General features: G+C 37.0%; 1 protein-coding gene across 1 annotated transcript; it reads left to right on the top strand.

Annotated features, from left to right (window-relative positions):
• Window positions 1-25,937: 25,937 nt before the first annotated feature.
• ITGB8 (integrin subunit beta 8) lies at window positions 25,938-126,898 on the top strand. The gene is made up of 14 exons (XM_060108301.1): window positions 25,938-26,070; window positions 62,444-62,529; window positions 68,482-68,653; window positions 77,590-77,836; window positions 79,248-79,413; window positions 79,994-80,152; window positions 94,602-94,697; window positions 111,709-111,798; window positions 115,539-115,673; window positions 118,316-118,721; window positions 121,252-121,477; window positions 122,737-122,843; window positions 125,855-126,018; window positions 126,112-126,898. Exons 1-14 carry the CDS (start codon window positions 25,944-25,946, stop codon window positions 126,232-126,234), a joined length of 2,304 nt encoding a protein of 767 aa, XP_059964284.1. The 5' UTR covers window positions 25,938-25,943; the 3' UTR covers window positions 126,235-126,898.
• Window positions 126,899-144,179: the final 17,281 nt, after the last annotated feature.

Below are 144,179 nucleotides of genomic sequence, written 5' to 3'. Positions count from 1 at the left end.
ATATTTGAATTATTCATGACCATATAGCTATATAAATTATATATATATATATATATATATATATATCCATTAGTATAGTGGCAGATTCTCTGTGTATGCTTGCTTTGTCATACTTGAAATTGAATTTTAATGTAAATTATATTTATTAAGCACCTAAAAGTCACACTCATCCCCTGACAAATTTTCAGTCTTATAAATCCATGAGAAAATATTCATGTCCCATGATATCTACTGGTTTTATAGCACTCAAAGCTTTGTTCAATCATCTTCACTCACCATAGTTAAGATATCTGCCCTTTCTGTTTTCTTCAGTTTACTGCTTTTGCATTTAACAGTTTTTATCTTGCTTAAAGACCTCAGGTTCTTAAAAAAGACCATGACTTGGTAACTAAACCAAATTTATCCTATTCTAGTTTAATATTCTGTTATAATAAAATTTTTAGTACAGAGGAATTTTCCATACAGTATCTTCTTTTTCTTATTATTAATGTAATTATAGAGCCAACATATACAGTCATGCAAGCTGAACATTGCACAATGCTAGGGGGTCATTCTTGACCTATGTGTGGGGTCCTGTATACAGTTGGATTTATTTTGCAATTCTCACTGAAACGATGCCATGCTTTTACTCATCTGATGGACAAAAATTTCTACTTTGAGAATGCTGAATCATGTTTGGTTTTTATTCTCTAAAAATCCTGGAATGTAACATTTTAGAGTTAAGAGGAAATTTAAAGATCTAGTTTTCCTCTTTCATGTTACATAGAAGGAAGATAATTCCAGAGAAATGATGTATCCTGACCACAATTTTATCACCATATCCACGATCAGAGTCAGCGTTAGAGCCAACTCTCTGATTCCTAGCTTCAGGAATATCATTTTGAATACATTCATGGTGATACAGAAAATATTTCTACCACACAAATCCCATAGGTTGAACTTTTTAGATTTTTAGCCTAATTTTACTCCTAGACAATTTTACATTGCAAACTGCTAGAGGACCGAAATAATTTCTGAGTAATCCTCCCTTTGCAGCTTGCTATGTAATCCAGCAACATACTGAAAGGCTTTTTGAGCTGGGATGGTCACCATCTCCATTGACTAACACAGTGAAGAATATTTAGAAAAGAAACTGTTCAATGCTACTGTTACATCTATATTACTACAGTATAATTTTGGAATATTAACATTAAGTAATTGAAATAGAGTTTCTTAGGAATTAAAATGTTTCCCAATAATGTACTGAGAAACTATCAGTTTAATTTTAATCTTCTCTATAGAGATTTTCTCCATTAATATCAGCCCATATTTTTCCTTCTCTTCTTTTTTATTATTCAAAAACAATGTGTGATATTTGTTATAGTATTTTGTTTCTGTTCTCTTGTTGCATCTAAAAAGTTTATCAATTCCATGTATACCAAGTTTGTCTTTTATTTGTTTTCTGTCCTCCATGCTCCTCGGTGTGCATACAGTTGATGTTAAATGTGTGCTACTGAAGTGGACAAGAATTCAACCTGACACTTCATCACCGAAGTTCTGATTAAATGGAGACAAATATCTAAATTTAGTCTACGTTGCCAAAAACATTGTCAAAAGTGTATGTAATGAATTTAAATGCCAACGGAACTAATCATTAATGTAACAACTTTAAAATGAAAATTACTATAAAGCAATATATAATAGTGATGCTTAAAATCGTTTCTCCTTCAAGTAGGTTAATGCATACTGATGGAGAAAACAAGCAGAGAGGAAAAACTGGTGCATACCATCACAAAATCATAATGCTTTTTAAAAAATTATTTCATCTTTCCCCCTTTTTTTTAGAACTGAAAGAGGTAAATGATGGGTTTGGTCAGCTCTTCATTTTGCAAAAGAAGAGAAGAAGAACATATTAGTGCTCCAAGAAGCCATAGCTTCTGGCAGATGTTGCAAGAATGAATTAGCTCGTTGGCCTCTTTTTATTTATTTATTTTTTTGGAGACTTGTGTCAACTTTGAGTGGAGTTTCCAACTGCACAATGAGCATCTGGACAGTTTTGACATCTTTATTACACTCTCTGAGTTCTTAAAATGCTACCATTTTGTTTAAAGACGATTCCTTTCAAGATTAAAACAATTATTTAACTGCCAAGAATAAATAATTCCATGACTCAATACCAATATAATTATCTTCCCAGATCTAGTTTCCTAACTAATATTCATAATCAAAATACCCGTTGTTTAAGCAAAATTAAGATTTGATTGATTGCTTGACTATATTCTCATTCAAATACATTTCTTTCCAGGCCTAATTTTGTTTCTTGTATTTGCTTTGTACTGAATTTTTGTGGTTTAAATAGCCCGTTTAACATGACCACTTTCAAACAAGATCATAAATTCTCATAAAAGCAGACTATGGAATTCATAATCATAGCTCTTGGCCGCCACCTAAAGGTTTCTTTTTTGTTTTATTTTACATAAGACCTACTGTGCATTCCTTTTATAACAAAACCGTTGTCTGCAACATCACATGTTTTCACTTAAGTATAGGATAAAGAGACTTATTTCACAATGTCTTTTCACTTTTGTATACTTGCATCAGCAGCCAATATAATTATATCCACTTCTCAATCTATTTGGTACTCAAAAGCAATTTAAACTAGGTCCTCTGAGTGGTTTGAAATTTTCCATTCATTCAAGAAATAGTTTGTCCTTATTATGTATCACTCCCACTCCTAGGTCCATCTTAGAAATAAAAATATTTAAATCATGGTTTCTGGCTTCAAGAAAAATGTACCAGCTACTGATGTTTTAAGAAACTGGCTTCTCTTTTGTCATAATCTGTATTAGAGTTATCGTTAATTGGATGCCATAGAGTAAATCGAGGAGAAGCCTGAACAAAGAGAAATGTTTCTCATTTCCAACTTTCCAAGGTAAATGCAATTAAACTCATGTTTACTGAACAATTGCTGAAAGTAATGTATATGCGAAACTCTTCGAATTCCACAGAAAACATAAATAACAGGTGTAACCTCTTGATTATATTTAAGGGTAAATAAGATATCAGAATTAATAATTGCCCTGTTCCATATCCTATTCTCACTCCCTTTATTCGCCTCCTAAGAAACACCTGATTGAATCAGGCAAAATATCTCCAACTTCCTACTTGTATTCTGACAAAGTCATGTTTGGAGACTGAAATAAATGCCATACGATATCACAGTGAAAAGTTAGGTATGAGCTCTACAAACTTCTCATTTCAAAATTCATGTGAATAAAGCATCTATGAACTACCCAAGTTGTTCCCAAACTTGTAGACATGTTTTATTAGCATGTATACTTACCATTATGGATTTTATGTATTTATCCCTTGACCTATTTATAGACCACTAATCATTAATTCATCAATTCAAAAAATATTTAGTAGGTGTGTCAGGCACTCACCATTGTCAGTGTTCAATAAAACAGACTGCTCTTTGCCCTCATGGGGTTTGTGGAGGAGAAGATGAAAGAAAGAAAGGAAGGAAGGGAGAAAGAAAGGGAGAGAGGGAGGGAGGGAGGGAGGGAGGGAGGAAGGAAGGAAGGAAGGAGCTATAAAGGAACAACACACTGTACTGTGATAGAGAATAATGTTGAGGGGAGACAGACTTTCATCAGGGTAATAAAGAAAAGTTTCTAAGGGGAGGCAATATTCAAAATGAGACCTGAAGAATAAGGAGCCAGCCCTGCCAAGAACACAGAGAAAGAGGCAGAGGGAATTGTCTATGAAGAGGCCAAAATACAAAGAGAGGGCCACGGGATACAGAGCTGAATGAGCAAAGGGGAGTTTTGTGAGATGGGAATGGAGAAGTAACAAGGAACCCAATCATGCAGGGCCTTGAGAGCCAGGGTAAGGACGCTGGGTTTTACTTTAAATAGAATGGAAATCTACAGTAACAGATTAGAGAAGGAAGTAATTTGATCTGATGGCTGCATGAAGAAGGGGTTGGAATGGGCCAAGGGAAGAGAGAGACAGTTAATAGTCTATTACAGAAGTACAAATGGGAGAGATGATGGTGACATGGACAAGGGTGGTGGCAGTGAAGGCAAGAGAAATGAACACACTGGAGATGAATTTTGGAGCTAAATACAATAAGATTTGGTGGTATGTTAAATGACTCCTTGCTTCTGCTGTTCCCTCCCAGCTTGTTAACATTTGCTGATATGAATATAACTGAAATGCTGATAAAGTTTTTCATGTTAGACTTAGACTTCTAATTTAGATTTTACGTCACATGTAAGCTTTAAATTTAGTAAAAAAATTTTTAAGAAAATATTTTAATAGAATGACCTATTTGTACATCAATAAACACTTATTATCTAGCACTTTCTGCATATGAGGCAATCTACAAAAATTAATTTTATGAATAATGGAAGTTTATTTACTATAAGCACCAAAGTTTAGTTAATTTTAACCACTTAGAAGATTTTTTTCTAAAATTGTTAAATATTTCCCTGATCTCTTAAATAGAATATATTTAAAATAAGTTAAGCTTTTCAAAAATTCTGGGTCACCATGATGAAAAATAGCTGCTGTACCTAGTGGTACCCCTAAAAAAAGTGAGATATAAAAGTGGGTCTCCCCTACTCTGAAAAACTGAAAACTATTCTGCTTTGAAATAATTAAATTTTGTGTTATTGTTGTCTCAGTTGTCTTAGTCCTCATTGTGCCAAACTGTAGACATCCACTTCTGACCCATCCTAACATGATGTTTTTCTTTGGCTGTAAGCTCGGAAACCTGCTACTAGACTTCCATGCAAGTTAATAGTATGTAGACTCTAAGTAAAGTATGAACTTTTGTATTCTATTTTGACTGTACAGAGGCTTTTTTAACATGCTGTTTTCTCAAGTATATTTTAGGTCACTGAAGTTGCTTGATCAGCAAAATTTAGAACAGGGAAATGTCCGTAGACTAGCATTTTATTTCCCACATTTTTCATGACGCTCCTTGAAAATGGTATTCACATTATCACATACATTATCATTTTAAGTAACTGCAAAGAATCCTTCCTTATGACACAACTTCAACTACATCATTATAAACATTGGTTTTTTGTTTGATGCCAAAAGTATAATTTTAAATGTAACATAAAAGCACATAAAATTTGACCGTAAGACTAGACTAAAAGAAAATCCCAAATCTCTTGACTTGGATTATGTTATCTCTTTCCTTTTTTCATTTTGACATGCATGGAAACTAAAACTAAAACAAATCAAACGTTCACAAAATCCCAATTAGCAACACTAATTTCAAAGTGTCTTTTGACAAATAATATGTGCAGATTACAAACCCAAAGATACGTTTGAAGCAGCTCTTCTAAATAGCTACATTCCTCTCTCTATATCACCACCTTGTTTCACGGAAGAAAATGTGTAAATGTGTAATGGAAACGTGTAAATGATTAAAGGATCTGTATAAACAAAGAACATTCTTAACACGCATAAGAATTATTTTGAGGACTTATTGAAAAACCAGATACCATATGCCTAAAGCTGACCTGAGAAATGAGAGTCCTTGAGAGAGAGGCCTAGAAATTAGTATTTGAAACAAGAATTCCCCAGCTTATTGATATACGTGTTCCATAGAACAATCTTTAGTTAGCATTGTCATAGACACCAGGTAAGCACTCCTAAACAATCTGCCTTTGTATTTTCCAAAGATGACTGTACCAATGCATACCATCCTATATGCTCTTCCTATAAGGTGACATTGGCATCTCTTCACCAAAAGATGGGGTTTATGTTCCTTCTTCTTGAATCTGGGCAGACTTTTGGCTACAGTGGAAATGATGTCATGTGACTCCCAAGACCAATTCATAAAATGCAATACAGCTTCCACCTAATTCTCCTGAGACGCTTGTCCTTGGAATCCAGCCATCATGCTGTGAGAAAGCCAAGCAGCCACATGGAAAGGCCACAGGAAGGTTTCTCAGCCATAGCTCCCACTGAAGCCCCCATTGACAGCTAGGCATTGACCACCAGACATGTGAGTGAACCTTTAGATGATTCTGGTTCCCTGCTTTTTGGCCACCACAGTAGAGCAAAATCAAGGTCTCTCACCCAGCCATGGCCAAATTTCAGCTTTGTGAATAAAATTAATGTTGTCACTGTTCTAAGCCACTAAGTTGTACGGCAGTTTTTATACAGTAATAAATAACCAGAACAAATTCAAAATATTATGTGGCTTCCTCAGATGAAACATAAAGCCTCAGATAAATCTTCACACATCCCAGTTTCCATTTAAGGATTTCAAATTCTATCCAGCCAGGTCTCCCCAGGTCCCAGACCTGCTTGCTAGGTCTCGCTTTAGTTTATTGCCTAGACCTCTGGTTCTCAATCAGGAGTGATTTTTGCCCCTCAGGGGACCTTTGGCAGTGTCTGGACACAGTTAACTGTTGTCACGACTGGGGAGGAAATGCAATTGGCATCTAGTGTGTAAAAGCTAAGGATGTCGGTAAACACTGCAGTGCACAGCACAGCGCCTCCTCCCCAAAACAAAGAATTATCAAGCCTAAATAGGAGACTGAGAAACTTGCACCTAGATCTGGCTCAGCAGTGAGGTACTCCATTCTTACCTGTGATTCTCTCCATTATATAGGTATGGAGTTCTCAACCAGGAGTTGAGGAAAAGGGGTGGGTGAGGGCACTAGAGTTGGAACATCAGGATTATCTGTAAAGATTTTCAACGTACACAAGTGAGCCTATGGTGCTTAAAACTGGCTACAAATTAGAATAATTTATCAGTTTTTTCCTTTTGAAATACCAACTGCATTTAAATACCAGCTCAATCCCCAACTCTAGAGATTCTGATTCAAAAAATGCTGGAAAGGCAATAGTCTTTAAAAACTACTTAGGTGATTCTAATGTGTAGAATATTAGCCCCTTCAACTGGAGATTGTGACTCCTAACTTGAGGAGAAGTATTTGCAGAGTCTAAAGAGTAAAACTGTAAAATACTAACAGGTGATTCTGTTGGCACCCCTCTTCCTCTCCCCCCACTGAGAACCTTTGGCCTAAGAGCTCTCCTGAACTTACCTGCCATGTTATGGCAAGAGAAGGACCTGTGCCAGACTCTCACTTCACTCTCCTGCACTTCTTTGGGACTGAAGCAAATCCTAAGGCTCAGTAAATGCTTCTTAGGCCAGTAAGAAGCACCATTTAGTAAATGCTGAACAGCCAATTCAAGTATAATAGGATCACTCTGCTTCACACCTCTCCACCAATAAAATCAGCTCTATTTACTAGATTTTCCATTAGAAGCCTGAGGTAGATATAAAAATATCCATCAATATTCTTAGAATTTTACCACTTGGATGTCAAGCTACACCAAATAGTTTATACGATTTACAAAGTTCAAGATGAGACTGAAGTTGTTGATAGGATGTTATCATGCTGAGATTCATCTCCTTCTATATAGAACTTGTCTTGCCCCACCCCCCAAAAAAGCCATTAGCTAGGCAAATGCATTGTCATCTGCCTCAGATGCTAAGCAGATGAAAGTCTGCTCATTAAAAAAAATGAGTTGGGTGGAGAAGGGAAAAATGTGAAATAAGCTATTATTATAGTAATTACTTTGGCAAAAATGTGTTATTTCGTCATGACAATAATCTTTTCTGAACATGTTATTATTACATTTGTGGTAAAAAGAAAAAAAATCAAAACTATGTTTTTCTTTTAAAAATGTATTTGTTGAAGGAAAACACCAATTTAATAAATTAAATTTCTCAATAATGATCAAGTTCTAACTTTTCTGTTTTTAATTCTTTCCCATTAAACCCAAAGCCAGAAAGAATCTTTAATGTGTTTTGTTACTTAGTAAAATTATTTTTCACCCTCCTCAAAACATAAATGTATATGTATTTTAATATGTCCTTAAATCTTCTGTCCTTGGGCCTGAAATAGAAAATCAAAACAGAGTAAGGTTTTTGGAATGAGTTTTCAAGCTCTGGGATCCTTCTAAGAGAAGTTTGTATGGCAATTATGCTTTGAGTTGTTACATCTCTCCCTTCTCTAGAGACATATTGTTAGCTATGTGGGTAAAATGAACCTTTAAATTCTTCAAACTCTTGTTATCTTTTCAGCTTTCTAGTACTCAAAAGAATACTTACAAATAGTTTCTTAAAGGTGCTAGGCCTAATATCTTACTGAACACTTTACGTAAATAACAAAACCTGTTGTTGCCCAGTTGTATGTACATCTTTGCTTGAGCATGTCCCTAATACTGTCTTCAGTGTCCATGATAGAGACAATATTGTTATTTAGTTTCAGGACCTAAAACCAACTAGGCAGGATCTAGTTTCATAAAAGTATAGCTGTTTTAACAGGAGAGAAGCTGTTATAATTCTAAACCACTTCCTACAGGCTGAGTAAAACACAGAGAGAAGAGGCACAGTGGAAAGTGGTGAGGGCCAGGACACAGAACAGGTAACAGGTAATCACTATTTGGTAAAAGGAACTGTGAAAAGATTGTCAGTAATTTTACTTATGCCAAATTCCATTGGCCATAATGTAGTTCCTGCTGCATTGATATTAAATGTTCGGTTGATGCTAAGGAAATAAAGAATTGGAGGTTGGGCACTGCCCCTTTGTCCATAAGCCACTAGTGCAGGGATCACAAAGTTAAATGTCCACAGGACTCAGGCATGTAACAGATATGAGCAAACCCTGTCTAGGTATATGAAAAGCAGTAACATGATTGCAGTGAAAAATGGTAATTGACTCTCAGAAAGACAACAGAGAATGGTGAAGACTGTGGCAAACTGGTGAGCCTGGGCTCCTTAGGGGCAACTAATATGCAGTTCCAGCTCATTGTCTTGCAGAAATGTAAGCCTAGTCGTGCCTAATATTCTCATTGTTCAATAGAAGTTGAAAGTAGGATTTTATGAAATCTCTTGATTTTAAAACATTTGGCAAAAAAATCAATAATTTTTAAAACCACTCTATGGGCAGATAGTATGAGGGCCAAACAAAATGTGTTCATATTTGATTCTGAAACTTGTGTTTCACAGTCAAGAAGATCCAGGAAATCCAAGCAAATAATTAGGGGTATATTTTAGAGGAAAGGGACTTCAGCTAGCAGCAATACAAAAGCTCAACGATTAGCAAAGATGTGAAACTCAGACTAAGAAGCAATTCTCATGTTTCTTTTGCTAATCTTGCCAAGATAGATTATGGCTATCTTAATAAAGCCAATCTCCATTCCCTTGGCCATTTGACCTCCTTTAAAGCCAAATGTGTTGGATATTTTCCATTCACCCATCCAGTTCCCTTCTCTACCCTCTTTGTGTCCCAGGAAGCTGGCCAGTGTAGATTGCATTAAAGGGTTGCTTCCTCTCTGGCTTACACTGTGTTTGTTTGGCCCGTCTGGGGCACTGACAGGAGTTTGGAGAGTAGGAAGAGATGGACATCAGGGAATTTATTTGCCCTGCTTTTTCCCTGCTGGTTCACTGATTAGCTCCTTTCTTCCCATCTGGAGGCCCTCTATATACAGATCCTTCATGCCCTTTGTGTGTGTGTGTGTTTCTTGAAATACTCCCTCTTCTTGACCCTCAAGACAAGGGTCCTAAGGGTTCCCCATTGTTATAAGGCTCAGAGGACTACACCATCACTTGTTCCCTTCCATAAAACCTGCCCTGCAGGCTTCAACTACCCAGCTAGACTCTGCTTTCTATTTCCTTCTGGGAGCCTGCCTTAAGATACCATTTCCAAGGACACAATCATTCCCCGGGGCTGGGATCTTAACTGGGCAAAGCTTCTCATCAAGTCCTTTAATTCTTATTTTTCTGGGTCCTTTGAAAAAGCAAAGCTGTTTGGCAAGAAGTATCAGGAGCATTGAGAATGTATCTAACCTTTGACCAAGTAACTTCACCTTGGAAATTAGTTAAGGAAAGAATCTTAAATATTTAAGAATTTGAATAAAAATTTATGCAAATATGTTTATTTTTAAAATGGTCAAAAAAAATAAACAGCTCACATCCCATCTTAGGACTATGCCAAGTATCTTTTGTTTGCTCCACCAGCTTCCCACTCCACTTTTCTCTGCCCTGAGGTGCCAGCCTTTCTGGACTCCACTACCACCTGGCTTAGGGATGAGCTTTGCCAATTGTGTGTCTTGATCAGAAATCAGAGAAGGGGAAAAGAATGAAGTAGGGGTAGTTATTCTTCCTGTCCCTCCCTGAAGATGACCTCAGGCTGGCTGTGACTCTTCAACAAAGGTGACAGAACTTGTCAGGTGATATACACTAAGTACTTCTGGAGTCCAGTGATGTACCCTTCTTTTGCCCTTTGAAGCCTAAGGAAAGCGATGTATCTCCCCATGGTTTCTAACTCAAGGATACAGCACTATTACAAAACCCTATCCCTATGTTTGCGAATAGCCCCTTTATTGTCAAATTCTCTTCAGGTTACCCAGTTTGACCATACCATCTACTTCACTGCCAAGAATCTAGTGGAATCAAGGAGTATATTTAAGTAAACTCATTTGGGAATAATATATAACATAGAAAGATATTCCTGAAAAATATATATTAACAAAACTGGTAAGTCCAGTAGGAACAAAGCTACATAAAAATAAAGCAAATGAAATTCACCATGAAAATGTAATACGTCCTTCACATTTTCTGTTATAAAAACACATTACAGAGCTTCCCTGGTGGCACAGTGGTTGAGAGTCTGCCTGCTGATGCAGGGGACATGGGTTCGTGCCCTGGTCCGGGAAGATCCCACATGCCGCGGAGCAGCTAGGCCCGTGAGGCATGGCCGCTGAGCCTGCGCGTCCGGAGCCTGTGCTCCACAACGGGAGAGGCCACAACAGTAAGAGGCCCGCATACTGCAAAAAAAAACCCCCCAAAACAAAAAACACCCCACATTACATTTTTAATAAAAAATTTCCTTTAAAAATTACTTAAAAGTGAAAGACACTTTAGATTATGCCTACAGGAACCCAGAAAGATGTAGAAGTGGCACTAGAAATAATTCTTGAGAATAAAGTAGGAAAAAAGAGAAGGAAAAGGAGAAAAAATGCCCAGCTGAGGAAAAAGCCTATGGAAAAAACAAGTAAAAGTGCTTGTACGAAAATCAGGATTCTGTTCTGTACAGCATGTAGGTGAAGTTGGGAAGAGGGGAGAAACGTGCCATTGAAAGTGGTACCCAGGGGCTTCCCTGGTGGCGCAGTGGTTGAGAGTCTGCCTGCCGATGCAGGGGACATGGGTTCGTGCCCTGGTCCAGGAAGATCCCACATGCCGTGGAGTGGCTGGGCCCGTGAGCCATGGCCGCTGAGCCTGCGTGTCCGGAGCCTGTGCTCCGCAACGGGAGAGGCCACAACAGTGAGAGGCCCGCGTACAGCAAAAAAAAAAAAAAAAAGAAAGTGGTACCCAGAATGCGATTTGGGGCCAGAATATTCAGGGTTTCATAGTTAAGGCTAATGGTCTCTTTCATGGCCTGCAGAGAGGTTGGGAATGGCATAAGATGAATCATAGATGGGTTTAAGAAAAGGATAACAAGTTCATTTTAATTTTTTTTTAATTTAAAATTTTTTCCCTCTTTGCTCAGTTATATTTATTTTTTTATTGAAGTATAGTTGACTTATAATGTTGTGTTAGTTTTGGGTTGTACAGCAAAGTGATTCAGATATATATATATGTATACTATAAATATATAATATATATACATATTCTTTTTCAGATTCCTTTCCCTTATAGGTTATTACAAAGTACTGAATATAGTTTCCTATACAGTAGCTCCTTGCTGGTTATCTATTTTACATATAGTAGTGTGCATATGTTGATCCCAAACTCCTAATTTATCCCTCCCCCCACTTTCCCCTTTGGTAACCATAAGTTTGTTTTCTGTGTCTATGGGTCTATTTCTGTTTTGTACATAAGTTCATTTGTATCACTTTTTAGATTCCAAATATTAGCAATATCATAATATTTGTCTTTGTCTGGCTTACTTCACTTAGTATGATAATCTCTAAGGCCATCCATGTTGCTACAAATGCCATTATTTCATTCTTTTTTATGGCCGAGTAATATTCCATTGTACAATATATACCACATCTTCTTTATCCATTCATCTGTTGATGGACATTTAGGTGGTTCCATGTCTTTGCTACTGTAAATAGTGCTGCTATGAACACTGGGGTAAACATATCCTTTCGAATTATGGTTTTCTCCAGATACATGCCCAGGAGTGGGATCGCAGGATCATATGTTAGCTCTATTTTTAGTTTTTTAAGGAACCTCTATACTGTTCTCCATAGTGGTTGCACTAATTTATATTCCACCAACAGTGTAGGAAAGTTCCTTTTTCTCCACACCCTCTCCACCATTTATTATTTGTAGACTTTTTGATGCTGGCCATTCTCATTGGTGTGAGGTGATACCTCACTGTAGCTTTGAATTGCATTTCTCTAGTAATTGGCTACGTTGAGCATCTCTTCATGTGCCTTTTGGTCATTTGTATGTCTTCTTTGGAGAAATGTCTTTTCAGATCTTCTGCCCGTTTTTTGATTGGGCTGTTTGTTTTTTTTTGCTTTTGAGCTGCCTGAATTGTTTATATATTTTGGAGATTAATCCTTTGTCGGTTGCATCATTTGCAAATATTTTCTCCCATTCTGTAGGTAGTCTTTTCATTTTATTTATGGTTTCCTCTGCTGTGCAAAAGCTTTTAAGTTTAATTAGGTCCCATTTGTTTACTTTTGTTTTTATTTCCATTACTCTAGGAGATGGATCCAAAAAGACATTGCTGCGATTTATGTCAAAGAGTGTTCTGCTATGTTTTCCTCTGGGAATTTTATAGTATCCAGTCTTACATTTAGGTCTTTAATCCATTTTGCATTTATTTTTGTATATGGTGTTAGGGAATGTTCTACTTTCATTCTTTTACACATAGCTGTCCAGTTTTCCAGCACAACTTATTGAAGATACTGTCTGTTCTCCCTTGTATACAAATTCTTGCCTCCTTTGTCATAGATTAATTGACCACAGGCGTGTGAGTTTATTTCTGGGCTTTCTGTCCTGTTCTATTGATCTATATGTCTGTTTTTGTGCCAGGACTATACTGTTTTGATGACTGTAGTTTTGTAGTATAGTATAAAGTCAGGGAGCCTGATTCCTCCAGCTCCATTTTCCATGCAAATGGAAATCAAACAAAAGCTAGAGTAGCAATACTTATATCAGACAAGATAGACTTTAAAATAAAGGCTGTTACAAGAGACAAAGAAGGACACTACATCATGATCAAGGGATCAATCCAAGAGGAAGACATAACAATTGTAAATATATATGCACCCAACATAGGAGCAACTCAGTATATAAGGCAAATGTTAACAGGCAGAGAAGGAGAAATTGACAGTAGCACAATAACAGTGGGGGACTTTAATAACACAACTTACACCAATGGACAGATCATCTAGACAGAAAATCAATATGGGAACACAGGCCTTAAATGACACATTAGACCAGATGAATTTAATTGATATTTATAGAGCATTCCACCTGAAAGCAGCAGAATACACATTCTTTTCAAGTGCACATGGAACATTCTCCATGATAGATCACATGCTGAGCCACAAAGAAAGCCTTAGTAAATTTAAGAAAATTGAAATCATATCAAGCATCTTTTCTGACCACAATGCCTATGAGATTAGAAATCAACTACAAGAAAAAAACTCCAAAATCACAAACATGAGGAGGCTAAACAATATGCTACTAAACAACCAATGGCTCACTGATGAAATCAAAGAGTAAATCAAGAAATACCTAGAGACAAATGAAAATGAAAACTTGACCATCCAAAACCTATGGGATGCAGCAAAAGCAGTTCTAAGAGGGAAGTTTATAGTGATACAAGCTTACCTCAGGAATCAAGAAAAATCTCAAATAAACAACCTAACCTTACACCTGAAGAAACCAGAGAAAGAAGAACAACAACAAATAAACGAAATTACTAGAAAGAAAGAAATCATAAAGCTTAGAGCAGAAATAAATAAAATAGAGACCAAACAAATAAATAAATAAAATAAAAAACATCAATGAAACTAAAAGATGGTTCTTCGAAAAGATAAATAAAATTGATAAACCTTTAGCCAGACTCATCAAGGAAAAAAAGGGGAGGGCCCAAATCAATAAAATCAGAAATGAAAAAGAGGCATTACAACTGATACCGCAGAAATCCAAAGACCATAAGAGTGTAGTATAAGTAACTATAGGCCAACAAGATGAACAAGCTAGAAGTAATGGACAAATTCTTAGAAAGGTACAATCCCCCAAGACTGAACCAGGAAGAAAGAGAAAATATGAACAGACCAATTACAAGTACTGAAATTGAACCTGTGATTTAAAAATTCCCAACAAACAAAGTCCAGGACCAGATGGCTTCACAGGCAAATTATACCAAACATTTAGAGAAGAATTAACACCTATCCTTCTAAAACTATTCCAAAAAATTGCAGAGGAAGAAACACTTCTGAACTCATTCTATGAGGCCACCATCACCCTGATACCAAAACCAGACAAAGATATCACAAAAAAAGAAAATTACAGGCTGATACCACTGATGAACATAGATGCAAAAATCCTCCCCCAAATACTAGCAAACTGAATCTAAACAATGTATTACAGGGTCGTACACCATGATCAAGTGGGATTTATCGCAGGGATGTAAGGATTTTTCAATATCCACAAATCAATCAGTGTGATACACCACATTAACAAGTTGAAGAATAAAAAACATATGATCATCTCAATAGATGCAGAAAAAGCTTTTGATAAAATTCAACATCCATTTATGATAAAAACTCTCCAGAAAGTGGGTACAGAGAAAGCATACCTCAACATAATAAAGGCCATGTATGACAAACCCACAGCTAACATCATTCTCAATGGTGAAAAGCTGAAAGCATTTCCTCTAAGATCAGGAACAAGACAAGGATGCCCACTCTAGCCACTTTTATTCAACATAGTTTTGGAAGTCCTAGCCACAGTAATCAGATAAGAAAAAGAAATAAAAGGAATCCAAATTGGAAAAGAAGAAGTAGAACTGACACTGTTTGCAGATGACATGATACTAAACATAGAAAACCCTAAAGATGCTTCCAGAAAACTACTAGAGCTCACCAATGAATTCAGTAAATTTGCAGGATACAAAAGTAATATACAGAAACCGGTTGCATTTCTACACACTAACAACAAAAGATGAGAAAGAGGAATTAAGGAAACTATCCCATTTACCCTCACATCAAAAAGAATAAAATACCTAGGAATAAACCTACCTAAGGAGGCAAAAGTCCTGTACTCAGAAAACTACAAGACACTGATGAAAGAAACTGAACATGACACAATCAGCTAGAAAGATATACCATGTTCTTGGATTGGAAGAATCAATATTGTGAAACTGAGTACACTACCCAAGGCAATCTACAGATTCAACGCAATCCCTATCAAATTACCAATAGCATTTTTACAGAACTAGAACAAAATTTTTTAAATTTGTATGGAAACACAAAGGACCCCAAATAGCCAAAGTAACCTTTAGGAAGGATAACAAGTGTAGATTTGTATTTTGGAAGGAAAACTCTCATAGCACTGTGGCAATGAGATGGCTGGGAGTTCAAGATAAGGATGAGAAAAGCCTGAACTAAGGCAGCAGTAAAGAAATAAAATAGGAAGGAAAAGACTGAAGACACTTCACTATGGTGGGATTAATAAAATTTGTTAACTAATGAAAGACAGGGGTTATGCAGTACATATCTTTAAGAGAGAACAGTAATACCTAGGACACACCTAAAATCATGATAATATTCTTTGCTACTTTAGCTTTAAAAAGCATTCGTCTAGTGACCAAAATATTGTTTGTATTTGTTGTTGTTGTTGTGATTTCTATCATACTGAAGTGTGTATCTTTATAAATAATTTTATTATATTTCTGAATCTTTAGGGGGCTAATTTTCCAGATATAAAATTAGTGTTTCAGATGTTTTAAAGATTTATTACATGCTGTCAACAGATTGTAAGAAAGTTTGAGCCAATTTACCATTCTAAGATTAATGAGTTCCTATTTCACCCTTCCATTGTTAGATTAAGTATTGTCATTTAAAAATTCTTTGAGCATTTAATGGGTAAAAATGGCATCTCAGTTTTTTAATTAGTATTTTTTGGATAGCTGATGGCACTGAACTGCCATGTTTTTAAGCATTTGTATTTCCTATCCTTGAATCATATGCTGATGCTTTCTGCATATATTTATCTATTGTAGACTAAATGTTTTCTTATCCATTTGTATGGACATATTCTGTGTTAAGTATTTTTACTCTTTTTTGACATATTTATAAATACCTAAGTTTTAAAGAAATCGTATCAGATTTGATCTGTTCTTTTGAAATTGGATACATTATTTTTACATTTAGAAAGAACTTTTATTACCAACACCAGAAAATAATTATATGTATATAGTTTTGAAGTTTTACACTAAGCTCTTTAATCCATCATTAATGCATTTTGGTATAAAGTAAGTTTCTAGTACAAAATAGGTAAGTAACAGGATATATTCTACAGCCCATGGACATATAGCCATTATTTTGTAATAGCTTTAAATGGAGTATAATATGTAAAAATATTGAATCACTATGGTGTACACATGAAACTAATATAATACTGTAAATCAACTATACTTAAAGAAAAAAAGAAAAAAAGGCTTAGTTACAGATGGAAAAATAAAAATAAAATAAATTTCAAATTCATATTGGTCGTTTTCCAAATAACTCACATTGTCCCATCACTATTTATTAAATTTTTTATTCTCTCTACATTGATATTCAAAGCATATATTATGTTATATTAAATCATCATTGATAGTAGAACCTACATCTGAGCTATTCTATTTACCAACTCAGTCATCTTTTTTTTATTATTATATATTACTTGCAAATCAGATTATAATATCTTTGAGAAAAGGGACTGGGTTTTACTAGTGCTTGTATTTTCCATAGGACCTATCACTTTACACATAGTAAACATTCAATAAATATTGACATATCTATTAAATGAATGTTTAAATTGAATATCCTGTGCCTAATTTACAAAGAATTTCCTCACCATGTTAAAAGGTCACATTCTTCAAGGTGAAACATGAAGTAATTTTGAAATTGGAGAACAGGGCTGAGAATGGAAGCATTCCAAGTATAAAAATGCCATGTGAATTTGATTAGAATAATTTAAATTTTGTAGTGACTTCATTCTCCAGAGGCGATGTGATCATGAGAAAATACTGAGAGAGAGAATTTTAGTCGTGGGCTTACTCTGAATTACTGAAGTTCAGAAAGCCCTTTAGCTGTATAGTGATGTGAAAATCAGTCCACATACCACCATGGCTCAACAGATGAACTATGTCAGTGGTGAAATGTTGTCTTTACAATGTCTGCTGATACCTTTATTTGGGAGAACCAGCTGTGGATCCTTAACATTGTTATACATTTAGAGTACTGAGCAATAAAGCAATGATATTTAAAACATATTACATATTCATTTCCCCTCCTAAGTATAAGTTTAAACATGCTAAATTTTAAATAAAAGGCAGTATTAAGTATGTTGTCCCTGTCATGTACAAATATGTGAAGCTTTCATATAGTTAGTTATCTGTCAAACTATACAGGATGACTTCAGGCTGAAAAGATTGCGGAACAATCTTTTTGATTAAGGAGACATAAAACTAGGCTGTCATAAAGAATGCTAGGATTACAGGCTTCTATATAAAGACACGCTCACTACATCTATTAATGTGGGTAAAGAATTGTATAGCCACCAGAAAAGGAAAGTTATGTATTCAGCAAAACCAAAGATATTTGATGTTATTTTTATGACAATATGCAAGTCTTGAAATAAGTATTTATGCATTTTCAATGTTGTTTACATTGTGAAATTAAAGTAACCTAAATTACCATCCCCAAAACCCTTATGATAATGTATGGTGAATTCTAACATGTTTCATTCTCCTTTGATTCTCATAATAATCTTACTTAGTAGTGTGTGTGTGTGTGTGTGTGTGTGTGTGTGTGTGTGTATGTTAATAGACTTTACTTTTTTTTTTTTTTTCTTTTTGCGGTATGCGGGCCTCTCACTGTTGTGGCCTCTCCCGTTGCGGAGCACAGGCTCCGGATGCGCAGGCCCAGCGGCCATGGCTCACGGGCCCAGCCGCTCCGCGGCATATGGGATCCTCCCAGACCGGGGCACGAACCCGTATCCCCTGCATCGGCAGGCGGACTCTCAACCACTGCGCCACCAGGGAGGCCCCTAGACTTTACTTTTTATAGTAGTTTTACATTCCCAGCAAAATTGATGGAAAAGTACAGAGTTCTCTTTTGCTCCCTACCCTCCCATATTTTGCTTCCCCCACTATCAAAATCCCACACCACAGCAGTATGCTTAAAGCAATGGATGAACCTACACTGACATACCATTATCACCCAAAGTCCATAGTTTACATTAGAGTTCACTCTGGATGTTGTACATTCTATGGGTTTTAACAGTTGTACAATGACATATATCCACCACTGCAGTATTATACAGAGTAGTTTCACTGCTCTAAAATTCTCCTGTGCTCCATCAATTTACCCTTTCCTCCCCTCTTAACCTGGCAACCATCTTTTTCCCGTCTGTACTTTTGCCTTTTCTAGAATATCATATAGTTGGAATCGTAAAGTATGTAGCCTTTTCGCATTGCCTTCTTTTATTTAGCAACATACGTTTAAGGTTTCGCCAGGTCTTTTCATGGCTTGATAGCTCAGTTCTTTTTAGTGCTGAATAATATTCCATTGTCTGGATGTACCCCCTTGTATTTATCCATTCACCTCCTGAAGGACATCCTGGTTGCTTCCAACTTTTAGCAATTATAAATAAAGCTGCTGTAAACGTCCCAAGTGCAGATTTTTGTGTGGAGATAAGTTTTCAACTCCTTTTGGTAAATACCAAAGAGTGCAAGTGATGGATTATATGGTAACAGTATGTTTAGTTTTGTAAGAAATCACCAAACTCTTCTAAAATGGCTGTACCATTTTGCATTCCCCCCAATACTTAGTGAGGGTTTCTGTTGCTCCACATCCTCACCAGCACTGGGTAGTGTCAGTGTTTGGGATTTTGGCCATTCTAATAGAAGTGTAGTAGTATCTTGTTTTAATTTTCAATTTTGGTAGCTATTTTAATTTTATCACTGTATAAATGAATAAACTCAATCTCAGGGAAGTTAAATAGCTTGCTCATGATTCTACAGCTACTAAGTAGCAGATTAAAAATTCGTTTGTACAGATTCCAAAGCCCTTGTGATTTTTATTCTGCAGGTTGCCTTACAGTTAAACAAGAATAAAATTCAAATTCACACACAGAGAACACCATAGAGTAGTTTCCAGGCTCATTATTACTTATTTTAGTTTAGGTTCCTCTAGAAGAGGACCCTGAGACAACAAAGTATCAGGGAACAGTGGAGAAAGGAAGGAGGGAAAGGCAGTGAATGAAGGATGTTTGAATACAGTTATCCCTGTGGGCAACTGCAGCTTACTCCTACAGGGAACCTAGGGAAATAGTGCTCAGTATTACTCAAAATATAGTGTGTGACAGAATCAGTCCTTGAACTGTTTAAGACGCACCCAGGAAAAAGAATATATAAAAAGTAAAAGTAAGTACTTAGAAACTTCAATAACAACTTGACGTTTTTGTAACATCCATTTTTCTTTTTTTTTCTTTTTTAAATTTATTTTATTTTATCATTCATTTTTGTCCGCATTGGGTCTTTGTTGCTATGCGTGGGCTTTCTCTAGTTGCGGCGAGCGGGGGCTACTCTTCATTGTGGTGCACAGGCTTCTCATTGTGGTGGCTTCTCTTGTTGCGGAGCATGGGCTCTAGGCATGTGGGCTTCAGTAGTTGTGGGACACAGGCTCAGTAGCTGTGGCATGCGGGCTTAGTTGCTCCATGGCATGTGGGATCTTCCTGGACCACGGCTTGAACCCGTGTCCCCTGCATTGGCAGGCGGATTCTTAACCACTGTGCCACCAGGGAAGCCCCAACATCCATTTTTCTAATAATTTGTTTTATTTTTTTCCAATCCATGATGCACTGAAAATGAAAAACTGGTCCAAAAATAGTTTGAGAAGCACTAATATGGAACACAAGGCCCAAACTGATTCCTTTCAAGGAGCAAGGGAGCTGGGGTATTTATACCTCACTTCCCATCAGGTCAGCCCTTGGTTGAGACAGTGTCCAGAAGTGTTCATTTCCCAGCACTTCTGCCTGGGTGGAATGAAGCGGTATGCCCAGAGGGACACATGAATGTCAACAGTACTGTCTACTACAAACTTTGTCAATGAAAAATTTCACTAAGCTAATTAATCTAAACATCATCATATCTCTATAATCATACTGATAATGAGTTAAAGGCTAAATAAGCATTAATTTGCTACATGCTATATATAGAAGGATAACAGAAAGCTAGAATTTGACTAGGCACAGATAAAATATTTCATTCAAAAGCACCCATGAAAATAACTAATACTGCCAACCAAAGCATTGGTTAGTGGGTAGGGTAGCTAAATTAAAGCTGCATCATTACCTAAAATTCAACTGTAATGCAAAGCAGTAGTCCATGGAATTCAGGATATGTGAGTAATGAGCATCTGTCACTTTAGAGGGCTTCCTTCATCAACCTAAGACAATTTTGTGTCATCTTGTTGGAAAATAGTATTTTATTTTCCACTAAGGAAGCCAAAGGCAAGAGCTCCTCCTTCCTTCTCTCCACTCCCAGAAAGCCAGGGGACTGGCATGTGACGAAAGTTCTGAAAATTAGATATTCTCAACCAGGATTCTGAATCTTAAGCAAGTGGTCCAGAGATGAAAGGATGATTAGAGAGCATTCTTATTTTTTGGAGACTTACTGCTACTGCTTACGCCTTCCTTGGTTTCTGGCCTTATTTAATCCTGGTCTCTCAGCCTCCTGCTAATTCTGTGAGCTCCCAATTTCCTTCCAATAGTTTCCTTTTTTTACTTATGACAGTTACAGTCTGACTCTTACTTGAAACCAAAAGTCATCACTGATATGAGGTGGTGGTGAAGAATCAGAGCTCTGATTCATGCTTGCTCAGTAATTCTCTTGAAGAAGTGAGGTCAGTCTCTTCATCAACCTGGTTTTTAGTTTCCACATTTCTACAGTAGTATTAGTTCAGCAGTGTGCTTTATGTAAAATTAGTCTGTGAGATGTTCTCTGAATAAAGGATTCTTCCTTTGGAGAATCCAATTGCATGTTAGCCTATTTAAGTTCCTAAAAAATTCTCCAGCAAAGGATTTAACTTAACTTTAACCCAGCATTTCCTAAACTTAATCATGGAAGTCTTATATCTGAAAATATTAACATCTCACACAGTTATTCATCCATAGAATACCTTGGAAAGAGGCATTGGCTCCAGCAGTTCATTTTTCTTTGACTTGGCACCTGACACTGGAGTTTATCACTAAGCACACATGAGGCCTTTGAGGAGTCTCTGCATTAATCCATTATGGCAGGAGTTCTTAAACCACAGTACATAAAGAAGTATTTGAGAAGTTTGTAAGAATGCATATTGCTGGGCATCACACCAGATCTACAAATTCAGAATCTCCTGGAATAGAGTAAGGAATCACTCTACAGGTGACTATGTTGTAGGCAGTCCTCAGTTCACAGTATGAGGAACACTACTTTCTGTAAAGGACCTCCTGAACCTCCTGATGGCTTACATTTTTTATCATTGGAAGAATCTTGAAGTCATAGTCATAATACTATATCCCACTGGCTTGATCATTCAGATCATTCATCTCCTAAAAGCTGTAGATGAAGCAAGTTTGTAGACAACTTGTGAACATCAGCTTAAAACCTCTGAATAAAACTTTGAAAATCTCTGATCCAACTTCAGGAAGATACAATATTAAAATGTGAATATGGTTTTAGCTGTAACTATGGGGTCAATAATTTGGATAAAATCTACTTAAAGGTTGAACACACACTAAAAGGAGCAGTCAGTCTCTCAGATGTCTCTCTCACTCTTGTTAACCGTCTATAGCTTATTCATTTCTCACCATAAACTATTAGTGAGAAATCAAGGTTAAAGGAGTAGTAAGTGAGAAACTTAATTCATCCAATTTTATGACTTATTAGCAACTAAAAGATTCTGATGATAGGAAGCCTGAAATGAATACCTAAAATGTTATTTTTAGACTATCTGTGAATTTCATTTGCTCTCATTAACACAAATGATGAAAAATCACCTGTCAGAAATTTCAAAGCAAGACAGCAGAACATGAAAGGAACATAAATTACTCAAGTCACCATCTTCTGGAACATTTTTTCTCTGTTAGAATTCCTCAGGTAATATATGAAGAGAATAATACTACATTTCTTCACAATATCCTGTACAGTTTCTTACAGGAAAAAGGACGAGTTGTGGTGACATTTTTTTTGTTGTTGTTGGAAACAAGCAAACTTTTTGCTCCTGGGCCACTAGTTATATTTACTGTAAGAAACCCTTACAGATGATTTGCAAGATTCAGCAGAATTCCCTTTTGTCTTTACAGCCCCAAATGTACAGGTAATTTGTTAGTAAATAATTTGCAAGGATCATAGTCTCACAGCTGCAATATTCTCTTATTTTATTTTGATAATCAGAATTATAACCTCTTTGCAACTGGGGAGTGACAATATATGGAGGTGTGCTTATTCTTCAACATCTCCATAAAACTGGTATACTGACATATATTTGCATGGGCTTCATATAACACAACACAGAATTCTTTCTTTCCAAAGGGCTTCAAAATTTACAAGCTTACCGATTTACAAGCTTTGTTTTATTCCTCTTGCTACACAGTTGTTTTGGCTTAGTATATAGAATATATCAACATCTAACAATATAGAGTTTAAAAAATTTGTACATACCTTATCATATTTCACAAAGTTACTTTCATTATTTGCATAAATTTATTTTATTTAATATTGTAACTTCCATTTACATTTCCAACACTAAGAATGAGAGTTTAAAATGTCATGAAACTCTGATGTGATAATCACTCAACAATGCAGAGGGTACTTACACATACATCCTTATAGGGATTATGGATTGACCTTTTTTCTTTATTGTAGCACTGCACTGTCTCAAGGGTGGCTGCATTCCTTAGGGTTGTGAACTAATCTCTGGAGAATACACATGCTGCCTCACTGAAGAGTCACTAATCAAAGCTTGAATATGTTCCTTCTGTGTTCACATTTCAAATCCTCATCCCCACTCCAGCCATTTTTCAGGATCCTTCCTTTAAGACCACCGAAAGCAAAACTATAGCTGTTCAAACTTGGAACTAAGGAAAGAAAATAAAAAATGAAGCTGGGCTGGATTTAATTCTATGTAGAGTGCATTGCCAAGAGTGGAATTACATTTACAAGCATCAGTTTTTTCAGGTTTGGGTCATTCATTTGGTCTCTCAAAAGGACCTGCTTTGTAGATCCAGGGCACTTGTAATTTTCCAGCTGCGTTCCTGGTTTGCTTAGCTAATCCTGTGGGCCCCAATGTGCAGTCCACACCTGGAAAGGGGGAGTTTTTAATGTCGTGGTTTATTAACCAGGTACTTTCCATTCACTCAGTTAACAATTAGAAAACAGAAAGAAAGAAAAAAAAAGCGAGAAAGCTTCCTACTTGTTTTTTTACTCCAAATATGGAGATGGAAACTATTAAACAAATACGGAGGGAAACTCCCGCATATTTCACCTTGACCTGGCTGGAATGCTCTGATGCCTGTAAGAGGCGGTGCTCTATGAAAGAGATCGGGCAGGCTGCTAGTGGAAAAATGAGAGGTCAGACTTTACCACGGGGAACCTCTCCTGCCCCTAGAGGAAAGAGAACCATCAGCCTGTGTCTCAGATTGGAAACAGCGCCTTGTTTTCAATCCGGGGGACTGGGTTCCCTCCCTCGGCCTAACGTCGTAGGAATGGGACCCAATAAGGCGCGCGGCTTCCCCGACAGTTGCCGGGCTTAACACCCGCTCCAGGCTTGAACCGAAATTTCAACAGGCAGAACGGCCCTCCCACCTCCTCTCCTAAGTCTCACTCTTCTGCTCCGCCGCCCTTTGTAACTTCTTTGTTCCGTTTATTTGGAAGGAAGGTGACGCTTAAGGTCAAAAGATCCACCGTGACTGGCAAAAGCCCAGAGCCACCACCAGACCCTGGGAAGAGCAGGGCTGTCCACCTCAGGGCTGAGGCTCCGAGTGGAGAAAGAGCCGTGAGAAATTTCAGCTGCAACTCCGGGTACAGCCCCTGCGGACCGGCCCAACTCTCCAAGGGTTGGGGAGACGCCGAACAGTCTTGGGGTGGGGCAAAGGGTGAGCTCCGAGCTCTGCCAGCAAAGTGGGCAGTGCGCACCAGCGGAACAGAGGGTGTTGGGGGCGGGGAGAGGTGCCTGGACTCCACGTAGTCTGTGGCAGCTGCCGAGCAGTGAGTATCTCCCAACAAAGGAACGCGCAGCTTCGGGGTCAGAGGCTGGGGTTTGCGCACAGCTGCCACTCTTGCTGAGCTAGTCTCCGCGCCACCTAGGCGAGCGTTGGGATGTAGGGATTCGGAGAGGAGGGGGAAAGAGAACACGGTGTGAGATTCCTGCTGCGCAGCTACGCATCAGGAGTTCTTGTGAACGATGGGAATGGCAACTCTCAGAGCCAAGGGGAAGAAAAAGAGCTGGAGTGAGCAAAACAAAGAGCGAGTGTGGGCCGCGGTGACTTCATGCCTCACCAATGTCCCGCCCACGCTGCTCCGAGCTGTTGCTGCAGCCCGAGCCTCCGCCGCGCCTGCGGGCGGCCGCGGCAAGGAACTCTGTAGCGTGGGGCGGTTTCCTAGCAACTCGCAGCCCGAAAGCGCCTAGCTACCCGCACTTTGGGAGCCCCAACCCTCCTCCCCACCCCAGCCGGGGGCCGGGGCAGGACCATTCCTCCCCCGCCCCTCGCCAGCCTCGCCTCCTTCTCATCATCTCCGGGGTGCATCCCAGAGCGCGACAGCTGTCCCGGCTCCGGACGGCGGGACGCCTGAGCAGCACACTGGGGCCAAAAGGACGAGGGCACGAAGCACCCGCCCCCGTGAATCCAGGCTCCTGCACCCCTGGGGGACCTCTCCTCCTGCGCTCGCGGCCGTGCGCTCCACTCCCGGTCAAGCAGGGAGCTGCGATGCTTCACTCAGTGTCCGCGGGCGCCGGCGGGGGCTTCTAGGGCGCTCCGGGGCCGCCTCCCCCGGCTGCTGGCACATCAAGCTTCCTCCCTCGCCAACCAGGACGCTGCCACTTCGACTTTGCCCGCTGCTCAGCTGACGAGGCTGCAAAGTTGCAATTAAGTGAAGTTGGCTTCCCTGCCCACCTGTGGAAGAAGCTCGACCTCATTGATGCGCCATCGACTTTTTTCCCCTTCGGCCTCGCCAGCGTCCCCTCCCACAGATGCAGCATCACTCACTGAATGTACATTAGGCTGGTTTTTCCCCCCAGCTTCGGGCTTTGTTTGGGTTTGATTGTGTTTGGCTCTTCGCTAAGCTGATTTATGCAGCAGAAGCCCCATCGGCTGGAGAGAGACAAAAGCTCTTTTCTTTGTCCCAGAGCGGGCTGCGGAGCCTTTGCTCGCGTCGCCGCCCCGGGCCATTGGCCGTCAGAGGAGGTGCTTCTCGCGGAGATCGCGGGACCGGCCGTGCGGAGCTGGGAGGGCCGCAGGGGCCCTGAAATGCCGAGCTGTGCCCAGGCCGCCGTACCTGCATCGTTTGCTCCGAGCCGCAGGGTCCGCCTGCCGGGCCTGCTGGAAACGTCCTAGCAACACTTGGCACTTCGCGCCCGGGAGCGCGAGCGCGCATCCGGTTAGCAGCCAGGCGGCGGGCGCGGTGCAGTAAGGGCTGCTTTGCATTATGTGCCGCTCGGCCCTGGCTTTTTTTACTGCCACATTAGTCTGCCTGCAAAACTGCAGGCCAGGTCCTGCCCCATTCCTCCGGGCGGCCTGGGTGTTTTCAGTTGTTCTTGGACTGGGCCAAAGTGGTAAGTTGTTTTGTTTTCTTCTGTTTTCTTCCCTTCCTCAAAGGTCTTGGGCTGTCACGAAGAGCATCTCGGCCAGGTAAGCGGCCCGGTGACAGCCTCCATCTGCGGAGAACTTCAGAAGGGTGGGCGTGTGGCGCCGTTCTCTATTGCAGGTGGCCCGAGGGAGGCCAGGTATCAAGCGTTTCCTCCCTAGAGGGACAGCAATAACTGATTACCTGAGGAGACCCTGTGTGCTGCTGAGGGAGGCAGTAATAGAATGGAAATTTGGGAGGGTGGTGGGCCGTATTTAAAGAAGCCCGTTTAGGGGTTCTGCCCCGTCCTTGAAGGCATTCTCCTTGAAGGCATCCTTGAAGATGCTCCCCATCTTTCTAATATGTGGGTCCACTAACCCCTAGCTTGCATTTGATTCAAGCCTGAGGATAAACTGGTATGAGAGTGAGCATTCTGTTTTTGAGTCCATGAAAGAAAAGGATAGCTGCACACGTTTCCTCTACCATAGTGCTCAGCTTGAATGACTTAAACATATATGAAGAATATTCTCGCTTTAAGTCACTGTTTTTTCAGCTCAAGAAACAATTCCTAGCTAACTGATCCCTCAGTGAGATCAATCCTTGAGACCGAGACCCTGAGACAGAACCCTAGAGCAGGATTGACAACTTTCAGTCCAGGCAAGCCACTTTTGTCAGAACGACCTGATTTGGAGAGGATACTTCTTTATAAAGGATATTGTCCCCTCATTTTACAAATCACAAAGAGAAGCTCAAGTCAAATAGTGTATGAAAAGGTGCTTTGGCACTTCTGAATTAGATGCAAATTTAAGGTGGCAGTACTGGATTGTTAGCAAACAGTAAGACATAAAGTAAGTGATAATAATAATTATGAATTTAGGATGAGTTCTTATTGGGATTAAATGTAGGCCAAATATTTATTTTTGCCAATGCAATGATTATTGCCATACTTTTTGGAACATGTTTACTTTATCTGTGTTTGGTCATTGAGACAAATTCTATTAGAGCCTTTCTCTGGCCTCTCCTGTTGAAGGAGAGTTGTAATTGTTCTGTATACTAAAATGTTCTCCTATGCTTTGAATTGATGAGCCAAATTTCTGCCTGGAGCTAATTAAAACCATCAAGTCATAACCTTATAGATAAGGGTTTATAATGGAAACATGCTAGCTTCACTTATTGGTTGCATACACAGCTGTCTAATATTTGTTTCCAAAGAAGATTTATCCAACTGTGTGAAATGAGAGCAGTTAGAGTTAATTTTTATCTTGTGGCTCTTTTTTGGCTTATTAGTTGATTTCAAAATAAGTGAAACTTAAGGCAAAGAAAAAGTAACATTATCAATTATCGGTTAAGTGACACCACTGAGCATAACTCCATCCTGTGTTAATAAGTGACAAAGTATTTTTCTGGATTTAGTAAATACATACACACGCACATACACTAGTAAGATGACCAAAACTTGTGTCAACAGAGTATATTTTGTTCCCAATACTTAGGCAAGAGAAAAAGTGCTACTTGCCCCCAGATTTTGCTAGTAATTGTGAGTTTTTTAAAAATATTCATTGTGTTTGTAAAGATTAGTCAAGTTCTCATGTAAGAGCATTGTATTTCCATCCAGTGACTGTAGCTGATTTGAAGCAAATATTATGAATGAGCTCTCTTGCACCTGCAGTTGTGAAAAGGGAATGCTTATCTGAAATCAGAACAAGGCATCCTTTTCCCAGTCTCTGTCAATATACAAAGATTTCTGATGTATACTGGTTTGCACTGCAGTTAAAAACATGCAAAATATTTAAATTATAGCCAGTACAACTCAGAAAATTAGAGATCAGCGTAAACTGTTGTACTTTTGTGATATAGCTACAAGTCTCAAATTATATGTCTTCACAGTACAAATTAGATGCTTAAAGCAGAATAGGAATTTAGGTATCAGTTACAAAGGAAATCTTGTTCCCTTGCTCAGTAGTTTACACCAAGGAAATGTTGAGGGCAATAAAGCCATACAAAAGAAACCATAAACAGCACAACTTTGGGTTTAATTTTTGAAGTAGAATTTACAAGTCCCAAATACATAGTGGACTTTTAATAACAAATATATCGTGAGAAAGGGGGATGTTATTAATAAAATCTGAACATTATTCTGATCTAGAAAAAAAATTATTGGAGTTTGTTTTTCAACTTTCCTTGGTGGAAATTACCGACAATCAGAGAAACACTAACACTATAAAATGGTTAATGAGTAACTGGAAAACACTAGAGAATACCTAATGGTTAATATTTGAAGAGCTAATGTAGTAACACTGCTGTTTCTACATTTGCTAGTTTTGAAAGGCTAAAAACATTTTTAACCTAAATTTTTATATAGCAATATAAGAGTGACAAATTTCAGAAACTACCATTTCTTTTTGGAAAGTGGTAACTATTGCGCTGAAATTTCACCTTCTGTACATAATCAACTATTTATTCTGTTACATAACAATCAACTGGATTAGCATTGTTTTGTAAGTGTAGTATATTACCTCAGAACATGTTTTATAGAATAAGTTTCAGAATTCTTTATGCTTACCTAAAGCGAGAGGATATTTAAGAGAACCAACGCTTCATTTTTAAAAATCCAGTTTTCCAAATTATTTGCACAATAAGCATCCAAATTAATTCTATCTTAGAGCAACTGAGATACTTTCCGATAAAAAAGCTTGTACTGTATATGAAAAGGCTATGTTTGTGCTGTATATTTTCAAATCATACCAGCAAAGTAGGTGACATGATTTGAAAAATGCCATAAAAATTCCTGTGCCCCCAAACAGTTCTTTCACCTGTTACCAAATTATCCAAATTTTCACCATTTAATGGATTTCTTTGGATTAAGCATGGTATTGACGCTATGTTTCTTCTAATTTTTAACTTTATATTACGGACATTTTCAAACACACAAAGAAGAAGGAAGAATGGTGTAAGGAATCACCACAGACCCATCACCCAGCTTCATCAACTATCAACTGAAGCCCATCTTCTTTCATGTCTTCCCCCACGCATTTCCTTTCCTTCCCCCAACAAGACTATTTTGAAGCAAATGTCTCATATCATTTTGTCCTAAAATATATCAGTAAATCAAAATACTACTGGAGGAGAAGCACGCTTCATTAATCCCCATAACACGAATTTTTTTAGCTAAAATTTAGGGCCACAAGAACGTCCACTATCTTTAAAGGGAGGAATGTGGAAGTGAGGGAGGCAAGCAAAGGCAAAGACAGTTTCAAGTATTTGCTTCTCAGTGGTTCTATTATATAGCTCCATTAAAAATATTCTTTAAAAAGTATGCACGCATATGAAAAAGAAAAAATGCAGACAAATGTAATTACTTTATTCCAGTGGAATCACAGCAGGTATACTTTGTTTGAGTTTCAGTTTTAAGGACTGTTCCCCCTGTCTCTTGAATCATCATTTTTCTCCTCTCTACTAGATCATTTACAGCATATGCATATCCATACATGCTGTAATAGCTCTCATCTTCTATTTCTGTCTCCTTTGTAGCAAAAATTCTTGAAAGAGTGGTCCATACTTGCTGTCTGCAATTCTCCTCACCTTCTCTTTTAATCCATTGCTCAGGATTTCTTTATCATCCCTGAAGTTACACCACTCTGTTAAGATCACAGTGACCTTCCTATTGTCAAATCCATGGTCAGTTCATAGTCTTCATCCTTCTTGACCTACCATCTGTCAGCGAGCTGACACTGTTGATCACTCCCACCTTTGAAACACTTCTTTTCTTGGCTTCCTGGACCCACATTCTCTTGGTTTAAGCTCCTTCTCCATCCCTGATGTTGGTTCTTTCTCATGTCCCAACCTCCAAATATAGGAGTGGCCCAGGATTCAGCCCTCAGATGTTCTCTTCTCGATATATACTGGGTCTCAGGTGGACTGATCAGGTCTTGGGTATTAAATACCATTTCTATGCTGACAACTCCAGTCCTGCCCTCTTATCTCATCTCCGGAGCGTCTAGCAAACTGCCTAGTCAACATCTCCACTGTATGTCTAAAGGCAAAGTTAACCCTAACATAGTCAAAACCAAACTTCCAATTTTCTCCCTCAGGTTTGCTCCTTTCACACTCTTCTTCATCTCAGTAAGCGATGTCAGTCTTCCAGTAGTTTGGGAAACACTTTGGCAGCACCCTTGATTTCTCTGTTTCTCTCACATTCCATGGTCAGGTCACCACCTCAATTGCCTAAAAAGCTGATTTTGCTGTGATTTTCTTTTGTCCACTCAGATTTGATAAAAGTTGAATTAATACCATAACTTTTTTTTTTTTTTAAGTATAGGATATCTTCAAGTGGTAGAACCATACATAGCACTCTGAAGAATAAGAGGACTGACCAGGTAGAAAAAGATCTTAGAATAATATTAACCAGCTGATATTTTTTAAAATGTATGTTTAAGTCTTAAAGATATATTATTTATTCATGAATATGTATACCTATTAAGCTAATTAAGCCTTGATTGGACTGAAAACAAAATTAGTTAATAACTTTAATAAAACAAGGGAAGTCAGAGGATATAGTTTAGAAGAGAAAGGAACACTATTGAATAGGATTTAATGTAGACAGTTAACAAGATAATCAGTTTTCATTCCAGTTTGATATTTTTATGAGACATAAGAAATAACATGATATAGCAACAATATATTGCCTTTTCAATTTTCCTGTACTCCATTTTGAATGAACCTTCGTTGAAGCAAATAAAGTATTTGAGATAATCTGGTCTGTGTTGTTTAACAGCCTTTTCTGCCCCACCTGCTAAATTAGATTTATCCAGGTATAGTTTATGTTAAATTTTCACTTTGTTCACCACTCCCCTCCCCCAGGGGCATTCTATTGATCACTAGATGGATCTCAGAAGGTACAGTTTATATCTAAAGTTCTTTAAACTTTTTAATAAATGGGGCCTGATATGCAGAGACCATCCAGTTTTCTTAAAAAGTAATCAACTGTTTGCCTTGTGATATAGTCTTTCTCTTGTTTGTACTTATTAAGCAAAGATGCTCAAAGCATCCTCTTTGAAAGTGCCTGTTGTATAGCATTCTCGGTCATTTAAATGATGTCTTTTCACTGGTTTGATAGGTCTCAATGAGTAACATATAAAAATTGTTATTTTTGACATTATTGAATCTTACCTTACCAAAATGACATAAGGAAATAGTCTTTTTATATATTCATTGAATGACCTGACAACATTCATAACCAATCCTGTATTGTTTATGCTCAGTTCTTCTTGGTCCTCAAAACTCTAGTCCCTGTTGCAGCCCAAGTCTACACATTTAGAGGAGTTTTGCCAGCATGAGGACTGTGAGGCCCTATGTATCTTCTCCAGTTATATATGAAATGTATTCTGTAAGCTATTTATTGATTATAAAAGAAGCCATAGAAAAAAATGTTTTATGCTTATGCATATTGCATTTTATTAAATTGAACAATTAAATACTGAGCTTCTTAAGTAGGTGACCTAATTGCTAATCTCTAGAAATGTAACTTTTCCAGTTGTATCCTAAAGTTGTCATATAAGTAGGGCTTCTATATGTAGTGGAAAGAAAATGCAATGCTCATGTAATTTCACAAACAACTGGGTAGCTCTCTCTCTGTGCCATGCACTGATATAAATGATTTACCACATTAATTTAACCTTCATACTAACACTATGAAAGAGGTAGAATTGTTATTCCTGTTATAGAAATGAGGAAACTGAAGCACAGAGGAGATAAGTAACTCACTGAAAATCATCTAGCTAGTAAGTAGAAAAGATGGGATTTGAACTCGGTTATGCTGCCTCATACTTGATTTAAAAAGTTTCTAGACGTTTAAGTTATACATTCAGTGTGACTGTCAGATGAGGAGCTTCATGAGGAGGCCCATGGCATATTTGGAAAAAGGCCTTTCATTCATCCCCTTTCTCAACTGTTGGTGTGCAAAGGTGAATTGTGGTGGAAATCTGGGTGTTTCAGGGTTGTCCAGGAGGCAAGGAAACAATGGCCATAGGTAACATGCATGTGAGAGCACGGAAGCCTAGGAACAGAGTTTGGACCTCCTTCCCTGGAGATTGCTGGGCTATGCCATGTAATGCTGTTACCCTCACAGAGTAACTGCAGAGAGGAGGATAAAGATTTGTGAATCAGGGCATGGTGAAAACATACCTCCTGTGGAGGCAAATACTCCCAACCTCATATACACCTCACTATGGTTGTTTTCATATGGGAGTAAGAAAGGGCGAGAAGACACGTGGCCTTACGGGCATAACCTGGAGCGAAACTCTGCCTCCCACAGGATTTCCAATGTGTTACAGATGTGTTTGACTTGTGGTTATGAGAAAGAAAGGAAAAGAGAAAGACATTGACCTACTAAGTAGCTGGTAACCAGTTCAGTCAGAGTGTTCAAAGGGACAAAATCATGGTACAAGGCATCACACCATTGATCAACATAGGGCTCAAAGCATTCCTAGCCATTTGGAGCCACTCTATTATATAGCTTGATACTCTATATTGTTTAATATAGTCATATTATTTTTTCTCCGTGCATTTTTACAAAGTAAGTGTTTTTTCGGCTGTTAAATATTTACAGTGATTAGCCATAGCCAGTAGTCTACCAATATTGGTCATTTAGAGCATGGTATTTCCAGTATACACCAGGCTCAAGGCTTCTACTGCTGTACTTTATTCAGGCAGAAGTTTTTGCTCTGTGTGTGTGTGTGTGTGTGTGTGTGTGTGTGTGTGAATGATTTCAGTTTTATAACTATTTGACAGCAGCGGTTAGTTCACATCTATATGGACTGTCTATAGATTTCTGAAAGTGGTGACAGGTTTATAGGTTATCAACATATAGAGCTTGTTTAGTGAATCTTCACCCTTGTTTCCCACATATGGATACGGTATAGGACATTCCTATTCCTTTGGCTCAGACAGCTTTGTTAAGCTTCCTGTCAATGTACACATCTGGAGTTCCCACCTCCTTCATGGCAAACTTCCAGATCTCTTTGAGCGTCCAAGGGCCATGCTTCTTTTAAAGCCTACTCCATATATACACAGGTAAATGCTGATGGTTTATTCTCTGGTCATCACCTCATTGATGGAAGAATGGCCCTTTCTTCTCACCACTCTTTTCCGTGGGAGTCATCCAAAGAGTGCAAGAGATTGTGACTCTTCAGGAAAGAGTTTAGTGCTGAGACATCAAAGGCTCTATCTAAGCACTAAGAATATAGCAGAGAGCAAAACAAAGCCCCTGCTCTCATGATGCTTACATTCTAACTGAAGAAGACAAACACATGTATATATACATGTGTATATATGCATGATATATATGATATACAATTTATCACATGACATATATCATACATACACATGTGTGTATATATATATATATATATGTGTGTGTGTGTGTGTGTGTGTGTGAATATATATGGTAAAAAGAAGAAAAAAATAAAGCAAAGTGAGGGAACTGACCTGAGAGGGACTGGACAGTCTACTATTATATACAGGATAGTCAGAGTAGGTCATTCTAGTAAGATAACGTTAAATTTCTTAAATTTTTTTCTTTCTATGGTACACGTCAGACATTTCACAATCTTTCCTATAGTTTAGCTTCTTCCTGAAAATGGGAGGCAAAAAGATACACTAGGATTTCTAAGCTGTTAACAGTAATAGGAGTTTTTTTCCCCTTTGCTATTAAAGGTCATCAAATTATCACTTATGGCTAGGAAGAAAAGAGTTGAAAGGTAGTGAAGGGGTGACAAGATGATAAATAAGTCGGTGATTCTAGGTAAGATGACTAAAGGAAAATGGAGATTTTTGTTTTTTAGCATCAACTCTGTCCATAATGGTTTCTCAAATCTATCCGCTCCTTTTAATACAATGCCACTAGAGTAGAGAAAGCCTGAAATAGTCTTCATTCCATGAGGCAAATCTTTTGGCAAAATCTATGAGTGTCCTAACCAGTCTCCATTATTTCAAACCTTTGTCCACACTTTACCTCCCTACTCAGAATCTTCATGGGTTCCATCGTCTTCAGGCTCCTCTGCATGGTATGCAAAGCCATTCCAGAACATCCCATGCCTAACATTCTGGCTCCTCGTTCAAGTCCTGTCTCCACATCAACCTGTGACCTCCTTGAGAGGAGAAACTGTGCCTGTTGATTCTGCATTTTCAATGCCTGGCATGCAATAGGCCCTAATAAATTATTTGAAGTAAATGACTCAATGAATGAGGTGAGGATAATAGTGATAAGTTTTAAATTGGGCAGCTAAGCAAATAAGCCCTATTCAGCTCTAATTCTCACTAGAATTTGAACTTTAAGAAATACAGTTTTCTTTTGAATGTGAGTTCTACTATAAAAGGTTTAACACCATGAAAGGACGTTTGTTTCTGCATTCCCAGTCCACTCCAAAAAGCAGTCTCTTGACTTGATAGGCAAATCTTTAGCAAAGATCACAATAGACCTTAGTTTTTTAATCTACTTTTTACAAATTTGTTTTGCTTTCAAATTTCTGTGATAATTATTTTCATTGTTTTTAATTAATATGAAAAGTAATCCTGATCCTTTACCCTCAGTGTATATTTTAAAATTGATTTCTACTTAGATTATACAAACTGAAATTTGTAGTCATTTTAACCAAATACTAAAAAATGTAATGAAAAAACAAGATATTCTAATCAATTTAATCATTATACACTCAGATTTTCTTAAAGCATCTATAGCTTTGTGTCAGGCACTGTTCTGGAGTTAAAATAACAACAATAGTTAACATTTGTAAGGTATTTTCTCTATGCCAGACACACTCCTGTATATATGATAGGAAGATATACCCTTTAATGCCCACAACCCTCTGAGGTATGTACTCTGATAATTCACATTTTATAGGTAATCAAACTAGTTAAAGAGTAATTGAATAACTTCTTCAAGACCTCTTAGCTAATAAGTAATAGAACCAGAGTTCAGACCTGCGTGGGTTTGACTCTGCACTCTCAGCCTCATAACAGACTATCTTCCAGGGGTAAGAAGAGTCTCTATCCCAGGCCTTGGAGGGCCTTGCTCTGGCCCTCTCCACAGGCAAGGAATCCATGGGGCATGCCTGTCCAGAGTCTTCAATTCCCTTCCAGATCATCTTTAGAATTCTCTGCCCAAGCAGCCCCAACCTACTTTCTTTAGACTGTGCCACCCACATGCCAAACCCGAGGAGAGGGGAAATAAATAGAGCTTGGACATGCAGGCTGGAGTATCCATGCAGGTAAGTGATAGGCTATTTGCTTTGCAGAATAAATCTAGAAGTGAGAGAGAAGAGGGGCAGATTGAGGGCTGGAGGAACAACACACACTGCAAAGTTCCCAACTAGAAATCTTAAGAATCTGTAATTCTAAATTCAGACCTAGCCTTCCAGGGCATTATCAATGCGTGTTTATCAATGTAGGAAAACAGAAGTTATTTTACGTAATAGTTTCTTAGCCTGGGTTTTTTTTTTTTTTTTTTTTTTTTTTTTGCGGTACGCGGGCCTCTCACTGTTGTGGCCTCTACCATTGCGGAGCACAGGCTCCAGACGCGCAGGCTCAGCGGCCACGGCTCACGGGCCCAGCCGCTCCGCGGCATGTGGGATCTTCCCGGACCGGGGCACGAACCCGCGTCCCCTGCATCGGCAGGCGGACTCTCAACCACTGCGCCACCAGGGAAGCCCTTAGCCTGGGTTTTAACTGTTAAATATTTAATCCTGTTATGCCTGCAACGATTTGTACTCTTGCTCCCGCCCTAAAAAAATTTAGGGACAGATTTGTCTAGTACCTTAAATATTACTGGGGGGAGGGTGACAGACCTCCAGTATGAATGCACCATAGATCACTGAATAAAGAGAACTACTACTTTACGTCAAGGTGCTTTCTGGTAAAGCTCTGAGATGTATACAGATTACACTAAATTCTATTTTCCTGAAAAACAGTGTCATAGAGTCTAGTGTATACATTTTAAAATTTAGTTTTACTTTTTATTTCCCCTTATTGGTTTAAAACATGTCACACAAAAGAACATTTTACTGACATGAATTAGCCAAATTCAGTTGAATTATTCAGCTGGCATATATTTAATATCTATAAGTGAATGAATGTGTGGAAAAAATACTGCCAAACTGCCTTTATGGACTAAAAGGACTATTTTCCAATTTAAATATCAGTCTTTTTTTTTTCTTTTCCTACAATTCTTTTATTTTTAACATCTTTATTGGAGTATAATAAATATCAGTCTTAATGTGACCTCCTTTCTGTTTTTACAGCAAGTAAATTAGTCTAATTTACATATGAAAGAAAAATGTAATAAAAGTCAAAATGATTTCCATTGGGATTTTATAATTTAATTAAAACAGTCCTACCTTTCAACAAAAGTACTAGGATCGATTCTTGCTAGGAAACTACTAATATTAAATAGATATATTAAAATTATCTTCTCTAACTTTAGGAAATTAGTTTAGGAAATAAGAATAAGATCATTAAATTAAAATTGCAGTGTTAAATTATAGTGGTCTTATTGGATATATACTCTTAAGATGATTCTAAAAGACGCTTTTATTTTGAATGCTGTTATTCAAAGTACTAGAAGTTCATATTTTAAAAAAGCATATAAAGTCTTAAAAAGTGATCTTTCATGCTGAGCTTATCAATGAGCCAAACTATCATTACTATAGTTATTTTGAAGAGAGTTGTTACACTCTTTCCCAGGTGTTTTTGTTGTTGTTTTGTTTTAATCCACTGTTAACATTTGTCAAAGATAGAGTCTGCTGCCATTCTAGATCAGTACTGGTACAGTTTGATTACTCTAGAGAATTGCCCCAAAAAATCACAGCACCCAGGTAGTACAGAGTGAGGAACCAGAGTAGCAACCAAAGGCTAATTCAAGCTAAAGTCCATGAGAGAGACTGAGTTTGGAAAGACTGAGAATGGGAAAGGCTGGTAATGAAGACAGGAGAATAGCAGACTAGAAATATGTCAGCTCTAAAGAAACGTGCCAGATATTTCTCATTACGTATGTAAGGTGTGCAGTAGCTTTTGGTCAGGGGGGTTTTGATATTTTGGACACAATCTCCTTCTAGGATTGAAAGAGTTGATATGCCGATGGTAAAATACAGCCACAGTCGAGGTACTGTTGTTCCAAATATACATATGGTAACAGGGTCCTATCCTTGGAATTGAACCACAAACATTTTCCAAGGTACAAGCATTTCTCCTGATTTCAATGGGGGCCATATAGTCAGTATAATTCCCTAGTAACTGTTGCAGGTACTAGGTAGGGAAAAGATCTTCAGTCTTATAGAATGAGGGATGACTACTATGCTCTGAAGGAGCTTTAGAATATTACGAGTTCAAACAAAGAAAATAATTAAAAGAAAATTTCAAAATTCTACAGGACCTTAAGGAAGTACCTTACGGAGTGCCAGACTAGGCATTGTCTTTTTTAATTGCCTACTCAAGTCAGGCTTGGAGGTCAGGCTGGCTACACCTAATGGTGTAAGGTATTCATTGATTGCAGTAAAACAAAGAACGCAGGAAAGTTTTGGCGTGTGCAGAAATTGCTGTAGAACTGGCTGTTCTAGTTGGAAACAAAGAACTCATTGTAGCAGAACTGAATTATTGGCAGAAAAATGACCTACCTGGTCTCTTTCTTAGTACAAGGCATACCTCCCAAGGTATCACTCTATTGTCTTTTGTGCATTTGGTTTGGATTTATATGGTGAATTGAAGACAACTGAACCATAATTTGCAAAAGAAAACCCTCTAGAAATGATACATGAGGCTCAAGTTCCAAGAAAATTTATCTAGAAGATGATAACACTGAAAAACACACTCAAGAAGGGAGTCAGTTTCAGGTATCCTGAATTTTGGTTTAAAATGTCCCTTTTGATGAGTGTTTCAACCACAACCGTCTAGAACCAGAGCCCTAAGGTGAAGGACAATGTATATAATCACAGTGCCCAACCCCTGAGGTTGGTAATGGAAACACAAAGATTAAATGTTATTAGTACCAGTCTTTAGTTCAGAGGACATAACTTGTTTGATGCCTCTTGAAGACTTCAAGGCCACACGATGCTTGGTGACATCTGATGGGACTAAGACGGGGTGTTAGAAGGGGTGAGGTGTCCTGAATAGGTACCTGTGCCCCAATGAAGACAGCACGACACAGCTGGAGAATAAAGCCCAGCACCCACTGTTAGGGAGCACATGTGTGTTAATATATATGTCCAGGGCCGACCCTTGGCTACTTGCAGGTCAGCATAGCATTGATACCAGAAATCATTACTCTCTGAGAACAAGACTGCAGGCTAGATTATCTGGTAGTAGACTTACTGGGGTAGAAATCAACTTATGGGCATTATCAAAAGTCAGATATCAGGGCTTTTTGGACAAATCCTGCCTCTCAGAGATGTGTTTGATTTTGAAGTTAAAAAAAGACAAGTGCTGCTTCTGACTGAATTACTTGGCGGTGCAGAAATGTTTGGTCGGTTAGACCTATAACTGGATGTTACACCCCGCTTCCCCACAGGATAGACTTCTCAAATACTGCCCAGATGACATGGGTTTTTTCTCCTACACTGGGCACCTATCAATTCCTTTGGGTTTAATTTTTTTTAAACAGAAATGCCCATGTACAGAACTTGGGTTTTCTTGGCCCTTTTACTAAATTACATACAGGCATACCTTGGAGATATTTTGGGTTTGATTCCAGAGCACTGCAATAAAGCAAATACTGCAAAAGCAAGTCGCATGAAATTTTTCGTTTCCCAGTACATATAGAAGTTATGCTTACACTATACTGTAGTGTAGTATGTAGTAAGTATGCAAAAGCATTATATCTAAAAAAAATGTACATACATTAATTAAAAATATTTTATTGCTGAAAAATGCTGTCATCTGAGCCTTCAGTGAGTCATTATCTTTTTGCTTGTGGGGGGGTCTTGCCTGGATGTTGATGGATGCTGACTGATCAGGATGGTGGTTGCTGAATGTTGGGGTGGTTTTGGCAATTTCTTAAAATAAAACAACAGTGAAGTTTGCTGCATCGATGGACTCTTCCTTTCACAAAGGATTTCTCTGTAGCATGCAATGCTGTTTGATCACATCTACCCACAGGAGAACTTCTTTCAAAACTGGAGTCAATCCTCTCAAACCCTGCTGCTGCTTTATCAACTAAGTTTATGTAATATTCTAAGTCCTTTGTCGTCATTTCAACAATCTTCACAGCATCTTCACCAGGAGTAGATTCCATCTCAAGAAACCACTTTCTTTGCTCATCTATGAGAAGCAACTCTTCATCTGTTAAAGTTTTATCATGAGACTGTAGCAATTCACTCACATCTTCAGGCTCCACTTCTAATTCTAATTTTCTTATTATTTCCACCACATCTGCAGTTATTCCTCCACTGAAGTCTTGAATCTCTCGAAGTGATACATGAGGGTTGGAATTAACTTCTTCCACACTCCTGTTAATATTGATATGTTGACCTCTTCCCATGAATAACAACTGTTCTTAATGGCATCTAGAATGGTTAATCCTTTCCAGAAGGTTTTCAATTGACTTTGCCCAGATCTTTCAGAGGAATCACTATCTATGGCAGCAATAGCCTTATGAAATGTACTTCTTAAATAAAACTCAAAAGTCAAACTTACTCCTTTATCCAGGGGCTGCAGAATGAACTTTTGTTAGCAGGCAAATTAATCTTGTCCATCTCCATCAAAGCCCTTAGGTGATGAGGTGCCTTGTCAGTGAGCAGTGATATTTTGAACAGAATCTTTTTTTCTGAGTAGTTGGTCTCAAAAGTGGGCTTAAAATATTCAGTAAACCATGTCATAAACGGATATGCTTTCATCCAGGCTTTGTTCTTCCATTTATAGAGCACAGGCAGAGTAGATTTAGCATAATTCTTAAGGGCCCTAGGATTTTCCGAATGGTAAATGAACATTGGCTTCAAGTTAAAGTTACCAGCTGCGTTAGCCCCTAACAAGAGAGTCAGCCTGCCCTCTGAAGCTTTGGAGCCAGGCATTGACTCTTCCTCTCTAGCTATGAAAGTCCTAGATGACATCTTCTTTCAATATAAGGCTATTTTGTCTACACTGAAAATTTGTTGTTTGGTGCAATCACCTATATTTTAATTATCTTAGCTAGATCTTCTGGATAATTTGCTGCAGCTTCTACATGAGCACTTGCTGCTTCACCTTGTACTTTTATTTTATGGAGACTCTGTCTTCCCTTAAACCTCATGAACCAACCTCTGCTAGCTTCAAACTTTTCTTCTGCAGCCTCCTCACTTCTCTCAACCCTCACAGAACTGAAGAGAATTAGGGCCTTGCTCTGGATTGGGCTTAGGCTTAAGGGAATATTGTGGCTGGTTTAGTCTTCTATCCAGACCACTAAAACTTTCTTCATATCAGCAGTAAGGTTGTTTTGCTTTCCTATCATTTCTGTGTTCACTGGAGCAGCACATTTGATTTCCGTCAAGAACTTTTCCTTTCCATTCACAACTTGGCTAACTGTTTGGCTCACGAGGCCTAGCTTTCGGCCTGTCTCAGCTTTCAACCTGCCTTTCTCACTAAGTTTAATCGTTTTTAGCTTTTGATTTAAAGTGAGAGACATGGGACTCTTCCTTCACTTGGCTGCTTAGAGGCCACCGCGTGGTTATTAACTGGCCTAATTTCAGTACTGTTGTGTCTCAAGGAATAGGGAGGCCCGAGGAGAGGGAGAGAGATGGAGGAACAGCATGTCAGTGGAGGAGTCAGAACACACTTAATATTTATTGATTAAGTTTGTTGTCTTATATGGGCATGGTTCGTGGTGCCCCAAAACAATTACAGTAATAATATCAAAGATCACTGATCATAGATCATCATAACAAATATAATAATAATGAAAAAGTTTGAAATATAGTAAGAATTAACAAAATGCTGCACAGAGACATGAAGTGAACAAATGCACTTGATGCAGGGTTATCACAAATGTGCAGTTTGCAAAAACACAATATCGACAGAGCGCAATAAAATGAAGCACAATAAAATGAGGTAAGCCTGTAGATGCTTCTAGCTCTATGTTAAAGAATTCAAGCTCCAGAGTACTCTGGAACTGGGCCTTCGAGTTCTGTGGAGCTGCCATAGTGGCAGATGACCTACTAACGGGTCCATCCACTTCAGGATATTTCCTAGGGGTCCTTATTGACAAGCAGAGAACTAAAACACCCAGAAAAATCCCAAGAAATATGGAATTACCTAAAATTTGGAAGCCTACCTCTACAGCACAGTGGCACTCCTATATATGACTTACCTACAAACTCACCTTTCCAAAGCTTTGAGGATGCTATACAGTAAGTGGCCTAGGATAGTCTGAATTAGTTGGTTATACAAAGAAGGCTGTTGGATATTGCCCAGATATACAGTGGCCCCCTCCATCCAAAAGATCACAAGAGATACCACATGAACACTAGGAGACTGGAAGGGAATTCTAGAATCTGAGAAAACATTATCAATAATGTATATAACTTAATTTATATATTAAAAATATATTTTGAAAAAGACCTTTCATTCATCTCCTTTTTCAACTGTTGATGTGCAGAGGTGAAGTGTGGTGGAAATCTGGGTGTCTCAGGGTTGTTCAGGAGACAAGTAATCAATGGCCACAGGTACACATGCATGTGAGAGCATAGAAGCCTAGGAACAGAGTTTGGAGTCAGGTTGTCATTTGTTTGGGAATAGAATAGAATCTTTCAGGGAAGAAGGGGTAGATAAACTGACCTATCTCTGCACACTCAGTGGATCTGCAAAATGGGTCTGACAGGATAGAGAGGCACTCAAGAGCCTCAGTCATAGTGAGGAAACAGCTCCTATTTACCATTCAAAAATAATCATACTTGATTATATATTTTAAAAGGCAGCTTGGGAGTCTTCAGCAGAAGCATAGAGGTTGAACTTGAAAGGGGTGGTTAAGTATTAGAAGACAAAAGGGATATAAGGGCCAAGGGGAAGCTGAGTAGAAAACAGAGGGGTTCAGAGATTAGACCTGGGGTGTTGTATGTTGGGGGATGATTTCATTTTTCTGAATGGGTTGCTGCTGTTTTGCCAGCTTTAACTGATCCAGCTGAATGGGCTGACGCCCTGTAGCAACTTAACAATACTGTGTGATTTGGGAACCAGACAGAATAGAGATGCAATTATGTAATAAAAGGATCTGGCAAATTCCTCAAGGAAGATTTTACTGACCCTCCCAGTCTCCCTTTTAGGTGACATCCTCCTATGGTTTGCTGCCATAGCTCCTAGCCTGTTCTTTTCACAGCACACTTATTAAGGTTCTGTCATATGTTAGTTTTTGCTGTTACCCTATAAGCTTCACAAGGTAGGTAACCTATTCTTAAGACCCTTCACAATGCCATGATTATAGCAGGTATTAAACAATTACCAAATAATTCATGAATGGACGAAGGCCATCCAAATCATTATAACTTCAAATTCCTTAAGAAGTGGAATTTTCTGCTGTGTTCCCAGATGATAATCTTTTCCTCTTTTGACCAAATCTTTGTCCATTCTCTTCCTTCTACTCAAGAAATCTTTTAATAATACTAACAGTGCTGCCCATGAGAAGGTGAGAAACAGTTATAGTAAAACCCTGGTTACCTACAGTGTATGTGAAATCCATGGTCATTCATAGTTTGATGCTTTCTTTTGAAAATCTTTTAAAGATGTATTTGTAAACTTTCCTATCTTAGTAAGTACATCATTCAGACTTTGAGATTTGAGAAAAGCCTCACAGTTATCATTCAATCAATAAACCAGAAAGTATTGTTTGAACACCTACTCAGTACATTTGACATTGTACTAGTTGCTATGGGGACAGAGGAGATATAAGATATCACGCAGGTGGGACAGCTGAGCTTGGGAACTGTGTGAGTACGTAAAGCAAGATAGTGATGTGGGGCCGAGGTGGGTGGTCTGGGTCATTAGTGTTGCAGGGCTTTTGACTTCTCCTGAATTAGACATGATATAGGTCAAGTGTGTCCTGATGCCGAGACAGAACCTCAAAGTCCCTTCTAAATATTAACACTTAATTTTAAATTTTCCTATGCTTCAGCAGAGAATTAAAGTGCAGGGCCTTGATTAACTGAAGGTTTCAACTACTTAGGTTTTACTATACATATGGTTCACCTTTTTAGGTACAATGTATTCCTAGAAACCATCATAAAATGCATCAACATAAAGCAAATACAGGTTGTGTATCCCTTACCCTAAAGGTATATGTGATTACTTGCATTGTCTTTAGCTATTAGCAGAAAACTAATAAATGAGTGTTAAATGAGTGTATAAAAACAGGAAGAACAGAAATATAGGATTAATTTATCGAATGAGTAGACTAGGGATATCAAAGTGGCAAAATTCAGAGACAATGTGTCAAAAAAAGAAAGTGTTATGAGTGCTGGGGAGCAGTGCAGAATGGCCAGAGAGAATAAGTGCAGTAACAGGACAAAGCTTCCCAAGGGGAGGCATCCTGAGCTGAGTTTCAGAGCTGACTGAGAGAAGGGGGCACAACTGGGAGAAAGTTAACTGAACGATGCAGAAGTAAACACATCAATTCAGAGGGAGAAGGGGTTGGGGGAGAGGGCACACACGGGACATTTTGGTCAATGCAGAGGAGACATGCATTCATCTTCTCATTAAACAAATATGTAGTGAGTCTCTATAAGGTGCCAGATATTGCCCTAAGCCCTGAAAATAGAGCAGTGGACAAAACAGACAAAAATATCTGCCCACATGTAGTTTATATCCTAATGGGAGGAGCCAGACCATTGACAAAATAAATAGAATGTCCAGCGTGCTAGAAGGTGCCATTTGTCTAGCAACTTCTATAGTGAAAACAAACGCAGCTGGGGGATAAGCAGCAGTGCTCACACCTTCCTCTCTAGCACTCCTCACTCCCCATCTGAGTCTGTTTTTCTCTACAGAAAGTGCTAGACATATAGCACCTTCTAGAATGCTAGACCTTCTATTTATTTTTTCTATGGTCTGCCTCCTCCCATCAGAATGTGATATCTGAGCCAAGTCCATAAACCTGGAGGGAAATATGAAAGGATAGCATCTGCCTCAATGATATGTCACTTGAAAGGAAGAGACTGGCACTTAAACGTGAATTATAATCTAACAGGTTCTATAATTTAAACTAAAATCTAATAAGTGCTAATCATTTAACAAATAATTTTTCAACAATGACTGTGTGGAAAGCATAGTTCAATATGTATAAGAAACATTAGGAAACAAAAGGACACAAATCCTTGTCCTCATGAGTCTTATATTTTGGGGGAAGAGGAAACAAAATAAAAAGTAAACATGGTTATAAGTAATTATATAGTATGTTAGAAAGTGCTAAGTGCTATGGGAAATAGTAGACCAGGATTAGGGGGATAGGTGGGAGTTGCCATTTTAAATGTATTAGACGGGCTAGACATCATTAAGAAAGGGGATGTTTGAGCAAAGTCTTAAGGGCAGTGAGAGTTAGCCTTGTGGATAATTGGTGGAGGTGATGGAAAAAAAGAGAGGCTATCAAGGGACGTAAGAGATGTGACATAGATGGGAAGATGGAAGGAGTGGAGGTGGCAGATTGTTGGTGTCAGGATCCTGGAAGTGAGTGAGACTGAAAGACACGAGGTAGTGGTCAGAGAGGGAAATATATGGGAAATATTGGGATTGTAGAGGGGTTGCAATTACTGGTAATTACAAGGTCTAAAGCTATGACCGTGTCTTAAGCAAGTAGCTAAATCAGAGTGGAGGACAAAATAACTGGAGAAGAGAATGAGGAAGTGGGGCATCTAGGTACTGCAAAGATGTTCTGCATATATACTGAAATTGCCATGAACTGAAATAGTAGTAGTATTGGAGAGTGTGATGAGCAACGAGTCAAAATTCTCTAGAAATGAGAAGGCATCACCCTGGCGTCAGTAAATGCTGGTAGTAATTCAGGGTTCTGCGTGATGTAATCTGAGTTAAGAATGTCAAAACTGGGAGAAGTTAGGGATGAGGGAGGGAAAGTGCCCTGGAAGTGGCAATAAGAACTAAGGAGGGCAGCTATCTGCCTCTAGGCCCAGTGTCATGAGGGTCATGGGAGAAACAGCCATTACTCATGAGGTCAGCAAAGGAAGCGAACCTCAGGGGTGATTCAGTTTTCATTAGAGCAAGGAGTGGGAAAATGCATAGAAGAGACCGATATACAGGGAATTCTTCTGGAAATGGGCTAACAGTTTTGGAGAGCACAAGAAGAGGGTTTCTGGAGTTGTAAAAGAGTGCAGATAAGGGGAGAAGAGAGATTGTGTATAGCCTAATAGGGATTGGAGGGGCATTTGCAAGTTTTAGACTCCTTGAAGAGACTGACATGAACACGGATAGGACAGATTAGTATTTGTGAACTCAAGGTAGATAGTGGTGATAAAGCTGTGAATGGCAAGAGGAAGGTGGAAGTTCTGGGGCTTGTTCTTGATTCTATGGAAGGAAGAGAAACGTCTGAGGAAGCCTGACTTTGTTCTGGTGTGAGGATGCTCACTCTACTGAATCTCCTACTGAGTGGGAGATGGACATTTTTTTTGAATGCCTTGGGCTACCCCCTCAGACGATCAGCTGGAGCTGATTATCTGAGGTGGTATATAATAGCTGAGGATTATACCGGAAGGTAGTACAAACCAACAATGCTTTGGAAGTGAAAGGGTTTAGTGAAGACTTTCCAAACTATCTAACATCATCTCCTCCCTGGGGGAATTTGCTTCTTGCTAAGTATATTTACAAATGTAATATGTAAATTATACCCACACTTGCATAATCTGCAACTAACTAAATAAACAAATAAAACACAAATAACTAAATAAAATACATACAAATAACTATAATTTAATGCACAATGTAAGAATCACAATGCAAATTCTGTAAGGACTCAAAAGTAGCGAGATAAGCCACACCTGAAAGGAACAGGAAGGAACTGATGGCAGAGATGTAAAAGTAAGATAAGTGTCTTAATTGGATGCTGAAGAACTGGAAGGACTGTAACAGAGGGAAATGCCCAGGATGATTCTTCAGGCAGAGAGAGGAGGCATACATACTGGCCATGACTAGGGCATCAGGGGAGAAGTGAAAGAGAGAGCCATTGAGTTAGATATAGGTGAATTTGTTTGAACCTGACTACTCAGGTGGTGGGATATCATTGAAGGCTTTTTATTTGATTGTTTAGTAGGGTAGGCAATAATGTATACAGTCAACCCTCCGTATCCAGGGGTGTCACATCCCTGGATTCAACCAAGCACAGATTGAAAACATTCAGAAAAAAAATTCCAGAAAGTTCCAAAAACAAAACTTGAATTTGCCACATACTGGCAACTATTTCCATAATATTTACACTGTATTTACAAATATTTACATAGCATTAACATGAACATTTAAAGTATATGGGAGGATGTACACAGCTTATATGCAAATACTGTGCCATTTTATATTACATAAGGGATTTGAGCATCCTTGGATTTTGGTATGGGGCAGGGGGTCCTGGAACCAACCCCCTGGAGAAACTGAGGAACATCTGTATAATGAATTTCAGTGGTAGATGCCCAAGGTAAAAGACTGAGAAAATTGTTAACAGTAAAGCAAATGATAAATGAGAGTCTAAACTAGGTTGAAGTCCAATAAGGGAAAGATGAATGCTAAAGATACTGAGGTAAAAGCAAGGATTATTGGTGACTAACAGGTTGCTGGGATTATGGCAGAGGGAGGAGTCAATGTTGACTATAAAGATTTAAAGCAGAATAACTAGGAAAATATTGTAATTAACAGAAATAGGTCAGTCAAGTCAGGAAGAGCTACTGATAGATGGGAAGATGATTTTTATTTGAGACTTGCAGCTTTTGAAGTTCCAGTAGGAACCTACGTGGAATGTCCAGAAGACTGTTGAAAATTCAAGACAGAAACTTGAGTGAGAATTTGGAACTGCAGATACTAATTTGATGGTCATGTGCAAGCAGATGAGACTTAAAGTCATGTTAGTTCATGAAGCCATCAAGGTATAGAGTTTAGAGAGATGTAGAAATAGCCAGACATAAAAAGAGAATTAGCTGTGGGAATGGGAGAAGTGATAGAGTGTCCACTCACTATTAAAAGGTAGAGCACATTTAAACATTACTAAATACTAGTTGCTAGATATAATTAGGGAATTATTGTTTGCCTTTGAGTGAGCAATTCACTAGACAGACAGAGGAAATGATCTTGGCAAGTATGAAACTCTTCTTCCTCTGAAAAGAGAACAAAGACAAATTTGAGTTTAAAAAAGAAGTAATTTAGATATTCTAGGTAATATAAAGGTAAGGTTGGGTCATATCTTAAGTATGAGGACTTGGTAGAAGCATTTGGGGATTTGAAGAGAAAGAATTAGAATAGTGAATGTGAGAAACTATGATGGAAAGTCAACAAGAGATGAATCAACAAGGCCTAAGGGTTAGGTGAAATGAGAAAGAAATTTGGAAGAAACAGTGCTGCACAAAGGCAGCTTCAGATGCTAAGGTATAAGTTGTTGCTTAGGATGCATAAACACTACTTCTGTTTATTTTCAACTTCATGTTTAGAATTCTTGGCTCAGGAGCCTGCCTTCTGTCCCATCCTCTGGCTCCTCCTGAATTTGTCCTTTATCCTACTTTTGGTCTTTGGGTCTAATAACTCTCTCATGGTTTCATGATCCATTGGCCCCAATAGCTCATGAGAATGCCCTGCTGCAGGCCCCAGGGATTCCCAACAACTCTAAGGTGGAGGTAGTGAGATATGGGGTGATTTGGGTGATTTTATGGAATTGGGTAAGCTGAAAATCATGAGCAAGATAATACTTTGTAAAATTTAGAAAAATGTCTGGTGATGATAACAAAGATTGGGAGGGGCATATTAAATAAGAGCTGTGAACTTTGAAAGAATAGAAGTTGATACGTTTTGGGAGGCAGGGACTGGGGGAATGGGGGGAGAAGCCTACAAACAGCTAGTGAGAGCAAGAAGATTAAAACATTGGTTGAAGATTTACCCAAAGAATGATAAACTCTAATAAAGCTGAGTTTTGATGAGGTGGAAGCAATAGCTGGACCATTTTGGGAAATATGGAGACTATGGAACAAGAATTTCATAGGACAATATGGACTATAGATTAGTTTGTGTTATAGTATCAATATAAAATGTCCTGAATTCACCAACTCTTGGTGGTTTTATAAGAGAATATCCTTGTCCTTGGAAAGTACACCTTGAAGATTACGAGTGATCATTGATATATGTATGTAGCAAGAAGTACCTAGTCAAATTCCAGCCAATGGAAGTAAACTGGGCAATTAGTTGAAATAGTTTAGGTAATATAAATATTATAGAATATCAAATTTCATTCCTATAAGGTAGAGTAAGGTGAAAATTTTTAAATTATAATTCAGAATTTCCTTTGCCTGAGTCCAAAAGTAAAATGAATTTTATAAGAGACACTGAAGTATTTAGAATCATCTTTGGCTTGAAGATTGAAGTGATTTTATTATAGAGAATGGACTAAAAAATATATTATTAATGTGTACTTCAAACTATATTAGTGCTAATATTAGTACTAATTACTAAGATACTTAATCTTACACTTGGTATTAGTACACACTCCTTTCAATTTTTCATGCTGCTGAAGCCTTGCAAGGAATTCCAAGTAGAATATAAAAAATAATTTTTTTTTTTTTTTTTTTTTTTTTTTGGCGGTATGCGGGCCTCTCACTGTTGTGGCCTCCCCCGTTGCGGAGCACAGGCTCCGGACGCGCAGGCTCCGGACGCGCAGGCTCAGCGGCCATGGCTCACGGGCCCAGCCGCTCCGCGGCATATGGGATCCTCCCAGACCGGGGCACGAACCCGTATCCCCTGCATCGGCAGGCGGACTCTCAACCACTTGCGCCACCAGGGAGGCCCTAAAAAATAATTTTTTAACCCGAAAAAACTTTTATCATCTCACAGCTGAGCTCAGTCCGTTTGAAGGAGCATTACAATAATTTACCCCTCGATCTGAATAGGTTATATAAACCAGGTAAATATAGTGTAGGGATAAATGACTTTAGTTAACCACAAATTGATCTGTAAGTCAAAAGATTTATATAATGTGTCATTAGCATACTTTTTAAAAACCACATAAAGTAATTTAATATTTTTATATATATTCTCAAGAAAGGAATATATTTCCCCACTGTGCTCTGATTGTCCTTTATCTAACAAATAATATTCTATCAAAGTTAATTTACAATGCTAATCTTAAATAAACTTTATTGATAAATATTACAACAATAAATCAACCTTACTGATAAAATTTACATCATTTAAAGTGTCAATTGAACAGTTTTTGACAGATGTATAGACCTGCGAAACTAACACTACAAACAACATACAGAACACTTTCATCCCAGCAAAAGTTTGTTTGTACTTCTTTGCTGACAAGGTTAAAACATAAAACAATGAATGATTCTGCGTTACAGACAACTGATGAGTGACTGATATATATAACATACAGGGTTGTGGATGACCTTTAAAAACACATCTTTCATATTATAAATTATATCTTAAAATGTCCACATAAACTAACAGGATTGTACATGCTATAAAGCAAAAGTTTCCCACCAATCATGTCATTTAAACTCATACTCTACTTTTTAAAGTGTTTTCACAACACAGTAGATGAATACAGCATATAAAGAGCAGGAGCATTTTCCCTGTCTCATCAGCAAGGAAGCAAAACCTCAGCAAAGTTAAATTATGAAGCCAAGGTCTGAGAATAGGCAGTTAGGGCAAGAACAAGTTGCTTGCTTCCCTGTTCCAGATTTGGCTTCCAGGGCAGAACTGGAAATTCACAAATGGAAACTGCAACTGCAAACACCATTTCAAGTGCTTCTGCCTAATTAGCATGCAGCCCAGAACTGTCCCCTGGCAAGATATTGGGGAAACACAGTAGTAAAAGGAGAAGCTCTCTCCCTTGCTGAAAAAGTGCCAACCAATCTGATTCAGGCACTTGGTAAGACATTCAAGCTGGGGCTTTGGTGTTAAAACTCAAAGTTTCCTTGTGCTTAGAAATAAAGTGAATTTTGAAAAGGGCACTGAAGTAGTTAGGGAAGTCTTTGGCACTGAGGATAGAAAATAATCCTACTGGGGAGAATCTAACCTCTTCATCTCTAGAGTGGGACTGATGATAGGAAAAGTAATGACATACTACTAGTATGAAAGAATTGTCTTCAGCTACATGGGAATTATTATTGAGTCATCATTTAAGAATTAATAATAGTACTAATTAACAAGGGTTTTAGGTTTTAAATCATACTTCGGTATAATTGTCTTTATGTTTTTCTCTATTCTATACAGGACAATGTTTAAGAGAAGAGGCTCTGTAGTCAGAATTGGGTTCACACTTGGTCTCTGCGCTTACTAGCTCTCTGACTTTGAGATGAGACTTTGCCTGAGTTTTAGTTAGTTCCTTATCTTTAAAATGGGCTTAGTAGTGCTCTCCTCATAGGACTTTTATAAATTTTCAGTGAGATAATACATATAAAGTGCTTGGTACAGGGCCCAAATGAGAGTAATCACTTAATAAATGTTTGAGTTTTTTTCCCTAATTTTATCCTATCATATATATAGGTTTGATTTTCAAGTGGCAGAGTCAACTATAGATACCTTTTTGGTCTTTGAAGTGTAATTACAGGAAAACCAAATGCTGAATTAACTAAAATTCACTTTGAGTTTTAATTTATTTTTTTACTTAGAAGTGCTCTAATCAAGTGCACACCTGCAACGTGACTTCAAGATTAAAAGATATAATGAAAAAAATGTATTCCTACTATCCTGGGGCATTTGGGTTTTGACATGAATAGCACTATGATTTTTTTTTTAGGTGGGAGAAAGGAAATTCATACATGCCAAGAGCTGGAGAGGAAAATAGGAAGAGCCCCTAGAACTCTAGTGTGTTAGATTAAAAAACATTATTTAGAGGAACAGAGTGGGAAACCGGTGAATATTTTGGCTTTTATAAAAAGGGAGTGTGCCTCATAAACAGGACAGTTGGAATGTATGGAAAAGTTCCAGTTAAAACAAGACACAAAGCACATGACTAATATTGCTTTTCCAAGTTAGACAAATGCAGCTTTAACCAGAATTTGCCTCAGAGGGGCCTCTGGAGCCCTCCCTGAATCTTGAGATTTTGATCCTTTTTCAAGTTCCAAGTCTGAAGTAGGAAAGCGATATTGAGAGATGCTGTGTTTTTGCCCCTCACCTTTCTTCCTGAGTTGCCCTTGCTTTGTCACAAATTCCCACCAGGTGAGTGAATGTCAGGAGACAAACTGATATGCACAGGCAAAGGAGTAAAAGCAAAACTTGATTTGAGCCTCTTCTTGTTGAACTATCTTGTTGAATACCTGCTTGGCCCACCAAAAGAAAATTCACTGTTAGGAAATAATATGAACTGCAAAGTCATTTTCAAATGCAAATGACAAGTACTCTTTATACTCTTTTGTCTCCTTCTCATTTCAAAGAGGATATAATCTAAAAAACAATCAAACAAATTTCAGCCAGATTTCTGCATTTTACCTATCTTTCAAACCTGATGGTTTATCCTTAATGTGAAGAGATTCCCTCATCAATAACAACTCATGGGGGCTTCCCTGGTGGTGCAGTGGTTAAGAATCCACCTGCCAATGCAGGGGACATGGGTTCGAGCCCTGGTCTGGGAAGATCCCACATGCCGCGGAGCAACTAAGCACGTGCACCACAACTACTGAGCCTGCACTCTAGAGCCCGGGAGCCACAACTACTGAGCCCATGTGCCACAACTGCTGAGCCCGAGTGCCACAACTACTGAAGTCTGCGTGCCTAGAGCCCCTTCTCTGCAACAAGAGAAGCCACCGCAATGAGAAGCCTGTGCACCAAAACGAAGAGTAGCCCCCGCTCGCCACAACTGGAGAGAGCCTGCGCATAGCAAAGAAGACCCAACGCAGCCAAAAATAAATAAAATAAAAATAAATAAATTTTTTAAAAAAGAAATAATAGCTGAGAACTTCTCAATCTGAAGAGAGAACTGGATATGCAAATACATGAAGCTTATAGATCACATTATAAAACAAATAATAACTCATGGTGTTTTATTTCTCCTTGTACATTTTCTATCACCTGAGCATGGATTACCTTGTGTATTGTTTTTATTTCTTGTTCTACACACCAAACTACTGTGCATTTAGGGTGACCTGAGGCCTCAGCTTGCCTGAGGAGTTTCAGTTTACACCTGTTTCACCAGTGTAGTTAATAGTTCCCCCTTTCAAGTTAAAATTGTTCTGGTGTAGAGCATAAATTACACAATCACCAAAGATGGCCTGCAATCAGAATTTTTTCAAAGCAAAGTTGGTTAAAATGTGTGTAAATGAGTCACAATAAAAGTTTCTGATATGACCCCTCCAGACTAGCATTCTGGATGTGGCCCATTTCAACACAAATGAATGTCATCAGTGGCTTCACAGTGGTTCTTCTTGTAAATTCCATCATGAACTAGAGTTTTGATTTATGCCATCCCAGCGTACTTTAAATACTGACTCATGCTGGGATTGCCCCAAATAGGGAAGGGCAGACTAATGGAATGTGAAGCATTGCCCTAACATTTCTTAACCTGCCCAGTGTTGAAAGTGGCTTTATTTTCCCCGTTTGTGCTCCAAAAATCTTTATGCTAGCATAAAACCCTATTGTACTCACATGATTTTCTGCTATATAACAAGGGAGGTTGAAATTTGTCCCTGAAACGAGGATTACATGTAATAAAAGTCTAATAAACCTGGTTAATAAGAAGAAAAGATACAATGCTATTGCCTAACATTGGCATTATAAGGAAGTTCCTCTCAGTAAGAAGTTACTCAACCTCATAGGGGCATAAAACATTTGCTGAAATGGAATCTGATTTAGATCTGAACAATAAGAAAAAAAAAGTGAATTTGGTAGTTTTGCATCTGATAATGGTAGCATTCAAAAGTGCTATTTCAATTCAGTATCATTCCATCACATATTCAGAGTTTTTTAGAAAGAAACTAGCCTTGCTTTAAAATAAACCAGCAGAACTGTACAGTATCAGAAGACCAAATGTAAGGAAAAGAAATTTGTCACTAGAGAGTGGCATGGACATATATACACTACCAAACATAAAATAGATAGCTAGTGGGAAGCAGCCGCATAGCACAGGGAGATCAGCTAGGTGGTTTGTGACCACCTAGAGGGGTGGGATAGGGAGGGTGGGAGGGAGGGAGATGCAAGAGGGAAGAGATATGGGAACATATGTATATGTATAACTGATTCACTTTGTTATAAAGCAGAAATTAACACACCATTGTAAAGCAATTATACTCCAATAAAGATGTTAAAAAAATAAAAAGAAATTTGTCACTATAGGTATATTTGTTTTTTTTCACATTTGGAAACATCAAGATGAGGTCATACAGATGTGAAACATTAAGTAAACATAGTTATATTGCCTTCTGCAATAAATAGGTTTTGGAAAGAAAGATTATTTTAAAATGCATATTCAGGAGCTAGAAAGACCTGAGAAATTAAATTGACAAATCAAACTCAACTAAGAATATCAATTATTCATCCCACATTAATTGAGTGTGTACCAGGTGCTAGGCTCAGATACTGAGGAAAGAAAGAAAATATGTGTAAGCACCTGTTTTCTAGGAACTGACAGTCTAGTAGTCTTACTTTTCCAAAGAATAGCAAAACATGAAAAAACACAATCTCTTTAGGGTGGATGATCTGTTTCACATAAAGTAATGTTATGCTTAACATTTCTAAAAAAGCAGTTATATTAATTCTGCTCAAGTCTTTCTCTTATTAATTTTTTTCATTTTTTCATTGAGATGTAGTTGACATACAATATTGTAAGTTACTGGTGTACAACAGAGTGAATTACAATTTTTAAAGGTTATATTCCTTTTAAGTTATTGTAAAATATTGGTATATTCCCTGTGTTGTACAATATCTTTCTAGCTTTTTTTTTATACATAATAGTTTGTAACTCTGAATCCTCTACCTATATCTTGCCCCTCCCCCCTTCTCTCTCCCCACTGATAACTAATAGCTTGTTCTCTATATCTGTGAGTCTGTTTCCTTTCTGTTACATTCACTAGTTTGTTTTATTTTATATATTCCACATATAAGTGATATCATACAGTATTTGTCTTTCTCTGACTTATTTCACTTAGTATAATACCCTCCAAGTCCATCCATGTTGTTGCAAATGGCAAAATTTCATTCTTTTTCATGGATGAGTAATATTCCATTGTGTGTGTGTGTGTGTGTGTGTGTGTGTGTGTGTGTGTGTGTATACCACATCTTCTATATCCATTCATCTGTTGACGGACACATGTTCCTTCCATATCTTGGCAACTGTAAATAACGCTGCTATGGACATCTCATTAATTTATCTTCTGAATCTCAGATGAAAAACTGTCTGAGGCATTGTGTTCATCTGCTAGTAACAGGGCCTTTAAAAATAGTGGCTTAAGTAAGATTGGGGTGAATTTTCCTCTTAATGTCAGAAACAGTTCTGAGAGACAACCCAGAAAGCGGGCAGCAACTCCACAGTGATGAGCAGCCTGGGCTTCTTTACTTTTGCCATCTTCACTATTGGCTTCTATGAAAAAGGTTACCTCAAGTATGAAGATTGCTGCTGCTGTTTGAGACATCACATCCATGTTCCAGGCAGGAAGAAGCAGGACAAGCATAAGACAAAAGGGGCCTTCCAGCTGAATCAGCCCTCTTTTTGAAGAACTTTGACAGAAGCCCCGTTAAGCAATTTCTGCCTCCTCATCCCAGTCATCAGAACTAGTCATATGACCATGTAAGTGAGGCTGGAAAGTGTGATGTTCCAGTTCTTCTCAATGCCATCTTCAGCAAAACTAGGATACTCTTAGTAAAGAACAGGCAGGCAAATAGCAATCTCTGCCTGCTACTCTAATTATTTATCACTCTCTGGGGTACATCATTTTAGTAGATGTTGCTGGCACCCCATCTGGAATCCTTTTACAGGCTGGCACACCATCCCCAGCTACTGTGAATTCTGGCTGTTAATGGCTCACAAATGCCACCTTCTCAGAATTGGCTTCCACCAAAGCAGACTACATGGCTCAAAGATATCTGGGACTTTAACCTACCCTGCCCCCCACCTTATGCCCTCCAGGCTGCCTGCAGCGAATGACTGACTGGTATGAGGGTATAAATGTTAGACCACCCTTGCCTCAAGGTGGGACAACTCCATGGTGTCAATTGGGTATGACTTCTGGGTTGGATCAGGCTGAGATCAGACTTGGACTGCACCAACATCTTTGCTGAGCACCTTGTCCTGACTTTCTCATCTCAGTTCCCTTCTCAAAAATCACTTGCCAAGAATCTCTCTCAGGTTCTTCCTCTGAGGATCTAAGACAATTATTTTTTCTTAGAATCCCCTCACCCTTTTTCCTGAGCCACTATATAAGAATTGAACATTATCATACCACCACCTTTTTTCCAAATACATCTTTAGACTATCAAACCTAATCACTGGAAATACTAACAGGGAGACAAGAAAGAAAGGAAGCCAAGGTGTTTTTCACTAAACATAAATGTAGGTCTATGTTTCTTCAAGTGCAAGTAGAGGCAAAATTATTTAGACAAAATGGTTTTCCCCATAAAGGTACTCATTTTCATTTACATGGGCTGAATGCTTATTTGCTACAAGTTCAAAAGAAATTAAGCAGTATGTTAGAGGTAGAGGAGAAAAATTTGCCAATCTAGGCTGGATGCCACTGATGGAGAATAGTATTTTCTTTTTTTTTTTTTTTTTTTTTTTTGCGGTACGCGGGCCTCTCACTGTTGTGGCCTCTCCCGTTGCGGAGCACAGGCTCCGGACGCGCAGGCTCAGCAGCCATGGCTCACGGGCCTGGCCGCTCCACGGCATGTGGGATCTTCCCAGACCGGGGCACGAACCCGTGTCCCCTGCATCGGCAGGCGGACTCTCAACCACTGCGCCACCAGGGAAGCCCGAGAATAGTATTCTCTGAATTATAGTTTAGTAACAAACTACAAATATTAAAGTGAAGTTTTTCAACTAATTCTATATGAGCACACTTGAAAAATACATTTGTTGAATAAAAATCATTTTAGTAGTTGAAGTTTTGCTACATATAACAATTCAATTTTGTATTATTTATGTGAACTCCAAGGAAAAAACTAGAAGAAAAAGGAGAAATACCAATAGTTGCATTATTTCCTTGCTCTCCCTGTTTTGAGATACTGCCTCAGGCACTAACTTCCTTGTAATACATTTCTTTTTTTAAAAAAATATTATTAGTTATTATTATTAGTTCTTGTTACCTAGATAAAATATTTTTAACATCTTTATTGGAGTATAATTGTTTTACAATGGTGTGTTAGTTTCTGCTTTATAACAAAGTGAATCAGTTATACATATACATATGTCCCCATATCTCTTCTCTGAGTTTTAGTTTATCCCACCCCTCTAGGTGGTCACAAAGCACCAAGCTGATCTCCCTGTGCTATGCGGCTGCTTCCCACTAGCTATCTATTTTACGTTTGGTAGTGTATATATGTCCATGCCACTCTCTCACTTTGTCCCAGCTTACCCTTCCCACTCCCATATCCTCAAGTCCATTCTCTAGTAAGTCTGTGTCTTTATTCCCTCTTACCTCTAGGTTCTTCATGACCTTTTTTTTTTTCTTAGATTCCATATATATGTGTTAGCATATGGTATTTGTTTTTCTCTTTCTGACTTACTTCACTCTGTATGACAGACTCTAGGTCCATCCACCTCACTACAAATAGCTCAATTTCGTTTCTTTTTATGGCTGAGTAATATTCCATTGTACATATGTGCCACATCTTCTTTATCCATTCATCCGATGATGGACACTTAGGTTGCTTCCATGTCCTGGCTATTGTAAATAGAGCTGCAATGAACATTTTGGTCCATGACTCTTTTTAAATTATGTTTTTCTCAGGGTATATGTCCAGTAGTGGGATTGCTGGGTCATATGGTAGTTCTAGTTGTAGTTTTTTAAGGAACCTCCATACCGTTCTCCATAGTGACTGTATCAATTAACATTCCCACCAACAGTGCAAGAGGGTTCCCTTTTCTCCACACCCTCTCCAGCATTTATTGTTTCTAGATTTTTTGATGATGGCTGTTCTGACCAGTGTGAGATGATATCTCATTGTAGTGTTGATTTGCATTTCTCTAATGATTAATGATGTTGAGCATTCTTTCATGTGTTTGTTGGCACTCTGTAAATCTTCTTTGGAGAAATGTCTATTTAGGTCTTCTGCCCATTTTTGGATTGGGGTGTTTGTTTTTTTGTTATTGAGCTGCATGAGCTGCTTGTAAATCTTGGAGATTAATCCTTTGTCAGTTGCTTCATTGGCAAATATTTTCTCCCATTCTGAGGGTTGTCTTTTCGTCTTGTTTATGGTTTCCTTTGCTGTGCAAAAGCTTTTAAGTTTCATTAGGTCCCATTTGTTTATTTTTGTTTTTATTTCCATTTCTCTAGGAGGTGGGTCAAAAAGGATCTTGCTGTGATTTAGGTCATAGAGTGTTCTGCCTATGTTTTCCTCTAAGAGTTTGATAGCGTCCGGCCTTACATTTAGGTCTTTAATCCATGTTGAGTTTATTTTTGTGTATGGTGTTAGGGAGTGTTCTAATTTCATACTTTTACATGTACCTGTCCAGTTTTCCCAGCACCACTTATTGAAGAGGCTGTCTTTTCTCCACTGTATATTCTTGCCTCCTTTATCAAAGATAAGGTTACCATATGTGTGTGGGTTTATCTCTGGGCAGGTGGACTTTGGGAGCAAGATATATTATTTTTTCCCCTTTCCCTCTTTTTGTGAGTGTGTATGTTTATGCTTCTGTGTGAGATTTTGTCTGTATAGCTTTGCTTTCACCATTTGTCCTAGGGTTCTGTCCATCTGTGTTTTTTTTTTTTTACTTTTTAAAAAAAACTTTTTTCTTAATAATTATTTTTTATTTTAATAACTTTATTTTATTTTATTTTATCCTCTTTCTTTCTTTCTTTCTTTCTATTTTTTCTCCCTTTTATTCTGAGCTGTGTGGATGAAAGGCTCTTGGTGCTCCAGCCAGGAGTCAGTGCTGTGCCTCTGAGGTGGGAGAGCCAACTTCAGGACACTGGTCCACAAGAGACCTCCCAGCTCCACGTAATACCAAATGGCGAAAATCTCCCAGAGATCTCCATCTCAACACCAACACCCAGCTTCACTCAACGACCAGCAAGCTACAGTGCTGGACACCCTATGCCAAACAACTAGCAAGACAGGAACACAACCCCACCCATTAGCAGAGAGGCTGCCTAAAATCATAATAAGGCCACAGACACCCCAAAACGCACCACCAGATGTGATCCTGCCCACCAGAGAGACAAGATCCAGCCTCATCCACCAGAACACAGGCACTAGTCTCCTCCAGCAGGAAGCCTACACAACCCACTGAACCAACCTTGTAATACATTTCTAAGCTCTTCCAAGCTTCCCTACTCAGATCCATCTTTTCCAAAGAGCTTCCATGCTTCCACCTTTTCTCCCTTGCCCCTTTACTTAATCCCTATGAAATTTAACTGTGACTTTGGTTCTGTTTCCTGTGCCTGATTTTCAAAGAAGGAGACCTGAACCACCTCCTCCCTCCCTATATTTTTGTAGGGGCCTTTACAAAACAGTTCCTCAGTCAAAACTTGGAATAACTAGATAATTACAAGTGATTAAAACAGGAATCTATTTCTTTGTTTTAACTTTTATATCAAATGATAACACATTAAATGTCATGTTATGCAAGAACTTTCAGTAATCAGGTAATGTATTTTGAAGATATCTGTAACATTTACATGACTATGATATACACCTAGAACAAGGAAACCCTTAAGTTATATTCCAAACTTTATTCTACATGTGCTCAACTTGCCTGGTTTTGACTGTTACCAAAGTAAAATACATATCAGTGTTTATTCTGTTGTTTTTTTTAAAGGAAGCAGTTTTATATAATTATCCAAGTTTAATTTAATTTGTATAGTAAATGCAATTAGGAAGAGGATGCTGTCTGGAAAAAATCCATTTCTGCATTTTTTACAAATCATTCTGTCTAGGAGTAACAGGAGGATCTAGAATGATTGATTCTAAATACCACGGACGATAATCCTTATCAGTTTTCAGTTCATTCTTCCAGATAACTATGGACATCCTTTAAATTTTGTTGAAATTTTGTGGTGTAGACTTTAGACCAGAAAAACATTAGAAATGTTTCCTAGAAATTTCACTTGATCTGATCACGTGACTTATGGAAAGATCCCAAGCTAAACGTTGAAATTTCTACTGTCTTTAGGTTATTTTTTTCTTGGTCCATTTTCTTCTTCCTTTCACTTCTGCAGATTAAACATCCTCAAAATAATATTAATAAACATATCATCTAAACAGGATCATTTTTCCTGTAGTTAAATAGACTCTGAGAAATGTCAGCCTTGGAACCTGGGAAGTGTTAACAGAACCAAAGCCTCTGTGTCCCTTGGTCATCATCCTTAGGTATATGAAGTTTGAGAACGGAGGTTGGCACTAGAACTTTTAAAAGAAAACAGAAAGCAAAATTCAGAGAGAACAGGGCTTCCCTGGTGGCGCAGTGGTTAAGAATCTGCCTTCCAATGCAGGGGACACGGGTTCGAGCCCTGGTCGGGGAAGTTCCCACATGCCGCGGAGCAACTAAGCCCGTGCACCACAACTACTGAGCCTGCGCTCTAGAGCCCACGTGACAAAACTACTGAGCCCGCATGCCACAACTACTGAAGCCCATGTGCTTAGAGCCCGTGCTCCACAACAAGAGAAACAGCTGCAATGAGAAGCCCGCGCCCTGCAACGAAGAGTAGCCCCCACTCGACGCAGCTAAAGAAAGCCCACGCGCAGCAACGAAGACCCAACACAGCCGAAAATTAATTAATTAATTAATAATTTTAAAAAAAGATTCAGAGAGAACAGATGTTTGCTTATAAATTCATTATTTACTACATGTGCTATAGAAGTAGGAGCCTGACTTGAACTTGAACCAGGTTAACTTAAGACAGAGTCAGACAACCATTAGAAACAAAGACCAAAGTCATAGAATCTGCAGCTTCCCTTCTAGGAGACTGCAGTCTTAACTGCCAGAGCAAAAGTCCTACCTATTCAGTGAAAGGCTTGGTCAACTCTGATCTGAAATAGACTTAATTCCATCTTCCAGCTGGGTCAAGCTTAAAAGTTAGTAAAGGTCAAGTTAGGTCTGCAAATGTGCTTGACTTCTAGACCTAAACTGATTTGTTTTCTGAGAACAAAACTAAAAAGGTCACTCCTCTTCTGAATACTTTAGGAATAAGCAGGTATTACAGTTTTGGAGGATAAGTCAGATGGAAGATTTTTAGGTTATGGAGTCTGCATAGTTGGTGACCACACTGTAGTAAAGAGAGTCCAAACATTAGTTATTTTTTTAGTCCTTGGAATTCTAGGCCAGTGAAGAAAATTCTAGGCCAGTGCAGTGCATCTAGATCAGGGAAGATGTTTTGGATGGTGTATTTTAAAAGTTGATGTAAAGCCAAGGACAAAGGATGAAGGGGACAGAAGAGAAGGATAATAGAACAATGAAATGTTAGGGAAGAATGCTTTTAGCTTAACTCATTGGTGTCTGGGGAAATACAGGGAAGAGTGCTCACTACCATCCCAGTTATTTCAGTTTTCAAAATACATTTTGGTCTAGAATTGCACATACTTCCCAATATCCCAATGCACCTCTCTGCTATGTTTACTCCTCTGTATTCCTCTCTCTATCTTCACTGCCAACACCCATCCCATGCCATCTCCAGGTCAGAACCGTTTTAACCCTGTCTTCAAGAATGTTGGGGCAAGTTGAGAGAGAAGGAAAAGAGAAACCAATTAGATGGGGATAGCTAGAGATTTTGTAGACTCTATCCCCTTTCAAACTTCGATATGCATGTGTGATTGGGCACACACAGTCTTCTTTCATGCCTATTACATTTTTTAGAAAGAGATAAACACAAATGAGAAGAAACAAAATGAGAGGGCAAAGAGACATACTAGGTATCACTGCCTCTGGGGAGCCGTCCGCAAACATGCCCTCTTCTCTGACCCCTGCCCTTCCCTCTAAGTAGAGTGAGAAGATCCTCACCATATTCCCATAGTGCATTGGTGATATTTTGTTATGCTTATCACCCTGTATTTTATTGTTTGCTTATACAGTTTACGCCTCACCTGGACTGTGAACTACTTAAAGCCGGGATGTCTATGTTATTTACTGTGTGCGTGTGAGATGGGTAGAATGCTGTGATTTCCCATGTCCTTGGGACATTTCATTGTAAAGGATGGAGTATGGGAAGCATGTGATTGTTCCACTAAAACCTCATGATAAAATAATTTATGACTCTCTCTTTATTATATTTTATGTGTTTAAGTCTGTAATATGAGCCTCTTTTTAATGATCTAAGTAGATAGTGGCTAGAAGGATAAAGGTAAATAGTATCCAGGCACAACTATGTTATTAACACATAACAGACAAGTGTGGGTAGCTATGGAAAAGTGAATTGGTCATAATCTTAAAGTGGTCCAGTCAGAGAAATTAAATGAGGTTAACTAAAACAACCCATTCATTTTAACCACTTTATTTCTAAAATACTGAATCATTGCCATTTTGTCTGCTTCTGATATCCTTCATGCCAAAATAATCAATATTAATGCAGGCAGAATTACCAAGTGAACTACTGTGTATGTCCATCAAGAATGTTTCTCAGAAACTTCATTCACTGTGACTCAACATGGATTTACATGTTGAGATTGAGGTTTGTATATGATTATTTTTACAGAAAAATTCTAGATCCAAAAACACCTCATTGGTTCAGATAATATGAACTACAGGGAAACCTCAGCACACTAAAAAATTTGGAGGATCCTCTGCCATTGCAACAGAATTTCAAACCAAACCCCCAAACCTAATTAAAGTCATATTTTTATCACCTTCTTTTCCCTAATTTTATAAAACCAGATGATAGCCATCCAGAAAATACGGTACATATTAATTGCAGTGATCAGGTTAACAATTCCCAAAGAAATTATATATTTTTTGATGTCATGTACTTAAAACTATGGGTCAGCTTATTTCAGTTTTCAAAATACATTTTGGTCTAGAATTGCACATACTTCCCAATATCAGAGTAAACTGTAATGCCTCATTTTATCCTCCATTACAGAAGACAATAGATGTGCATCTTCGAATGCAGTGTCCTGCACCAAGTGCCTTGCGCTGGGTCCGGAATGTGGATGGTGTGCTCAAGAGGTGTGCCTTTTTCTTTCTTTCCTTTTTTGCCCTTTTCTCTTTTCCTTAAAATTGACCTTCTTTCTAGCATGATTTCACTGATCTAATATTTGTGCCTTGAAGATACATCAGGAAAAAGAAACATACTGCTGAGCATCAGGAAAATTTTCTTTGGTTTCATGCTTGGAAACAGCATATCTGGCTGAATATAAGTATAACCTTTCTATTAGGAAAATTATGGTAATTTTGAAATGAAGTGCAAACCATTTTATGTTTTCCATCTGTTCTATAGAGAGAACTGGCAAACACGGATAGTAACTTTTGATAGGTCAGTAGGCTTTGTGTGAAATTCTTGCTGCAGCTTGGGGCATTAGGTTATATATCCAAGTTGGATCGTTGTCTTGTGCTTGCTTATTAAAGAAAAGCAAGTTAATTTATTGTTCCATCTCATTTGTTTTTATTTGAAATACTTGGAGATAAGTGATTTGCTCCATTTCATAACACTGTACATCAGTTCACTGGCTACTTATGCAAAATGGGATGCTTTTCTTTGACATGTGACTCAATTCATGCAATATTGTGTACATTAAATTCTGTTACATGGAGAATAACCAGAAAATGTTTATTCTTCAAAATTTGTGTTTTTATAGTCAAATAAAGAGAAACATATCCCAATAACAAACTTTTTTATAAAACGATTATGTGTTCCTTCCTTCTTGGCTCTAAACTTGTATTGAGTTTTTTCTTTTGTTGGTAATCTTCAATCAAAACTACCTTATATAATAAGTTTCAATGAGGAAGCCAACTGCTAATTTGGGTTGTTTTTTTTTTTATGAGATTGCCTAGGTAGCTTTACAATTATTTATGTAGTTCCTGAGAAGTGAAACAAACAGAGCTTTAATGGCCTTTTGCTTGACATGAAGAGAAATCTCTAGCTTTTGCAGCCTCTGATTTAGATGGAAAAACTGTATCTACCGTTATCTTTCCAGTCTCTTCTGTTATTACTTGTCCTTTTATACATCCCCCAAGAGGAAACAGAAATATGAAAAGTAGCAAAGGATGATGGACATTACTTTCTTCTATGCAACAAGTCAGGAAAAAGGCAGGGGAGGGGATCATGAAACAGTAGCCATGTCTTCTGAAAGTAAGCAGCCCTCCTACTGACAGCCCAAAGGCTTCCTGGATGTACTCTGGGCTTTATCGGTCAGAAAATCAGATGTCACTCAAAACTAGGCAGTGCTTTGCCAGAACCCATGGAGCCAGGCAATGTCATAGAGAGGACAATTCCACAGTTTCCAGGACCAACCTCATTCCCTCCTATGATCCAAATGACCAGACAGAATTCACTCTTTTCTCTGAGCCTCCCTTTCCTCATCGCTATAACCTTGAGTTTGAAGTTTACTTCCAGTTTTTCCTTGTCAGGTATGTTTTACATTTGTTGATATGTTGATATTTCCTGACCCCCACCCAACACTCCGTTTTAGATCTCTACTGCATGACCGAGGAAGATCATTAGAGTTGTGAAGATTGTGCCAACTTAACTTCAGCTCCTGAGAACTTTAGTGACTATAGTTTAGAGGGGTTTTCAAAAGATGGTTCAGAAACCCAGTTACCAGCTAAATGCAACATGCCAGCCATATAGAATGTCAGTTTCCAGAGAGCACCCTTCTCCATCTCACACCTCTACTGGCATGAAAAGTCTGGAGAGTCACAGTTATGGGAGTAGCAATGTCAGTCCTGCCACGGAGGAGGGATTTTGTGTATTCAGAGGAATGGGTGGTCAAATGGAAGGAGGTAAGCCAAGGAGGAAACGTAGGGTGGCTTCCAGAGGTGTCTGCTGTTGGTCCAATCCTCAGAAGGGGATCTCAGAAAACATCCAGAAATGACTTGGCTGTTCATATCCCAAAATCTTCTTCTATGTGGTGCAGGGTAGTCTAATTTATGTGTTGACAAAGCAGGCTCTGAAATGAGATCAACTTGGATTCAAATCCCAGTGCCATCAATTTCCAACTATGTAAACTTGGCCATGTTAACCTACCCACTCTGAGCCTCAGTTTTCCCTAGCTCTAAAATGGAAATAATAACTGTAACTATGACACACTGTTGTGAAGTTTAAATGAAACTGTATGTGGAAGGCATTTAGCACACAGGCATTGCTTAAGTTACTATAAGAACTATGGTGAGACTCTAGAGCAATTCATTCAGACTTAGGAAGCTAAGAAAATTGCCTGTGATAAGAATACAACGTCAGGGGAAGCAACCCATGTTAGGACTCAGTCACTGGCCATATCATTAACAGAAGGAGCTGTCCACTCCCTACATGCTGACCTGACACCACTGAAAGGAAAAATGCAATGGTTAATTTTGAAAGATTGCCCACCATTTAGTCACATATGCAACTGATGGTTTTATTTCTCAGCCAGCAAGAGTAGAGGGACAAGAAAGAAAGAGGCATTTTTTTCTCTGTTCATGATTAGAAAAGATAAACATGAACAACTTAAGCCTGGTTTGTGTAATTCTCAAAGCTGGTCAAAAGTAAAAGTTCACTAGAAAATTTACACAGAGTATAATCAATTTGTCTGCATTCTTGTGTAGCATGTCAATCTGCCATTCTATATATTTTGACTTCTCTTTTTCTCCATGCTACATAAAAGGAACTGAAAATATTTAGGATAGAGAAAATTGTATCAATATTACCTAGTTCAATGCCTCATATTCCTTTTGACATATGTGAAAGACTTGACATAACATATGTGAAAAAAAAAGACCACTTAACATATGTGAAAGTTTTGAAGACTTCTCTTCCTCTTCTGCCTGATATGTCAGATACAGGTTGTGATTACATAGCCAGAAGTTTACAGGGCAGCCTTGGAGCATAATTAAACTGAAATACAATACAAAGGGCATCCACTGTCAAAAAGGAAGATGATAGAATTCTTTCATTTCTGTGCAGATTGCCATGCTTGGAGGTTAGAAAGACTCAGAAACGAGTAGGAGAAAAACCTCTTCCTATTTATATCTCCAGACTACATTAAACAGATGAAAGTAACAACTGATGAGAAGCCAACCAGGGCAACTTTCTAACCTGGGCTTTTCATTCTCAAATAGGTTTTAGACGGCTGGAGTATAAGTTTGTTTGAGTAATTCTTGTAGAAAAAGTAAAATATAAGAATTAGAAGACATTAAAATGACACAAAACACCAGAAGTTAAAAGGGTGTGGTTTCAAATTCTTTTCTTTTATACAGAGTGGAAAGTAGGCCACAGTGGGTAGGGGCAGCATTCCATTCTTTATTTTGATGCCACGATCTTTTCTTCCCTTCTCAAACCTAATTGTCAAATTGGCAATGTTTTTCTAACTTAGTTTTTACAGTAGAGTAAAAACAGCCATGCTGATTCAGACACTGCAAAACAAATTTTGGCCTATTTCAGCAAAATGATTTGACATTTAAAGGTCAAATGGCATAGCTTGATGTATAGTTGCAGTGAATTAACCACCCTCCCCTCTTTTTCATTCTGTATATACAAATCACAAAATTTCCGGCTGAAAAGAAAAATCAGAGTTATTTGTACTTTATTTCCTTTCCTGATTTGAAGGCTTGCAGTTTTTACTTAAATTAATTAAATTAAAACGCATGTGGCCCTTGGTCTGTGGCCTTCATGGGAGGCATGAATGAGCATACATGTACCAAGCCTTACACGCCCTCAGTATTCCCCAGGCTCTGGGACAGCTGAGATTCCCCATCCAGCCCCTTATATCTAGGAGTATATGCCACCTTTCTCTGAGGAGCTCCAAGTTGTTTAAAAACTAAATCTCACATTCAGAACCTCTAAGTTTTAACAACAGATAGGATAAACTTGGAAATGAGAAATTAAGGCTTTAAACATTTTAAACTTCAGGCTAAAATCTAGGTGTATGGTCAATAGCAAGGCAAATCGAATTCTTCTATTCCCATGAAGTCATTCACCAATGACACCTGGAGATCTTGACTGAAAAGAACATATTCTCTTTTGTCTTTTTTAAAAACAAATTTATTTATTTATTTTTGGCTGCGTTGGGTCCTTGTTGCTGTGTGTGGGCTTTTCTCTAGTTGTGGCGAGCGGGGGCTACTCTTCGTTGCGGTGCGCTGCCTTCTCACTGCAGTGGCTTCTCTTGCAGAGCACAGGCTCTAGGCACGCGGACTTCAGTAGTTGTGGCACGTGGGCTCAGTAGTTGTGGCTCACGGGGTCTAGAGTGCAGGCTCAGTAGTCGTGGTGCACGGGCTTAGTTGCTCCGCAGCATGTGGGATCTTCCCCGACCAGGGCTCGAACCTGTGTCCCCTGCATTGGCAGGCGGATTCTCAACCACCGTGCCACCAGGGAAGCCCTCTCTTTTGTCTTTTAATTATATTTATATTACAACTGTGCACCACACTCTAATTCAGGATCTGTACTGTAAAGGGTCACATAGTAAAATTTTTTATGCCACATACTATCTCTGTTGTACATTCTTCTTCTCCTTTTTTATTGTTTTACGGCATTTAAAAAATGTAACAAGTATTTTTTAGCACTCAAGCCATACAAAAACAAGCCATGAGCTGTGTTTGTCCCACTGTCTCTAGTTTTCCAACTCTTTTTCTAAATTGAGAGAAGAATTAAATTAAAATCTTTGTATGAATGTTTTTATATTGCCTACCACCATCCCATCTAATTCCTCACCAGTGCCAAGGATCTCCTTATTCATAATTAGTGATCTCATAGTCAACTAATATTAAACTTGAATATAATCTCTTTTCTCCATAACCCTATGACATTCTGTGCTTCCCCTAAATTTAATGCCTATGATAATTACATTTACTTGCTTAATGGCTGAATTCACTGATGGTCTGTTGACTCTGATAACAGGGACTCTATCTGTCGTGTTCCAGTCTGTATCCTCAGCACCTAACAAACTACTGTCCCTGAGTAAGTATTCAGTCAACATTCTTTGATTGAATGAGTAATTGATCAGAAACCCAGTTCTTTGAATCGGTTGAACTAGATGAGGAATGACTGAATGCCAGATCAAAATAGCCACATCCAGGAAGATCACTAAGCAAATATCCAGCCAATATGTAAGCAAATATCCCAAATAATTCAGGCCAACATTATATATAATAAACTATCTTTCTATACTTTTCAATACATTTCCTGTTCTTAGGAAAAATCCTGAATGGTTACATTCAAAGATAAAAATATCAAATCTTTCTCAGTCAAGATAAATTATATTTTAAGCTTGCTCCATTAATTCCAAGTTTACTGGATGGCTATTGGATTACCATCAACTAACCAGTGCTGAATGGTAATGAAAGTTCAAGATTCTGTTCAAAATCAGGAGAACTTGAGCTGCACTTTTATATCTCCCAGCCTCATTATGAGCATCTTCTTTGGTCTACTGAATTATAGGCTGTTACATGTATAAGAAGTCGGGAAATTTTTAGTCTAAGAAATATAGATTTCCAATTCATTCTTTTATGAATTTTCAGTACCTAATTAGGCATGTGATTTCTAAGGACTTGCTCTCACATTCCAAACATAACAGTATATAGTAAACATACCAGTTGGGTTCTTTGAGAACTGAAGCTTACATGTGGAACCACACTGAATGGTCTATTTTGGCTAAATTTTCTTTTGGAGCAGTATTTCCAAAGTAAAATATTTAGAAAGAATTAAGTTGGTATAATTTTACAGTGATCAGTTAACAATATTTAAAGTACTTAGTTTAAATCTTTTTATTATTCATTTTCTTCTTTCAAAATAACATTTAGAAATTAAAGCTTTATTTAAGACAAATTTGCCAGTATTCTTATTGGAAACATGCAGCTATTCTTAACAGTTGTATAATTTGTACAATATTGGAAGATGGCTTCTTTGCAGTGTTTGTTATGTGGTTTTCTTTGGTTATAACTGAGATGATATGCACTAAAAACATCAGTGATTTTCCTTCTTTTAAACAGGATTTCATTTCAGGTGGATCAAAGAATGAACGTTGTGATATTGTTTCCAATTTAATAAACAAAGGCTGCTCAATTGATTTGATAGAATACCCATCTGTGCATGTAACACCAAGTGAAAATGAAATTAATACCCAGGTGACACCAGGAGAAGTGCTGATTCAGCTACGTCAAGGTATGGTTATTTTCAAATAAATCAATGATGAGTCTTAATTTGAAATTATATCTAGTTTTATTTGCTCATATTTAACATTTTATGGCAGGCAGTATTGCTGCAGTAGAAATAAGAGTGGGCTCAGAATCAAGAAATCAGAATTCTAGTCTTTCTTATGCCTGTAGCTAGCTGTGTGGCCTCGGACACTCTGCAAACCTGACCACACTATATTATAATTATGTGTTTCCAAACTTGATCACATTGTACTGTAATTGTGTTCCTATGCCACTGCCAGCTCTGGAAGAAAGAGAACATGTTTTATTCCACTCTGTTTCTCCAATGCCTAACAGAGTGCTGGCATGTAGTAAGCACTCCATAAGTGTTTGCTGAATTTGTTAGTTGATTAATTAGTAAGAGATGTGAATTAAGCTAAGTCTTAGAGCCTGTGTGATAAGCTTTTAAACTGAAAACTATAATTCATAATTATCATAATTAGCTTGAGCTGCTTTGGCCCCTGAGAGTAATATACACTTTTCTTCCAATACTTCTCTTATACTTGTCCTTCCACACCACTGTATTGCACATGTAGCAGGCCACTGGAAATTATTCATTTTCTCCAGTGCCAGAGAATCCCAATGAACTAACTACATATGGCAAGATAAGTTCAGTACAAAGATATGCATCACTCAACTAGATACATTTAGTTTTAAGTGGTATGAAATTGCCTTCAAGCCATCAATATTTCCTTTTGTGTGGTCTTCTCCTGTCATTAAACTTTTGAATATCCATTATCGACATATGACCTCCCAATTCCAAAGCTGAGCTATTTTTCCCAGACTCTTGGATTACCAAAATAACGAAATCCATTTCTTTCTTGGCCCTAGGCATATTCCCAGCTTCCAATTAAAACTGTGCACTTCACCATATCCAACAATTATACAGCCCAGTATGGACATAAATGAGTGATAGCTGGAAAGGGATACACAAAAATTAAAGTAACTAGGTTGGTTAGATTATGACACTTGCCACCTTCTATGGCTGCCATAGCAAAATACCATACACTAAGTGGCTTAAACAACAGAAATTTATTTTCTCACAGTCCTAGGAGCTAGGAAATCTAAGATCAAGGTGCTAGCAGATTCGGTTTCTGGAGAGGGAGAGAGAATGACAGACAGACAGAAAAGGAGCTCTCTGTTGTCTCTACATATAAGGGCATTGAATCCACCATGAGGACCCCACCCTCAGGACCTCATCTATATCTAGTCATCTCCCAAAGGCTCCATCTCCAAACACCATCACATTGTGAGTTAGGGCTTCAACATGGAAATTTGGCTGGTGGGGGGGGCAGGGAGGGGGCAAAATTCAATCCATAATCCTTGATATATAAAATAATGTTTTCAAAGGCTATGAAATATTTTTAGAAATTAATTATATTTTATACAAGAAAACTGAACTCCAAAAAGTGAAACTGTTTTTATAGGCCAACATCTCTGAACACCTCACAATAAAATTTAAAGTCAATGCAAGAGGATAAACAAATATTAAATAATAGAGAAACAAAGAAAAGCTTTTCCTAAATAAACTCTATCTCCAAGAATAAATCAAAACTCTAGTCATAGACTATTTGATAATAACAATAATAACAACACACATCATAACATAATGGTATGTGTTCAAAGTTGCTCTCAGGATAATTCAAAACTTTAAATGCTTTTATTATCAAAGAAGAATGAAGCATCCAAATAAAGGTATAGGAACAACAAAAACAAAATAACCATAAGGAAAACAAGAGGAAGAAATTCATAAGTTAAGAAAAAAACCAAAATGAAATGCAAAATAGAAATAAAAAAGTAAAATGAACGTATAAATCCAAAATCTGGTTATTTGTAAAGCCCAATGAAATAGACAAATTGTTGGCAAAGCTAATTAAGAAAAAAGAAAAAAAAGCAAATGACCTGATTATACAGACCATAACCAGAGAAACAAATATTGGGTAAAAAACAACTTTAAGAAAATATTAAAAATGGTAAAATGTATTGAATGTGTTAAAATATATAAATTGTGATAATAAAGATAATTGTCTAGGAAAATATACATGACTAAAATTGACTCTAGAAGAGGGAAACCCCTAAGAAACCTAATAAAGATAGAAGAAGTTAAGAAAATTATTTTAAAAACTCCCCTAAAAACATTAGGTCTAAAGGTTTTCATGGGAAGAAATGATTTCATGCTCCTCTAAACATTTAAGGAACACATTATCCCTATGCTACATAAACTCTTCCATGGTTTTAGAGAAGGCATAGAAGCTACTCAATTTTTACAACCTTATCATAACTCTAGTATCAAATCCCTAGTAACATTTTAAGAAATCAAATTAAACTGCATGTGATAATAAGAGCAATGTCACCATACAAGTAGATTTAACCTAGGGTAGTTGATTGTCTTAAAATTAATGTATTTTTATCATCTTAGTTTGCCAAAAGAAGAAAAATATATATTGTTATCTCAATAGATGCCAAAAATCATACAATAAAAATTTAGTATCCATTCCTGCCCAAACCAAAATTGCAGAATATTTCTTTAATATGTATTAAAATCCTTCTGAAAGTTTTACATAAAAGCAATCAGACAAGAAAACTGAGTACGAGTTATCAACATTTTGAAAAGATAAAGCAAAATTATCGTTATATGTCTACCTGGAAATCCAGGCAAATCAACGAAAACTAACTATTAAAATTAAAAATAAAAGGCCATGGCAGGAAATTTTTTAAATATTCAAAAATCAATGAATTTCCTATATAGTATTAAATATAACTTAAAAAGGGATCATTTCAAAGCAGCAACCTAAAATGTAAACTGCCTAGTGATAAACTTTCTAAAAAATATGTAGAGTCGGGCTTCCCTGGTGGTGCAGTGGTTGAGAGTCTGCCTGCCGATGCAGGGGACACGGGTTCGTGCCCCGGTCCGGGAAGATCCCACATGCCACGGAGGGGCTGGGCCTGTGAGCCATGGCCGCTGAGCCTGCACGTCCGGAGCCTGTGCTCCGCAATGGGAGAGGCCACGGAAGTGAGAGGCCCGCATACCGCAAAAAAAAAAAAAAAAAAAATGTAGAGTCTATTGTGTTACGTAAAAGACAGTATGAATAGATGCAGAAGAATTTTATGTTCCTGAATAGGAAATCAATATTATAAAAATAACAGTTTTCTATAAATATATTCCAGTAATGTAACAAAATCTAAGTGAATCAATAAATGTAAGACAGTCCCAATCAAATTTAAATGCAGTTTGTTTAAACAAATCTTCAGTGATACTCATTATACATGTATCTATCTATATCTATCTATCTCTCCATATATAGAACAACATATTTATTTAGGATACATTCCTAGGAATAGATTTATTAGGTCATGTATATTACCAGATTATTCACAAGAAAAATTCATGCCCAGTTAGGCTTTCAAGAGTCAACCTCACCCATTCTCATTCTTTTTAATCTCTTCAATTTGTTAAGTGTAACTAGTCCATTAGGTGTTTTCTTTTGTCTTTTTCCTATTACTAGAAAGCTTGAACATTTTTCTTAAGCTTATTAACTATCTTTATCTCTCCATTTTGTGTGTGATTTGCCCCTCCATACAAATTGGTTTATTTTTCTCATTGAATATTAATTTTCAACAGCTTACAGATGAGGCTTATCATATATTATTTACCTCTAAAAAATGACTAATAGCCTTTAAAAATGTCTTGCTCTTTTTTAAATACTTGAGATTTGAAAATTACAAGGTGCATTTTTTTATACTGGTATGTTACTTTTAAATTTATATACTTAAATGAATTTAGTCTGTTCTCTTCTGTAAACATAATGGTGGCTGAATTCTCCTGAGACCATAAATTAACAGTTCAAAAGTTTGGAAGTTATTTCAGTGCTGTAGATAAGCAATGGCAGTAATGGTAACAAGGCAGGAGAAAAATGGCCAGACTTGAGAGATAATCCGGAGGTTTCATCCCCAGGGATTGGTGATTGATGAGTATGGGAACACCTGGGCTCTGGCTCGAGCATCTAGGTGAGGTGGACAAGGCTGCTCTTTGTGGAGGGGGTGAGTCTGAGTTCAAACAGACATCTTGAATTAAGGTAGTGACTTATCCGTTAGAGGCTGGAGTTCTGGGGAGAGATAGCGTTGGAGATAGAGAAGCTGGAGATGTCAACATGAGGTAGTAAGTGAAGGTAGTATGAATGAGATCATGGGAGTAGGAGAATCAAAACACAAATGCTTAATGTCTATGTCAATCATTATAGGGTTTGATTTTAGTCAATTCCCCAATCCTCATGAATTTCTGTGTGAAAATAGTGTAACTGTCTAACGTGTATGTTATATTTCCAACATAGCTATGACAGAACTATATTTTTATAATCTGCATATATAGCAAATAATTATTAAAATAGATTTAATAAGTTCATCTTAAAGTGCATCGTGGCATCAAAGACATACCAGCTTTGGGGCATAATATATAAAGCTGTATTTTACCAACTACAGATATATAGGAACCTCATTCCTTACAATGTAAAAGTCCTTTGCACCCTAACACATATGTAAGAGTTGAGGGTCTGGTATAATGAATACCTAAGTGTAAAATACATTTATTCCCTAATATTAATTTTGATTTTTTAGAGTTATTTATAGATAACCATTTGATTCTTACCTGATAAAAATTCATGACCTTCAATGTAGCATTTATTAAGGATTTTTAAAAGTTTTTATTTTTAAAAATAAAAATATTTCTATTTTATCATATACTAAGTTTTTAAAGGAATGTTAGGGCTATATAAAATATATATATAATTGAATATTTTAAATGAGATTTTAAAAAGATATTTTCTTTTACTTTTCACTTCTTAAACTATACTTTTAAAATTTTTACCTATCAATTTTATGGAAAAATAATAACAGAAATAGGCGACTAATCCTAGTTTATGTCCCCTAAGAACAGTGAAATGAAATGAAATCTTTAGGAAGATAGGTGAGAGAAGATAATTCTCGATTTCTGTTTCAGAAGTAATATAATGTATATGACAAGGATGAGTATAATTTGTACTTCACTAATTGAAGAAAAGGTTTCAAACTTGATTCATTTTAATATTATATAGAAAAAAGTTCTTTAGTGTAGCTTAATTTAAAATGTAAGATTTTTCAGGTATTCTTGAATTCAAAACTTTTTTCAAAAAACCTAAAAATATATAGTCATGCATTTTTCCTCCTCAACACCTGGCACATATCCCCCATTTTATCCCACACAGAAATCCAGAAATGTGCTGGAGTCTGTACCTCGCTGTTTCAAACTAGTCTTATTCTTGGGCCCTCTCCTTCCCCTGCTCAAGGATAATGAATAGAAATTGGCAGCTCTTTCTTCCTGCTACAGTTCTCCATATTTTCTTATGGTTTTTCAGTTTCATCTTATGCAGAATATTTCTTATTTATCTTAATATCCAGTCATGTTTGTTGTAGCCAGCTCTTCAGAGATGCTCACGCCATTATTTGAGTGATTTAAAACTCATTCGAACAACTTTAGTTTTTTGGTCTATTCAAACCAATATTGGCAATAGCTCTAAGTAGGTCTCAACTTTCCTCCAAGTCCTCTTTCTTATTCTATGTCACAGACTCTTTTCTTGCCTTTAGATTTGAGCCTTTAGAATCTCAAATTATGAGGATGAAGCTTTCCTGGAGGTAATGTAAGTGGTGGCATAAATATTTTGGGGCCAGATGATTCTCTTTTCCTCTTATAGAGAGAAACTATTTAAGATCTCCCTAAACTATGGGAAAGAAGTTATAAATATTAGCTTCTTACTGTGGTATATATATGGGCCTTTTGATATGCTGTATCAAAATATTCTTCCAATATAGTTTAAAGAACATTTATGAGTGGCTATGCATGTACCAAACCCAGAGGCTTCAGAGATGAATAAACAGTTCTTACCCTAATGTTGTTCTATCTAATGTTAGATAGAACAGTTCTATCTATCATCTGCTCTAACATTAGAACAGATCTAATGTTAGAATCTAGTAATACTAATGGTAATAATTACTAATGTCTATGTATTTACTGTGTACCAAATACTGTGGTAAATATTTTATATGGATCACTGAACTTAGTAGCTCTTACCCACTAAAAGAATCCACCCCCACATAGCTCCTCTCTCAGAGTAGCATTTAAGACATTGCTGCTGGAATTTATATCACAGTGGTGATGGCCGCAGATATTGTCTTATTTTTAGACGTGTTTCTTTCTCATTCGATATATTCAAAACCTCTTTAATGTCATCTTCCCTTTGAGCCCAGTGTTGGTGGCACCCCAGTAGGAACTGAATGGCGATTTTATCCAGGGACATGGTATCCATGTTCCCATGAAAAGATATTTCTACTGCCTCCAAGAGAAGGTTTCTCCGTCATAAATAATTATCCAATCCAAAGCCAACTTGAGAGCATAATGTGGGGAATGTCTCAGGCTCATGGGCAAAATGTGGTAATCTAAGCTTGGCCCCTTCAGCTTCCTCCTTAACAAGCAGAGTGGGGTTTGGGGTCAGCCTATGTAGGGCTGCCCACCTTAAGCTTACTACTTAAAGGTAGAACCTTTTAGGAAACTCAAGTGCCTTGCAGTTTAAAAGTAGCGATTGTCATTCTCTCCAGCGATGAGTAAAAGGCCTGTGTACAGAAAGATTCTCCTTTCTCCTTTAGTGAAAACTTGTCTTACTGAGGTGTCAGCCCACGCTGAGGTCTTCAAGTGACCCAGGTACATGTGCTAACGCCAGCATCTATGTAATCCAAATCAAGCTACAGCAGCCTGCATCCTCTAACCATGGCCATTTGGCCAGGCTTCCTAAAAGCCTGGCAAGGCTTCCTAAAAGCCTTCTTCTTTGCTGAGGCCAGTGAGACTGGCCTTCCTAAAAGCCCTCTGGCAAGGCTTCCTAAAAGCCCTCTCTTTGCTGAGGTCAGTGAGACTAGGATTCGCTTGCTAGGCTATGAGCAGCTGACATGTGCTGAAGGCTCCTGTGTGGCTAGCATTTTACTGGAGCTTCCTGAATAGCTCAGGCCTCCAAGGCCTGTGCTTTTGCTGATGCTTTGTAGACTCTGCCTGTTGGCTGAGATAACCAACCAATAATATAACAACTCACACAATACGCTGAATATCTGGTACATTTTTCGATGACTCTATAAAAATAGGCAGCCATTCATCTTTAGACAGAGCCACCATAAACTATAATGATCCATCAAGAAGAAAATACCATGTGGCCAGCTCCTAATGCCTTCAGCCATATGTCCAAGTCAACAGTTAAAAAACAACTACACAACTTTAAAAAAATTAAAAATTAAATGCTGACCCACACATTAAAATTCAAGCTCCTCCACATGAACCACACTCCCCAATATGCTCCATTTCTATTTCTCATCGATCCAGCCCTGTCTACCAGATTCTATCATTCTTCTGAATTAAACTTCTCTACCCAAATTGCAGGACACTTCCACATGGGCAGGATTTTTCACCAGATACTTGGAAAGCAGAGCCAAATATATGTTCACTGGAGGCAGCCCAGCTCCTAAAAAAAAGGAGTGAAAGAGTTGACTGGGCTGGGCTATGCAAGCCCAATTTCTCCTCCCAAACTCTTGGGCTGAAAATCCAAGAATGTTATAATAAAGAAGTTTCCTGCATTTAAAGGCAAATTAGGAATAATAGCCCCTTTCTCCCATAATTAATATTACAAACCAAAAAATCTTACTATTTTTAATACATTCCATAATCTGGCTGAAGAACATTTGATTTGTGAAGTAAGTTTAAAAATATTGCTATTTTTAAGCATATTAAGACTGAAAATATGATTTGATAAATTGTAAGATTCCTTTAATAAGTAGATCAGGCTACCAATTATGTATACAAATTGGTATTAAAAAGTTTTTACACTCAAAATATTCCCCATGTACAAATAATTAATGACTTACAAGTATTTGCTTTATTATTTAAAAAAGTAAAATTCACAAACTTCCTGTATTTAAATTGATAACTTTTCATCATGTACATTAGAAAGTTAAATACAGAAGTACTAACTCTGTAGGGTACCAGATCCTTCTATCACTTGATAATGGACAGAAAACTAAATAAAATTGTATTGCAAAGATAGTTGTCTTTTGGAGGCTCCAACAATTCTCCTCATGGTGACCCTCTCTACTCATCCAGTTTCTTTGCCCCTGTGATCTCCCTTCAACATATGTTTATCATGCACCCATTATGCATTGGACAAATGCTGTCCCCTACATTGTCTTGGTCCTCAATGTGGCACTGCTGCATATCATTCTTCAGACCACTGTCTCATTTCTTCTTACAACTAACTGTTGGGGAGAATCTAATCAAGTAACATGATGAGGTAGGAATTATTTTGAATGGCTTAATGTACTTCTCAGTACCAGAGTTTTCATATGTCATATGTAAATATACCTTAACTCAAAAGAATAAATCTACACCTGCATCCAACAAGGGGTAAATTTTCTTAGAATACCTTTCTGTCTGTCTTCATATCTAAATGCGACCTGAAAACAAACACAGACACCTACTCTCTCTTATGATAGAATGCTGTTGCCATTTGTGCTGTGCTTTACTAGACACTAGAAATACAGGTTCATATGGTGATAAATATATTCCCTATTACATTTATGTTGAGCTGGTCTATTTGTTATTATCTCTACCTGTCCTATAGAAACACATTGTAGAAGTTGGAGACTAAGACATTGGTATGTCTGGGATGGTATGGTTTCCAAACTGCCTTGAAATTATTCTGGAATATTCCCAATTTCATTCATTATGCACAAATTTGTGATAATTGTTCTATACCTAAAATGTGACTGGCTTATTGATAGCTTAACCTGAGATGTTTAAAATGAATACTATACTATGTTTGTCTTTCTTTGAACTAGGAGCTGAAGCTAATTTTATGCTGAAAATTCATCCTCTGAAGAAATATCCTGTGGATCTTTATTATCTGGTTGATGTCTCAGCATCAATGCACAATAATATTGAAAAATTAAATTCAGTTGGAAATGATTTATCTAGAAAAATGGCATTTTTCTCCCATGACTTCCGCCTTGGATTTGGCTCATACGTTGATAAAACAGTTTCACCATACATTAGTATCCATCCAGAAAGAATTCATAATCAATGCAGGTATCTAATATTTGACGTGGACTTCCTAATGCTAAACAAATTTAAAATCTTATAAAACCTCATTTTGTTTTTAAATCAAAGACTTACTAAATTTTATATTTTTGTTTTAATTAAATGATAAATGAAAATATGTATAGAAGAAGTATGTTCCTATCTGAAAATTTCTGAGACTGAAGGGTGGCTTTTTACTTTATATTTTTTCAAATATCATTCACTTAGTTTCTATTACAAAAAACACAAATAATATTAGTAATTTTGGATAAACCTCCAATAATCAGGCTACCAAATATATATATATATATAAAATATATATATATATATAATACGTCTTTGAAAATTCTGTATTCCTTTTTTGATCACTCCAAATTTGCTGAATTAAGGTTTATCAAATTTATAGTACTTATTTTGCCAGTATTGCATCTGTATTTCCATTACTGTATTGTGACTGTTTATAATTACATTGCTTATGATGTGATTTCAAAGAAAACTCAGCTAGCATATGGAGGGTAGGTAGGTCAAAAGATGAGAATTTGTTTGCTAGAAAGAGCCCTTTTTCTTATCATTTTGGAACAGCATATTCCCTACTATGAAAGGAAAACAGACCTTTAAAAAATGAATTTCTCACTTCTCACACAATACTTAGCCTGTTGAATTTTCAGAGAGAAATATAAATGTGTTCAGTTCTTCCTTAACAAAACATTTCATTTTATCATCTTCTTTCCTACTTTCATGAATTGCCCAGATCACTTTACAGTATATACTCTAATTTACCAAAACAACTCTGCTTTCTGTTGTAGAGGAACAAGACTGATGCCTCTCCACATGGAGCTTCACACACCTTCTCCCTAAATACAAATGCACCTGAGGAATGATCCTCACCTTTGGGGACATTATGGAATTCTCAAAACAATTTTAATGAAATTGACCATTCATCAATAATTCTACACCAAGCATCGCTTTAAAATTAGCAAAATATTTTAAAATATCTAACAGTAGTATAATATTTTAACTAAATTCCTAAAAACATTTCCCAAAAAGTGTTTTTCAGCTGTTCCATGGGCAAATGTGATAGGAAATCACTGTAAATTTTCATCTCTTCTTAAAAATTAACAGTGCATATTAGCATAATAAAAGCCCTTAGATGTCCTATATTAAACATGTTTAATCTTCTTTATGTTTTGACAACCAAGGCATTATATTCCTACATACAAAGAAATATTCACCAATATTGAGCTTTTCTCTGATTTTATAAAATACAGATTTTCTCTAATAAAATTTTCTTGGCAAAAATAAAAAAAGGTATTCCCTTCTCACATCAACCACACACTTTTACTATGACCATGAGTAGTATTTTGGATCTTTGAAGGACGCATAGCAAAACAGAATTTGCGTTTCTTCTTTACCCATATAGTGACTACAACTTAGACTGTATGCCTCCCCATGGGTATATCCATGTGCTGTCTTTGACGGAGAACATCACTGAGTTTGAAAAAGCAGTTCACAGACAGAAGATCTCTGGAAATATAGATACACCTGAAGGAGGTTTTGATGCTATGCTTCAGGCAGCTGTCTGTGAGGTAAGAAGTTTCACATTATTGAATATTTGCTCAGATGAAAAATTCTCCAAGAATTTAGGATTTTTCTCTTTGATTTATGGAGTGAAAACATAGCATAGAAGAATACATTCTTCTCCTATCTGTTATTCGTCACCAGTATTATTCATTTTGGTATGTGTTCAGGACAGAGGGGCTAAATTAGGAGAGGGTTATAAATAGGAAAAGATAAAAGGGAAAGAATAACTTATGCACTTGGAAAATCATTTCCAAAAGGGCTGCTTTTTTCACTCACTACTCTCCAAGGAAAAAACAGAAATAGCTTGTTGTCCTACTCACATCACAGTGGGCAGTCTGCACTTCATAAACCTGGCTTGTTCTTCCTCTGTGGAACACCAGAAGTCTCTAGCCAGGAGATAGTGTGGTCAAACGGCTGTGGAAGAGGATATACAAATAAAAGTTAATGCTATTTATGAAACAGCATTGAATTTATGCACATCATTCTAGCCTGACTTAATGTTTTAAATTTAATGTTTAATTGAAATGAAGACCATAGTAAAGATCTATGTTATTGTACAAGATCTAATTTCATGTTTATTTTAAGAGTCACATTGGATGGCGAAAAGAAGCTAAAAGATTGCTGCTGGTGATGACAGATCAGACATCTCATCTTGCTCTAGACAGCAAATTGGCAGGCATAGTGGTGCCAAATGACGGAAACTGCCATCTGAAAAACAACATCTACGTCAGATCAACAAGCATGGTAATACAGCCATAGCCTATTAGTAGTTATGACTCTTCTGGTTATAGTATAAGTTTAAATTGGCAATTCAGCTGTCCTTGTACCAAGAAATTACCTAAAGGATCATGAAGCAGAGTCAGGATAAGTCATGAAAGACAAGTTACAGAACAATGCAGTCTATAAATTCTGCTCAATAAAATATAAGGCTGAAGTACTTTGATAATATCTAGTAGCTGACTCTCTAATATCCTACAAAGCACTGTATAATTTATGAAAATAAGAGTGACAGAAGAGCTTACTTTTTACTCAACTGAAGGACCTTAAAAGGAAAAGAGCATATACATATACGTTTGCCTTACTAGTTTACTTATAACTACTTCTGCAGCGTTAGTATTGAAAGACATATTAGAGATTAAGAAGAATGTATTTGGCTTGAGGAATCCTCGCAGTAAAATAGACAGAATCAAAGTAGAGACGGGGAAAAAGGAGTAAAACAAAACCGGCTTTCAATTTTATCTCACTTCTTCCTTCTGAAGTTTATCTATATTTAAGGGCTCTTTTGTTTAAACAGTGCATATCTGGATTGCTTCCTGAGGGTTAGTTTCCGCTCTGAATCATATATTTAAATACAATCTCTTTTTATTTTAACATCTTTATTGGAGTATAATTGCTTTACAATGGTGTGTTAGTTTCTGCTTTATAACAAAGTGAATCAGTTTTACATACACATATGTTCCCATATCTCTTCCCTCTTGCATCTCCCTCCCTCCCACCCTCCCTATCCCACCCCTCTAGGTGGTCACAAACCACCGAGTTGATCTCCCTGTGCTATGCGGCTGCTTCCCACTAGCTATCTATTTTACATTTGGTAGTGTATATATGTCCACGCCGCTCTCTCACTTTGTCACAGCTTATTCTTCCCCCTCCCCATATCCTCAAGTCCATTCTCTAGTAGGTCTGTGTCTTTATTCCTGTCATACCCCTAGGTTCTTCATGACATTTTTTCCCCTTAAATTCCATATATATGTGTTAGCATATGGTATTTGTTTTTCTCTTTCTGACTTACTTCACTCTGTATGACAGACTCTAGGTCCATCCACCTCATTACAAATAGCTCAATTTCGTTTCTTTTTATGGCTGAGTAATATTCCATTGTACATATGTGCCACATCTTCTTTATCCATTCATCTGATGATGGACACTTAGGTTGTTTCCATCTCCGGGCTATTGTAAATAGGGCTGCTATGAACATTTTGGTACATGTCTCTTTTTGAATTATGGTTTTCTCAGGGTATATGCCCAGTAGTGGGATTGCTGGGTCATATGGTAGTTCTATTTGTAGTTTTTTAAGGAACCTCCATATTGTTCTCCATAGTGGCTGTACCGATTCACATTCCCACCAGCAGTGCAAGAGTGTTCCCTTTTCTCCACACCCTCTCCAGCATTTGTTGTTTCTAGATTTTTTGATGATGGCCATTCTGACTGGTGTGAGATGATATCTCATTGTAGTTTTGAACAACATCTTTCCCAGCATTAGCTATTCTGCATGTAGAAAATAACTGCATAAAGCATCATTTACTTGTGACGTGACACCTACTTATACAGGCATGGAAATGTTAGAACAAAAGCTTCCAAACTTTCTTATATTGCAGTACCTAGTGTCTTAGTAATCTTTTCCCTCATACACGTAGGCAAAACAAGCAAACAAACAGCCTGACAGTTCTGTTTATTAAGTAGTTAGGTCCAAATAACATAACTATTTGTGTCCTAAAAACTTAGTAGCCAGTTAAAAAAATAATACACATGAACATCAAAAAATATATATGTGTGTATATATATATATACATGTATAGTTTGTCATTCTTAGTAAATAAGTTACAATGGGAACTTCCCAAGCCTTGGAATCAGACTAGATATAACTATCCTCACTTCCTGTTCTGCACTGATTTTCATGTTGCCCAGTTTTGCAAAGATATGGCATCATCTAAAAGAACAGAGCCAAATGTAATGGTAAAGCTGTGAACCACCTCCAGCTAGTAGTTCATGGGTACCTGACAGATGCCATGTATTACTGTGCTTCCCTTAAAAATTCAAGATATTTCGAGGTACCCTGGTGAGTGTACTGCAGTGCTCTAAGGCACCTCATGCACAGTTTGGGAAATACAATATTAGAAGCATATAAATTATGCTGAAATGTGTGTGGTTCCCATCAGTGAAATTTAAATAGTTTAAATTTTGTTAATCTGAAACATTTTACCAGACTTTTTGAAAGTCTAGAGGAGCAACTGTTATTACCGCATAAAACAAGTTCAACCCTTGGTTGGTTTAGATTCTTGAAAGCAGCCTCAACATTTAAAGATTTTAAAAAATAACTAGACTTTGAATTTTAAATTTTAGGATTTGGAGTTATTCCCTTAGTGTCTTTCTCTTTGCTAATTCTCTTCTACTCAGCCACATTTCACTTTGGTAGACCCATCCACTTTAATTAAGTCATTCATTATCTTTCCTTCCATTCAACCTCTTTTAATCTGAGATAGAGTTCTAATTCATTTACTGGGAGTGGAGGAGAAGACAAGAGGAACTATTCTATTGTGAGACAAGTAGAAGTATTTTTTTAAAGGAAAATAATAATCACATTATTCTCAAGTTGCATTGCATTATCGTTTTGAAGTTTTGCCAAGTCACTGAAGTCATCACTCCATAACTGTATTTTAGAGGGTGCTGTTGCTCATATAGGAAGGATTTCTTAAGGCAAAGAAATGTTCTCATACTTTTAGACATATGCCATGCCATATAACCTTATGGAAACAAATCACAGTTCTGATGGAATTTTACACAGTGTTTGGGCTCTTATGATATCAGGAATTTGGAAAAACTATCATGAACTTTATTTGCTTTCTTGAAAATTGTTTTACCTACTTAAAACAATGAACCTTCCACATGTCACTGATATGTATTGAATAAACCAAGGAGTAGTGTGCTTATTAATACCTTAGAAGAATATTTTTATCTCATTTATCCCACGTCTGTGTTTTAAGGGATCCTCTTCCTAAGAAGTTCATTCCCTTCATTTCCAGGGACACTGCCTTAAAACAAAAGAAGGTGAAGCATTTTGATTGATCCCTTGACTATGTGTTTATATACACAAGGTGTACTACTGCTCTGAAACCTCCTACATCCAAAGCTACCCTGAGCCTAATAAGCATATGTACCTGCTAATTTTAAAATGGCCTCCATTCTCTCCTATTCAGCCATTATAGAGGAATTTTAAAAGGTATAATTTAGACAAGCAATCAAACACTTTGCTTCTTGGCTTTATCTCTAGCAGCCAATACCAGTAATGTTGAATAGTACCTGAGCTTCTTGGGCCAAGACTCTGGTTCTTTCATTTATAAAAGGAAAGGATAAAAGACCTTTCACATGTCTAAATTACATGGTCCAGAGCTCTACTGCTTATTCACCTAGCTATTTCATGAGGGTCAATGTGATTTCCAGAATTATAACATCTACCCTGTTTTCAGTTTTTATTAACTGAAACCACATATGTACATACAGTAGCAGTATACTGCATACAGTACAGTGTATACAGTACGAAATTTATCTTTACAACAACTTGGTAAGGTAGTCATAGTTATCTTTCTTTTATTAACAGAAAAACTGAGGGGAGAAGAAACTAAGAATGTTGACTGAGGACAGACAACTAAGAAGTTAATAAGTGGCAGAGCTAGGGCTCAATCCAGTTCAATCTTTTATTAAAATCTATATTCTTAACCACTTTGCCACAGTGTCTCAAGGGAAAACTAGAATAAATAGAGCAGTGAAGTTCTTGCTGTAGTTTCTGCTCTAACTTTCTAGTTACAGTCTAACTTATAGAAGAAATAAAGCAGATAATCTGGCTTACCTAAATTACGTAACATGATAAAATTTTAAACAGTTTAAGCATTGTTACATTTTATATATGGCCATTGGCAAATAATATTATAGTATTAAATAAATTACCTTTTCCACTGCTTTTTCTCCAGTTGCCAGTATGGAAAGCTTGAGTAGTAATGTAGTTTTATAATTTACCAGTAATAATGCCAGCTTAAAATAAGGAATTGTTTCTAAAATGGTAGAGGTTAGGGGCTTCCCTGGTGGTGCAGTGGTTGAGAGTCTGCCTGCCGATGCAGGGGACATGGGTTCGTGCCCCGGTCCAGGAAGATCCCACATGCCGCGGAGCGGCTGGGCCCATGAGCCGTGGCCACTGAGCCTGCGCGTCCGGAGCCTGTGCTCCACAACGGGAGAGGCCACAACAGTGAGAGGACTGTGTACCACAAAAAATAAAAATAAAATTAAAAATTAAAAAATTAAAAAATTAAATAAAATGGTAGAGATTAGTATAAAAATTGTTAATGGTATAGAAGACAGGTTAATACTGAGGTCCTAGAATTTAACCCTGTCTCCCTACCCAGCTCCTCCAGGGTGATTCCCAACTTCATTCAAAGCCCTCCTCACAACCATTCACCCCATCCTTGGCCAAGAATAACACCAGAGTCTCCAGTAACAATGAAAGGGGCCCAAAGAGCAAATATTTGGAAGAGGCACACAGGTCATGCAATGAACCATTATTAATGGGACTTTCAAATATTGCTGTGACTCTCAGTCCTGATGGAGAGATGCAAATAGGCAAGATCCTACCACACTTCTAATTATATTTAGTAGCTCAGGTATGGTGTTTCTTTCTCTGAGCATTTTTTTTGTGCCCCATCATATTATGGTCAGTGATTCTTTACCCCTCCTATCATTTAACTCCTCAGAATCCCTTTACTTATTTAGTCTCATGGAAATTACTGATATATAATTATAAGAATAATAACATTAAAATTCTAATATGTCAAAACTAAAGCATATAATAAAAATTTTCACCTTATTTCCTGATTCTTACTTTGTTTTTCTCTGCTTAACACTGCATAAAAAAACTTTTTAAATTAATTAAAAAGATAAGATCAGTTTAGAGTGTTAGCACCTTTGCGTTTTATGAACATGCACCATCAGGAAAGTAAAGGGAATATCACTCAGGCTAAATGCACCCAGAAAGTTTTAAGTCCATATGCAGCTGGTTTTTAAAAAAATATTGTTACAACTTTTAGTTAAAGGTAAAGAGAGAACTTCAGCAAGAGAAAAATAAAGAGTCACATACAAGGGAACACCCATAAGGCTATCAGCTGGTTTTACAGCAAACTTTGCAGGCCAGAAGGGAGTGACATGATATACTTAAAGTGTTGAAAGGAAAAAAACCCTACAACCTAGGATACTCTATACAGCAAGTCATCATTCAGAATTGAAGGAGAGATAAAGAGCATCTCAGACAAGCAAAAACTAACAGAGTTAATCAACACTAACAAACTTACAAGAAACATTAAAGGGCATTCTTTAAGTGAAAAAGAAAAGGCTGTAACAAAGAAATAAATTATAGGAAGGGGAAAATGCCACTGGTAAAGGCAGATATATAGTAAAGACAGGGGTTCAACTACCTAAATAAGCTACTACAAAGGTTAAAAAACAAAAATTGTAGAATCAACTAAAACTACAATAAATAGTTAAGGGATTGATATGAAGATATAAAATATGATATCAAAAACACAAAAGGTGGAGGGGATAGTAAAAAATGTAGCTCTTTTAGAATGTCCTTGAACTTAAATGACTATCAGTTTAAAACAAGTAGATAGGGCCTCCCTGGTGGCGCAGTGGTTAAGAGTCCGCCAGCCAATGCAGGGGATACGGGTTCGTGCCCCGGTCTGGGAGGATCCCATATGCCGCGGAGCGGCTGGGCCCGTGAGCCATGGCCGCTGGGCCTGTGCATCCGGAGCCTGTGCTCCGCAGCGGGAGAGGCCACAACAGTGAGAGGCCCGCATACCGCAAAAAGAAAAAAAAAAAGGAAAAAAAAAAAAAAAAAAAAAACAAGTAGATATAGTTAAAGGTCAACATATATGAACTTCATGATAACCACAAATCAAAAACCTGCAATAGGCATACAAAAACTAAAAAGAAAAGAGATGAGCTAAAGCATACCACTAAACTAAAAAGAGACTGAAACTGAAAAGACATGAACACAAGCATACAACTAAAGAAAATCATCAAAGCACAAGGGGATAGACTAAAACAAGAAGACAAAACAGAGAAACAACCAGAAAAAAGTAACAAAATGGCCATAAGCACATATCTACCAATAATCACTTTAAATGTCAATGGACTAAATGCTCCAATCAAAGGACACAGCGTGGCTGATGGATAAAAAATAACCCATCTATATGCTGTTTATAAGACACTCACTTGAGAGCTAAAGATACACGGACTGAAAGGGGTTGAAAAATGATATTCTATGCAAATGGAAACAAAAGGAAGCTGAAGCAGCAGACCCTTATCAGACAAAATAGACTTTAAAACAAAGTCTATAACAAAAGACAAAGAGGGAATTATATATTATATAATGATAAAGGGATCAATACAAGAAGAGATTACACTCATTAACATATATGTGTCCAAAACAGGAATACATATATAAAATATTAACAGAAATAAAGGGAGAAATGGACAGTAATACAATAATAGTAGGGCGCTTTAACATCCCAATGACATCAATGGGGAGATCATTCAGACAGAAAATCAATAAGGGAACAGTGGCCTTAAATGAATCATTAGGCCAGTTGGACTTAATAGATATCTACAGGACATTCCATCCAAAATAGCAGAATTCACATTCTTTTCAAGTGTACATGAAGCATTCTCCAGGATACATCACATGCTTGTCAATATAAGTCTCAACAAATTTAAGAAAATAGACATTATATCAAGCATCTTTTCTGACCACAATGGCATGAAACTATAGATCATTTACAGAAAGACAAATGGGAAAAGAACAAACACATAGAGACTAAACAACATGCTACTAAAAAAACAGTGGTCAATGAAGAAACCAATGAGGAAATCAGAAAATATCTTGAGACAAGGTAAATGAAAATGGGAACACAACACTCAAAAATATATGGGGTGCACCAAAAGCAGTTCTAAGAGGGAAGTTAATAGTGATACAGGCCTAACTGAAGAAATAAGAAAAATCTCAAATAAACAGCCTAACTTACCAACTAAAGGAATTAGAAAAAGAAGAGCAAAGTCCAAAGTCAGCAGAAAGAAGGATATAATAAAGATCAAAGCAGAAATAAATAAATTAAAGACACCACCCCCCCCAAAAAAATAGAAAAGATCAATGAAACCAAGAACTTATTTTTTGAAAAGATAAACAAAATTGATAAGTCTTTAACCAGGTTCATTCAGAAAAAAAAAGAGCGTACCCAAATACACAAGATAAGAAATGAAAGAGGAGAAGCTACTGCTGTTATCACAGAAATACAATCATAAGAGAATACTATGAACAGTTAATGCCAACAAATTGGACAACCTAGAAGAAATGGATAAATTCCTAGAAACATACAATATTCCAAGACTGAATCAGGAAGAAAGAGATAATTTGAATAGACTGATAAGTAGTGTTGAAATCAAATCAGTAATCAAAACCTCCCAAACAAAAGTCCAGGACCAAAGGGCTTCACAGGGGAATGCTACCAAACATATAAAGAAGAGTTAATACCTATCTTTCTTAAACTATTTCAAGAAATTGAAGAGGAGGAAACACTTTCAAACTCATTCTATGAAGCCACCATTACCCTGACACCAAAACCAGAGAAAGACAGTACAAAAAAAAAGAAAATTACAGGCCAATATCTCAGATGAATATAGATGATTCTATCACTATACGCAGATGACATGATACTGTATATAGAAAACCCTAAAGTCTTCACCAAAAAGCCATTAGCACTAATAAATTAATTCAGTGAAGTTGCAGGATACAAGATTAATATACAAAAATCTATTGCTTTTCTATACACTAATAATGTATTAGTATTATATATTTTCTCAGGAAGAGAAGGTAAGAAAACAATTCCATTTAAAATCACATCAAAAAGAATAAAATATCTAGGAATAAACTTAACCAAGGAGGTGAAAGACCTATACTCTGAAAACTATAAAGCACTGATGAAGGAAACTGAAAATGATAAAAAGAAATGGAAAGATATCCCATGCTCTTGGATTGGAAGAATTAATATTGTTTAAATGGCCATTCTACCCAAAGCAATCTACAGATTTAATGCAATCCCTATCAAATTACCAATAACATTTTTCACAGAACTAGAACAAATTATCCTAAAATTTATATGTAATCATGGGAGACCTCCAAATTGCCAAAGAAATCTTGAGAAAAAAGAAGAAAGCTGGAGGTATCATGCTTCCTGACCTCAGACTATACTACAAAGCTACAATAATCAAAACAGTATGGTATTGGCACAATAAGAGCCATACAGATCAGCTGAACAGAATAGAGAGCCCAGAAGTAAGCCCATGCACATATGGTCAATTAATCTATGACAAAAGAGGCAAGAGTATACAGTGGGGAAAAGACAGTCTCTTCAACAAGTGGTGCTGGGAAAACTGGACAATTACATTCAAAGGAATAAAATTAGAACATTTTTTTCCACACCATATACAAAAATAAACTCAAAATGGATTAAAGACCTAAATGTAAGACCAGAAACCACAAAAGTCATAGTAGAAAACATAGGGAGTATGGTCTTTGACAAAGATCTTAGCATTATGTTTTTGGACCTGTCTCTTCAGGCAAGGAAAACAAAAGAAAAAATAAACAAATGGAGCCTAATCAAACTTAAAAGCTTTTACACAGCAAAGGAAACCATCAAAAAAATGAAAATGCAACCTACTGAACATGAGAAGATATCTGCAAATGATATGTCCAATAAGGGGGAAATATCCAAAATATATCAATAGCTAATACAACTCAATATCAAAAAACACCCTGACTAAAAAATGGGCAGAAGACCTGAATAGGCATTCTTCCAAAGAAGACATACAGATGGCCAAAAGGCATGTGAAAAGATGTTCAACATCACTAATCATCAGGGAAATGCAAATCAAAACCACAATGAGATATCACCTCATACCAGTCAGAATGACCATCATCAAAAAGACCACAAACAATAAATGTCAGTGAGGAATGTAAAGAAAAGGGAACCCTCCAACTTGAAAAACAGTATGGAGGCTACTCAAAAAATTAAAAATAGAACTAACATATGATCCAGTAATTCCACTCCTGGGTATGTGTGTGTGTGTATATATATATATATATATATATATATATATATATATATATATATATATATATATCTGAAGAAAATGAAAACATTAATTCAAAAAGATCTATGTACACCAATATTCATAGGAGCAATATGTACAATAGCCAAGATATGGAAGCAACATAAGTGTCCATCAACAACTGAATAGATAAAGAAGTTTGTGGTATATATATACAATGGAATATTACTCAGCCATAATAAAGAATGAAATTTTGCCATAAGCAACAACATGGATGGATACAGAGGGTATTATGCTTAGTAAAATGACTCAGACAGAGAAATACAAATACTGCATATTTTCACTTATATGTAGAATCTAAAAAATAAAACAAATGAATGGATATAACAAAACAGAAACAGACTCACAGATACAGAGAACAAGCTAGTGGTTACCAGTGGGGAGAGGGATGGGGGAGGGGCATGTGAACAGTAATGACTTTAATAAAAACTTTAGAATAGACCTAATTTTAATGCTTCTCATGCTTGCAGAAAATTACCCAGGAAATTATTTCTGCAAACAATATTTATTTTTTCTTCTTTAAAATTGAAAGCAAAAGTTGCACACAGAATCACCTGAGCTAGGCTCAGAGTAGTCTCATGTTGCTTTTATAGCACCCCTGAAAATGAGAAAAAATATTGATTTTCCAAAGTGACTCAATAAAAACAAAAGTTGATGAAAATACTTATGAAATAGAATGTTCCAAATAAATTATATGTTTGGTTAAGTCATATTTAAGCAGAAAACTTACTACCATTCTCATTGAAAAGCTTATAAAAATGGTTATTCCATGCCCCTCATTCAGTAACAAGGCTATCAAGAATGCAACTGATACCATGTTTGGCAAGAGCCACAAATCAAACACTTCAGGAGCCAGGTGCAAAAGGTAAATAAATGAGGCAAGTTAAAGCATATCCAAGAGCCCAGCATTTAGGCTTTAGTAATGGCCTTCAAATGTCTTTTATTAAGCAGTCTTTTATTGAAAGCTGTCTTTTATTAAGCAGCCCTGTGGTATTTGTCCCTTTACACTTAGGGAGCACCACCCAGCCTCCCAGTGAAGTGTAGATATTGCTATTACCTCCATTTTATAAATGAGAAAATGGAAGCACTAAAAGGATCAGGAACTTGTCTGTGGTCACACAGCCCTCCATAGTAGTGCCTAGGTAAATGACAAGCAGTGTGACATCAGGACATCACCTTCTACTTACCATTAATATGGGCTTAATAATTAGAAAACGGTAAATGAAAGTCTTTACACATGTTAACCCATTTACTTCCCACCATAACCCTGAGAGGTAGATACTAGTATTTATATGTTTTACATATATAGAAACTGTATCACAGAAGGTTAAGACAGATGCCCAGTGTTACATGGCTAGTAATTGCAGAGCCAAGAGTTGAAGCCCCAGGTGGTCTGCTTCCAAGCCCCTGCTCTTGGTATGGCTCTCAGCCAGAATGATTTTGCCCTCCAGAGAACATTTCAATGTCCAGAGACATTTTGGTTGTTACAACTGGGGAAGGAGGGAGATACTGGCCTCTAATAGGTAGAGGCCAGGGATGTAGCCAAGTACCCTACAATGCACAGGATAGCCTCACAGCCACAACACAAACTGTCCATAGTGCCACTAATGGGAAATATGGGTCTACGTGATTATGACTATGCAGCGATATAGACAGAAAAATAGGCCATTGGGAGAGATGGGGACTGACAACACATGATTTAAAGTCTTCATCTCTAAATAAATCTGTACTATCACATTGTTTTCATGCTGTCTTTGTCCTCTAAAAAGTGATCTATAAAAAGTAATCCAGATAACTGAGTACTTTTATTTAACCAAGACATTGGGGGTTTTTTTTTGTATCTTATTATGGTATTCAATGTTTCAAATTCTATATTATCTCATAAGAACTTTTTATAATGAAATTCACTTTTATGGAGAATCTTAAACACTTATTTTCTTGTCACTACACAGGCACATTATTAAAATTCATACATCTCTAGTTATTATCTCTTTAACCGAAACTGTCTCTATGGAATCTTTCTTACCTCCTCTTCCCTTCTGACATTTATAAGTTATTTCCCACAAATCACAGTGAAGGTGTTGGTGAAGAAGAAAAATGTGAATGGAATCCTTTTGTCCTTAATTACTTAGCAGCTGCCTTGGCACATTGCTTTCCCTTCTCCCTTCTGACCCAGAAATGCTTGTTATCTCCATTAATTATTTTCAGAGTTCAGAGAAACAATATGTAATGGGTTAGACAGAGGGGGAGTTAAAGCTGAGGAGCAGTGATGTCACCAGCACAGGACAGCTGGCCGAGAGGGAGTGTTCCTGCTAGTGAAATACAAGACATAAAAGATAAAATACTTAAAAGATACTATGCTTCATGGAGGAAAGGGGAAGGGGCTTCAACAATGCCATTAATCCACAATTCTCCCATCAACAATGGTCTGTTTAAACACCTATCAAACATTTGTAGTTTTAACAATCTGCCTCGAGGTACTTGGAATTTTCTTTTAAAACATTTCTTTCTAGGGTTAAAAAATGTGTTCTTTTAAGCTTAAAAATCCAACTGAACTTCTTAATGATCTTCGGAGCAAATGAGAACTTTCTAGATTTAAATTTTGTGTACTTTTGGTCAATGTGACTTCCTGTTTTTGAAAAGGGGAAAGAGATTAAGAAGCCTCCAAAAGCTGCTTACATTTTGGACTGTCCTTTAATATTGATTTTATGTGAGTTAAGTATAAGCTGGTTAAAAACATATGGATTAAATTTTCCTGAAAATATGAATGGTTTTTAAAATTAAGAAGAGGGAATGCTTGGCAAACTGTGATTATTTTTTGTCAAAGCAAAAATATTTGAAAAGTAGTTGTTGCCATTAAAAAAATATTCCCAATACAGCTAGACTTACCTTCTTTTACTTGTTCTCTTTTTTCGTTGTTGTTCTCTTTAATTTACTAGCATTATGCAAACTGTCATAAGTCTATTTTAAGAGTATGCATATTATTAGGAACAAGGAATAAAAATTTATCTGATAGAACTTATATTTTGGCGATTGTTCTATTACTTTAAAATTATATTCTTAAGAATTGCTGTGGGTAGAATTTTTCTTATGCAAATCCATGTGGTAATATTTGTTATACCCCTTCGTAAATTGGAGTCATATCACATTTAATTGTAGTTCAAGAAATTTTTATTTGTTTCTACAAAGCAATTATAGATTATATAGAAATAAAAGGATATTTGTTATGATTATTATCTTAGTCCATTCGGGCTCCTATACCAAAACATCATAAATTAGGTGGCTTATAAACAATAGAAATTTATTCCTCACAGTTTTTGAGGTTGGTAAGTCCAAGATCAAGGCACTAGAGGATTCAGGGTCTGGTGAGAGCCTACTTTTTGGTTCAAAGACAACACCTCCTAGTTATAACCTCACATGACAGAAGGCGCAAGGGAACTTTCTCCACTGGCTCTCTTTTATAAGGGCACTAATCTCATTCAAGAGGGCTCTACCTTCAAGACCTAATCACATGCCAAAGGCCCACCTCCTAATATTACATCACCTTGGAGGTTAGGATTTCAATGTATGAATCTGGAAAGCGGGACATAGATATTCAGATCACACCAGTTACTCATGTTAGTGATGATAGTTTTAAGCACAAGGCTGTGTCTTATATCTTAATAAACATAGATATATAAGTTTAATAAGTGGGTCAAAGAACTTAGGCTATAAGTGAAACTAGTAAAATTAGCTCTTTCTAAGTTCATATAGTTGCCAAAATCCAGAAATATTAACCAAGATGGTTTAAACAAAATTTTCCCTTAACAAAAGCACAGTTAGCATTGGAGGGTGAAAGGGGAAACAAAAACTACAGAGTAATTTGAACTTGAATCAGATGATACTAATTAGGCTCAGTCACATGATCCTTGGCTTACACTACTAGGCACCAACAACAGGTGGGCCCAACTGCAGGTGAAGTTTGACATCATTTCTCTAAAGGTATCTAGAGTTGTTATTTGAGATTGCTTTAATATCTAAAAGAGCATTTATAGAAAGAAAAATATCAGGTACTATGTCTTACTACATAACTTTATATAGCAAATTCCACAGTTGTCAGATTTCTCATATTTACTAAGTTTTATTCCCCTTCTACTCATCCCCTGCTTTCTTTCCCACTACCGCAAAGAATATCACAGTTAGAGCTACATAAGTTTTATATATCAATGTAAGACAGATCTGTAATATAAATATATGTATACATAAATGACAAAAAAGTATAATGATAATAAGTTGAAAGATCTGTAACTACACCTTGTATAAGCTGTTGGAAATAAAAATTATAATAATTGCTATTAGTTTTGCAAGAAACTGCTCTAAATAATTCACATACTATTGTTATCTTTCTACTTTTGCCAGCAATCGTGGAAGGCAGATACCATTCACATGTTACAGAGGATAGACCTGAAATACAATTTTTATCATAAACTGACAATCCGGGATTTGAATACAGGGTTTTCTTCTTTTAAACAAACTTTGTTCTATACCACGTTATATATCAAAATTTTATATGTATGTAAATATGTATGTATATACATGCATATATTTGCATTTTTAAACTTGTTACTGAACTTCACCTCAAAATGTGATTGTCACTAATATGTCTCTATTTCTGAATATTAAAGAATCTTTCAGTTATATTACTTGGAGTCCAATGTTAACCTAAAAAAGTGCTAAACACTCTTTGTACTATGTTGAATGCAACCCTCTTCATTTTTCTAAGTTTCTGAGGTTTTTATGGAGTCTTTGTCTTTAAAATATCCTTAACAATGTTGACGTTGACCTTATTTTTATTTTTTATTTTTTGCGCTATGTGGGCCTCTCACTGTTGTGGCCTCTCCCGTTGCGGAGCACAGACTCCGGATGCGCAGGCTCAACAGCCATGGCTCACGGGCCCAGCCGCTCTGCGACATGTGGGATCTTCCCGGACCAGGGCACGAACCCGTGTCCCCAGCATCAGCAGGTGGACTCTCAACCACCGCACCACCAGGGAAGCCCTGACCTTAGTTTTTAAAAGAATTTAAATGCCTCTAGTAAAATGATAATCCTTCCCAACACAATACATTTTCATGTTAATCATACAATTTTCCTCATAACAGATGTTTGGAAGTGTGTGGAACTGAACTACTAAATTTCACTACCTTCTTTATTTCATTTTCTGTTACAGGAACATCCCTCACTAGGCCAACTTTCAGAAAAGTTAATAGACAACAACATTAATGTCATATTTGCAGTTCAAGGAAAACAGTTTCACTGGTATAAGGTATGTTAACTCCCGAAATATAAAAATTAAAATGTTTGCATCTATAGTTAAAATTAGAATACTAATTAAAATCCCAGGTAAGGATTCTGGAGTTATTATAATTTGTACAATCTAAATTTAATACTGTATTAACTAACATAGCCCAGGTGTCCGTTCCTCTGGTGAGATGGGGCAGGAGATGCTCTCCTCAACTCCTTGCCTGGGTGGGCAACTCAGGCTCCAAGGCCAGCAGAAATCCTCGTGTGAGGGTCCCACTGAGTTCCCCGGTCAGAGTACTGCAGCTGAGTGGAGCGGCTGCTTGGGACTACTGATCAGGTGCTGCAGAAAGCCTTCGTGGAGTCTGACATGTTATCACTCTGGGAACATTGGCCAGCTGCTCGTGACTTGGTCACATGAAAGCTCAGACTGTCCCAGACTCTGAACTGAAGAGAACCAACACAATTAGCATATCTCTCACCACCATGAATGCAAGGTATTTCAATTAAGAGTATCAGAAGGACATCTATAAAGCCCAGACTGGCATGTGCAAATTCTGAGGAATAGTGGAATAACCCAATGTATCTGGGTGACCTTTGGAGACAGCTGAGACAGAGCGACAACAGGGCAGTGGCTGACACCCAACTCATAGCCCATCTTCTCCAGCCATGTGGCTGCCAGGGTCTTGGGGCTCTGGCCGGCTGTAAGGCCTGAGCCTCGGAGATTGAAGAGCTGAATTCAGGACATTGGTCTACCAGAGACCTCCCAGCCCCATGTAATATCAATCAGTGAGAGCTCTCCCAGAAATCTCCATCTCAAAACTAAGAGCCAGCTCCACTCAACGACCACCAAGGTCCACTGCTGGACACCCCATGCCAAACAACTAGCAAGGCAGGAACACAAACCTACCCATCAGCAGAGAGGCTGCCTAAAATCATAATAAGTTCACACACACCCCAAAAAACACCACCGGATGGGGTCCTGCCAGAAAGACAAGATCCAGCCTCATCCACCAGAACAGAGGTGCTAGTCCCCTCCACCAGGAAGCCTACACAACCCACTGAACCAACCTTACCCACTGGGGGCAGACACCAAAAACAACAGGAACTACAAACCTGCAGCCTGCAAAAAGGAGACCCAAAACACAGTAAGTTAAGCAAAATAAGACAGAGAAATACACAGTATATGAAGGAGCAAGGTAAAAACCCACCGGACCAAACAAATGAAGAGGAAATAGGCAGTCTACCTGAAAAAGAATTCAGAGGAATGTTAGTAGAGGTGATCCAAGATCTTGGAAGTAGAATGAAGAAAATACAAGAAACGTTTAACAAGGACCTAGAAGAACTAAAGAGCAAAGAAACAAGGATAAACAACGCAGTAAATGAAATTAAAAATTCTCTATAAGGAATCAATAGCAGAAAAACTGAGACAGAAGAACAGATAAGTGACCTGGAAGATAAAATACTGGAAATAACTACCACAGAGCAGAATAAAGAAAAAAGAATGAAAAGAATTCAGGACAGTCTCAGAGACCTCTGGGACAACATTAAATACACCAACATTCAAATTATAGGGGCCCCAGAAGAAGAAGAGAAAAAGCAAGGGAAGGAGAAAATATTTGAAGAAATTATAGTAGAAAACTTCCCTAATATGGGAAACGGAATACTCAATCAAGCCCAGGAAGCACAGAGAGTCCCATACAGGATAAATCCAAGGAGAAACACGCCAAGACACATATTAATCAAACTATCAAAAATTAAATACAAGGAAAAAATATTAAAAGCAGCAAGGGAAAAACAACAAATAATGTACAAGGGAATCCCCATAAGGTTAACAGCTGATTTTTCAGCAGAAGCTCTGCAAGCCAAAAGGAAGTGGCAAGACATATTTAAAGTGATGAAAGAGAAAAACCTACAACCAAGATTACTCTACCCAGCAAGGATCTCATATCTCATTCAGATTCGACAGAGAAATTAAAAACTTTACAGACAAGCAAAAGCTAAGAGAAACCACCAAGCCAGCTTTACAACAAATGCTAAAGGAACTTCTCTAGGCAGGAAACACAAGAGAAGGAAAAGATCTACAATAACAAACCCAAAACAATTAAGAAAATGGGAATAGGAACATACATATCGATAATTACCTTAAATGTAAATGGGTTAAATGCTCCAACCAAAAGACATAGACTGGTTCAATGGATACAAAAACAAGACCCATATATATGCGGTCTACAAGAGACCCACTTCAGACCTAGGGACACATACAGACTGAAAGTGAGAAGATGGAAAAAGATATTCCATGCAAATGGAAATCAGAAGAAAGATGCAGTAGCAATTCTCATATCAGACAAAATAGACTTTAAAATAAAGACTACTACAAGAGACAAAGAAGGACAGTACATGATGAGCAAGAGATCAATCCAAGAAAAAGATATAACAATTGAAAATATTTATGCACCCAACATAGGAGCACCTCAAAACATAAGGCAAATGCTAACAGCCATGAAAGGGGAAATCGACAGTAACACAATCATAGTAGAGGACTTTAACACCTCACTTTTACCAATGGACAGATCATACAAAATGAAAATAAATAAAGAAACACAAGCATTAAATGATACATTAAACAAGATGGACTTAATTGATATTTATAGGACATTCTATCCAAAAACAACAGGATACACTTTCTTCTCAAGTGCTCATGGAACATTATCCAGGATAGATCGTATCTTCGGTCACAAATCAAGCCTTGGCAAATTTAAGAAATTTGAAATTCTATCAAGTATCTTTTGAAACCACAACGCTATGAGACTAGATATAAATTACAGGAAAAAATCTGTAAAAAATACAAACACATGGAGGCTAAACAACACACTACCAAATAACCAAGAGATCACTGAAGAAATCAAAGAGGAAATCAAAAAATTCCTAGAAACAAATGACAATGAAAACATAATGACCAAAAACCTTTGGGATGCAGCAAAAGCAGTTCTAAGATGGAATTTTATAGCAATACAATCCTACCTGAAGAAACAGGAAACATTTCAAATAAACAAGTAACCTTAACACCTAAAGCAAGTAGAGAAAGAAGAACAACAACAACAAAAAAAAACACAAAGTAAGCAGAAGGAAAGAAATCATAAAGATCAGATCAGAAATAAATGAAAAAGATATGAAGGAAATGATAGCAAAGATCAATAGAAATAAAAGCTGGTTCTTGGAGAAGATAAACAAAATTGATAAACCACTAGCCAGACTCATCAAGAAAAAAAAGGGAGAAGACTCAAATCAATAGAATTAGAAATGAAAAGGGAGAAGTAACAGCTGACACTGCAGAAATGCAAAGGATCATGGGAGATTACTATCAGCAACTCTATGCCAATAAAATGGACAACCTGGAAGAAATGGACAAATTCTTAGAAAAGCACAATCTTCTGAGACTGAACAAGGAAGAAATAGAAAATATAAACAGACCAATCACAAGCACTGAAATTGAGACTGATTAAAAATCTTCCAACAAACAAAAGCCCAGGACCAGATGGCTTCACAGGCAAATTCCATCAAACATTTAGAGAACAGCTAACAGCTATTCTTCTCAAACTCTTCCAAAATACAGCAGAGGGAGGAACACTCCCAAACTCATTCTGCAAGGTCACCATCACCCTGATACCAAAACCAGACGAAGATGTCACAAAAAAAGAAAAGTACAGGTGAACATCACAGATGAACATAGATGCAAAAATCCTCAACAAAATATTAGCAAACAGAATCCAACAGCACTTTAAACGGATCATACACCCTGATCAAGTAGGGTTTATCCCAGGAATGCAAGGGTTCTTCAATATGCAAATCAATCACTGTGATGAACCATATTAAGAAATTGAAGGAGAAAAATCATATGATCATCTCAATAGATGCAGAAAAATCTTTTGACAAAATTCAACACCGATTTATGATAAAAACCCTCCAGATAGTAGGCATAGAGGGAACTTACCTCAACATAATAAAGGCCATATATGACAAACCCACAGCCAACATCGTTCTCAATGGTGAAAAACTGAAACCATTTCCTCTAAGATCAGGAACAAGAAAAGGTTGTCCACTCTCACCACTATTACTCAACATAGTTTTGGAAGTTTTAGCCACAGCAAGCAGAGAAGAAAAAGAAATAAAAGGAATCCAAATTGGAAAAGATGAAGTAAAACTGTCACTGTTTGCAGATGACATGATACTACACACAGAGAATCCTAAAGATGCTACCAGAAAACCACTAGAGCTAAACAATGAATTTGGTAAAGTAGCAGGATACAAAATTAATGCACAGAAATCTCTTGCATTCTTATCCACTAATGATGGAAAATCTGAAAGAAAATTTAAGGAAATACTCCCATTTACAGTTGCAACAAAAAAATAAAATACTTAGGATTAAACCTACCTAAGGAGACAAAAGACCTGTATGCAGAAAACTATAAGACACTGATGAAAGAAATTAAAGATGATACAAACAGATGGAGAGATATACCATGTCCTTGGATTCAAAGAATCAACATTGTGAAAATGATTATACTACCCAAAGCAATCTACAGATTCAATGTAATCCCTATCAAACTACCAATGGCATTTTTCACAGAACTAGAACAAAAAATTTCACAATTTGTATGGAAACACAAAAGACCCTGAATAGCCAAATAGCCAAAGCAATCTTTTTTTTTTTTTTTTTTTTATTGGGTCATAATTTAATTGGTAGCGCTTTTCCTTTCTTAGTGGCACATAAAATAATGGTGCTTCTTAAAATGAATGTTATGTTGATTTGTAATAACCTTAAGCTAGAAACAATCCAAATGTCCATCAATAGGGGAATGGATAGATAAATGTACATCCACACTGGGATACTACTCAGTAATAAAAAGGAACAAACTATTAACACACACAACAATACAGATGAATCTCAGAAACACACTGGGTAAAAGAAACCAGGGAAGAAAGAGACTGTACTGTACGATTCCATGTATGTAAAATTCTAGAAAATACAAACCAACTTTAAGGACAGAAAGCAGATCAGTAGTTGCCTGGGGATGAGGAGAGGGAGAGGGGGATTATAAAAGGGCACAAAGAAAGTTTCGGGGGTGATGGGAATGTTTGTTATATTGATTATGGGTTCATAGATGTATATGTGTATGTCAAAATTCATCAAATTGCACTCTTTAAATACATACAAGTTAGTGTGCTTCAGTAATTCCTCAATACAGTTGTAAGGAAAAAATAAAGGAAAACCCCATATTCAATACTATATGATATTAACTTATTTAAAAGAATCTAAGTACTACTATTAGTTTCCATTTTACGGATGTGGAAACTGAGACATAGAGAGGCAAGCTGATACATCCTGGGACACTTAGTTTGTCAGGAGGCAAATCCAACTGGCTTCAATTTTCAGCTCTGCCACTGAGTAACTATAGCCAAGTCCCTTCCTCACCCTGGACCACTGTTTCCCCGTTCCCACCATAAGAAGGTGACACAGTGATTGCTAAAGGACCTTTCAGTACTGAGTTTCTAAGACTGTGTTCTAAGGAATTGTCCAAGGTCCCACAGCCACAGAGGAATGGATCCTCCTGGCACTCAGGTTTCCTAACACTCCCTAGTCTCCCTGGCCCATACCCACTCGTTCTCTGAACACCCCTTTTTTTTTTTTTTTTATTTTACAAATTTAATCAGTTATACATATACATATGTTCCCATATCCCCTCCCTTTTGCGTCTCCCTCCCACCCTCCCTATCCCACCCCTCCAGGCGGTCACAAAGAACCGAGCTGATCTCCCTGTGCTCTGCGGCTGCTTCCCACTAGCTCTCTACCTTACATTTGGTAGTGTATATATGTCCATGCCGCTCTTTCACTTTGTCACAGCTTACCCTTCCCCCTCCCCATATCCTCAAGTCCATGCTCTAGTAGGTCTGTGTCTTTATTCCTGTCTTACCCCTATGTTCTTGATGACATTTTTTTCTTAAATTCCATATATATGTGTCAGCATACAGTATTTGTCTTTCTCTTTCTGACTTACTTCACTCTGTATGACAGACTCTAGGTCCATCCACCTCATTACAAATAGCTCAATTTCATTTCTTTTTATGGCTGAGTAATATTCCATTGTATATATGTGCCACATCTTCTTTATCCATTCATCCGATGATGGACACTTAGGTTGTTTCCATCTCCGGGCTATTGTAAATAGGGCTGCTATGAACATTTTGGTACATGTCTCTTTTTGAATTATGGTTTTCTCAGGGTATATGCCCAGTAGTGGGATTGCTGGGTCATATGGTAGTTCTATTTGTAGTTTTTTAAGGAACCTCCATACTGTTCTCCATAGTGGCTGTACCAATTCACATTCCCACCAGCAGTGCAAGAGTGTTCCCTTTTTTCCACACCCTCTCCAGCATTTATTGTTTCTAGATTTTTTGATGATGGCCATTCTGACTGGTGTGAGATGATATCTCATTGTAGTTTTGATTTGCATTTCTCTAATGAGTAAAGATGTTGAGCATCCTTTCATGTGTTTGTTGGCTGTCTGTATATCTTCTGTGGAGAAATGTCTATTTAGGTCTTCTGCCCATTTTTGGATTGGGTTGCTTGTTTTTTTGCTATTGAGCTGCATGAGCTGCTTATAAATTTTGGAGATTAATCCTTTGTCAGTTGCTTCATTTGCAAATATTTTCTCCCATTCTGAGGGTTGTCTTTTGGTCTTGTTTATGGTTTCCTTTGCTGTGCAAAAGCTTTGAAGTTTCATTAGGTCCCATGTGTTTATTTTTGTCTTTATTTCCATTTCTCTAGGAGATGGGTCAAAAAGGATCTTGCTGTGATTTATGTCATAGAGTGTTCTGCCTATGTTTTCCTCTAGGAGTTTGATAGTGTCTGGCCTTACATTTAGGTCTTTAATCCACTTTGAGCTAATTTTTGTGTATGGTGTTAGGGAGTGATCTAATCTCATACTTTTACATGTCCCTGTCCAGTTTTCCCAGCACCACTTATTGAAGAGACTGTCCTTTCTCCACTGTACATTCCTGCCTCCTTTATCAAAGATAAGGTGACCATATGTCCGTGGGTTTATCTCTGGGCTTTCTATCCTGTTCCATTGATCTATCTTTCTGTTTTTGTGCCAGTACCATACTGTCTTGATTACTGTAGCTTTGTAGTATAGTCTGAAGTCAGGGAGCCTGATTCCTCCAGCTCCATTTTTCGTTCTCAAGATTGCTTTGGCTATTCGGGGTCTTTTGTGTTTCCATACAAATTGTGAAATTTTTTGTTCTAGTTCTGTGAAAAATGCCATTGGTAGTTTGATAGGTATTGCATTGAATCTGTAGATTGCTTTGGGTAGTAGAGTCATTTTCACAATGTTGATTCTTCCAATCCAAGAACATGGTACATCTCTCCATCTATTTGTATCATCTTTAATTTCTTTCATCAGTGTCTTATAATTTTCTGCATACAGGTCTTTTGTCTCCTTAGGTAGGTTTATTCCTAGATATTTTATTCTTTTTGTTGCAATGGTAAATGGGAGTGTTTCCTTGATTTCACTTTCAGATTTTTCATCATTAGTATATAGGAATGCCAGAGATTTCTGTGCATTAATTTTGTATCCTGCAACTTTACCAAATTCATTGATTAGCTCTAGTAGTTTTCTGGTAGCATCTTTAGGATTCTCTATGTATAGTATCATGTCATCTGCAAACAGTGACAGCTTTACTTCTTCTTTTCCCATTTGGATTCCTTTTATTTCCTTTTCTTCTCTGATTGCTGTGGCTAAAACTTCCAAAACTATGTTGAATAAGAGTGGTGAGAGTGGGCAACCTTGTCTTGTTCCTGATCTTAGTGGAAATGGTTTCAGTTTTTCACCATTGAGGACGATGCTGGCTGTGGGTTTGTCATATATGGCCTTTATTATGTTGAGGAAAGTTCCCTCTATGCCTACTTTCTGCAGGGTTTTTATCATAAATGGGTGTTGAATTTTGTCAAAAGCTTTCTCTGCATCTATTGAGATGATCATATGGTTTTTCTCCTTCAACTTGTTAATATGGTGTATCACATTGATTGATTTGCGTATATTGAAGAATCCTTGCATTCCTGGAATAAACCCCACTTGATCATGGTGTATGATCCTCTTAATGTGCTGTTGGATTCTGTTTGCTAGTAGTTTGTTGAGGATTTTTGCATCTATGTTCATCAGTGATATTGGCCTGTAGTTTTCTTTCTTTGTGACATCCTTGTCTGGTTTTGGTATCAAGGTGATGGTGGCCTCGTAGAATGAGTTTGGGAGTGTTCCTCCCTCTGCTATATTTTGGAAGAGTTTGAGAAGGATAGGTGTTAGCTCTTCTCTAAATGCTTGATAGAATTCGCCTGTGAAGCCATCTGGTCCTGGGCTTTTGTTTGTTGGAAGATTTTTAATCACAGTTTCAATTTCAGTGCTTGTGATTGGTCTATTCATATTTCCTATTTCTTCCTGAGTCAGTCTTGGCAGGTTGTGCATTTCTAAGAATTTGTCCATTTCTTCCAGGTTGTCCATTTTATTGGCATAGAGTTGCTTATAGTAATCTCTCATGATCTTTTGTATTTCTGCAGTGTCAGTTGTTACTTCTCCTTTTTCATTTCTAATTCTATTGATTTGAGTCTTCTCCCTTTTTTTCTTGATGAGTCTGGCTAATGGTTTATCAATTTTGTTTATCTTCTCAAAGAACCAGCTTTTAGTTTTATTGATCTTTGCTATCGTTTCCTTCATTTCTTTTTCATTTATTTCTGATCTGATTTTTATGATTTCTTTCCTTCTGCTAACTTTGGGATGTTTTTGTTCTTCTTTCTCTAATTGCTTTAGGTGCAAGGTTAGGTTGTTTATTCGAGATATTTCCTGTTTCTTAAGGTGTGATTGTATTGCCATAAACTTCCCTCTTAGAACTGCTTTTGCTGCATCCCATAGGTTTTGGGTCGTCGTGTCTCCATTGTCATTTGTTTCTAGGTATTTTTTAATTTCCTCTTTGATTTCTTCAGTGATCACTTCGTTATTAAGTAGTGTATTGTTTAGCCTCCATGTGTTTGTATGTTTTACAGCTTTTTTCCTGTAATTGATATCTAGTCTCATAGCATTGTGGTCGGAAAAGATACTTGATACAATTTCAATTTTCTTAAATTTACCAAGGCTTGATTTGTGACCCAAGATATGATCTATCCTGGAGAATGTTCCATGAGCACTTGAGAAAAATGTGTATTCTGTTGTTTTTGGATGGAATGTCCTATAAATATCAATTAAGTCCATCTTGTTTAATGTATCATTTAAAGCTTGTGTTTCCTTATTTATTTTCATTTTGGATGACCTGTCCATTGGTGAAAGTGGGGTGTTAAAGTCCCCTACTATGATTGTGTTACTGTCGATTTCTCCTTTTATGGCTGTTAATATTTCCCTTATGTATTGAGGTGCTCCTATGTTTGGTGCATAAATATTTACAATTGTTATATCTTCTTCTTGGATTGATCCCTTGATCATTATGTAGTGTCCTTCTTTGTCTCTTCTAGTAGTCTTTATTTTAAAGTCTATTTTGTCTGATATGAGAATTGCTACTCCAGCTTTCTTTTGGTTTCCATTTGCATGGAATATCTTTTTCCATCCCCTTACTTTCAGTCTGTATGTATCTCTAGGTCTGAAGTGGGTCTCTTGTAGACAGCATATATATGGGTCTTGTTTTTGTATCCATTCAGCCAGTCTGTGTCTTTTGGTGGGAGCATTTAGTCCATTTACATTTAAGGTAATTATTGATATGTATGTTCCTATTCCCATTTTCTTAATTGTTTTGGGTTCGTTATTGTAGTTCTTTTCCTTCTGTTGTGTTTCTTGCCTAGAGAAGTTCCTTTAGCATTTGTTGTAAAGCTGGTTTGGTGGTGCTGAACTCTCTCAGCTTTTGCTTGTCTGTAAAGGTTTTAATTTCTCCATCAAATCTGAATGAGATCCTTGCTGGGTAGAGTAATCTTGGTTGCAGGTTTTTCTCCTTCATCACTTTAAGTATGTCCTGCCACTCCCTTCTGGCTTGTAGAGTTTCTGCTGAGAGATCAGCTGTTATCCTGATGGGGATTCCCTTGTGTGTTATTTGTTGTTTTTGCCTTGCTGCTTTTAATATGATTTCTTTGTGTTTAATTTTTGACAGTTTGATTAATATGTGTCTTGGTGTATTTCTCCTTGGATTTATTCTGTATGGGACTCTCTGTGCCTCCTGGACTTGATTAACTATTTCCTTTCCCATATTAGGGAAGTTTTCAACTATAATCTCTTCAAATATTTTCTCAGTCCCTTTCTTTTTCTCTTCTTCTTCTGGAACCCCTATAATTCGAATGTTGGTGCGTTTAATGTTGTCCCAGAGGTCTCTGAGACTGTCCTCTGTTCTTTTCATTCTTATTTCTTTATTTTGCTGTGCAGCAGTTATTTCCACTATTTTATCTTCCACCTCACTTATCCGTTCTTCTGCCTCAGTTATTCTGCTATTGATCCCATCTAGAGTATTTTTTATTTCATTTATTGTGTTTTTAATCGATGCTTGATTCGTCTTTAGTTCTTCTAGGTCCTTGTTAACTGTTTCTTGCATTTTGTCTATTCTATTTCCAAGATTTTGGATCATCTTTACCATCATTATTCTGAATTCTTTTTCAGATAGACTGCCTATTACCTCTTCATTTGTTAGGTCTGGTGGGTTTTTATCTTGCTCCTTCTCCTGCTGTGTGTTTTTCTGTCTTCTCATTTTGCTTATGTTACTGTGTTTGGGGTCTCTTCTTTGCAGGCTGCAGGTTCGTAGTTCCCGTTGTTTTTGGTGTCTGTCCCCAGTGGCTAAGGTTGGTTTAGTGGGTTGTGTAGGCTTCTTGGTGAAGGGGACTACTGCCTGTGTTCTGGTGGATGAGGCTGGATCTTGTCTTTCTGGTGGGCAGGTCCACGTCTGGTGGTGTGTTTTGGGGTGTTTGCGGACTTTTTATGATTTGAGGCAGCCTCTCTGCTAATGGGTGGTGTTGTGTTCCTGTCTTGCTAGTTGTTTGGCATAGGGTGTCCAGCACTGTAGCTTGCTGGTCGTTGAGTGAAGCTGGGTGCTGGTGTTGAGATGGAGATCTCTGGAAGATTTTCGCCGTTTGATATTATGTGGAGCTGGGAGGTCTCTTGTGGACCAGTGTCCTGAAGTTCGCTCTCCCACCTCAGAGGCACAGCACTGACTCCTGGCTCCTCAATTTGGGATGATTTGTTGTCTATTCATGTATTCCACAGATGCAGGGTACATCAAGTTGATTGTGGAGCTTTAATCCGCTGCTTCTGAGGCTGCTGGGAGAGGTTTCCCTTTCTCTTCTTTGTTCTCACAGCTCCTGGGTCTCAGCTTTGGATTTGGCCCCGCCTCTGCGTGTAGGTCGCCGGAGGGCGTCTGTTCTTCGCTCAGACAGGACAGGGTTAAAGGAGCAGCCTCTTCGGGGAATCTGGCTCACTCAGGCCGGGCGGGAGGGAGGGGCACGGAGTGCGGGGCGTGCCTGCAGCGGCAGAGGTCGGCGTGATGTTGCACCAGCCCGGGGCGCGCCGTTCGTTCTCCCAGGGAAGCCGCCCCTGGATCCCGGGACCCCGGCAGTGGCAGGCTGCACAGGCTCCCGGAAGGGCGGCGTGGACAGTGTCCTGCGCTCGCACACAGGCTTCTTGGCGGCGGCAGCAGCAGCCCCAGCGTCCCACGCCCGTCTCTGGGCTCCGCGCTTTCAGCCGCGACTCGCGCCCGTCTCCGGAGCTCCTTTACGCGGCGCTCTTAATCCCCTCTCCTCGCGCACCAGGAAACCAAGAGGGAAGAAAAAGTCTCCTGCCTCTTCGGCAGCTCCAGAGTTTTCCCGGACTCCCTCCCGGCTAGCTGTGGCACATTAGCCCCCTTCAGGCTGAGTTCTCGCCGCCAGTCCCAGTCCTCTCCCTGCGCTCTGACCGAAGCCCGAGCCTCAGCTCCAGCGCCGCCCGCCCTGGCGGGGGAGCAGACAAGCCTCTCGGGCTGGTGAGTGCCGCTCGGCACCGCTCCTCTCTGCGGGAATCTCTCTGCTTTGCCCTACCCAGGTATGTGGGGAGTTTCTTGCCTTTTGGGAGGTCTGGGGTCTTCTGCCAGCATTCAGTAGTTGTTCTGTAGGAGTTGTTGCACGTGTAGCTGTATTTCTGGTGTATCTGTGGGGAGGAAGGTGATCTCCGCGTCTTACTCTTCCGCCATCTTCAATACTCCAAAGCAATCTTGAGAAAGAAAAACGGAGCTCGAGGAATCAGGCTCCCTGACTTCAGACTATCCTACAAAGCTACAGTAATCAACACAGTGTGGTAATGCCATAAAAACAGAAATATAGATCAATGGAACAGGATAGAAAGCCCAGAAATAAACCCACGCACATATGGTCACCTTATCTTTGATAAAGGAGGCAAGAATATACACTGGAGAAAAGACAGCCTCTTCAATAAGTGGTGCTGGGAAAACTGGACAGCTACATGTAAAAGAATGAAATTAGAACACTGCCTAACACTATACACAAAAATAAACTCAAAATGGATTAAAGACCTAAATGTAAGGCCAGACACTATCAAACTCTTAGAGGAAAACATAGGCAGAACACTCTATGACCTAAATCACAGCAAGATCCTTTTTGACCCACCTCCTAGAGAAAGGGAAATAAAAATAAACAAATGGGGCTTAATGAAACTTAAAAGCTTTTGCACAGCAAAGGAAACTAGAAAGAAGACAAAAAGACAACCCTCAGAATGGGAAAAAATATTTGCAAACAAAGCAACTGACAAAGGATTAATCTCCAAAATATACAAGCAGCTCATGCAGCTCAATATCAAAAGAACAAAACAAGCCAATCCAAAAATGGGCCAAAAGCCTAAATAGACATTTCTCCAAAGAAGATATACAGATTGCCAACAAACACATGAAAGGATGCTCAACATTACTAATTATTAGAGAAATGCAAGTCAAAACTACAATGAGGTATCACCTCACACCAGTCAGCATGGACATTATCGAAAAGTCTACAAACAATAAATGCTGGAGAGGGTGTGTAGAAAATGGAACACTCTTGCACTGTTGGTGGGAATGTAAATTGATACAGTCACTATGGAGAACAGTATGGAGGTTCCTTAAAAAACTAAAAATAGAACTACCATACGACCCAGCAATCCCACTACTGGGCATATACCCTGAGAAAACCATAATTCAAAAAGAGTCATGTATGGGCCTCCCTGGTGGCGCAAGTGGTTGAGAGTCCGCCTGCCGATGCAGGGGATACGGGTTCGTGCCCCGGTCTGGGAGGATCCCATATGCCGCGGAGCGGCTGGGCCCGTGAGCCATGGCCGCTGAGCCTGCGCGTCCGGAGCCTGCGCGTCCGGAGCCTGTGCTCCGCAACGGGGGAGGCCACAACAGTGAGAGGCCCGCATACCGCAAAAAAAAAAAAAAAAAAAAAAGAGTCATGTACCACAATGTTCATTGCAGCTCTATGTACAATAGCCAGGACATGGAAGCAACCTAAGTGTCCACTGACAGTTGAATGGATAAAGATGATGTGGCACATATATACAATGGAATATTACTCTGCCATAAAAAGAAACGAAATTTATTTACTTGTAGTGAGGTGGATGGACCTAGAGTCTGTCATATAGAGTGAAGTAAGTCAGAAAGAGAAAAACAAATACCGTATGCTAACACATATGTATGGAATCTAAAAAAAAATGGTTCTGAAGAACCTAGGGGCAGGACAGGAATAAAGACACAGATGTGGAAAGTGGACTTGAAGACACAGGGAGAGGGAGGGGGCTGGGATGAGATGAGAGAGTGGCATGGACGTATATACACTATGAAATGTAGAATGGATGGCTGGTGGGAAGCAGCTACATAGCACAGGGAGATCAGCTTGGTGCTTTGTGATCATCTAGAGGGATGGGATAGGGAGGCTGGGAGGGAGGTGCAAGAGGGAGAGGATATGGGGATATATGTATACATATGGCTGGTTCAGTTTGTTATACAGCAGAAGGTAACACACCATTGTAGAGCAATTATACTCCAATAAAGATGTTGAAATTTAAAAAAAAGTAATGTATACCACACAGGGTCTTAAGTTAGCAGTTAAATATAAATAAGTATAAATTCTATGTTTGTTACACCTAGAACCAAGTGTGGGCACTGATACTTGGTGTTGTACTGACTGTGACAATAATGGAGGAGACTTTTATCAGGTGAAAAGTAGTTCACACTCCAAGTATACCACTCATGTCCAGAGTTCTGCTTTTTCTAGCCCATGGGCATATCTTTATAATAGGTTAGGTTGGGGAATATCAGCATATTTTACAATAGCACCAACGTACCTAGATTTGGTCTAGGTCATCTAGTAAAGGAACAAGAGGAGCCATGGAAGTGGCTAACCCAGTCAAAGCCTTCCTACATAAGAATAATGTTGATTTTGTCCAGTATCTTTTGGGCCAGGTGAGTCCTACAAGCCCAAAAGACGTTTGGCACCTATGTCACTCTGGCAGCACCCCATGGGATTCCCCCTGTCACCCCCAAACCTATAACTTCTGTGATCCTGCTATAGCTTTCTTTTCACAGTCTTTAAGGTTTTTTCCAGAAAACTCTCTTTTTTTCATTTCTACAATATTGTGATACCTTAATTTTCATTACACATATCTGTTCACTGGGTCTTCTTCATCTCCTTTGTGGTCTTTGCTTCTTCCTTCTACTCCTAATGTTCTTTACTTATTTTTTAATACTTCAGAGAAACTACATTTTCTTTTGGCTTCAACAAATACTTGAACCCATTTTCATTTGTCACAAAGCTGGTGTTCCCTTCAACAATTTCCCTAATACCTGACTACCACGTTTATCATCTGAAAGTGCTACTTAAATTATACCATTTCTTCTCTTAGAAATCTATAGTGAAAATATAAATCCCTGTTTTCCCAAACTTATATACCATGGAACCCCCTTTTTAAGCAAACAACCATTAATATCCACAGAAGTAGGGCTCTGACCCAAATTAAATGCCTGAATCACTTTATTAACAATAGTAACTGCTTCTACTTATTGAGCACTTACTATTGTCAGGAACTGAGTTTATTAACATTAACTCATTTAATACTCTTAAAACTCATAACAATGAGGGCAATATTACTAGTATGCCCATTTTAAAGATGAAGGAAAGTATTTAGGGAGGTTATATACTTTCCCAAACTTTCCTAACAGCCTAAATCCTGTATTCTTAAACTCTAAGCTTAAATTTCAAACTGAATTTCAACTTACTGTGCAGCTCTTTATTGCTTTTACCTTCTTTTTCTCTGCTATTTATTACTTCTTGATGGTGATATTAGCTCTAGTAGTTTCTCCCTACTCCTTTAAGAAAATTTCCACTGACTGTTAAACCATAAAACCAGGTTTATTATTAATTGAATTGTGTGCAAATTAAGAGTCAGCAGATTCTAAAAGCCTGCCCGGCTCTGCTAAGAGTCCTGTGTATTCCGTTGCAGTCACCTAATTTGGTTGCTCAGAGATATTTTTATTAATTATCTTTGTCTGGATTGTAACAGCCTCCTAACCCATCTCCCAAATCTATCTTCCGCTCGGCTACAGGATGAGCTATTTGAATCACAGGTGTGACCACAGTACTCCCTAGAGTAAAATGTTCCAGTGGTTCCCTCTGATCTAGAGGATCAAGTCTTTAATATTGTCTGCCTTAAACTTGTCCCTGCAGTCGTGCTTCTAATCCTCCTGTGTACACACACTCACCAGGCTCTTTCTTTCTTTTGTGACTTTGTTCTTGCTACCTATCTCCCATGCCTGGAAGCCCTTCTCCATCATTACTTGACTAACTCTTACTCATCCTTTAAGAAACAGCTCATGAATCACCTCCTCCAGGAAACAGTCCTTGACAACTTTCCCCAGCTCTCAAATGCTTGCTCAGTATCCCTCTCATTAGGGTCTATACATATGTCTATTGCTTCAGGTGTACGTTGTTTTTTGAAACTGTCATTTATATTCCTGTGAGATCCTTAAGGATGGAAACTATGTGGCGTAGCAATTTAGCATTTCCAAAGTGGTATATGGTGGTTAGTTAATAAAGGTTGTATAAATGAATTTTTAAAATATTTAACTGATACATTTTCCCTATTACCTGAGATACCAACTTGTTAGTAACCAAGTAGTAGCTGGCATACAGCAGGAACTTAATGATACTTGTGAATGGTAAAATGAGTATATAAATGTATTTCAAGACTTTTCATTATCTGATTCCATATAAATATGCACCATTCACTCTAGTCAGACTAGTTTCTTCTCTATTCTTACTTCATCTACAACTTGGGTAAACCTTTAAGCCTTTGCTAATTCTCATTTCTCACTAGGGATACCTAGAGTTGATTCCATAATTATTATGTACCATCCATCAAGAACACCTGCTCCATGAAGCTTCCATTTGTGACTTTGATTTTTTTCTCCTGTCTGGGCAAATATGTCCTAAAGACCATTCCATGGAAAAGTAGTTCTGCAAAATATTTGTATATGTTACATGAGAAAAGAGTTTTGTAATTAAGTAAATGTTAGGGAATGCTGCATTTAATAATGCTAAATTATTTCTGAATTGCAGTGGTGTACATTTTGAGTCTCCATGTGGAATAAACCATATGCAGAACTTATCAAACTTATTTGCCCTCAGAACCCTTTTCATTTTAAAATCTCTTGGGATCATGTTCTATGGGGGATAGTTTGGGAAATGCCAGTCTGTTCTTTGAGTTTTAGGTCAGCATGTAACTTGTGCATGCACACACACTCATGCACATACACATACTATTTCAGGAACATATGTTTTGGCTGCTCTGCTTAGTTGCTTATATTTTTCTTGTGTCTCATAGTTTTTGATTCATGTAATGACTCACCTTCCACTGATAACTACAAGATTTTTTAATATTTGTTGATTGCTAAACCATTGTATACTATTGTCATTAAGTGCAGGTTATTGGTATGTTTTCTAGGATCTTCTACCCCTCTTGCCTGGCACCATTGCTGGTGAAATAGAATCAAAGGCTGCAAACCTCAATAATCTGGTTGTAGAAGCCTATCAGGTATGTATATACTGTACACATTTTTTCAAATAAACTCTTAACCTCAATTTCCATGGCAAGGTACAAACTAATGCCCTATCATCTTGAGAGGAGTGGTGGAAAAAACAGATTAGGAATTAGGAAACTGAGCTTAGCCCTGGCTCTACCACTAACTAGTTATAGAACCTTGGGAAAGTCATTTCAGCTTTCTGTGCTTCACTATGTCTCACTGACACAGTTTACTAAACTCAGGTTGAGCTACAGACTATCTAAATTTCCTTCCTCATCAAATGTTCAGTGAGTCACCAAATCACAGCTATAGAATATACTTTATTACCAAGAAATTTCACAATTTCCAGTGCCATAAAGTAATCAATCCACAGTGTTATTTAAACAGCAACTTTCCAGGGAAAATGAACTGTATGAGATATAGAGATTACTAAGAGAACTTTGTTGGGGTCTCCTAGATCAATCACTTGGTTGTTCGATCGTTTACTTACGCAGTTTTACCAAACTAGTTTGATTAAAAGAATCACCCTAAGAGATACACTACTTTATTGAGACGACAGTTGTATGCTGTCCCCAGTTCGTGTAGAGTGGGTACCAAATGCAAAGATTTAAGAAACATCTGCTCTCTCAATCTAGGTCATTTCTGGATAGAATAATCTCTTTTAAGAAGTTGTAATAATAGCAGCTGTCATTTTAATACCACTAAGAACCAGTTATTTTCCATACATGACCTCATTTAATCCACACAACCGACCTATAAGGCAGGTATTAGTACTCCCACTGTGTATTTGTAGAACTTCAAAGAAGCTAAGCAAATCAATCAAAGGCCAAACAGCTAACAAGCAGAAGCAGCAGCACCAAAACCTAGGTCTTTAATTCTAGCTTCTAGATGCTTCCTCCTGTGTTACACAATCTGTTTGTCTGTTGTTGTTTTTTTCTTTTTTACATAGTGTCTAAAGATACGCTTTATTCTACCCTGAATTTATGCACCATTGATAAACTCCCACTTCCCAAAATTCTCTTTTTCCCTTCCTGACACAGTAGAGTTGAACAGTGTTAACAGTAGCCCAAGCATTGTGAGAAATCTTAGGCTTCTCTTCTCATTTTCTTCATGGAACATCTGCCTTCAACTCAAGTACAAAAGAGTAAGGCAGGAAGTAGACACGGGATAGAAAACGAAGGACTTGTTTAAACTTTCTTTTTTTTAAAAGGAAAATAAACCTTGCGAGATTTTTTTGTTTTTGTGTTTTTTGCCAGGGAATTTTTCTATGTCTGAAGACTATGTTGGATGAAATAAGAAAAGCATCTTTAATTATATTTCTTCTTCACTGTACAAAACAAAAACAAAAACAAAAAACATTAGGACTGGTGGAGCTTCTTATCAAGGAAAACCAAAACTGTGTACAATTCGTTCCCATCCGAAGTTTGTTCCCAAGTATAATCAAAATAAGAAAGGAGCTTGCAGTGTTAGAAGTCACCCTAGTTTTCATAGTATAAACCCATTTATTACACCAAAGAAAAAATATAAGTCGACAAACTTTCCTGTATCTAAAACTGCACCCATGGCAAGGGAAACAGCAGGTTTTTTTTAATGTTCTTTATTTGCTAGAATAGGTATGTGATGCATTATCTAATTGCAGTTCTGATTAACCTTAAACAATTAGAAAATACTAACAAAACTGACAGGAACTCTGGCTAAACAATCTCCTTAAGTTGGGATTCTGTTATTATTTTATATATGTCTATACTTTCAAAATTCTTCTGAAATTTCATTTTGTCTTCACAGTTCAACAGAAACTGTTCACAGTTCATTGAAGAAAAAATAATAAAAATCTTTTATTCTAACTTTTAATACTTTGCATTTCCTTTTTAAGACTTTTAATAAAATTATATACAAATTTAGCACAGGTGAATGTGATTGCATTTTGTTTTTTATCCTTTACATCTGCATTGCCATTAGAATTAAAACTATATAAAAATCATGACTATAATAACTTAATAGTAATTTAGCTGAAATTAAGACATAAAAAAATAAATCATGTTGAATAAAAAAGAATTATACTTTAGAAAAAATAAATTCTGCCTCTGTACCTGTTAGATATTAAAAGACAAGCTTAAGACTGTGTCTGAAACTTAATTTCTTTTTTTTGCGGTATGCGGGCCTCTCACTGTTGTGGCCTCTCCCATTGTGGAGCACAGGCTCCGGACGCGCAGGCTCAGCGGCCATGGCACGGGCCTAGCCGCTCCGCGGCATGTGGGATCTTCCCGGACCGGGGCACGAACCCGTGTCCCCTGCATCGGCAGGTGGACTCTCAACCACTGCGCCACCAGGGAAGCCCTGAAACTTAATTTCTTAATCTCAAAACTGGGCAAAATTTTAGCTATTTGTCTTCATACCCTGTTTGAAAAACATTGGTGAAACTAGCTTAAGGTTTTAAGGGAAGCAGAATTTCAAAAGGGCAAAAAGAACAGCCATGGTATTAGGAACTTCCTTCTGATTTGTCAAACCATCACCATATCAATACCATTTGTATACCATTAGAAGTTTCTATTTTTTACTGAAATTGTTTAATTAAGTGATTACAATGTATGAATTCTCTGGTAGATAAAAAATGTGACTAATATAGTCTTACCTTTATTCAAATAAAATTTGCTAATTTGAGGAAGTATCTTACTCTAAAGATTTACTACCATAATTCCATGATCAATTATTAATCAGTAAGCACACATCTCTTTATTGATTATACAGTTGAAGAAGAAAAATTACTCAAGTAAAGAATTAGAACCCATGGGGATTTCTTTTTCCTTCACACCCTGCTACTCACTCTTTCCTTAGGTACATACTTCGTCTTTTCCCTTTCCTTTTGTTTACAAAAATAAGTTAAGGATTTTTGCATGTGATAGACTCTTAGTTTTATGAGATGAAATTCACACAGATCTACAGAATATATTTAATGTAGCTAGAACTTTTGGAACTCAGAGATTGGACGAAATTAGGATGTGCTTGATACATAGTAGGCAATACATACATGTTTTTTGAATGATTATATAAATGAGTGAATAAATGAGCAAATGATTTTCTGCCCAGTAAGGGGCCCTATTTCAGTATTAAGGATTGGAACAAATTTGATTGACATAGCAAGCCCCAGGGATTTGGCAAAAATCCTAGGCCATTCTTGGAGAATTTATGGAGCCATAACTGGCAGGTATTTCTTATACCTACAGTATAGAAATGCCCTCCCAAAAATTTATCTTTCAATTCTGTATCAATAAGGCAGTTTAGCTTTCATGATAGTCTAAAGTGTTTGAAACTGAAATGCTTCTTTAACAGCTGTAAGTGTCAGAAGCATGTTCCAGATTTTAAGCTGTCAAGATTTAGCCTCTGTGATGATATATGTATTCTCAATGCTTTATTTAAATTTTACCAAAAAATATAAATATTATTGGATTAAAATGATTATGTTCCTAACAGGCTGAGTGAGAAATATCTCTGAGGTGATCAAAATGCAGTCATGGAAATATATGAAAAAATAGAGCCATTTAAATGCAGAAAATCCTTCAGTATTTTTTATGTATTTCAAATGTAATTGGGTCATTATGTGGAAACACTGTTTTTAATCGACCTTTTACAGAGACAAACTCTTTGATTTAGTTAAAAATTAAATCTAGAATGACATGATAAACTTGACTCTGTTTTGTTGCTTACATTAGAAACTGCTATAGTATACAACTAAAAAATGTCATCTCTGCAGAAACTCATTTCAGAAGTGAAAGTTCAGGTGGAAAACCAGATAAAAGGCATCTATTTTAACATTACTGCCATCTGTCCAGATGGGAGCAGAAAGCCAGGCACAGACGGATGCGGAAATGTGACAAGCAATGACGAAGTATGTGGGTGTGCGTTTTTCCCATTTAAAGTAAACTAGTTGTTTGGCATGCTTTCTTACAGAAAAATCAAACCATTCAGAAAAACTTTTTTTACTACCGACCTCAAGAATCTCATTTACACTTCAAAGTAACTTTTATTATCCAATCCCTAAGTTCCTACTTGCTGTAACTCCACTGACTTTTCTCAAACTCTAGTTAAAATAAATAAATATATATCATATTAAATAATTATTTAATAATAATAACTTTAAACTTAGATGACACAGCCAGTGAATGTTAGGAAATCATATCTCCTCAAACAAGAAGTGCCTATACTTAGGATGATGATAATACCTTTTTGTTTCAAATCTGAAAATTCTCAGAGTAAATGTGAAAGTTGAAAGTAAAAACGACAGAGAAGAATGCTGTTGATAAAGATTAAGAATTACAAAATCTTTCACTTTGTGATTGTCCCGGTACACTTGTATTATCTCAATACAATGACCTACAAGGTAGGGAAATTTGTTAAGAACAACAACAACAAAAAAAAAGTGTCATCATTTAACTAAAAAGGAATGAAATATGGAAAAGAGAGATCCGGATTATAGCAGCATCAGGAAATAGGACCAGGGGAGATAGGGATTCTCCCAGGATTGGCACAATAGAAAGTAAATACACAGAAATATGCTTTTAAAAGAAATTCTTGTAGAATGAAGTGATTTTCAGTGAGTCATTTACCTCTTGAGGCATCAGTTGCCTCATTTTTAAATAAACAGCTAGAACTAGAAGATTTCCAATCCCACCTCCATCCATCTCTAAGGTTCTATGATGTTATTATTTTAATATCATGCTATAGAGAAAAAGAAAAAGTTATTGAAAGAGATTAAAAATCCTAGTATTCTAAGGTTGAATAAAGGAGAATCTTCCTTCTCTTTAGTTAGAATATACTTTTCTCTCGGGAAGTTTAGAATCTGCAGGTAGTATAGTTGTTCCAACAAGCTGTATATTTGAAATTAATTATTTCAAATTCAAATTCTGTAGGCTCCTCCATAATCACTGCTTGAATTTTGTTCAAAAGACATTTTATGCCAGTTTACAAAATACATATTTAATTTCCACTGAATACAGAGAAACTTTGTGCTAGCAAAAGATAGTGATAAGTTAGCTTTTGAGAAAGGGTTACCTTTTTAAAAGTAGCTCTTTCTTTCAAAATCAATTTTGGCAGAATGGTTTTCCTTACTCCTTACATTTTTTTTTCCTTTTGTCTACATCCCTTTTTTCCCTCACTTTCAACCAAGTAGTATAAACAGTTTGACTAAGGGAGAGTCATTTGACCACTTAATTATATAAACCCCAAGTTTTGCTCTATTAATATTGGCAGTTGACCACATTATCCTACAGTCTGTTAATCCTTATATTTTTAAAGAGAAAAAACATTTCAAGTCTGACACCAACTGTATTGATTTTAATATTATGAGACTAATTCTAATTCCGAATGGATATATATATAACGTATAAACCTAAATTTAGACCTTTCATATCATTGTGTGTATTTGTGCTAGGCTTTTTGGTTGGGATGGATATCTATCTATCTATACCTTTATACATATACATATATATAGAGAGAGCACGCAAATCTCTATATATTCATATATATATATCCATCCATATATATTCATCCATATCTATTTATCATCTATCTATCTATCTATCTATCTAACTCCATCCCAACCAAAAAGCCTAGCACAAAGTATTTTTAAATTGTAACATATCTCAGTCTAACATGGAAAAAAAACATGTAACCTTCTTATTTGCCAAAGTACCTGAAGATCATAAGGTGAGTTAAGAAATATAAATAGACACACTAAGCCGATCGTGTTGTACAGGAAGGAAAAATAGAGAAAAGGGAAAAATTTGGCAGGAGAAAGACATTCTGTAGTTTGCATGGGGGAAACCAATTCCTGCCAGGCCAGATCCTTAGTTGTAGACTAACATCTTCCACTGAGACAAATGTATGACCTTGTATTGAGATCTTAAGATCTAAAAGTGAGAATCCTAAATCTTTTTCCCTTGAGTAACATCAGGGAAAGCCCCATGTTTTCTTCTTAACACCATGTATAAACTAAAATTTAACTCTAAAACTTACTTGGGCCCCTGGAAAACAGAAACAAAATAAAAATTGTTCATTTGAACAACTGTTCATCTCAGGGTTTTAAACCAGTAGAGCAGAAGCTCTTGACTTTAGTTTATTTGATCTATCTTTAGTGCCAAATATATTCAGTAACTCCACATGTTAAGGACTGAATCCAGAAAATGGTCTATTCTCTCTCAAGTTTACTAAGAAGTCAGTTGAGGATATAAATTAATGATCGGAAGTAGAGTACACATTTCAAATAGGCTTGAACCCATGTCCATTTAATGCTGCAATACAGGCAAGTCTCAGTCATTGCATCCTTTAACTCTCCAGTTCATTAATTAGGAAATACATGAAATTAAAAAGGAATGTTATGTCTATATATGAGAGTACATGTGTAATTTATAAATATTAATTTCTATAAGATGGTATATTATTGACTTAAATATTATTAACAGATATAATATTGGTAATAAAAATTATCAAGACATATAAATATATTTTCTTCCTCCCCACCCAAAAATTTAGGTTCTTTTCAATGTAACAGTTACAATGGAAAAATGTGATGTCATGGAAGGAAAGAGCTATGCAATAATCAAACCTATTGGTTTCAATGAAACCACTAAAATTCATATACATAGGAACTGCAGCTGTCAGTGTGATGACAGCAAAGGACCTAAAAGAAAGTGTGTAGAAGAAACTTTTCTAGATGCCAAGTGCTTCCAGTGTGATGAGAATAAATGTCATTTTGATGAAGATCAATTTCCTTCTGAAAGTTGCAAGTCACACAAGGATCAACCTGCTTGCAGCGGTAGAGGAGTTTGTATTTGTGGGAAATGTTTATGTCACAAAATTAAGCTTGGAAAAGTATATGGAAAATACTGTGAAAAAGATGACTTTTCTTGTCCATATCACCATGGAAATCTGTGTGCTGGTGAGTATAAGTATGTACATGCAGTTATTTATATAGTTATATATTAAACTAGCATATATGTTAAAGTATCTTTAAATCACATCTTTATAATTACCAACTTTGAATATGAATTTAATATTCAAACTTTCAAAGTCTGTGAAATTAGGACATAACTACAGATTTACAGTACATGATTCTGATATTTATAGTTTAAATTATTTTGTACAGGAAATATTTAAAAATTAAAACCAAAAGTTAATTGTTATTTTCAAGTATGCCTTGATCTTGTAAAGACACATACCAGAAAAGGAAATTACTGATAATGTCTGACAGATTTTCTATAATCTGGGTATTCTTCTAGAAGGATCTGATTCATTCTCATAAGTGGTTACTCCCTCCATCTTGCTCAGAGGATAGTTAGCTATAAAAATATACTTTTCATTCATTGTAATATTCTTAATGCATTATCATAGATGGCATTGTAAATCTGTAGTAATTTAAATTTCTCTACTTTATTTTTGGAACAACGCCAGCAACAAAACTGTCAAAGGACAGAATTCTTCAAGAAAATGCTGGTTTCATAAGAAATCTAGATTAGTCCCAGAGGGCACACACAGACCAGATTTAAAAATGAGATAATTTAAAATGAAAATATCAAAAGTACTGTTTGGCTAATTCAGTTTACTGCCACCTAGAGGTTAGATTCTAGAAAATATATGCAACATTTGAAAATTAATACAAAATATTTTTAAATGAATTTTTTTTTTTTTTTTTTTTTTTTTTTTTTTTTCTTTTTGCGGTATGCGGGCCTCTCACTGTTGTGGCCTCTCCCGTTGCGGAGCACAATTTTTCTGTGACAGTGTGCTAAATCCACTTATTGTTAAAGCACCTTTTTAAAGTTTGCATTTTGGTAAGCAAATATTAATTAAATTATTGATGAAATGAAATATTTCATTGTAATAAGCATATGGAAAGTAACAAACCTATACAAAATACATTTTTATTCTTGTGTAAATTAAAAATGTGCCCTATGTCACAAATATGTGATGGCAAATTTCCTTTATATTCTATCTTATACACATAATATTTTATATTCTAAACATTTATTCAGCTGTACCTGGTATCTAGGTAGAATGGATTATAGATGACTTTAGAACAAACTGCAATTGTCATCTAATTTTTTAGTGTTAATCCTGTTAGGGACAGGGCAGAAAAATAATTCTGAGATCATCATTTCCCACAGCTGTCAAGCTCTCAATGAACTTTAAAATACACTGAGAATCCCAGTCTCTGTTAATAGTAGAATATTAAAAATCAATGTACTGGTCCTTCTATATGACTATAATACTACTGACCTACAGGCAGTTGAGAATCTGCTTTGAATTATTTGTATATAAGTTATAAATGCAAACTGTAGGCTGACAAGCACTTTCTTCACTAGTGTCCTTTGAGAATAAAAACACATGATCACAGATCTGCTGGCTAGGATTAGTCATGCAGCCCATATACAGGCAACCGGGTCTGGCAGGCATTTGTTTGGCCTGGATATCATTAGTTTTACATTTAACAAATTGAGCTGATCCAACAGTAGATGCTATGGAACAGTTACCCTGTGAGGTGCTCCACAATAAAAGGAAGGAGGGAAGAAGCCAGGAATTGAGGGAAGGAAGGAAAGGAGGAAGAGAAGGCGGGAGGGAGGAAAAGAGAGAGGGAAAGAGGAGAAAGGAAGGAAAGAAGGAAGGAAGGGAAAGTCTTTGGCCAGATAAACTTGAAAAACATTTTACAGCCCTGAAAATTTACCCTCTCTTGAAGATTTCTAGTTCACATTAGCATATTAAATCTTGGATACTTCCTGCAGGCTAAAATCCACTTAACTGAGTATAATCAGTGTTCTTCCTCAACTACAACATGCACACACATACCACCTTGCTTTCTTTCTTGCCTTCTCTCATTTAACACCTAATAACACCTCACAGCATACTTTAAGACATGCCCCACAAACCTGCTAAATAATGTGCTGAAGATGTGAAAGGATTACTTCAACTTCCCCAGAGGTCTTATCTTTAAACAAGGCACTAGCAGAACTGAAGCACTTAAAAGGGTTTGCCAAATAGACCTTCAAAGTTATCCCAGGCCCTGAGCAATAATGAGTGACTAAGAGAAAAAATTATGGAAGCTATTCATAAAATACCCGTTTTTCAAATTTCAAATCAGATAACATTACATCAGCCTCTGTAGCTTCTTTATATTTGTGTCTTTTTAATTTAAAACTGAATGTACAGCGATCTTCAAGTAGTTGGGCAGCCACTGCGGCAGGGCAGAATTCATAATTGTCAGCACAATAGATTAGCATGGGGAGATTATCTACAATAGAACATCTTTGAAAATAGACACTCCTAAGTCCTGGCATTGTTTATGTCAGACAAATAGAAAGTGATGCTGTTTCTATTCACTTGACTGTCAGTGTGTTTCCATGGAGACGGAAGGGGAATTCATGTTTGGAAATGCTTCACAAAGTCAGTGACCTCAATAACTTAGGTCTTTGTTGCAGGGCATGGAGAGTGTGAGGCAGGCAAATGCCAGTGCTTCAGGGGCTGGGAAGGGGATCGGTGCCAGTGCCCATCAGCATCTGCCCAGCACTGTGTCAATCCAAAAGGCCAAGTGTGTAGTGGAAGAGGCACATGTGTATGTGGCAGGTGTGAGTGCACCGATCCCAGGAGCATCGGCCGCTTCTGTGAACATTGTCCCACATGTCACACAGCCTGCAATGAAAACTGGTATGTGTTTCCTGATTCCAAACATACATAAAGCAGTCCTTCATTATATTCATGTTCGACCTTTTCTATTTTGCCTACCTTAACCTAAAAGTTACTGGATCTTCTCCAGATAAATTGTTATCATCACGCTAAAAAAGAATTGAATGAGGAATTTAGGAATTAGAAGACTTAGACTCCAGTCTTTGGCCATGCATGAGAATTTATCTAGGTATTCACTGCCTTTTTTGAAATAGGTTTTTTTTTTAAAGAATAATATTCAGTGTTCATAAAGGTTCATTGGGTTGTTTTTCCCCCAGATTTTTTGAGATATAATTGTCATATAACCTCGTGTAAGTTTAAGACGTACGATGTGATGATTTAGGGGCTGCCTGCTTCCCAACTTACTATTAATTAGCTGTTTGATCTAGGGCAAGATTTTTTAAATTCTTTGTGCCTCAGTTTCATGATATTAAAAGTGAGGATAATAATAATACCGTGGTATAATTCTGTGAAATAATTAAATTAGATGTTCAAGCAAAAAATACCTACACCTTTGTACTTGGTGCATACTAATCATAGAATAAATGTTAGCTGTTATTATTGTTTTATTTTTATTCTTTTAAAGATAAAGAGTGGTGGCTATGAAGCACTCTAGAAAGAAGTGATGGATAAGGGAAAGGTGATGTTAAATAACGGTGGCATTGTTGTTTTGTGCCAATAATTAATTTTCCAATAACAATTTGAGTCCTGCTCAAAGACCACTACTCAGAATATCACTGTGCCTTACAATTTGTTTTATTCAATTTTTAAAAAGACATTCTCAAGTAAAATTTTTTAAATTATGCATTGTAGGTTATGTAACTCACTAGGAAGATAATGATGGAGTGATGGAGGTATTTCTAATGAACCCAACCAAAATTTGAGCTGTATGTTCATTGCTAAATTTTTCTAGTAGTATCATAATATTCGTCTTCTAAAACATCTGTGCTAGCTGGTTTTGTTTTTGCAGTGAGAGTATCTTATTCATTTCCTAGAGATTTTCTTCTCAGTACAGAAAAATCATTATGTTGATTTTATACATTAAAATATTTTAAGTGGTTAGAATGTAACTTTGCCATGGTATTAAATTCAGCCAAGATTACAAATAAATGTCACAGTTTTCTTTCCCAGTTTTACAATTCTGCTGTCCTAAAGCAGTACCCTATTTTATTTTTTACAGAAAATACTACAGGCTACAACCTTTTAAAAAATTAAATGTTTTCACTTGTTTCCCCTTACAGGAATTGTGTGCAATGCCTTCACCCTCACAATCTGTCTCAAGCTATACTTGATCGGTGTAAAACCTCATGTACTCTCAAGGAACAGCATTATGTGGACCAAACATCAGGTAAACAAAAGGTTAATAATCAAAGTACTGAAGAGTATCTGTAGAGAATCATATTCCCCAAAAAGGCTCATAATCAACCATCCTAAAGAAAGAACTAACTGCTTCAATGTTTTCAACCTCCAAGAAATAGTGCTCTATAAAACCAGGTGAGGATATTTGCCATGGTATGGCTGAATTGTTAGATCTCCCACCTAACAATTAAACTACCATCTCAACTACCCAGCTAAATTTGCATGCTGTGCACCTCCATGGAAGTATATCAAACAGATTTTCTAGAGAGACCTCAGTGAGCCAAGAATAGGAGTTTCCTAGGTAGAGTCCATTTCACCCTTAGAGACAAGGTCTATGGAGCCATCATTACCCTTCACAATCCAAACCTGCTTCCAGTTATAACCTTCCTCATGTCAAACGAACATTTACTTTCATGTTTCAGGTGACACCAAAAAATTCTAAGTAGCAATGATTTGATTTTGCAAAGTACATAATTTCAAAAGGGCCATTCCTCCCTGATAATTTTCATTCTGATATAAATATAATTTAGGGGTGAATTAATATAAAGATGGCACAATGGAAAAGGTATGGAAATTTTAGTCTGAAGACCTTAGCTTAAGGCATGTCTCCTGACACTAGTAGCTAAGAAATATCAGCCCTCTTACAAAATTTCACTGAGCCTCAGTTTCCTCATCTGTAAAACAGAGATAACAATACCAACCTCAAAGAGTTGTGTGGATTAAATGAGCCAGTGAACATGAAAAAACTTTTTCAGTTAAAAGATGACATATGAATGGAAGAAACATGTGAAAGCCGTGTTCAAAGATCATTTTGGACAAAAATTCATTAGAACCCAAAAGCCAGCACCCCATTTTGTTCAGGTTTAAGGTGTTAAACTATATAAGAATTAGAAATGAAGCTTGAAATTATGTATTCATTGAAAATGTACCTACTGCTACTACTATTTCTAGTCTTTCCTCTAACCTGTAAGAATAATTCCAGGTCTTAGAGAGACTGCACAGAACAAACTTTCTCCAGAGTTTTGTTTCCGTCTCCCCTCACATCCACACTAATCTTAGCCCATAATAAATTTGGCTTTGAAAAGAGCCCATGTGCTGCCAGCTGGGGCTGCAGCAATCACACCCCAAAGCCAAGTGCCTTTCCTAATAAATAGAGCCCTTATTGTCAACATGTAATTTATTATGTTAAGGAAACAAACCTATTTTGACCTAAGTGTGGTTACAAAAACTATTCCCTTAAAGCTCCTTAGGAAAAGCCCTTGCTTGACCTAAACTAAGAAAAGAGGCATGGCCAGGGCTAAATTTTTAGCTCTCCAAATTTTAAAATTTAAAAATGCATGCAGATTTGAGCCCCCAAAATGTCCTCCATCCTAACCCATTAGAAATATTTGTAAAATGTATTAGTAGCTAGGGGGCTACCCTCCCCTTCACAACTATTGTGCAAGGAGAGGGAAAGGGCATTTGTTAGCCACCTCTATTATCTATCCACTTGATCACACTTAAAGGGTGTTCTTTTGGTCTTTCTGGCTAAGCTCCTACTAGGCAAGAAGCCATTAAGTGAGATCAAGCCACGTGCCTCCTTAGCTGATTAACTATTCTAAGTCAGCCAAGGGAAATGAAAGGCGTCCATGTCACAAACCTGGGCACCACCAAGGGTACCACTTTTGAATAGAGCATCTTGGATTCTTTCTGCGTGTGAGACCATAACAAACGGAGACTTGCACTTGCATTTGGTGCTTCTATTCCAGTTAGTAGTCCTCCAGCCTCCTTTTAGCACTTCTTTCAAGGAACCTTATCACTATGACCAAGAGAAAACTGGGCTCTAATTCTTCCCACTTAGAGAAGAGCCCCTGCCCTTGTTACTGAATTCTTGGCGTATTCAAGAGCAATGCTTGGTCATCCCTGGGATTTCAGACACAAATCACTCATGACTGACTGTTCTTCTAAGCCTTGGCAGGTCCCCTCCCAAAAGGCATTCTCAAGGAGACCTTCAGACAGTTAGGTGAAGTCCCCAAAGTCTGGAGGATGCACGGAAAACACATGCTTCTTTAGGCCAGGAGGTAATTTTGTGAGTGTGGGGCAGCTGGTGAGTTCTGTGGAGTACTTGTGTATTATGCAACCATGTTCCTCTTAGACTAGGGTAATACCTCTGGCAGCCACAGAGCCTGCAGACTTTCCAACTAGAGTTTGCCAAAGGTCTAGGGCTAAAACAGAGACCTAGAATGCCCCTCCTCTTAATGCTGCATTTCCTTTTCCAGCTAGTAATTATCTGTTCTTGAAAAAACAAAAAGCGGAATTTTTAGAAGCAAAATAGGATAGATTTGGTTAACAGACAAGTAAAAAATAAATTAATAACAATTGAGGAAAGAGATTTGGGTATTGTCCCAAATTATACACTCCCATTTCCTGGAGAAGCTATGTATAATAATAATGAAAACTTACACTGCAGTTTCAAAGGAAATATTTATTCATCTATTAGAGTAGCACTAATTTTAGCTTCTGCAGATGTTTACTTTATTTTCCATTACTGATGTGTCACAAATGAGGAGTAAGCATAACAAGAAAAACATACGTTAATGCACGGAGCTGTTAAATAATTTTTTAAATCCTATTTTCCACTTAGTGATCCACACCACACCAAAAAAACTGTCCCTCTCTCTGTCACGGATAAAATTATATTTGGTTAAGGGAGTTGGACATATTCCAGTTAGTACAAATAAAGAATCAAGCTGCAAAGAAATAATCTTATTGAATACCTTAATTGTGGCTATTCTCCAAAGGAGAGTTTTCTGTTGAAAATATTTGAATAATAAATGAGTAATAATAATTAGTTTACTTCTTGAATCAACAATAATGGCAGTCCTCTATTTTGAAAATGTAGATTTGCAAATATCTCTGATCCTACTGAGATGATGAACATTATTTACTTCTAACATTATTGTTAGAACCCTTTGATTTACTCATTCCAGTTTTTTAAACCATTTATTTGCTTCTTTACAGAATGTTTCTCTAGCCCAAGCTACTTGAGGATATTTTCCATCATCTTCATAGTTACATTCTTGATTGGGTTGCTTAAAGTCCTTATTATTAGACAGGTGATACTACAATGGAATAGTAATAAAATTAAGTCCTCGGAAGATTACAGGGTGTCAGCCTCAAAAAAGGTCAGTGAATTCTAAAAAATAAATACTTTCAGTATGTTATTGTCTACTTTCAATATTTAGGCACTTAATTAATGATATTTCCTCTCCATCAAGGACAAGTTGATTCTGCAAGGCGTTTGCACAAGAGCAGTAACCTACCGACGTGAGAAACCTGAAGAAATAAAAATGGACATTAGCAAATTAAACACTCATGAAACTTTCAGGTGCAACTTCTAAAAAGATAAAAAAGTACTTTATGGGAAACTGGATTTTTAATGATCGCTCCTAAAAATTATTATTATAAAATAGTAATTTTATAAGTCACAGGAGGAGATAAATTTTCTAGATCATGCCAGTTGCTGGTTGTCCACTCGAATGAAGACTGACAAGCATCCTCATCATCATGTGACTCACACTGCTGCTGAATTCTTCAGAGAAAAATGTGTCTTACTACTGTTTGATACTAGTGTCATTGTAGCACTTTACTGTAATATATAACTTATTTAGATCAGCATAGAATGTAGATCATCTGAAGAGCACTGATTACACTTTACAGGTACCCGCCATTTCTACACTTCCCAGAGAGACAATGCTGTGAGATAGTTTTGGCATTGTGTCACTACAAGGGTACAGTAATCCCTGCACCAAACATGCAGATGAAAAAATAATACGGCAGTTATACTAATGTTGCCAAACACTTCAACAATTGGCAGTGAATAGACAAGAACAGATAGATGAGTAAATGATTAGTGTTTCACTCATTCAAGAGATGAACAGATAAAACCTTAATCTTGAGGGATATTGCTTTTGAAACTAGTTTTATGCATGTGTGTTTGTTTTCTTCTTTTACAAGATGGATATTAATTCTAACATTCTTTCCTCTTTGCCTTTATATTTTGGTTTTCTTTCTTACAGGATAAGTTTATATAATGTCACAGATGACTGGATTAAATAAGTGCTAAGTTACTACTGCCATAAAATCTAATAATAATACAATGTCACTTTATTAGAATACTTTTAAAAGCTGAACATTTAATAAGGTACACTTCAAGTAGCATCAAAATTTGAACAGCTTCGTTGTGTGCAGATGTGGAGTTTTATACTTCCTACCTGGTAAACTGGATGGATTATTTCACCATTTCATTTGTCTAATCATCAGGTGGAAATTCACGAGATATTTAGAAACTCTGCAAAGTTTCTAAGCAAAGTGCCACACTTTTGAGTCTTCTCCAATATTTATTCCAAGTAGATAGTAGCATTTTTCAAATTAAAAGCTAAATTAAGCTATATTATTTTTGCCCTTCAATGCAGTCTAAGGACATTCTTTCTTTGAATCACCTCAACCCTACTCACCAGAATTCTAAAAGTACACAATTGGAGGAGGATAGACAATATCTTAGAAATAAGCTAATTCACTCTTGTAGTTAGTCAGAGAACTGAGGCTCAGCAAGTTTAAATGATTTCTCCAAAACCCCTAAGTGACCAAGTGGCAACATTCAGAGAGAACTATTTTCTTATTGCCAGGCCAGTGTTCATTGAACAATGAATGTCATACTACCTCTTGAATCTTTAAAATAATCAATTGGCAAGTATTTTTAGATGTGATTTACTGAAGTCTTAAGTATAAGAAAATTTCAAAACAAAGCAGAAAAAAGTAATTCAAACAGAATTGTCCATGGTTGGCTTCCAGTCTATCAGCTAATCAGCTTCTAAGAGACTGCAATATAGCCTAACTAGAGGGAAGTCCATTCACACCATAGCCTGTGTGAACGGCGCCCCTTGGAGTTGTTCAGTGCTCCGTGCTCATCCAGAGAGCTTGATACAGACAGAGGCCATGAACTTTTATCCTCCCCAACAGGAACTTCATCACAATTACCATATCCTTACAGACTTATTCAGTCTGATTTTATTGGCTAGAAGTCCAACAGTCCTGTATGCAGTACAGAGCTTTGCCTATGACAACTAAGGAATTTATTTTAAATTCCTTTAAAATGTCTTCTTATAATCAGCTCCCCAGACTTTCTGTCTTCCAGCACTTGAGTTAAAGTGCCAGATATCTGCATTTCGATGAAGACTAAATCCCACTCCATATTCTACCCTAAAGAGGATTTAAAAACATATAATAAGTTGTTCTGCAGCCAACAAACACAATAACTCCATCAGCCGTCCCCTGCAGCCAAGCAATTATGATGCTAGGTTGAACTGTATTTCTTTCCCCAAATGAGAAATCAGCGGCATTGACATAATTCAGTACTGTGACTCACTTATGTAAAATACCTTTGATCACCAAGGATAATGCAAAACTTCTTTTTGCAGCATGCCTGTCACAGCATCCTTTTTAAAAAAGAAAATAAATGGATATTTGACAGCCCCCAAAAAGGAAAAAGTGGAAAATATCCATTCACTGAAATGCTGAAAATTTTAAAACATTTAAAAATTTTAAAACATTATGATGTTCATAAGCTAATTTCTATGTGGGCTGAGTTATCCAAAATAGCATAATAAAATGAAATTCTTAAAGTAAAGGGATGTATATTTTGACACTCTCACTAGTTTGCACTAATTTATAGTGGAACAAGGCTCTTCTCATAGGAAGGGACAAACTTTCTGACAGGCAGTTCAATGCTAGATGATGACTGCAGTTATGCTTGTGATGTCTTGTGCTTTCCTTTTTTACTTAAAGGTCTAATTCTTAAAAGATTTTAGAGCTTATATTTACTTGAAAAATTGACATTTTCCTTGTGAGAAAAGAATTAATATTTGACTAGCTAGAATTAATTAAAAGTTAAGGGAAAACAGGGTATTCTTAGATTAAATAATTTATGTAAATAAAGCCTATTTTCAACTAATATGTACACAGGAGCCTTTTGAGATTCACTGATATTAAACACGAGTTATGAAACTTTAAATGATTAACAAAGTTAAGAACTTCAACAACACTTTTGGTACGACAGCATTTCTGTGCCCTAAAGTATTTCATGATTTAGAAATGTGCCATATATGCACTACAATATAACTGTATGCATTTTACTTCTCTGGGGATATCTTTACACTGCAGTGTACATGCATTTATAAGCATCTGATATCTTTTTTTGAAATTTATTAATAGTTATGAAGTCTCAGACATTCTCTGAAAGACTCAGAAATTCACTAAAACTCTGATTATGTCCTAAATGTTTAATTTAGCTTCGGTTTATAAAGATTAAAAAAAAATCTAAGGTTAAACAGAATAGATTTCTCTGGAGGCAAATTTTTCAAAATTCAAAATTAAAATTAGTGGATGCATCAGATGTAACACTTCACTAAAGAATAAATTTCAAAAATTTTTAATATACACTTAATCTTTATTGAAGATATTCTTATGTATGACAATGGGCATCTATAAGATGTTGAAATATGATTATGATGGACTATGAAAATTTTTCTCCTTAGAATTATGTTCCTCCTGGTACCTGATATAGTAAGTTAAACTCAATGGCTTTTCCTTCCTTTCCTTACTCCTGTTCTTTTCTATTCATTTTTCCTAAGAGAGTGCCCCAAAACTTCAAGCTCAATAAGCCTAATTGTGAAAAATAACTGACTGTAATGGTATAATGAAGTTCTTCATTTCCATACATCTCTTAATGATTTTAAAATTTATTTGAATCTATGCACCTGAACAAAGACCCATTAAAAACTAAGAATTTTAAATTTTTACAACTGTTCGACTTCCTTCCATTTTAAAGGATTTGAGATCTATATATTTTAATAAAAGTATCAAGTGAAATACAACCACTTGGGAGTTCAATCATGTGCATATTATATTGTTTTATTTACTCTTAACATTTAATTTATAACTATCCTTATTTATATCAACCTTAAGAACTCCACTTCATGTAATGCAAACTGAGATATATTTTGAAAGAAATATAAAACTAGCATTCTTTCAGATCATTTCCCTTTTCTCTTATAATTCCTCAATGGTAAATTTATTATGGGTAACTAATTATACATGTTCATATTTCATTAATTCTAAGACATCCACTTTTTAATTTAACATCTCTAAAATGTATCTTGCAGTTGTTGACCTCTTATATGCAGTGTTTGAAGTTTTGCTTAAATAAACATTATACTAATTTATCTTTAACCAAATGTTCATGGGTACAGGGACATTCATTTTTGTATAAATATTTAATAACACATTTATGATAACATGTGAAGTCAGTTTTCAGTACATCTGGATCACATACAACTCAACACGGAGCCTAACCATCTGATTATGAGTTCAAATCCTGTAGACCTTTAGGTTATAAAAGCTCTTTCGGCCTCCTTCTTATGCTTTATGCTAGTGGCTACAATTTCAGCAAACCCTAACCTAACTGACAAGAATGAGTGAGTTTCTCCCAGGTTTGTTAACAAATTTTTACTCTTTCTATTACTTCCTAAAGAATACTTGCATATGATCATCTCACTTTTAGACAGAATTAACTGGAAAAATATTTCATAAAACCATCATATTTAGATTTAGATTTTGCACATTTAGGTTTTGCAGCATCTTGTATGTCATATGTCAATGACAGGAGAAAAATACGATATAACCAATCAGTGTTGTAGGAAAACTTTCCCTTCAAGTTCTCTTACATTTTTATTCTTTATCATTTCTGTTCTTTTGTTTGATTTTTTTCTTTGGCTCTGATAAATTCACCTTAAGCCCATGTAACGACTGTCATAAAACTGCATATTTAAATTATTTGACTTATATGAAACGATTGTTCAGCTATCTGGGCAGCTGTTAATGAAATATCTGAGAGTAATAACACTACTCTTTTATCTACCTGGATTACTTTCCCACAAAAATTTACCTTTGTAAGCTAACTCTATTAATCAGGTTTCTAGCCTCCATAACCTATTTCAGTTAAAATAATCTAATCCAACAATAAAAAAACCAAAAACACTGCAGTCATCAAGGATGGAAATTGTATGACTTGTGTAAAAAGTCTTTACTAACTTTACACTGTACAACAGATAAATGTGATTTTGATAACAATTCCACACAATAAGTATGGCACATAGATTTTATTAATATTGAATACAAAATATTTTAATTCTAAATTAAAATAAAATATAAATTTGCACATATTAATATAGAAATTAATTTGGTGTATATTTAACATAACTTTAAAACCATTTTACATTTGCCAGCTACTTCATTAAAGTTTTTTAAATGTCTGCAAAAAAATTAGAAATGTTTTTAAATTTCAGTAATATAACCTATGTGTTTAAGTCCTGCCTTTGTAAAAAAAATTTTTTAATATAGAGTGTATTTTTAAATTAAAATATTTGAATATAAAATAGTTCTAAGAAAGAAACTATTTCTCATTAAGCAAGTTTCTTATTATTTCTGGCTTTGAATTATACATAAATTTAAATTGCCTTAAATGACATAGAAGATTGGGGAATACGATAATTTCACATTGTATATTATGAGCCTGTTCATGTAATTCTGATTGACTACTAACTTTGGTTTATGTATTTATTAAAGAGCTGACACTGTAGTTTGTTGTGAGATGTTTATTTTTATAACAGAGCTTATAACAGTTATGACAAGGCATTTAATTAATGCATCATTCTGTTTAAAAGTAGGTGTTAACCAATATGAAATTCTATGTTTTAAAATAAAAATGTAAAGATCTAAGTACGCACAGAATGCTTCTTTATTTCTTATTGTGTGCTACATGACTCTCAGCACTGCCAGAGAATAGTACATTGTCACACAAGGAAATGTAGTAACATTCATACATGGTCATTGGTAGAGGACATTACATAATGCCAAAAAGCTACTACTTCTGGAAAACTGTAGAGCCAATGATAAAGATGTGAGGCCATCCTAATTGCTCTATTTCCCTTCAATAGCTGCCCAATGGTGAAAGCAGAAGGAATATCCTAATTACAAAAACTGAAAAATTAGCTAAAAGACAAATTGGGTTTTTTCTAGCAGACAAAGGCTTCTACCATCACCCTGATAACAAACATAACATGTTCATAATCTTCAACTGCACATTCTCCAGAGCCATATTTAAACAAGTGAAATTTATGGAGTACCCTTGTGTTGTGATTTTCCTTTATTTAATCTAGTGGAAAAACTAAAGCAGATGAGGGAGCACACTGAAAGTTAAATAAGATATGCAGACAGATTTCCTGTCCTTAAGGAGTTTTAATAGTTTGAAGGGAAGGATATGTGTGGCATACTATAGATAAAAGGGTTTCACTGGAGAGATCAGATGGAAGCTATCAGGAGGTTTAACAAGGCCTTTGTTTTTGAGGATTCATCCCAGTTGGGTTTGGGCTACAGTCTTTCAGGCTCAGAATACTGATTTTGTTATGAGTGTTGTTTGGCCCCATTCTTCCCTTCCCTCTTTAGCAATAGGACCCACACCCTGAGTTTGAATAGAGCACACAGCTGAGACTTAACTACCCAGACTCCTTTGCAGCTAAATGTGGTTACAGGACTAAATGTTGGTCAGTGGGGCAGATGCGAGAGGAACCCAGGATCTCACTTCCCCTTTCCATGTTTTTGCTATCTCGACAATTAGAGGTGTCTTGGCAAAGGAAACCCTGTGCTGAAATATTCAGAGCTTCCCCCTCAGCCAAGAACTGCTCTCCTCAACTGAACCCTGGTAGGGAAACAATCTTTTTAGCTAAACCATTGCATTTGATGGTATAGCAGATATTTTGTACTCTAATGATGTGTTATTTATATAATTGTCTTACTCCTCAGTGATACTAAATACCATTTCTGTCAATTTTTCAAATAAGGAAAACAAGGCACATAGAGGTTAAGCACCGTGTATAAATGAACACAGCCAGTAGGTGGCCAAGGCCGGATTCATAGGAAGATCTGTTTTTCATTCCATAAATGACTGATCATATGTTTTATGAGGATAGATTTTTACGAAGTTAATTAGTTTTACTAGTTTAACTATGTCCTTATGAACCAAAAAAAAGTGCAATAAAGTTGAGGAGCTAATATATGTGCAGAAACACTACACAGGAAGAAGTGAATGGAACTTAAAGATGAAAAACAAAATGTTAAGTGCACTCAGATGCTGTAACTAGACTGGAGCAGTCCATGGAGGATAGCATTTGGCCTAGGCCTTGCAGGAAAGGTAAGTGTAGACATGCAGAAAAGAAAGTTCATGGAGAGGTAAGGGAAGAGTAAAGTAGAAAAGGGTGGGGATTCCATCCAAGAACATTGAAATCTTGTTGAGATGCAGCATTGGATACAGAAAAACAGTAACCTACAGGTTCTAGTCTATGGAAAGCCTGCTTTCCTGACTAAGAAGTTTGAACTTTGGTTACTAGGAAAAAGCAAGCCCTGAAGTTTTTGCACAGAAAAGTGGTATTACTGGACCTATACATGGTTTGGAATATACTAACATAAACTAAATATAATTTTTAATTAAACATTAATTTTATCCCCCCAATACTAAATATAAATACCACTTAATAATGTTAAATATTTAATTCTATTAAATGCCATTTAATAATAAATTTAAATACTATTTAATACTAATGTAAAAGAAACTGAAGTATACAAAAGCAGAAAAATTTGAAAATCCGACTTCCTAACGGCAATCACTTTCATATGTAGGCATATTTTCACTTTATTTTTCTATGCACTTTATAGCTTATTATGCAGATAACACATATTTGTTGTAAAACATCCAAAAATACCTTGACATTAAAATTAAAATAAATATTACTCCAATCCAACCACTCAGAGTTGACCATTGCCAAATATTATGTGTGCGTGTGTTTGTAACTAAGAAAGAAATATGCTATTAATAGTATGGTATAAAGATATTTTTCTTCGAAAACATTTCAAACATTTTTCCATGTCAAGATTTAAACTATAGTTTTACTAGGTAAATATAATCCCATCCAAGAATGTGCCACAATCATAGCTCTATGTTCAATAAGAAAAAGAATGAGCAAGAAATGATACCAAATATAAAACAATGGTCAACAACTTTAGTATTCAATAGGAGGAGATTGGTTAAATAAACTGTTTTTGAATGGGAGAGATTTGCACATTTATAATGGCAGAGGAGAGGGAGCCAGTGTAGAGAGAAATGTTTATATTGGGATGGTTTGTATTGGTCTAAGGTTCAATAGGGGAGCATTTCAAATTATGACAAAGAGGAATCAGTGAAATGAGCTTAGAGAATTCTCGTGAGGAGATAAAGATTTAGACAAAAGTACAAAGGGAGGGAATAAGAGCTACTGCTACATGGAAAATTAGAGAGAACTTGGAGATTGGCTAGATACAGGTGATAAGGAAAGAATTTAGTTGAATAGAATTCTAATGCCAACTCTGAAAGTCACTACAGACTTCTACCCAAATTGGATAAAACTCCCAATCTGGTCTCACAAACCACATTGTTCTTGCCAGCCCATGACTTTTAGACTAAATTCTAACTTCATCAAAATATTTGGCCAGACAAAACTAAAGCTGCAAATTTTTAAACCATGTCAATGGTCATGCTTTCAGTATTATCAAAATAAGCCTAAGTGCAAGATAAGCAGTATCTCCTTTTAATCTAGTTATTTATATATGAATATTTTGATCATAATTAGAAGTACTGGTGGGCTGCACAAGAAAAACAAATGGCACCTTGGCTTCCAACTTGGCAATCCTTTGGCACTTATTTGGACTGGTGCATTATTTTGTACTTAGGGCCCAGTGCTGTTTAGACTTCTTCCAATGAATTTCTTAAAGGTCATAAAAAACTATCTGTCTATAGTGGTGAGAGGAAAACTCTTTCTTTATTGGGCTTTGTCATACTTTGTGCTGTTTTGCCATTGTTATAAGTACAAAATACATTCTTACCATCATTAAAGTCATGAGAGATAATTATCCATTTAAGAAAATCTTAATTTGCCATTAACAACATTTAAAAAATATTTTCCCTTATTAAATTAAGGATAATCTATAGGTCCAAGATTTTCAAAGAGTAGTTCCCAGACCAGCAGCATCAGTGTCACATGAAAACTTGTTAGAAATGCAGATTTTTAGTCTCTACCCCAAATCTTCTGAATCTGAAACTCTGGGAATGGGGCCCAGAGATCTGTGTTTTAACAAGCTCTCTAAGTAATTCTGATGCCTGCCAAAGTTTAAGAACCATTTCCATAAAGAGTAAAAGTTACCATCAGGAAACCAAAAGCTATAGATTATGCTTACTGGTGCACACAGACGAGCACCTGATACTTAATACTCAGTGCAAGTACTTATTTATTAAGTGTTGAATGAGTCAGTGATGTTCTATTTTCTCTGAGCCCCTCAAACATGTCCCTTTGAAAAGACTGTGCTCAAAATTTGTCTGTCATCTATTATAGCTAAAATCAAAGTAATCAAATGATTGTCTGGCATGTTGTTTAAGAAAATAAAATTGACTTCAATTACTTTTTAAAACAAGCCTAACATATCCAGTGTATGTAGAGGCCCACATTAAATATTTTTATTAGCTACAGGCAGTTCTCTTTATTCTGTCACTTAAACACTCTCTGTTCTTCCCAAAAGCTAAATGCATACAGATTTATGTGTGGGTGTATGAGATAGTGGAGGATCTCTACCACTGCCCTAATAGGGAAATTCCTAACACGGTCTGTGGAGTTCCACCTTGGTCAGAGGGCTAAATCTTCTCTTCATATTCTCATATCCACCAAAGTATACAACTTCTCTCCCTCCTCTCTGTTCAGAGACACTTGCAAGTGTCAAGGTCTATTGGCTGTCTATAGGGAATACAAATGGGACAGTGATACCAAGGACAGCTGGGTACAGCATCCCTTCCATTCCACCCACTGGTCACTGGAGTAGAAAACCCTTCTGCTCCCTCTTACTTTGAGGAATCACATTTGTTTACTCTTCTCTAAGAAAAATATATGTCACCCCTTTCTCCCTTACCCCAGATCCAGTTTTATCTCATCCTGCAAATAAAAAAGTAGCTCTACAGGCATGCATTCAAATTTGTCTCTGGTCCTCTAAATTTTGAACTTATTTTGGTAGTATTTCTGCTTTAGTGTGTACTTGGACAAGGGAAAATAATCTGTACAGTATCAGTGAATAGAAAAAAGGAAAGGAAACATATGTATATGTGTATATAGGGGCAGACAGACCCAAAGAATAAGAAATGGTACTGAGAACTTATTCTGGGGCTCTGGATCCCTCAGGCCAAGGAGGATATAAAGAGAGGGCAGAGACAGGAAGGAATGGATACTGTTAAAAATAATTTTTGAGAGACCCTTGCCTTGAATCTCCACTTCAGCTTTCTTTGGGGATAAGAGGGGATATTCCCTCTAACTTCCAGCCTAGTGTGGCTTCAAGGGAACTCTTAGGACCTTTGAAATGTATTCCCTACACCTGGGAGACAGAAGTCTGATGCCTAGCTCATGCCAGAAAAAGAGGCTTCATCATAGATTAGTGCTCATAACACATAAGGCTGCGGCCTGGGTCCTATCTCCCCCCATGAAAACTAGAGGGGAAGAATGGCAAGTACTAGGTATGTCTGTCCTAATTCTAACCAAGTGTCATATATATATATAATATATACATATTATATATATATATAAAATTATCTATTTAATGGCATTTATATATATAATTATACATAATTTGAAACAATAAATAAGTGTGATTTTCTTTCATTTCAAATATCGAAACAATACTATCAGACTCTTCTCAAGAATGATTTTAGGTGTAATTTAAATGCCCTCACCCCGACCAGAGAATTTGAGAACAATGAAAAACATGTATTGAAAACATTTGGAATAATACTGTTTATTATGTTTTTAAAATTATTTAGAGTTTATTTTTAGTGCATTTAATATGCATGAGATTACTTTGTATAAAAAATATTCACCTTAATCTACAGATTGATTTTGCAAATATTGGTTACTTTTTTTTTTTCCTTTTTTTTTTTTTTTTTTTTTTTCTTTTTGCGGTATGTGGGCCTCTCACTGTTGTGGCCTCTCCTGTTGCGGAGCACAGGCTCCGGATGCGCAGGCCCAGCGGCCATGGCTCACGGGCCCAGCCGCTCCGCGGCATATGGGATCCTCCCACACCGGGGCACGAACCCGTATCCCCTGCATCGGCAGGCGGACTCTCAACCACTTGCGCCACCAGGGAGGCCCCAAATATTGGTTACTTTTCACTTGGCAATTTCCTTGCTTCCTTTGGTTTGACTAAGGTTTTTATTTTTTTAAAAATAGAAATACAGACTATTATTCAACATTTAAAATGACTACAGTACTCTCTTTTGCCCTTGGATAAATTGTGAAAAGGCCAATATTAAGCTTCAAGATTTCATTATTTTGTCCTCTGATGACATTGAGTCTATTTGGGTAGAAAAAATATGTAGAACTCTTCAAGTCAAAATTGTATGACTAGAATGGTAACTATATACGTCGGCTTTTAAATTTCCTTTATTAATAAAAGAAATATATGCAATTTAAGTTTCTTCCTAGCTCCTCAGTCATTTAGTAAAATAAGCATACATCTTAACTCTCTGTTCTGGTAATGAGTAGATAATGGCCTAATTAGTAAGTAATCATTTGAAAACAAGAGCAGATAGAAGAAGAAACCCACACACTTCCAAAGATATGGGGAGAAAGTAAATGCATTCTTTAAAATGATGGTGAGTGAAGGCATCAGTGAGTCTTTATGATGGGTATAGGTGGTTCAAGAATAAAAGAGAGACAAATGGTGAAGAAAAAGTCACAGCAGGAAAAATCTCCATCACTTATCTACCAGCCCTTACACACACACACACACACACACACACACTCATTCTCATACACACATACACACACTCACATATACTACTCTGTATGAGATATGACATGTCATGACATAGCTGCCCAGCATCCCTTTTGGATTTTCTTTCTTTATGTTTAATTTACATGCAATACAATGCACAAATCTTAAGTTTATAATTTGATGAGTTTTGATAAATGTATACACCTGTATAACCACCACAGAACATTTTTGTCACTTCAAAAGGTTCTTTATGCCCCTTTCCGGTCAATCAATCCCCTTCTTATGATAGTTAATTTTATGTCAACTGGATTGGGACACAGTGCCTAGATATTTAGTCAAGTAGTATTCTGGATATTACTGTAAGAGTGTTTTAGGGTGAGACTTACATTTAAATCAGTGGACTTCGAGTTCTCCATAATGTAGGTGGGCCTCATCCAATCAATTGAAATTGAAGTTGAATCAGTTCTGTCACTGAATCGAGCAAAAGGCTGATCTCTCTCAAGCAAGAGGGAATTCTCTAGCAGTCTGCCTTTGGAGCAACATCAGCTCTTCCTGGTTCTCCAGCAGACTGCCTTTGGACTTGAACTGCAACTCTCCTGAGTCTGTCACCTGCTGGCCTCCCCAGACAGATTTTGGACTTACCAAGCCTCCACAATTATATAGGTAAATTCCTTTAGGTCTGTCTATCTATCTATCTCTCTATCTATCTATCTCTCCTGTTGGTTCTGTTCCACTGGAGAAACTAACACACCTCCTCTTCCATGCAATCACTGATTTCTCTTACCATAACCAAACAGCTTTCTTACTTGTAATTTCCCTCAGAATTAACAGACCTTCCCCTGACATTTATCCAAACCCAATCTTCTCATAGCAACTAAGTATGGAAGCTAGCATAATACTTAAATTACCTTTGTTTTTTTTTAAAGTCAGGTTTATTGTAGTACAATTTATCCTATAGAAAAATTCATTCTTTTCAGATGGATCTCAACAAATGCATGTATATCACTGTACAACCATTATCATAATCAAGATACAGAATCATTCCCAAAAGTTTCCAATGCCCCTTTTATAGTCAGTCAATTCTTTCTTATTATCCCCAGCCCCTGGCAACCACTAATCTGATTTCCATCCCTATAGTCTCCTTTTATCAGAATGTCGTACAAATGGAATTATACTGTATACAGCCTTTTGTGTATGGCTCCTTTCACATAGCATAGTGATTTTTAGATTCAACCATAATGGCATGTATAAGTAATACATATTGCTGAACTGTAAGATTCTACTGTATGAATGTACCACAATTTGATGATCCAATCACTGGTTAATGGGAATTTGGACTATTTCCAGTTTTTAATGATCTTTGAGTGAAACTGCTATAAGCATTCTCATAAAGCCCTTAATGCAGACCTATGTTTTGTTTCTCTTGTTTAAAGACCTAGGAGTAGAACTGTTAGGTCAAACGGTTAGTGTATGGTTAACATTATCAGAAACTACCAATCTGTTTTGCAAAGTAGCTATACCATTTTACATTCCCAGCTGCAACAGATGAGTAGTCCAGTTGCTCTGCATCCATGTTAGGACTCTGTAGTGTCAGGTTTTTAAAAGCCATTCTAGTAGCTGTGTACTGCTCTATCTTGGTGGTTTTAATTTGCACTTGCCTAATGACTAAAGATCTGTAACTTCTTTTCATGTGCTTCTTTACTATCTGTAGTGGCTAGCATCCAAGTCTCCCCCACCTCCCCCGCCCCCCGCAACAAATGATCCTGAGATACTGGTATTCACACCTCTGTGTACTTCTCCTAAATTTAATAGGGCTTTGTAACAAATAACAAATAGGGTACCATGAAAATGATACAGTGTAACTTCTGAGGCTAAGTCATAAAAGCCACTGTTGCTTCCTCCTTGATGGCTCTTGGCTCACTCATTTTGACGTGAGCCCACTGCCATATAATGACGACATTCAGAAAACCCTACGGAGTGGACTTCCCTGGCGGTCCAGTGGTTAAGACTCTGCACTTCCACTACAGGGGCCATGGGTTTGATCCCTGTTCCGGGAACTAAGATCCCACACGCTTCCTGGTAAGCACAGTGGCCAAAAAAAAAAAGCCTAAAGAGAAAACCCTATGAAGAGATCCACTTGATAAGGAAGTCAGGCCTCCTGACACTAACCAGCATCAACTTGCCAGCCATGTGAGCCATTGTGAAAGCAGATTCTCAAGCCCCAGTTAAGGCTTCAGATGACTGCAGCCCCCACCAACATCTTGGCTACAAAACAGAACACCAGTTAAAATGCTCCTGATTTCATGAACTACAACTACTCAGAAAAATTTTTATCATTATTTTAAGCAACTAGGTTATTTAGTAAATTGTTATGTGATAATAGATAATTAACACACCATTCATATCTTTTCTTTGGTAAAATGTATGTTCAAGCCTTCAGTCTATTTTTTTTTAATGGGTTGTCTTCTTGTTCTTTAGTTAAAAGATTTCTTTATATACTTTGGGTATAAATCCTTTATAAGATAGGTGTTCTTCAAATGTTTTCTCCTAGATTTTTGGCTTGTTTTCTTTCATTTTCTTAACAGACTCTTTCAAGGAAAGAAATTTCATATTTTGATGAAGTCCAATTTGTCTACTTTTTCTTTTGTGGTTCATACTTTTGGTGTCATATCTAAGAAATCTTAGCCTAATGAAAGGTCAAAATATTTTTTTCTCATATTTCCTTCAGGAAGTTTTATAAATTTAGGCTTTACTTTTAGATATGCTATCCATTTTTAAGTTTTTTAAAAATACAGTGGAGTTCATTATTTCAAAGTCTAATTTTTCCAGCAACGTTTCTTAGAAAGACTATTCTTTATCCATTTAATAAACTTAGTACCTTTGTAAAAAAAAGAAGAATCAATTGACTACAGTTGACTCTCAAATAATGCAGGGGTTAGGGGAACTGATCCTTTGCACAGTCCAAAATTTGGGCATAATTTATAGTCAGCCCTCAGTGTGCATGGCTCCTCCTTGTCTATGATTCAGTAACTGCAGATTCAACCAACTATGGATCATGTAGTACTGTACTATTTACTACTGAAAAAATCCATCTATAAGTGGACCTGAGCAGTTCAAACCCAAATGTTGTTCAAGGGTCAACCACATATGTGTGTGGTTCTATTTCTAGACTCTATTCTATTCCATTTGTCTATTTGTATATCCTTTACCAATATTTCATTGGCTTTATTACTCTAGCTTTAGAGTATAAATCTTGAAATCAGTATGAATTCTCCAACTTTGTTTTTTCTTTGTCAAAAGTTCTTTGGCTATTCTTGGTACTCTGCTTTCCACACACATTTTAAAATATACATTTGTCAGTTTCTGTAAAAAGGCCTGATGAGGTTTTAATCAGGACTCTATTAACTACATAAATCAATGTAGTGATAATTGAAATCTCTTTTTTTTCTAGTTATGAAGATAAGCCTTCCTTCTTTTTTTGAATTTTTGAATTTTATTTTATTTTTTATAAAGCAGGTTCTTTTTAGTTATCCATTTTATACATATTAGTGTATATATGTCAATCCCAATCTCCCAATTCATCCCATCACAAACCCCCTGCCACTTTCCCCCCTTAGTGTCGATACATTTGTTCTATATCTGTGTCTCTATTTCTGCCCTGCAAACCAGTTTATCTGTACCATTTTTCTAGGTTCTACATATATGTGTTAACATATGATATTTCTTTTTCTCTTTCTGACTTACTTTACTCTGTATGACAGTCTCTAGATCCATCCACCTCTCTACAAATAACCCAATTTCATTCCTTTTTATGGCTGAGTAATATTCCATTGTGTACATGTACCACATCATCTTTATCCATTCATCTGTCAATGGGCATTTAGGTTGTTTCCATGACGTGGCTATTGTAAATAGTGTTGCAATGAACACTGGGGTGCATGTGTCTTTTTGAATTATGATTTTCTCTGGGTATATGCCCAGTAGTGGGATTGCTGGGTCGTATGGTAATTCTATTTTTAGTTTTTTAAGGAACCTCCATACAGTTCTCCATAGTGACTGTATCAATTTACATTCGCACCAACAGTGCAAGAGGGTTCTGTTTTCTCCACAGCCTCTCCAGCATTTGTTGTTTGTAGATTTTCTGATGATGCTCATTCTAAATGGCGTGAGGTGATACCTCACTGTAGTTTTGATTTGCATTTCTCTAATAATTAGTGATGTTGAGCAGCTTTTCATGTGCTTCTTGGCCATCTGTATGTCTTCTTTGGAGAAATGTCTATTTAGGTCTTCAGCCCATTTTTTGATTGGGTTGTTGGTTTTTTTAATATTGAGCTACATGAGCTATTTATATATTTTGGAGATTAACACTTTGTCCATTGATTCGTTTGTAAATATTTTTTCCCATTCTGAGGGTTGTCTTTTCATCTACTTTGTAGTTCCCTTTGCTTTGCAAAAGCTTTTAAGTTTCATTAGGTCCCATTTGTTTATTTTTGTTTTTATTTCCATTACTCTAGGAGGTGGATCAAAAAAGATCTTGCTATGATTTATGTGAAACAGTGTTCTTCCTATGTTTTCCTCTAAGAGTTTTATAGTGTCCAGTCTTACATTTAGGTCTCTAATCCTTTTTGAGTTTATTTTTGTGTATGGTGTTAGGGAGTGTTCTAATTTCATTTTTTTACATGTAGCTGTCCAGTTTTCCCAGCACCACTTATTGAAGAGACTGTCTATTCTCCATTGTATATTCTTGCCTCCTTTATCAAAGATAAGGTGAGCATATGTGCGTGGGTTTATCTCTGGGCTTTCTATCCTGTTCCATTGATCTATATGTCTGTTTTTGTGCCAGTACCATACTGTCTTGATTACTGTAGCTTTGTAGTATAGGCTGAAGTCAGGGAGTCTGATTCTGCCAGCTCTGTTATTTCTGTCAAGACTGCTTTGGCTATTCGGGGTCTTTTGTTTCTCCATACAAATTTAAAGATTTTTTTGTTATAATTCTGTAAAAAATGCCATTGGTAATCTGATAGGGATTGCATTGAATCTGTAGATTGCTTTGGGTAGTATACTCATTTTCACAATATTGATTCTTCCAATCCAATAAAATGGTATATCTCTCCATTTGCTTGTATCATCTTTAATTTCTTTCATCAGTGTCTTATAGTTTTCTGCATACAGGTCTTTTGTCTGCCTAGGTAGGTTTATTCCTAGGTATTTTATTCTTTTTGTTGCAATGGTAAATGGGAGTGTTTCCTTAATTTCTCTTTCAGATTTTTCATCATTAGTGTATAGGAATGCGTGATTTCTGTGCATTAATTTTGTATCCTGCTACTTTACCAAATTGATTGGTTGGCTCTAGTAGTTTTCTGGTGGCATCTTTACGATTCTCTATGTATAGTATCATGTCATCTGAAAACAGTGACAGTTTTACTTCTTCTTTTCCAATTTGTATTCCTTTTATTTCTTTTGCTTCTCTGATTGTTGTGGCTAGGACTTCCAAAACTATGTTGAATAATACTGGTGAGAGTGGACATCCTTGTCTTGTTCCTGATCTTAGAGGAAATGCTTTCAGTTTTTCACCATTGAGAATGATGTTTGCTGTGGGTTTGTTGTCTATGGCCTTTATTATATTGAGGTAGGTTCCCTCTATGCCCACCTTCTGGAGAGTTTTTATCATAAATGGGTGTTGAATTTTGTCAAAAGCTTTTTCTGCATCTATTGAGATGATCATGTGGCTTTTCTTCATCAATTTGTTAATATGGTGTATCACATTTATTGATTTGCGTATATTGAAGAATCCTTGCATCCCTGGGATAAATCCCACTTGATCATGGTGTATGATCATTTTAATGTGTTCCTGGATTCTGTTTGCTAGTGTCTTGTTGAGGATTTTTGCATCTATATTCATCAGTGATGTTGTCTGAAGTTTTCTTGTAGTATCTTTGTCTGGTTTTGGTATCAGGGTGATGGTGGCCTCATACAATGAGTTTGGGAGTGTTCCTTCCTCTGCAATTTTTTGGAAGAGTTTGAGAAGGATAGGTGTTATCTCTTCTCTAAATGTTTCATAGAATTCACCTGTGAAGCCATCTGGTCCTGGACTTTTGTTTGTTGGAAGATTTTTAATCACAATTTCAATTTCATTACTTGTGATTGATCTGTTCATATTTTCTATTTCTTCCTGGTTCAGTCTTGGAAGGTTATACCTTTTTAAGAATGTCCATTTCTTACAGGTTGTCCATTTTATTGGCAAAGAGTTGCTCATAGTAGTCTCCTAGGATGCTTTGTATTTCTGCGGTGTCTGTTGTAACGTCTCCTTTTGCATTTCTAATTTTATTGATTTGAATCCTCTCCCTCTTTTTCTTGATGGGTCTGGCTAAAGGTTTATCAATTTTGC

The sequence above is a fragment of the Mesoplodon densirostris genome, chromosome 9 (genome assembly GCF_025265405.1).
Source record: "Mesoplodon densirostris isolate mMesDen1 chromosome 9, mMesDen1 primary haplotype, whole genome shotgun sequence".
Classification (NCBI taxonomy): Eukaryota; Metazoa; Chordata; class Mammalia; order Artiodactyla; family Ziphiidae; genus Mesoplodon; species Mesoplodon densirostris.
The sequence above is the reverse complement of the archived record's forward strand: the minus strand, read 5'-3'. Positions and strand labels throughout refer to the sequence as shown.

Bases quoted from the DNA above. Each gene is read 5' to 3' on its own strand.
- ITGB8 (XM_060108301.1), top strand. From the start codon at position 25,944: ATGTGCCGCTCGGCCCTGGCTTTTTTTACTGCCACATTAGTCTGCCTG. The intron at 94,698-111,708 runs GTATGTTAACTC...TATGTTTTCTAG, and splicing joins AACAGTTTCACTGGTATAAG to GATCTTCTACCCCTCTTGCC. The intron at 122,844-125,854 runs GTAAACAAAAGG...GCTTCTTTACAG, and splicing joins TTATGTGGACCAAACATCAG to AATGTTTCTCTAGCCCAAGC.